At 48.0% G+C, this 140762-nt stretch overlaps 5 protein-coding genes and 9 non-coding genes across 17 annotated transcripts; 3 read left to right on the top strand and 11 right to left on the bottom strand.

The window, feature by feature from the left end:
* Positions 1-72, bottom strand: trnae-uuc (transfer RNA glutamic acid (anticodon UUC)). The gene has a single exon. It is a non-coding gene; the product is annotated as a tRNA-Glu (tRNA).
* A 251-nt stretch (positions 73-323) lies between these two features.
* Positions 324-395, bottom strand: trnae-uuc (transfer RNA glutamic acid (anticodon UUC)). The gene has a single exon. It is a non-coding gene; the product is annotated as a tRNA-Glu (tRNA).
* A 601-nt stretch (positions 396-996) lies between these two features.
* Positions 997-1068, bottom strand: trnae-uuc (transfer RNA glutamic acid (anticodon UUC)). Its single transcript has one exon. It is a non-coding gene; the product is annotated as a tRNA-Glu (tRNA).
* Positions 1069-1386: 318 nt separating this feature from the next.
* trnae-uuc (transfer RNA glutamic acid (anticodon UUC)) lies at positions 1387-1458 on the bottom strand. Its single transcript has one exon. It is a non-coding gene; the product is annotated as a tRNA-Glu (tRNA).
* Positions 1459-3734: 2276 nt separating this feature from the next.
* trnae-uuc (transfer RNA glutamic acid (anticodon UUC)) lies at positions 3735-3806 on the bottom strand. Its single transcript has one exon. It is a non-coding gene; the product is annotated as a tRNA-Glu (tRNA).
* A 260-nt stretch (positions 3807-4066) lies between these two features.
* Positions 4067-4138, bottom strand: trnae-uuc (transfer RNA glutamic acid (anticodon UUC)). Its single transcript has one exon. It is a non-coding gene; the product is annotated as a tRNA-Glu (tRNA).
* A 591-nt stretch (positions 4139-4729) lies between these two features.
* Positions 4730-4801, bottom strand: trnae-uuc (transfer RNA glutamic acid (anticodon UUC)). The gene has a single exon. It is a non-coding gene; the product is annotated as a tRNA-Glu (tRNA).
* A 1109-nt stretch (positions 4802-5910) lies between these two features.
* On the bottom strand, positions 5911-5982 carry trnae-uuc (transfer RNA glutamic acid (anticodon UUC)). The gene has a single exon. It is a non-coding gene; the product is annotated as a tRNA-Glu (tRNA).
* Positions 5983-6275: 293 nt separating this feature from the next.
* On the bottom strand, positions 6276-6347 carry trnae-uuc (transfer RNA glutamic acid (anticodon UUC)). The gene has a single exon. It is a non-coding gene; the product is annotated as a tRNA-Glu (tRNA).
* Positions 6348-7464: 1117 nt separating this feature from the next.
* LOC142898458 (uncharacterized) lies at positions 7465-14461 on the bottom strand. Of its 2 annotated transcripts, XM_076041399.1 has the most exons (6): positions 14212-14460; positions 13669-13725; positions 12046-12411; positions 9532-9771; positions 8210-8312; positions 7465-7896 (listed from the first exon to the last, which is right to left on the bottom strand). In XM_076041399.1, exons 2-6 carry the CDS (start codon positions 13718-13720, stop codon positions 7836-7838), a joined length of 822 nt encoding a protein of 273 aa, XP_075897514.1. In that variant the 5' UTR covers positions 13721-13725; positions 14212-14460; the 3' UTR covers positions 7465-7835. The 2 variants fall into 2 exon arrangements, with proteins under 2 accessions (XP_075897514.1, XP_075897515.1); XM_076041400.1 differs by lacking the exons at positions 7465-7896; positions 8210-8312 and adding an exon at positions 8353-8687 and having other exon boundaries at positions 14212-14461.
* A 1836-nt stretch (positions 14462-16297) lies between these two features.
* On the top strand, positions 16298-29275 carry LOC142898454 (uncharacterized). Its single transcript, XM_076041392.1, has 9 exons — positions 16298-16445; positions 16625-16682; positions 19639-19986; positions 21769-22035; positions 23245-23532; positions 24353-24466; positions 24596-24636; positions 24810-26618; positions 27536-29275. Exons 2-9 carry the CDS (start codon positions 16643-16645, stop codon positions 27563-27565), a joined length of 2937 nt encoding a protein of 978 aa, XP_075897507.1. The 5' UTR covers positions 16298-16445; positions 16625-16642; the 3' UTR covers positions 27566-29275.
* A 12824-nt stretch (positions 29276-42099) lies between these two features.
* LOC142898451 (free fatty acid receptor 2-like) lies at positions 42100-44359 on the top strand. The gene has a single exon (XM_076041389.1). It carries the CDS (start codon positions 42646-42648, stop codon positions 43645-43647), a length of 1002 nt encoding a protein of 333 aa, XP_075897504.1. The 5' UTR covers positions 42100-42645; the 3' UTR covers positions 43648-44359.
* On the top strand, positions 42107-130010 carry LOC142898452 (free fatty acid receptor 2-like). Of its 3 annotated transcripts, XR_012928595.1 has the most exons (4): positions 46412-46636; positions 46779-46878; positions 47201-48553; positions 129985-130010. XR_012928595.1 is itself a non-coding variant. In XM_076041391.1 (3 exons), the coding sequence occupies exon 3, from the start codon at positions 47490-47492 to the stop codon at positions 48486-48488; it is 999 nt and encodes a 332-aa protein (XP_075897506.1). In that variant the 5' UTR covers positions 42107-42123; positions 46779-46878; positions 47201-47489; the 3' UTR covers positions 48489-49082. The 3 variants fall into 3 exon arrangements, 2 of the variants coding, with proteins under 2 accessions (XP_075897506.1, XP_075897505.1); XM_076041391.1 differs by lacking the exons at positions 46412-46636; positions 129985-130010 and adding an exon at positions 42107-42123 and having other exon boundaries at positions 47201-49082; XM_076041390.1 differs by lacking the exon at positions 129985-130010 and having other exon boundaries at positions 47201-49082.
* Positions 62624-85295, bottom strand: iglon5 (IgLON family member 5). The gene is made up of 8 exons (XM_076041382.1): positions 85262-85295; positions 84398-84479; positions 81286-81518; positions 77890-78009; positions 69316-69447; positions 68940-69060; positions 66370-66521; positions 62624-63697 (listed from the first exon to the last, which is right to left on the bottom strand). Exons 1-8 carry the CDS (start codon positions 85293-85295, stop codon positions 63594-63596), a joined length of 978 nt encoding a protein of 325 aa, XP_075897497.1. The 3' UTR covers positions 62624-63593.
* Positions 130011-140762: the final 10752 nt, after the last annotated feature.

Below are 140762 nucleotides of genomic sequence, written 5' to 3'. Positions count from 1 at the left end.
TTCCCATACCGGGAGTTGAACCCGGGCCGCCTGGGTGAAAACCAGGAATCCTGACCGCTAGACCATATGGGACACAACAGCAATGGAACTCTGGTCAGCTGATGGGTCAATACAGAGTCTGCCAGCCCTGACCAGAGGGATACTCTGGGTTTTTATGTTTGTCATATGCTCTTGATTTGAGCTGTTGATTTGCAGTCGTCACATATCTGGTTCATTGAAATGAGTATTTTCTGAAAAGAAAAGTTCAGACAAAGCTTGCTGCCTTGATAAGATGCAGAGCATCATTCTACCTGATTTGCTTTAATCCGAAACTAAAGGATCAGTTCCCATACCGGGAGTCGAACCCGGGCCGCCTGGGTGAAAACCAGGAATCCTAACCGCTAGACCATATGGGAGATGGTACTGTAGGTGTGATCCTTGGCTGACAGGTTAACCCAGCTGCAGCACTCTGACAATTAGTCATCTGGCCACATGATGTGGATAATGCATAAGAAATTGCTTCATCACCATATTATCTTATTTCAGTTGTTTGTTTGCCACATCTGGAGGACTAGTGAGTAAATCACCAGGGAGAATTTGGGTTTATACATTTAGTGTATTATAGGGTCACTAAAAATAAATAAATACATACATATATAATTGTGTACACAAAGAATGCAGCTTCAGTAAGACAAATAGTACCTTTAATCAAGTTGATATGCTATCGTTTAAAAAAAGTTTTGATTCCGCATCTGAAGACGTACTTGAACAGTCCAGAATTAAAGGACTCGTTCCCATACTGGGAGTTGAACCCAGACTGCTTGTGTTTCAACATTATGCAGTATAGAAAAAAGTAATGTGACTGAAGAAGTATGGTGCTCTTGAGCAAATGTATGGTTTGTGGGTCACATCTTATGGAAAATAGTGTTTTTTCCTCCACAGAGAAGCCATTTTTTAAATATTCAATGTCAGAAGGCGAACTTAATTGTGAAAGGTAACTTGGAAATAAATAACTAGTTCCCATACCGGGAGTTGAACCCGGGCCGCCTGGGTGAAAACCAGGAATCCTAACCGCTAGACCATATGGGAGATGATGCGGCATATTCTGTGATCATCCCATCTTGAAATTGCAGATACTGCAGTACAACTGGTGCATTCAATGTACTTATTCATTCTTAAACATACTTATTTGTTGCAACAGAATGACCATGATCATAATACTTGTGATGTTATTTGGAAACAAGTGTTTCCTTAAAAAAAAAAAAAAAAAAAAAAAAAAAAAAAACATGCAACACGCAATGAACATTTACAGGTCGGCATTCATAATCTTGATCGTCAAACGATCATGACATTTTGACGTCGCGCAGGTGAAGACTTAATTAAAAGGTCCAGGCGCTAAATAACTAGTTCCCATACCGGGAGTCGAACCCGGGCCGCCTGGGTGAAAACCAGGAATCCTAACCGCTAGACCATATGGGAGATAATCAGTGTCACTTGACAGGGTACGAACGGTAAACTCGGACAGAATAGCAGGTCACTCAAAGGACAATAAGAGGGCGGCGATCGACTTCCGCAGGAAGCGTAGACGTGCAGTGTGAGAAATACCAGATTAAACCGGGTCAGGAATTGGAATCACCCCGTCACGTGACAAAGAAGCGACTCGCAATTTCAATGAAAATGAATAGAAAAGCGGCTCAGCATCAAACTTCAACAAAATAGCCTTCAAATTAACTCACCTCAGTTGTGATCGTGAATCACAAAATCGAGCCCAAAATCTGGCTATATGCAAACGTTTGTTGGATGATTTAATCTTCTATAAATGAGCAACACCTGGTCGCCAAATACGCCCTTCTTTTTTCTTACCAGCAGGGGGAGCGGTGCACCGCTATATTGGCGTGAGGAAGAGGGCGGTTGAGGTGATGTGTGCGTGTGTGTGCGCAACCGGATATTTAGGGAGTGCCTGTGACCGCACAGGTCAGACACATTAGACAACAGGGGCAGAATTAGAAACTCGCAGGACCAAAGGAACCCAAATTATAACAGCAGAACACTTGGACCCGTGACCTCCTGCTCCAAAATAGTTTCCTCCCTCCCTCCCAACCTCTCTATCAAACAAGGCAGGATGTTTTCAGCTCTGCACGAGGTACGTGATGTACGTAATGTTTTTTTCTTATTCTTATTATTATTGTTAAATTTGACCTCTGACCTTCACCGTAGGACCTGCTAGGAGGTTGGAAGTGGCCGCACGGGGACGACAACGTGACTCATGCGGCTGTCTCTCCCCCTGTCCCGCGCATGAGAAACGACTTGGGTGCACGTGGGACCGTGGCAGATGTCAACCTGCGAGGGATCCGTGGAGAATCCATCATCTCGGAGAAGGACCTTGGCAGTCGCTGCCGCGGCGCCGCGTTCAGTCACAGTTAGTGGCTGTCTGACATCATTGGCTGGCAAGGCTTCTTCGCAAGGTTCCTCGACAGAAGAGAGGAAAAAAAAAGTTTCAATGCTGTTAAACTTCCAGTGCCATGCTAATTTAGCATCTATCTATCTATCTATCTATCTATCTGTCTATCTATCTATCTGTCTATCTGTCTATCCTCTGTCTGTCTGTCTGCATTCCACATTTGCTTTTCAAACGGACGGGGCTGAGTTTTTTGAGTTTTTTTAGGATGAAAATTAGAGATTGAACATGTGTGAATGACAGACACCCATCCAAACAGCTTAGATTTAAAAAAAAAAAAAAATAAAAAAAAAAGAAAAAAAGCATCCAGTGTCAACAGATTATTAGGAAGCTTTTTTTTTTTTTTTTTTTTTTTTTAACATGAGTGGCTTCAGATGGTTCGCCACGATCAGCCAATGTAAATTTCCCACTTGGATGTGTTCCCCCTCGCAACACCTCCAGTAAAAATGTGCCGTAAAATTTTACATCTTCTAATAAAAGTGGAGAGTAATTAATCATAAACCTGGCAACAGAGATTGTGTAATAAGAAGAAATTTAACACCTAACTTATGTTCACTTCCCCTCTTTCCAAACCACGTAAAATTGCCCCGCTGTTATTTTATGCTCAAAGTGTCCTGAAGCGTGTCTCTGTCTGTTGCGCTTTGCATTTTTTACCCTGTTATCACAGACTGGGGAGGGTCGCTTACATCCTCCCACGTAACGTGAGAGCGCTTTTTTGCGTCCTCTCCGACCCTCTGACCGTAAACAGTTTCAGTCACGTTTCTGTTCTAATCAGACTGCAGCAGCCGTTCCCCTTTGTACGAGACCCCGAGGCCGACCTTCACCCACCCCACCCCCACGCCTCCGTTAACATGAATACGTATAGTTCTGGAGAGGAAGTCCAGCGTCGATAAGAGCAACGCTTTATGGAGGAAGCCGTGCGAGACGCTGAATAATTGGAGGTCAACAGGGGGAAGACGGCCGACTAATGATTCTCACGGGCACCTTATGGATCGGCGCTCCCACAATAATGGCTCGGAGTCTGTGGCTCGACCACAGACGGCTCACATTCTCAGTTCCGTCCACCAGACTGCATGAGTTGAGTTGAGTTGAGTTGAGACGTTTGACAAGGCATGGTCACATGATATGGATGCTTTTCAGGGGAATTAATTACTAAAAAAAAAATGTAATGTACACAATTAAAGGTCCATGGGAAAAAAGACATTGGTACATCAAACGCTTGAAGTGTTAAGAGTACAAACTCGAGCTTTATTAATGATCGTCACTATGAATATCTTCTTAGGAGCTAAACAGTTAGTTCCCATACCGGGAGTCGAACCCGGGCCCCCTGGGTGAAAACCAGGAATCCTAACCGCTAGACCATATGGGAGTTGATGCTGTAGGAATCACAGGAGTGGTCCAAATGGCGGTGTAACTGAAGAAGTATGGTGCAATTCAACAAGTAGTACTGGACATGGACACGTTTGGTTTGTTTGTGGGTCACATCTTCTGGAAAAGAGTATTTTTTCCAGCAAAAAAATACATAATAATGCAGATGAAACACAAAGATATGCACAGCGACATAAAAGCCTTTTTTTTTTTTTTTTTTTAAATGTTCAATGAAGACAACTTAGACTTGAAAATAACTAGTTCCCATACCGGGAGTCGAACCCGGGCCGCCTGGGTGAAAACCAGGAATCCTAACCGCTAGACCATATGGGAGATGAAACTGTAGGTCTGATCCTTGGCTGACAGGTTCATCCAGCTTGCCACAGCAGGAGGCCAAGCGAGTGAAACACCAGGGAGACTTTGGGTTTTTACATTTAGTGTATTATGGTATCTCCTGATTTATTTTTTTTTTTACATACATATATAATTGTGGGGATAAAGAATGTGGCTTCACTAAGACAAATAGTACCTTTAATCAAGTTGATATGCTTTTAATTTTTTCAATTTAAATTCCGCATCTAAAGACGAACTTGAACAATCTCGCAGTGTAGTTCCTACTACTGGGAGTTGAACCCAGGCCGCTTTGGTTTCCTTGTTATGCAGCAGACAAATGCTTATGCGACTGAAGAAGTATGGTGCAACTGAGCAAGTAGCGCTGGACATGGACACATGTATGGTTTGTGGTTCAAATCTTATGGAATATATGGAATAGTGTTTCCTGCCAAAGAATATATATAAAATATATGTATTCCAGTGCATATGAGGTGCAAAGATCTACAAAGTGACAGAGAAGACATTGTTTTAAATTATTCAATTTCTGAAGATGAACTTCATTGTGAAAGGTGACTGGAAAAGAATGCCTAGTTCCCATGCCGGGAGTTGAACCCGGGCCGCCTGGGTGAAAACCAGGAATCCTGACCGCTAGACCATATGGGAGATGATGTTAAATGCTCTGTGGTCATCCCACAGCTCAATTCAACAAACAAAAACTAAATGAAAAGACAACATTTTAATTTCAAAAGCTCCCATCCCAATCACTTTGACTTTTGTAAGTCAAGTGATCAATGGACTAAACAGCATCCTTGAATGTGAAAGATGCAGGAACAACCGCCAGTGGTTCACGCTAATAATAATAAAAAAAAAAACAAGCAGCAAAGAAAGCAGGAATCTTAACCTACTGTGCAGCAGAAACAGCTTCATCAGGAACTGGACAGTGTTTCCATCAGGAGAACAGCACTGAAGGAGTTCTACTGCCTCTGACTAGCTTTGGATTGAGCTGCTCTAGATGTTTCTAACAACCTCTCACACCTCCAACCTCTCGTCATGATGACGGATTCGCCTCATCAGCGAGTTCTCAGTCGCATTTGGGCAACAATGGAGCTCATCGGCAGAGAACAATGAGCTGCAGCAGGCTTTAGTTACACGTCCAACACCTCTGCGGGCCCCCAACGTGAACTTTAAACATTTTCAGGGAGGCAGCAATTCACCGTGAATTGCCCAGATTTATTCTTTTTTTTTTTTTTTTTACATGAAAGGGTTGCAGGCTGAGCCACACTTTATGGATGGACCTCTACTGCATGGACTACGAGCACAATGGGACCAGTGTTGACTGTGCTGATCCTGTGAGTCCGGCTCAACTCCTGGTTGAGGTGCAGGTCCATGGAAAAGAGATATTGGTACGTGATTGTCACCAGTTATCAATACTTTACACTCTGAATGTCTTCTTAAGATGCACATCAGAGGTTCCTGGCACTAACTAGTTGCCATACCTGGAGTCAAACTGCACCACCTGTATCAAAAGCAGGAATCCTGACTGCCAGACCATATGGGAGGTAGCAGTGGAACTGTGGTCAGCTGATGGGTCAATTGAGAATCTGCCAGCCCTGAACTGAAGGACACTGTGGGTTTTAGTGTTGGTCACATGCTGTTGATTTGCAGTCGTCACATCTCTTGTTTGTACTCAGTGAGTCATGGAAATCAGTATTACCTGATTTGCTTTAATCCTTTTTTCAAATACACATTTGTGCCCGAAACTAAAGGACCAGTTCCCATACCGGGAGTCGAACCCGGGCCACCTGGGTGAAAACCAGGAATCCTAACCGCTAGACCATATGGGAGATGGTAGGAGGATAAGTATGGTCTCCTGATAGGTCAACACAGAGTCAGAGGCAGCCCTGAACTGAGGGATAATCTGGGTTTTTAGGTTGGTCACATGCTGTTGACTTGTGCTGTTGCAGTCGTTGCATGTCTGGTTTGTACTCAGTCAGTCATTGAAATCAGTATTTCCTGAAAAAAAAAAAAATCTCATAGATTGTGCTGCTTTACTAAGACACAGAGCATCATTAATCTCCCTGATTTGCTTTGATTCTTTTTTTTCAATACACATTTGAGCCCAAAACTAAAAACTTAGTTCCCATACCGGGAGTCGAACCCGGGCCGCCTGGGTGAAAACCAGGAATCCTAACCGCTAGACCATATGGGAGTTGATTGACCCCATGTGACCCCTGGTTAACTGATATTGCCATTTACTACAATTATATAATATAGTATATTAGAAAATAGGACTTTTTCAGTATCCTCCTGAGCTGTAAGTGGGCCAGAAGACAGAACTGTTTTTCAACTTACACATATGTCTAAAAAAAATAAATCAGAGGGATATCTCCTGTCTTCGGTGCGCGTCGAGAGGAACCTGCAGGGGTTTAAACAGCGACAGGTGTCTGTACTGCATACACTCTGCAGTTCCATTTTCATAATATTTCATCATTGTCTCTGTTTTTTTCTCTCCACTGCTCCCCCTACCCCACTCTCCCAGCACAGAATTCAGCCTCAGGGTTGTATAAGCTGCTGTATCTGGTGTCAGTTGTAAGGTCGGCAAATACTGACAACTTTGAGAACTCTTTGTTTTAAATGATATAAGAAAAAAAAAAATCTCTGCGGCACGTCAAAAGTTTCAGACAGATGCTCAATGGCTGTTTTCTCTCTCTCTGCTGAATTCATCCTGTTACTCTGATGCCTTGTGTCCTGTGGTGCTATTCTCAGAGCAATGCAATTTAGAAAAAAGGAAACTATTCACGCCATAACATTAACTGTACGAGTCTATAATAACATGCCGTCCCCATGATCTCCAAGGGCGGCATCATGAAGTCAATTGAAAATTGAGGCTTTACCTCGGGAAAAAACCATGAACAGTGACTCACTTTGTTAGATGGAGGTCTTTTGTGTCGAGGAACCAATCGGGATTGTTGGAAAAGAAAGAGACGGAAGCTACGTCCCTGGTTGTAATTGTGACAAAAACAGGAAGCCACGGCCGGCCACGTAAACAATAGCATCCACCGTGTGCATGATGCATCAGGGGCAGTTTCATCAGAGCCGGAACCAGAAAATGGAAGGATGGAGGATGGATGGAGGATGGATGGAATGTCCTGTGATTGGCTTTCCACTCCTGAGGTTCATCATTTTTAACTCAAAGGAAAAAAAACCCAACCCGGTTACAACATGTAGATCTTTTCCTCATCCATACTTAAATGTATTTATTATCCCCAGTCTTCAAATAATATAAATAGTATATAAAGTATACATGAGCCAACTGGTAACTGTCATTTTCTTTATACATTTGCTTTATTAAAAAAATCGATACACTATTTAGTTTAATTGCAAAGCTCAGTTTGTAGTAAAAGCAAACATCTCTGGATTTCTGCATGACGTGACGGCGTCGGGCGAAACCCAGCAGGCGTGAGGCAGTGTGGGGGCGTCGCTGCACGTGCAAGTATCTGTTCAAGTAGAGTCAAAGTCTGTTATCTACCAGCGATTCACATTGTTTCTGTACGCTGTGCAGAAGGTCAAGCAGCTCACAGGAGGCGAGGCTGCCTGTTTCCTGTTCAGCGCCACTGAACCCCCCCCCCCCCCTTGTCTGTCTGTCTGTCTGTCTGTCTCTCTGTCTGTCTGTCTGTCTGTTTGTCTTCCTCTCTCTTCAGAAGGTGCCATCCAAATGTTCATGCAGCCTCTCTCCTCTGATACTGATCCTCCATCGCCTGAAAAGAAGAAGGGCAAAAAAAAGAAAAAACCAAAAGCCCAATTAAGATCAAACGTTGGCTGACAAACCGTGAACAGGCTGGAGCCGAATGGGACAATCGCTTTGTTGTCGCACAAACCCTGACCCGTCACGCCTCGTGTGTGTCAATCCTCAACGTGGGAGGATTTGTTTTATTTTATTTTATTCTATTTCATTTTGTACACCCTTTGCCTTTGCCGGCCCTTCAAAGCTGACGTTGTAGCCTGAAATGAGATTTGTGCTTTTCTTTTGTTGTTGTTGTTGTTGTTGTTGTTGTTGTTGTGCGACCATACCTCCACAGCAGGAAGGACAGCGCGGCTCCAAACGTCAGGAGGAGGAAGAGGAGGAAACACACCACCCCCACCAACGTCCCGCCTCCCTCCGACTCGCAAGGTGCTGCCAACCATGGACAAGACAATGTAAGTGAATTGAAAAAAAGAAGGGAGGGGGAGGAGGTAACAAACGCAAGTCAGGTGACATGGCACATGCACAGGTGCGCCAAAGTAATTAGTGCGGCGAAAAGAGAGAAGGGGAGAAAAAACCGAGAGGCAGGCTGTTTCAGCAGCGACGTTAGCGGTAATGATTTATCGATCACGTTGTGGAAAAATTCCTTTATCAGTCACACAAGCAGCCGCGATGCCCGACACAGAACAAAGTGCAGTGAAGGGAAGGGTGACGGAGGGAGGGTAGGAGAGTAGACATGGCACGAGGTAGAGGCGAGGTGAGGGAGTGTCGTCCCCAGATATTGATGACTCCACACGCTGAACTTTTCTAAAAAAAAAAAAAGAAATGTGGGGGGAATTGAATACAGGCCCTTAAAAAAATCTTAAAACACTTAAAGTAGCAAGAGCAGCAGTCTTGCAGGTGTCATGAGCCAAGACACAAAAGTTTTAACCGTAAAAAAAAGGTTTTGTGCATTTTATCCAAATTTGAAGCGTATGCACGATGGAAACTGCATTTTTTTTTGCAGGCAAGTAAGATTATAATTTCAAAATCTTGCTCATCCATCTTGCCAAGCACCATTTTAAACGTTTCAACTCGGTCTTGGTATTCCGTAGTCAATGAGCTTTCGGGAAGATGGGAAGCAAACACTTTGAAACAGAAGCAGAGGAAAGAAAAGACAGTGGAAAAAGCATCGACATACAGGAGGCAGCTGTGAGTTCAGCTAAGGAGATAAGCACGGGTGCTGCAGGGTCAGCAGTTTGATTAGAACACAGGTATTTGTATATTTATCACTGCTTTTTCTTCTGATCTGATTATTATTATTATTATAAAATTTTTTTTTTTTTACAATTCTTGCACTTCAATAAACTAGCCCAGTGTACACTGTGGTTGACAGCTGCTTCCTTCCCATCACAAACAAATAAAGCAACATGAATCTGAGCTCCACTCTGGAGCCCAAACAATTAAGACCGGAGCTGCAGCCGCAGAACAACCACAAGAACAATGATGCGTATATTCAAAGGCTAATTAGATAATGGGTAAACAGGGTGAGACAGAAACATTTTAAAGGGCTAATTGATTCAAAATGCAAATTTCGGACACTTGCTTCTCAAACGAGCAAACATTCGTGCAGATTTTCCATTTATATTCTCTTTCACTAACCCACACTCACCTGCCGTATAGGTGGCCGTGCTGTGGCCCATCTTGTTGCTGACCATGCAGGTGAACTGGCCGCAGAAGGGTGACTTGGTCACGTAGAGCGTGGTGCCATCCTTGGAGACGGTGCCCACGGCGGAGGTGATGGCCACCCGTTCGTACAGCCAGCTGAAGTGGGGCTCCGTCCCCCAGGCCTCGCCGCACACCAGCGACGAGTGCGACACGTTGATGCTGACCGACACGTGGTGCACCGCCTCTGCGGAGAGGGAGAGAGACAAGTGGTGAGGGAGTACCACGGATGTACGATAGGAAATGGATACGATACTGCCACTGTCGCAGAACGCCAATTTTTCTTTTCAAGTGGCCATCTCTGGTATTGCAAGAAAAAATAAAAAACGCAGGGTCCAAAAAAGGATTTTTCCTATAGACCACAAAACAAAAATTAAACTCCTGTAAAACGGTTAATAGGACGACCTTTGACCTGAAACATGGTTAATAGGAAATCGTTCTATTCTGTGTTGCTACGACATTAAGTTTTTATGAAAAATAAAACCCCAGATGCCACAGCGCCGTACAGTCCGTGCCCTGGCTCGATTCTGATTGGCTGATACATTCTGACGCATTGTGTGAGGTACAGAGGCATGATGGGAAGTGACCCTACTGCACGATTGCTCTTCAGGCCCCGTAACACGGACTTAAATTGGAGATGTCAGACTTTATTTTTTTTTGTCAGCTTCATGTGCCACTCTGGTAAGGAGCTCTGTTGAAATGAATTGGCTGCCATCTTGGAGGCCCGGTTCATGGGGAGAACCTGTAGAAGCCGGAGGTACAAAGAATCACGGCAGGGCGCTTCAAACTGTCGGGGGGCGAGGGGGGGGGGGGACTGACTCGCTTTTGGCGGGCGATAACGAGGTGGCAGAGCAGAGTGAGGCGTAATGTGGGAGGAACGTGGTGGTGATGGAAAGTCTGGGAGCTGAGGAAGCAGATGTGCGGAGTGCAGACGGAGAGGAAATAAAAGCACAAGAGGCAGAAAGCTGCGAGGGGAAGTGGGGGGGCGGGGGGGGGAGGTGCAGAGTCACACAGACGCTGCTAGGCCTATAGGCAACTTTCAATTTAACAACCAGTGGCTTTAAATTGAACTTCCATCATCAGGGAGAGGAAACAAACAACCAACACTGCTGCCATGCCACCGTAGCATTTTGCCGTTAAATTGAAAGACGTTAATTATTTGCTTGGTAGCAGTTGGTGGTGATGCTCTAAAGGCCGACCAATTAAAATCAATCTATCAGTAAAGAAAGAAAGAAAGGAAAAAAGTCCCCTCGTATTGTTACGGCCCGATTTATGTGACACACATAAACTCCATCTGGCTGCAGAGTAAACAGAAGACAGTGTGCCACCGTGTTTATGTTCACATCTTCATACTGCAGCTGTCGGCAGCCTCTCACGTCTGATCTCTACGACTCTCAGCCGCTTTGTCTCCCACAGACCGGGCCAATTATCTGCTTTCATTTGGATTTTCTTTGACAGGAACTGCAGATTGCAAAATGCTGAGTTATTTATTATCTGTTTTTTTTTTTGCCAAGCGTGTTTCTATCCCTCTATTAAGTTAATAGTTTAGCTTTGTAATTCAGATTTCTGGGATCATGCGATCAGGCGATATTCAAAGATGTGTCCATTATTACTTCCTTTCCTTTCTTTTTTCCCCTCCCTCGTTGCTTTTACACTCTAGCTGTTTGTTTTTTTTAAGAAAAAAAACTCATCTATTTCTGTGGATTCATTACTGTGGAACTTGCTGACGTGATCAATGGTTTTTATTGCAGCAGCTGCTAAAAAGATTATGATTACTTCCCTTCCCCATTTTTTTCATCTCCGTGTCTCACATATTGCAATAGCGAGATAAAATTAACAAACAGGAAGTTGAGCTCAAGCCTCTCACGATGAGATAAAGAGCTGTGGGTTCGACAGTGGTGTGCAGGTCCAGCAGCAGCTTATTGCCGTTGTTGTGTGTGAAAAAAAGTCAAAATTATTGAAGGACTTGTGATATTCAGCAATTGGATGGAAAGTCTTTTTTTTATGTTGCAACTGGTGCCAAGCACTGCACCAAAGTCAGCATTTCTGAACCTAAAGTTGACATATTGTAATGTGTCAACAGATTAGCTGGACAAACCAAGCATTTACTGTCTATTAAAACGAAACAAACAAAAAAAAAACAACTTTTAATGTTGAACTAAATAAATAGTCAAGGATAACCTTGGTTTTTGCTAGATCGCTTGTCGTAAGCGAAGCAAAAGCAGATGCAATTTTGAATCGTCAGATAACTTTCGTTGGGAAGTGGATGCAGCTCAACCTGGGTTTAAAATACTCTTGTTGCAGTTTCAAGTTGTGACCAGAGAGGTCACCATCTCTCAAACTTACATGAGGACAATTCAGGTCTCAAAAGAAAACAGAAAGTCCTGGCTTAGAGGACATAAGATCAGACATGATGAACCAATGCGCATCATAAAGTCTATATCGATCTATCATACCGTACCATACATCCTGACGATGCAGTACCCGGTGGTTTTGGCCCCGTTTTGGTCTGTAACCGTCAAGGCATACACCCCGCTGTAGCCGCCGTTGAAGCCATCCACCTTGAGCGTCGAGTCCTTCCCCTCGAAACTTGCGTAGATGTTTGGCTTGGTGTTGTGGCACTTGAGGTTCCTGCCCGGGCAAGTGGCCAGCGTCACTTCCTGTGGATCCACTCCGGTCTCGTCCCGCCGCCCCCAGGTCACCGAAGAGATGTTCTCCTTGGGGTCGAGCACGATCCGAGCTCTCAGTTCCAGCTTGGTGGTAAGAATCACGTACACGGGCTCCTGATTGATGATGTACACGGACATACCCTGGAGTCCACACGGCACTGCGGAAAAGAGACTAAGTCAGTCAGGAACCGTTGCAAGGGAGAGGAATCCCTGAGTTTTTCACTTTTGAATTTCACTCATTGTGCTCGCTAAACTCCAAGATCAAGCTTCTTTTTTTTATTTTTTATCTGGTCTTAATTCTCCATGGATTCCTTTCAGTTTCCCAACTGGATAAAGGGTGAGACACGTTTTAGGTTGAGCAGTCCGGTTTTGAGGAATGCTTGTCTACTCCTGCAGCTGTGGGACTAATTTGTCCTCCTTTAGAGATTGTCTGTATTTTGTTATTTCTCTAATTGTGTCTAATGAATGAATAAATGGGCCTGGGTGAAAAGAACAAATGAGTTACGGTAGTGACAAATTGTTTCTGTCTGATTTTCCACATTCCGAGAACTTTTGATTAAATAAAATTGTTAAATGGACGTGTGAGATAAATATCGGAAACTTCCCGGGCCAGCTGAACATCACCACAAGCCATTCAACACTTCTGGACTATACACTTGTAGCAAAGCAGTAATGACTGAAATGGAATACAGCATTCAATCGGAAAAACTGTTTCAGGTTTCGCTGAACTGTGTGACTTCTGGCTAATGCCTCCGCTAACTCCAATAGTGGTGACAAATCTGATTGGTTTGTTGGCAGGTAATAGCTTGTTGGGTTCGTCCAATGACCTTCCAAGTTTCGCATCCCTCCTACAAACATTTTTTTTTTTTACTGCATGCTCTTTACAAGGTGGATATACCCCAGTGTGACAGCGATCCAGTCGGACGACCTACACGATCCTCTGTTACCCACATCCATCAGCGCTGACCTGCTGTGCTCTTTACATCCGCCAGGGTTCTCATTTCATTCCCGGCTAATAAACACAAACAACGGTATCATAATTCATCTCCATCCTCGCCGTGTTCTTTTATGAATATGTATGGCCGCTTGCTGTCAAACAATGTCAGGCGGTGATTTATGGCGCGCGGCAGCCATGCTTAATATGATATCCATCAAACCGCGTCGATATCCCGAGATCTGTGCGGAAACTGCAAGCGGACCCGCTAAAGCCACTGCGCGTTCGCCACCGGGAATATTAATAGGCTCAAGTTGGCCGGAAAAAGATGGAGTCGTGAAGGTTGGCTGCAACACGGTCCAGCAGTCATCCTAGTTTGCATTTGTCAGAGGAAAAGAACATAACAACAGGGTGGTGTTGAGTGTTTAATTATTGAACCAGAAAGATGTCTTTAGTTTGGAGCTTCAACAGGAGGTCTTACTTAAGAGCAGCAGCAGGGTGTCTCTCCAGCACAGCAAACGCCACAAATCCATAACACCTGCCAGTGCAGACAGAAATTAAGAAGAAAACACAGACAGGAATGTGTCCATGACCTCAGCATAGCAAAAGTATGTTTCCTCTGTGCTGGCAGTGTATGTACAAGATTTATCACAACCCCAATCAGAGAAAATAAGAAATAAAAATGAAAAGCAAGAAAACTGTTTAAAGACAACATGCAAAAAACATAAATTTAAAGGTCTTATTTCCTTTTCCTTTTCCTGGAATCACTCGTTGCAACATAGCAGAGCATGTAGAGGAGAGAGGCAGAGTAGTGTGCTCTTGCCAAAACTAAAATGAAGCCCCCCGAGCTCTGCCGCAAGAAATACACACAAATGAACACACAAATACAAGCACACAGGCAGAGAAAGCAGATGCAAGGACACAGCCTGCATTTATTAAAAAAAAAAAAGAAACCTCAGATTGTCATTATTGCCCCAGAGTTCTCCTTATCAGACACTCTTTCCCCAGAGCATAATCCACTTACCTCTCCAAAGTTGAGACCAGGTAGTAACTCCGCACTTTTGCCTTGGACTGAGAGAGGCCGCACGGTTTCACAAGGAGAGCTGACTTACAGCCGGGAGTTAAGCAACATCCTCTACGCTGGTTCTATTAGTCAAAGACAATAGACAGGTTGGAAGAAAATTAGGCAAAAAAAAAAGAAGAGGAGAAGGTCGGGGTGAAATAAGAGGGAGCTCTCTGCTGCTCTCTCTCTGTTTGTCAAATCATGCACTGTAGGCGTCACCTTGTTTCAAAGAAGTTTCCTCTTCCTCCCCCCTCCTTCCTGTAGAAAACTTTCTACTCTGTGCTATAATAAGTGAACGATCCAATCTGGAGTCACTCTGTTTTCCACTCCGCACCACGCCTCCCATTATTCTGGCCCGTTTCCAGCGCCCTGTTCACAGAACAATACAAAAATGCAGGCCTTTATGCGTCTACTTGCGTTGTAAACGCAGATAAAAATTGAAATGGTATTCTTTTAAAGGGGCAGCCGGCGACAATGTTTCAAGTTCTATTGTGTGGCAGCCGTTCTTATCCAGCGCTAAACACTCTCTGCCCTGCAGAAACAATGCTGTGTGGCGAATGTAGGTTGTAAAAATGTGGAATACATGAATAATACCCAGCTTATTTATTTCCTAGTAATTGTCTCTTGCCTTGAACACTTTGCGAGCGCATAAAAAAGAGCAGAGCATTTGCCTTTTTATATCCCCTTTCACGTGAAAAAGAAGAGCAGCAGTTGCTGCGAAGATGGTGAAAAACACCTATAAACCCAGTCGATAAATAGGCCACTGATTATATGGAGTCTCATTAAGTTGATATTTGGGGCTTTTTTCCAACATAAATTAGAATTAAAAACTCAGCTGGCTGCGGCAGCCAAACCAGATGGAGTTAATATGATAGAAACCACCAAAGGAGCGACTAAATAGACGTTGATGTGAGACGATTGAACAAGCTGCACGGCTTATTCAGTGAACTGCATCAAGGCGGAGCTTGTTCACTGGTTAGTTTCCCCCCCTATCCAATAAAAATGCATCCCGTGGCAGAGAGACGTAACAAGTGATTTTAAACAGATTGGAAATCAATTTGTATTCACACGGGGTGCGTGAGCGATGAAGGAAGACACAGCTGCGACCCCCACGAAGCTGCCCGCCCACCGGGGCTTGCCGCTGGCTGCAGTCAGCCAGTGGGTGGCACTGACACATCGGCAGCAGAACAGCTTCCTGTGTGAGGGACTGTTTCCTCTGCAGGCGTGCGCCGTGCTTCTGCTTCCACTCTGTAAACTGCTTCTGCTCTAAATTTACTCATGTTCCTACACAGACGAGTACATTAAAAAGATCAAGATGCTACAACCTAATATAATTTGATCATAAATCTTAAATATAGATAAATAGAAATGTTATACTATTGGGTACTGATGAACTGAAGAAATGGTGCAAAATTTGATGCCTTCTTCATAAAATGTGTGCTAAAACTCTGACCAAACATGTAAAATGTCAAACAAGGACCAGTTTCAGCAGTAAATGGAATGTGCTTCTTTTTGTTTTCTGCTTTTCGTAATTAATCATGTGAATTAGAAAGAGCGGAGATCTGAAAATGGACATAACCAAATACCCAATTTTGTAAAAGTCGACTTTATTTCTTAATAGTTCAAAGGTTTAGTGTAAGATATTATTTGTGATAATGCTTCACATTTAAAACAACAGCAACAACAACAGCAGCACCACCACCACCGCCAACAACAACAACTCTTTTTGTTCATCAAAATTTAAATTCTGCTAATTGTTTAGTCTGTTCAATAAAACATAGCAAAAGTGTTTTTCTTTGAGTAAAAGCTTACATTTAAAGCCCTTTCAGAAACAAAATAGTCAGTCTGCCATAAAGATGTTTTCTGGATCAAACATTCAAAGTGTACAGGATTTAGTAGCATTAATCTTTTTTTAAAAAAAAAGCACATGGCAAACAATGCTAATGCTAATCCCGCATCTTTCTCTCTTATACCGTGTGATGTAAGGGTAAAATCCCCTGAATGACGCACGTGGATGGTTTCTGTGAGAAAAGGCTGCTGGCCCTTTAAGGGAACAGGTGCGTGGCTGACAGGTGCGCTTGCCGTAGAGAAACAGGAAGTAAACTCAGTAGTGAGAGAATTCAAACCGGAGCGCAGTGGTTTTTCTTTTCTCCTTATCAACAAAATGAACTCCTGTGTGGAGGGAAAACACTTCGGTAAGATTTTATTCACAAAGGTGCACCGGACGTTTATGTTTGAGTTTGAATGGGACATGGTTACTCGCTATTTCCGCTCGATTTACAGGACCTCGGACTATATACAAGCAGTCACCATTCATGAAACTTCTTAAATATGCTTTTATACATACAGTCTCATTTTCATTTTGTCTCTGCAGACCGCCCAGACTGACGACATGAAGCAATCTTTGCTCTTCGCCTCTCTGTTACTGGCAGGTAAAAAAACAAAACAAAAACAAAACACAAACTCTCAGATGTTCGAACGGCTTTTGAACGCCTCTCACCACCGTGTCGGGGGGGGGGGGGGGACAAAACAAAAAGCCATTGCGACTGGTTTGAAACAAGTGGCATTCCGGGCACGTTTCCACGAACAGTCACTGGTGAAGCAGAACCTGGTTGGGCTTGACGCCCCGAAACCGGCGCGGCGGCATTCCCGTCCGATGACGCCTTTACGGACTCCTCGGAGCGGGGAGCTGCTAGACGTTCTCGCACACAGTGCCGAGGGAATATATTTCGTGTCGTTGTGACATCTCGATGTTCGTTTGATTTAGAGAGGCGGGGCCGCCTGTTGCTGTTTTTCCCAGTCATAATAGGCTTGTTGTTTGGCTACTTCCTGAACCTGCAAGTTTATGAATATGATTTGGCATTTTATTAGGATTCAAAGAGGCTGGTGCAAAACATTAGCTATTCTTCCACTTAAAGAAGTGGAATAAACACAATGAACACAACAAAACGGACCAGAAATAAGGCAAGAAGAAACAGTAAATCTACAATTGCTCTGTGCCACAGACAGTTTGTACTTTATGTGAATGCAGTTTAATAGAGTATAATTATATAAGCCATGCATAATCTTTACAGGCAATTTATTGTTTATTGTTGCCTGTAATGATGATCTCCCCAAAAAGATTAAGTTCCCTGCTGACGTTCTGACATTCGTCCTTTTATTGATGTCTACCTGACATCAACAAAACGACTAAGAAAATAAATAAACAAGGTCGTGATTATTTTCTAATGGTACGATAGCTGAAATGATAAAAATCAATCCACACAGTCCATCAAAGACCTCACCCACAGACTCCCGCCTCTTTTTCTTGAAATACTGCAGGTTTTCATGGGAGGAGTTTGTGAGAAAACAACCTCTGGTGCACAGCAAGTAGTTTATATTTTCCTGGGTATCCAGGGGGGAAGAATGTTGAAAAAACAAAAACAAGGTTGTGAGCATATATATATTTTTTTTAGCCGATGCGTACTGAAACCTCCAGTTGTGTAGTAACGGTATATTTTATTTCTAGTGTTGCTTCATAAAGGTGCAATAAAGCGACGTGCCCTTTGCATCCTGCTCCTGTCATCGTCGACACTGTGCAGCGTCACCCGTGGGTGTTTCTCTCACGTCTGACTCACGGCTCTTTGTCTAGCTGTCAGTGCTGCAAAAAAGAAAAAAGAAATCAACGAGGTTGTGAATATTTTCTAATGGTGCGCTGAAACACTTTCATCATCTATAACAGTCCGCCCCCACTGTTGGCTCCTGTCTTCTCACACAGTGTGAGAAATGGTCCAGTGAGACTGATGGGCATCACGTTGACTTGATTTACTAGGATTTTCTTTTTTCTGCTGGCCAGGGTCTTCTTTTATGCTCGGTTGCTCACTTAAAAAAACAAAAACAAATAAAAAAATAAAGGCATCAGACATTCAGTGTGGGTCTCTCTGGCTGAATGTGTGAGATGAAAACACAAACAAGAGGGACGACTGGCAGGTGACACATATATTCCATCTTTGCTCAACAAACGGATAAATGGCGACACAGCAGCCGAAGCCCCAGTGTTTGAGATCAATGGCGTTGGCTTTCTTTTCGTTATTTTTTGGTAACATTGTCCATTCACTTCTGTCTCCGGAGGAATGAGGCGACAAGTTTGACACCGAACGCCTCAAGTCTGGCTTAAAGCAACACAAAATAGATGTTTAGCTTGGGATCAAGTCCGATCCCGGAGAACACAACGTGAAAGCGGTGAGGGAGTGACAACTATGTACCTTGACCTACCCTACACCCTGAGTCCTGTGTGTGTGTGTGTGTGTGTGTGTGTGTGTGTGTGTGTGTGTGTGTGTGTGTGTGTGTGTGTGAGTGAATAGATTTGCTTTTACGTGACGGTAAAGGAACCGTTAAGGTGAAAAAACGACAACATTTTATTAGCACTGAATTGGACACACTCAAGGATTAAACCTCTACCAATAAATCTGGATTAACGTCCTCACAGGTCCTGCTTTAGTTCCTCCACAACAAAGTAAAATCTGTCTGAAAATACAAAGTTAAAGAAAGAACTTGGGTGCCAATTTTTTTTTTTTTTTTACTTTCCCTGAAACCATCGGTGAAGAAGGGGACATTTCCTGGTGCCTGTAGCTGTTATCCAAACGTCGTGTTGCGTAGATTACTTACTGAGTCACTCCACAGTGATAATAAATGTCACGAGTGAGTCGCTGCATATCAGGTGTAACAACTGATTATCGTATAAAACTAAATATATGACCATGGGTCTACCTTGTGTTTGCAAAGGTCCGATATTCCAACCATCATCATACCTTTATAATATTCCAAAAGGTTCATTGTGTCTATACTGTGATTAATTTTGATAATATATTAATTGATGATTGTATATATTGTCAGATATGTAGTTTTTTTTTTTTTTTAAACCTAACTGGTATGTTTCAACATTATTATTATTGGGGAGACGGAAGTAACAACCTCGAAAGATGTAAGGTAAGGTAGGAAAAAAAACATATATGTCTGACAAAATAAGAGATTGTATGTTTAATCAAATCTTCATGTTTACATCTATAGTTGTAGAGCAGCCTCGGACAATTAATTGTTTTCCAAGAAGGAGTGCAAAGCTCCGTATTTAGCCCTCTGTTTGCAGCGTCACTTATAGACAAAATGTTGCCTAATTCTGGGCCAGTTCAAATTTCATAGTTTATGGCATAAGTACAAAGTCTTTGAAAAGTTCGACAAATCTGAAAAAATTTGCCTGTACATCTCCACTCTAAAATGAAATCACTGTTTGCCCAGTTGTCTGATTTTACTCAGTTTCATCAAAATCAATTCAGAAATCCTCTTGCAATCCCAAACAAAGAGACAGGGAAGTTGTCGAGATAACTCTTTCTCCTCTTACTTCCTGTTCAGTCCTCCTGTCTGCCAAGGTTCTGGCCCAGAACCCGGTTGAGATCCAGTTCCAGACGGACCCGGTGCAGGTACAGACCGGCACTGAGATCGTCTTCACCGTGTTGACCGTGTCGCGGGTCCTGTCCATGACGTGGAACTACCAGGGCGTCACGCTGGGCTTGTGGACCGGGGGGACCCCCACCGTCAACCCGGTGCCCGAGTTCATCGGCCGGGTCACCATCGCTGCCACCCAGCTCCGGATCGGAGGGGCCCAGCTGGGCGACGCCGGCAGCTACACGGTGGAGGTCATCCCGCTGGCTCCCACCGAACTGGTTCCCAACTCCAGAGCCGTCCAGCTCAGCGTGTTCAGTAAGGAACCCATGAGTCACTGAGGAGAGAATTGTGGGGTGGGAGGTGTTGACAGGATGGGCTAATCTGAAGGAGGAAGCGAGCGGATTTGGGGAGTGAGAAAATTAATGGAGGAGGTGTAATCAAATTAGTGACCCCTACGGTGGGCAAAAATTGATAAAAGACAAAGAGCGAATGGAGCCTGCGACTCTCGGGTTTATGCTAATTGCTCATTTGATATGCATTGCTCATGCTTTTTAGATGTTCAGCGTCGTGGCTGTCTAAATATAGCCCCGCAGTTACATAAATACAGTATTTGCATTAATTTATATTCAGTACAGTAAAGCGGATCGAGCAGTTGAGTGTCTCTCTCTCTCTCTGCATATGCCTGCCCACGCCAGGGAAGCGGATGACGTTCAGTCTCCCTCATCCCTTTCGAAAAAAACAAAAACAAAAACAAAAAAACAAACGAGGAAAAAAACCCCGGCGTCGCTAATGGGGTGACCAAATTGTTGGTAGCGGAGCTCTATTATCGCTAAAAGGTCACATCCTTCAAACTCACAACAGCTAGTTCGGTGTCACAGAACATATGCATCCTTGAGCGCAAATCTCAACACTCCCACCGACTCGCCCGCCCGCTAGCGCAAATCTCAACACTCCCACCGACTCGCCCGCCCGCTCGCCAAAGACCCAGACGCGGGAAATGAGAGCTCGAGCGGAAAGAAATCCTGCTGAAAAGTAATAATACTACACAGAAAAAGAAGAAGAAAAAAAAAAACCACGGTCATGAAGCCTCTGCTTGGCAACGGGCAAGCAGGCGAGGAAAAATGCCACTGATTAGAGCTGTTTGGTGGCTGCTCAAATGTTTGTGCTTGTTTGTCGTTGCTGCCGCGGCTCCTCTCTTTGTCGCAGCCCTTCCCGGTCGGCGCGCCCCTTCTCTTCTCCTGCTCCAATTATTTAACTTCGGCTGCCTGCCAAATGGCTGCTCCGCCGCCACTCGTTCCGTCTGCCCCCCCCCCCCCTCCCCCCCAAGTCCCCCGCCCCTTATTCGCCATCTGTGCCGCTATCTAAATCCCGTCTCCGCGCCGCTCTCGCTCGCTTTGATTACTGCAAATTATCCTCAGCAGAAACATGAAGCTGCCCTCCGTTGGTCCGTCACCCCAACTTTTCATTTTTTTCCTTTTTTTTTATGTCAGCACTTTGGCGCTCTTTTTCACCCCATGCCGGCAGTCTAATGGCATCTTTGGAGTCCCTTCCTCTCTCTGGGGGTACTTGTGCATTTACGTTAACCTTCGCGCAGAGGTTGGATCGCTCATCTTTCATTTCTGAAATGGAGCTCGTCCGGCTTGCCAAACTCCAGTGTGCAGCATTTTAATATTCTGTCTTGTAGCTTTTGTTGGATCCTGTTAGAGATCGGGGCAAAGAGGACAAAGGAGTAGGAAGTAGAAGCTGCCACGAGTTGCAAGAAACAGCTGCCGCTCGAGAGATTAGCAGTGATGCTGTGGTGTTTCCACACTGGTAGAAAGACTCCAGAGTGGAGCGATTTCTCTTGCCGAGCAACATTTTGCGTTTTTGCTCAGGTTTTAGCAAGCTCACAGTGGTGCATAGCGATTAGCCACACGACATCCATATACCGGGAAAGTTATGCAGTATCAAATCTGATTGGTCTGCATGAATACCACCTGTCTTTCAAGCCCACCTCCCACACAAGTTCTTCCTGTGAGCTTTTTTAGCAGATGGAAAACCCTGCAGTTGCCAAGCTGCCTCTCCCCTCTCAATCATTTCCTCCGACTCTCCCCGCAGATGCAGTGACCGGGGTCAGCCTCACGGCTCCCTCCATCGCCACGGAGGGGAGAAACGTGTCGTTGAGCTGCACGTGGACGGCTGGGACGGAGGTCACCGTCCGGTGGGGCAAAGACGGTGCCGCCGTCGTGGCCGACTCCAGGATCACCATCTCCGGCGGCTCCCTGGTCATCAACCCGTCCAGACGGAGCGATGCCGGAGAGTACACCTGCACCGCCAGCAACCCTGTCAGCGCCCAGACTGCCACCAGGACCGTCACCGTCTTCTGTGAGTTCCTGGGCAGGTGGCGGCTCCTGTGGCCAGGGCAAGCAACTGCAGTTTATATCTTTGCCACACTGCACTGCATGTAGGATGCTCAACTTTATTGACTAGCATTATCATATATATATATATGTATATATATATATATATATATATATATATATATATATGTATATATATATATGTATATATATATATATATATATATATATATATATATATATATATATATATATATGTATATATATATATATATATGTATATGTATATATATATATATATATGTATATATATATATATATATGTATATATATATATATATATATATATGTATATATATATGTATATATATATATATATGTATACATATATATATATATATATATGTATATATATATGTATATATATATATATATGTATACATATATATATATATATATGTATACATATATATATATATATATGTATATATGTATATATATATATATATACATATATAAATGTGTATATGTTTATATGTATGTATATATTTATGTATACATGTACATATATGTATACATAAACACATATATGCAAATTAACAATATATGTATATATTTAAATGTAAATATGTATGTACATATATTCAACTGTTAGCATTGCCTTATATGTAGCAAACTACAGTTTTCTTTCTTTCTTTCTTTCTTTCTTTCTTTCTTTCTTTCTTTCTGTGTCCTGTGTTGGGAATAATCCCCAGCTTTACTTGCCCTCGGGAAAATAATTTTCCTCCTAGACAAAAAAAAAATAAAATTCCGAAATCTTGGGAAACCAACACCAGATCCAATCTGGGATGCATTTCGTCATTAACATGCGGCTCCCTGTGTCGAAACGTCTAAAACCGACAGCTCCCTTTGCCTGCTAAGCAGACCAAAGCCGCTGTAAACATGCACTATTGAGACACGCTAGGATGAGACGCCGCGGCAACAAAGTGTGAAAGCGAGCGCGCTTAGTTGCTGCGCTCCCTTTTTTTATCCGCTGCTTTTCATGCAAGGGAAGACAGAGAGGAGCCGGGGGGGGGTTATTAAGCTAAAACCCAAAATTGACAAAATCTTAAGCCGTTGGCAGGGAATATATATATAATCTCCCCGTTTACCTCGACCCTTTGTTGAATTCCAATTTCCCCCCTGCCGCTTTGCACCAAACAAGATGTCGTCTCTCCTATCATCCCCTCCCCAGACGGACCCGACACGCCCGTGCTGACCAAGGAGACCCCGAAGGATTGCGTGGGCGGCGGCGACCTGGCGGCGGGCCAGACGGTCCGCCTCACCTGCCTGTCCGACTCGCTGCCGCCGGCGCTCTTCTCCTGGCAGCGGGACGGTCAGCCGGTGGCGGCGAGCCCGCCGGACAGCGGCGTCCTCACCCTGCAGACCTTCTCCACCAACGACAGCGGCCAGATCACCTGCACGGCGCGCAACGCCATCACCGGCGCCACGTCGGTCCAGCGGACGGCGCTGGCCGTGGTGGGTGAGTTACGGCGGCCGCCGACCTCCCTGTGACGGGGGAAAGATGGCGGTTGGTTTTGGACGCCGTCCCTGCGTCCGTCTTCCGGACGGGGCGGTGGCGGTGGCGGCGGTGGAGGAGGAGGAGGTGGTGGCGACCCTGGAGATTGATGGAGTGAGAAGCGAAGCGGTCAAAGTCATCCACTGACTTTCACACACACACACACACACACACACACACACACACACACACACACACACACACACACACAGGCTCTCGGCACTCCGGCCCTACTTAGAGTCCCGCCCATCAGCTCACCATGAATATTTTCCTTGTTGGTCTCCTGGGCGCCAAACTCGTTAGCTTTATTAATTGGTCCCTCCCGACTTGACTGGCAAAATGCTTCCTGTTTATGATTTATGATGATGTTCATTCTATTATACTGCACTATTGCACTATTACTATTGCAGTATTATTATACTATTATACTACTACTCATATTATCATTATTATTATTATTATTTTTTTACTGATGTTATTATTATTACTATTACTGTTGATAGTATTAGTGTCATACTTTGCATTCCATTAGTTGTAACTAATTATATATTATATTGTATAGTATTGCATAACCCTCATCACATTTACCCTTATCTGTACTTGCCACTTTTTTTTAATCTTTTTATCTTTGTGTTTTTGCAAAACTTATATTTTACTTGCCACTTTTTTTCCACACTGTTTTCATTCCTTGTGATGCGCTGTCACTTCGGGTTCAGCCACACCAACATTTCACTACCACCTAACGTGACGTGACAAAATGAAAATCTTTGAAAATCTGTCTCAGCGACGTGTCTAAACGGCGGGGAGGTGGCGGGCATTGTGATTGGCTGTTTGCTGCTGCTCATCATCATCGCCATCCTCATCTGGCTGATCATCTTCCTCCTGCAAAGGAGGAGGGGTGAGTCGGCCGTGTGCACTTTTCATTCGTTTTTGTGTGTCTTCACTGGCTGAATCATTTTGAGACACAAAGGTGTTTTTCTTTCTTGTTTATCACCTTTTTTCTCGAATTTTTGTTTTGGACTTGCAGAACGAGAATTGCAGAAGAACAACCCCAACCCCAGGCCCCCAGTAAGTCCCTCCTAAGTTTTGTTTCCGCAGACTCACCGTCGATTTCTCTGTTTATCTCGCCCGTGTAATGGCACCAGAGGGGCTGCGGGCACAAATTAACCTCCTCATCCTCATCATCCTTCTGCTGCTGTCTCCTCTCCCCCTCCGCCCATATTTCATCTGCTCCCATTAAGCCTGCAGATCTGCAGACTAATGGCGCAGGGGATGTGGGCCAAGGTCCCCCCAATCTCCTCCGCCCCCCCAACTCAATCAACCCGCCCCTCTATGGCATCCATGCACGCCACGGCGACCACACGTACCGCCACGGCCGGCAGACGCTGCGGCTCGACGGCCTCGACAACCCCGCGTTCGTGCACACGGACGCCCGGAACTTGAACGGGTTGCCTAGCGTGCAGCAGCAGCAGCAGCAGCAGCAGCAGCAGCAGCAGAATCCCAACATCCTCATCCAAGCTGCTCCTGCGCAGAGCGGCGCCCAGCCGGCGGCGCTTCAGCTGAGCCTCAACGCGATGCCGCCAGCCGCCGGCCAGCAGAGCAACAGCAACAGCAACAACGCCGCCATGCCGACCATTCACGTCAACCTCAACTCGTACACAGGCAACGGCCTGCAGCCGCCTCAGCAGGAGAGCGGCGCTGCCAATCAGGCGCCGTCGCAAAACCACACCGATCCAAACGGACTCGTCCCGGCCGGATACGCGCACTCGAGCGCCGGCAACACTTTGCAACGAAATGCCAACACGCAGACGTATGAGCGGGAGCCCGAACGCCGCCACAGGAGGACCGACAGGAACTCGGACGGCGGTGCCGCCGACGACACTCCCTCTCGCCGCCAGATGCCGTGGGATCGCTTACGTGGGACGCCGTCCTACCCCAGGCGGACCCCCCAGCCGGCTCAGGGCTCCTCCGAAACCTCGGATTACGAGTCCAATTCGGCGCCGTCGGAGGAGCGACGGACGGCCAGGACTCGGGCTTTGCCTCAGAACCAGGCGGTGCCATATGGTGGCGGCGAAGCTCCGCCCAGGCACGACGTGACGTCGCTGGTGAGGCAGATAAGGAGCCGCACGGCGGAGCGTCCGGTGGGGCACGCAGTGGAGCGGCCCGTGGAGCGGCCCGTGGAGCGGCCCGTGGAGCGGCCCGTGCCCAGGTCTCGCCCAGTGCCCAGCTCTCACATCCAGAGCACCACCCAGCCGGATATCCGAGGCTCATCCGACAGCCGCACGGCGCCCAGGCAGGAAGCGGCGAGCGCTAATGGCTCCCAGGCGAGGCTCGCCGCCAGCCGGCCGGCCTCCGCCGTGTCACTACAGGGACCCGTCGCGCTGCAGGGCGCCGATACAAGAGCTTTGGCTGATCCTAATCACCTTCCACAGGCGCACGTGGCCCAGCAACACAGAGCGGCGCCCATCCAAGAGCCAGCACGCACACAAGCTGTTGGACATGAGGCCAGGCCGCCTCGCCAAGGCAGTGGGGGAGGCGGTGGGGGCGTGGCTCCGGCCCAGCAGTCCTCCGCCGGCGCTGCCGCCGCCCCCTCTAATGCCAGGACCCTCACCCAGGACGCCCTCAGAGTCCACACCCAGAAGTCCCAGACCTTCCAGAACCGGAGGCAGCAGACCCAGGCCGCCCTGCTGCACCCGGGGCCTCAGGCCAGCAGGGGGCCTGAGCCACCCACCCCTCCTCCTGCCATCCCCCTGGCAGAGTTCCGCACCATCCCCAGGAAGCAGCACAAGTCGCCCGGCAGGGGGCCTCAGCCGCCCAGACCTCCGGCCAACATACCGACGGCTCAGCGGCACCAACAGGCGCGACAACAACAGCATCTTCAGCATCAGCATCAGCATCAGCATCATCATCATCATCATCACGGGACGATGCCGGCTGCCGGCATCCGTCACGACGGCGTCAATGGCCACGTGCACGCCACTGCGCAAAGGCACGCTCACGCCCACGCCCGTGGTCACGGTCACCCAGCCCACCTCACCCACCACCAGCAGGTGACTTCCCTCAAGCCTGTAAAACCACAGGGTTACTGGCCTGTCAGACCCACACCTCCTGTTTGCACGCATGAGCTTGGATCTGTGTTGAGAACGTCTAGCTTTATCTTACCTTTTTTTACTTTTGACTTTTTTTTTGTCTTTTTTAAAAATCAAAACAAAATAGTGATACCATTGTTCAAAGGTCCCACGTGATCTTATGATTCTTATGCTGAAAAAGCTAATAAACTCACTTATTGTCCCTCTGTGATGTCACAAAGGGCAACAATACATCTTTCAGATTAGTGAAAAACCTCCAGGCAAGCATCAGCATCAGTCTCCTTTTCATCTCCTGAACTAACATGTGGGAGGTCCAGCAAGAGCTAGACCTGCTTTTGGATGGCTGCTATGATGGATTCTTGGATGAAACATAACATAACGTATCTGCTAAAACATACATCTCTGAAAACTGGCCCTCTGTGATGTCACAGTGAGCTCTAATTGGTAGCGCCCCCCAGCCTGATGTTAAATCCGCCTACTGAGGCCATCTTGTTTTTGTCCTCTTTGGGCTTGTGGAAGAAGGTTCAAAGTAGTTATTTTTGGTCAGTCAATCAATCAATCAATCAATCAATCATGTGGCTCCACTGGAGTCCAGAATTAAACGTAAACATTGAAAAATTGTCCTTTACTTGGGAGCCTTAAAGTCTCGAATTTTGTGGACGCAAACTCGACAGCGCTTTCCCTGGTGATTGGCAGTCATCTCAGGGCCATAAAAGTCAGTTTAGTCTCCAGTCTTTCCAACACAGTGGCACTTTATTTATTTTTTATAGTATTTCTTTATTTCTTTATTTAAAAAGTCTCTCTTTGTGTCTGAGCCTCTGCCTCTTCTTCTGCATGACATGTTGGAAGTGACGGCCTTGTTGTGTGTCTCTTTCCAGCAACAGGCTCACAGAGGGAGACCGCGGTGATGACAGATGTCAGCAGACGACTCGGCAGCCGCTGACACAAACAAACAGCTGACAGACACCATCGCATATACCACCAAGCAAGACTGGCTGCGCCAGGTTCTGCACTGCAGGAAACAAGAAAAAAAAAAAAAATATATATATATAGCTGCTTTATTTTTTTTAGAGTTTGCCCAAATCCAATTTTTTTTGGGTGGAAAACGACTTGATTATCTTCTCTCAAATCCAAATAGCCAATCACAGTAACCATTCTGATTTTCCAGCCTCCAACTGCAGACAGAGACTGACACCTTCACTGACGTTTTTCTTTTTCCCTCCGACTTTTTTCTTGGCCTCTGAAGCGCCGGTCGTGCATCAAATTTGGTGGCTGACAGCTTTAGTGATCCACGGCCCTGGACCCCGCTCACATCCCATTACCCATTCATCACGGGAGCTAAACAACCCCGCCCTGACAAAATGCCTCGGAGGGGCTCGCACGGCTGGCCTGTGCGCGTCCGACAGCGGCGCCGATCCGGATGGACGGGCGAGCCGGGGCGGGACCCGGGTTTGCGCGCCGGGGTAAAGGCGCCTGCAAAGGAGGGACTTAGCCACGCGGCGGCGCTCCGCCTAACGCCGGGACTATTTCTTCCTCGGACGCCCCCTGGTGACACTTCTCAATTAAAAGGATTCGCCTCAGCGGCGCTGGGGAGTGATGCTCAGCAAACTGTACAGGGGGATGGGGCGGGGGGGAGTTGGTCCTGCAAAAGGGGTCAGTGGCTCATTAATTAAAGCGCCTTTATGCGACTTGGGCGACTTGGGAAGCAATTGCGCCGTGAATGATGTCAGCACAAAGACACCGCGGCCGAGGTTCCGGCAGAAAAAGCAAATTTCTCCGCGCTGAGGCGGCCAAACAGAGTTATTACTCTTTTATCTTTTCTGTATTTATTGTTTTTTTTTTTAATGCCTTACGAGCATGTGAGCATGTGTAAATAGAATTTGCTGCGTCTGTGTTGCACTTACCAGCATCAAGAATATCTATTTCCAATTTTCAAAATAACATTTTTTTTTTTTTTGCCAATTTTGAAATGTATAACTGAAAAATAGAAAAATTGCCCAGAGTTTCTCTCCCGTCTTTACCTTATGAGATCTGAGGTCAGACTGGTTTCTTGCCCCGTCAGTGTGTATTTTGTGACGGTTCCCTCTATTGGCTTTCATGCCCCAGGCTAAGTTAGCTGCTAACCAAGAAGTCCAGTTTGTTTCACAAGCACATGCAGATGTGTCCCCTGCATAGATTAAAAAAAACCCAAACCCAGCACCCCTGAGAAGTCTTAATGGTAAACCATTGCATTCTGGGAACCACAGCGTCAAAACAATTATGGCGGTGGAATTCATTTTAGCAAACGACATTTCATCTGAACGCGACACTGGCGACCCGAGGTGCAGGCGAACACAAGGAACCGGCCAATTTTCTGTTTTTCAATTATCCGTTTCATTAAGCACAGAGGAAATTGGGGGAAAACGCCAAAATGCCAATAATGAGTTTTTAATTTACTGTCAAAAAGTTAGCGGAATTTCCAAAAATTGCGTTTTTTCTGTCTGTCAGGTTCGTAATGGAAAAAAGTGATCTTATAAGAGATACACGGAGCTCGCTGGTGACGTTGCTTAAATGTTTTGTGTTGCTTTTGTCAAATGAAGCTCATGATAAACAGAAAGCTTGTTTTTATTTTTTTATTTTGCTGCTGTGATGTGGTCGTCTCCTTCCTTCTGTTTTTCACTCTGCAGACCCCCCTCCCCCCCGCCCCCCCCGCCCCCCCCGCCCCCTCCGCCCCCTCCTTCCCCTTGAAGCCACTGATTTGCTCTGGGTGACGTTTTTTTTTTTTTTTTTTTTTTAGAAATTATCATTAATCAGAAGCATCATACATGTTATATCGCTCCAGTCGCACACCTGCAGAGTGAGAATCACTCCGCTGCGTCGTTATCCTCCTGAAACACTCGTAAATATTTTATGCGGGTATTGACACAAGCGCAGTATTTATCTTTTGCTCCTCAGAAGGGATTTGAGAGAGTGTGTTTGTGCTTGTGTGTGTGTGTGTGTGTGTGTGTTTGCGGGGGAGTGAGGGGAGGCTCACGATCCGTTCCAGGAGTTTCGGTTTAACGAATTCCAGCCGAGGTTCTGATGCTTTTTTTATTTATTTATTTATTTTTTACGTGCGCTTGCATCCAGTCTGGTGCCAAAAAATCAGCCGCAACAACGCCGTGTTTGTCTTATTTCTGTGTCGCCGCGAACCTCACGTACCGGTGAGCGAGTCGTTCCAAATTCATTCTGCTCCTGCTTCCGATTCCTCCTCATGCCCGTCGACTGCCAGAGCACAAAAGCACTTATTTATTCTGGCGTTGCTCCGATTCTCAGAGCTGTTTGCAGTCGGAGCATATTGCCTTTTCTTTTTTTTTTTTTCTTTTCTGTGCTCACTGTGTCTATACTGCTAATTATGCATGGCGCCTGTGCACACCGAGCTCTCTCTCTCTCTCTCTCTCTCTCTCTCTCTCTCTCTCTCTCTCTCTCTCTCTGGCTGATTGGCTGATCCTCCTCAGATGGATCTGTTGAATCCGATGTGCCTCAGGAAAGCGTGCGTTTGGATCAAGTCTTCATCAGTCACTCCCACCCTCGACACCCCCCCCCCCCCCCCCCCCCAGTCCCCCACCCCCACCAGCCAATCCCAGTGGGACGTCACCTCTGATGAACAGACCTGCTGCTCACTATTGGAGACACTTCACACTAGCCTGGCACGGTAACGAGCGGTGACAGCGTGCGTTTGAGCTGCTGGCACCGGGGAAAAGGTTAGAGCGCTGCCCACCCGTTCCACCTGAGGGCCTCTGATTTATGAAAAGTTGAGAGCGGTTTTTACAAACGCTCAGAGGCTTCGGAGGCGCGTTGTTTATCGCCTCGAAGACGCAAAATTACGCGACGCTGAAGTGGCCTCCTTTCCCGGGCCAATTTGCATGTAAATCTGTCCCGGCGTTGTTTTAGTACGCTGATTTGTCACTGATTTACTGTGACTGCCGCAAGTAATTGTAATTGTTTACACATCCCGTCGGAGGTGTAAATTAAAGACAAATATAACTCAAGTGCACGGCGTGCAAATTGGGCCCTTCTCGGCGTTGATGAATGCCTGTATTTTTTTATTTTTTTTTCTCCATGCCGTCGTCAAACCGCAGCGGAGTGCCTCCCTGAATCCTAAACTGACGCAGACGGCTGCAGATTTCCACCCCGGGGAGACTGCAGCACATCTGCGCCGGGGAGGAAAACTTAAATCCAGCAGATAGCCGATATAATCCTCGTCCAATTTTTATTTAAATTCCGTAGAGCTCAGCAGGCGCACGTGTTCCTTGCAGGTTTGTCGTTTAGAACGATTCAGGAGGTGTGAACAGGCTTCCGACGGAATTTATTCCCATCACCTGCGGAATTTTTTTTTTGGAGCAAATAAGAATTCAGGGCGTCGTCCTTTTCTCTTCGCTGTGTGCCGATCTTCCCAAATGGACAAAGCCTGGCAGGTTCGTATTGCATTGAAAGGCTTCGTACCGTTTGTCTTTTTCATCCTGGACTCCAGATGCGCAGCCTGGACTTTTAATTGGTCGAAATAAAAGGCAAAAAAGCTTCTTAGATCTCCACAAAACAGGTGGCCGCAGGTGTTCGCACTAACGAGGGAGGGCTATCAGGACCTTCCAATGCTTAAGCACAGAGTTTCTGCAAAACGTAGAGCAAGGAAATTCAAACAAAGGAGTTTTCTGACGAGCCGAGATGCAGATAACGTGTCAGAAACTGTTTTTTTTTTTTGTTTTTTTTTGCTCGATACGGGATCTTTAAGAGAGACACGTAAATCCTTTGAGATCCACATCCCAGTCAAGTTCAAGGACAAAGGAAATGCCTTCCACATGTGCTGCTCTCTCAAGGTGTGACATGACATGTGGTCTCGGGGCAGGAAGAAATGAATCAAACTCATGATAAAACTTTGCACGCTAGAGCGGCCGAAAAAAAAAGAGAACGGAACAGAATATGGATAGTTGGGTCTGAATTTATAGCCGTATCGCTGTCATCTATCCAGTCACAATGTCCTTGAGTTGGTCAGCGAATCTTCCACAGTTGGCTACCTGTAAATCACTCTAGGAGTGTTTGAGAACGTCTCATACGAACCAAGGAAGGAAAAAAAAACAAAAGATATTATGGCAGCCGTGGGCTGCAGCGTCGGCTCTTTGCACTAGGGGGAGCTCTTTGAGAGGATTTTTTTGCAAAGGTTATCTTGTAATCACTTTCCTCCCGCCTCTCCTCCAGGCCTTCGCCATCTGTTCAACTTGGATGGTGAAAAAAAAAGCAACATAAAAAACAAGCCATAGGCAAAGTTTTTCATGTCTGAAGTCACCAAAGGGGGAAAAAAAAGTCAGAATGGAAGTGCGCGCAGCGACGAGGAAATCCTCGGCTGTCACACGCTGTTTCTGCGCTTAAAGGTGAACCGCTGCCCCCCTCGGGGAGAGATATCAAACGCACAACATCAAACACTTGCTTGCTTTTTCTCTCCCCTCCCCCCATTTCTAATCTTTTGTTGTTTCATTTGTACACATCGTGTTGTGTTTCCATGTCGCACTCGTTCCAGACTGGAGATAAGCCCGCTCTGTGTTTCTCAGTCAAGATAAGTCGGCAGCCAACCTGCAGAGTCTTTGAAGGATTTTTTAATTTTTTTTTATTTTACCTTTTAAAGCTTATAAATCGATCTTCTGATACCGTCTGTTGTTTCAAAATCCAAAGACAGAAAATAAGCGGCGGAGACGAGTTGGCGCCGTCGCCACACCTGCCTGCCTCCACTGTAAACTTGACCCACTTTTCTGCCGAGGAGCAAGCGGAGGACGGCAGTTCATGAACTGAAACCGCCGAGATAAAGAGATCACACACACACACACACATCTGTTCTGAAAGTTCAAAGAGGAAGACACTTCGTGGAAACGAAGCCACAAAAAATTGTCAACTGTGAACCGCAGAATGATGGTAGGTCAGGAGGTTGCAGGTGTGAATGCCTGGTGTCGCTTCTGGCGAATAGAGCAACAGTGATGAGAAATATTTGAGGTAACATTTATAGATTTTTTTTCCACTAAAAACTGTTTTTTGTGTGCTTTTAGAAGCCGACATTGAATCTTAGTGGACGGACATAACAAACCTTTCAGACCCCGATGTAAAATTTAGATTAAAAGACAAAAAAACTTAACAGTTGCATATTTAAAAAAAAAAAAACTTGAATTGAATTTCTGTCAAGAAAATCTTGTATTAGAGCCAGCGCTAACCTTTTGCGAATTTAACTTGACCACCCACTAGACGGACCTCTTCATGAGTCCGTGGGATTTATGAAGACATGCGTCCATTTGGCAAAGATCCCAGAGAGCTCGTCTGGAGAGCGGAGGCCCTTTAGAGAAAGATTTGTGAGCGAAACCAGGCAGTTTTTCTTCACCACCAGCTTAGCAGGTTGGCAGCAACGAATGCGGGCCTTCCGATTGACGAAAATTGTTTTCCAAAGCCTGTCACGAGCTGAGAAAACCCCTCCCGTTCTTTGCTCTTCTCCGGATGAGGAAAAGTCGCCCAGTTCTGATCAAACTGAACTGTCTCATGTCTTTTTCCCGACAGTTTTCCGTCATCTCCTCCACATCTTGGTCCGTTCGGGCTCTGAACCATATTGGGGTTGGAGGTTTTCCAAGAGGGAACGTCAAAGATTTAAAACATTTCCCTCAAAAAGGTTGTTGTCTGACAGTATTGGCATAAAATGTTCCAATACGCATGAGGCTGTGCGGATTTGAGGACGCCTGATATCGACCTGGACAGCTGAACTATGTGAAAACACCGTTGCCCATCCTTCCTTACGGTGAAGTCAGTGATGGTCACAACAAATCAAGAGAAGCTGCTTCAGTTACTCACTTATCGACTCTGTCTGAGCCACAGCAAACGTCACATGGGGCTAAACTGCTGTGGGTTAGAACAGCAACGGCTAGCAATGTGGCCTAGCCCCACCTCCCGGATGAGGTATGGCGCTGCGGAAGCTGAAGGCTGAGACTCAAGTCGCTGATGGACGCCCAGCGGGGACCTGAGTACCTTCTACCACCTTCCTGTTAGCAGTTCAGTAAAAAGTTGCAGGCCACGGGGGGGCTGTACCCTGTAATTAGCTTGTTAGCTTGTGTTCAACACAAGGCCAGCTGGATAGGCCTTGTTCGCCCGCCAACTGTTTTAGTGCACTTGTGTCAAACAATAGAGTCCTGTCTAATCAAGACGAACCAGGAAAAAAAAGCCTTGAGGCTCTGAGAGTGTTGTTTAAACCTCCTGATTGCCAATCTGGGAGGAGCAGCGCCCTTCCAGATTTTCTTATCAACCAGGAGCCTCGGTATGTGCCAAAGGTTGGGTTGTTTTTAGAGCGCCAAAACAACTAGGCTAGCAATAACACGTGTACTTCCTGCACGCTGCTGCGCAGTACGGGCCTTTTCTGAGCCACCGCATACAGTCTGTCATCAGCCAATGACGCGAGAGGACTGGACGGCCACGTGCACGTGAAAACTTTTGTTTGTCATCTGTAAAAAAAAAAAAAAAACTAAACAAACAGAATGAAACTGATGGCATCTGTACGTTAGGGTGATAACGTTTATGGCCACACATGACACACTACAGACTGGAAGTCATGGCCAAACTTTTATTTGGGTTAGATCAACACGGATCAACGCTAATTGGTCATACAAAGTGGCCCATTTCCTGACAAATTAGAAAGTGTTACATTTTTTTGGGGGGGGGGCGGGTCCGAGCTGTCGACCCTGTGGGACACCATATTAAGTGTTGCAGGAGATTTTTTTTTTTTTTTTTTTTTTTATCTTTTAATGGCAAATGTCTCCGGAAGTTAGTTAACTTTGAGCTCTCCACAAAATGACTTCCTTGGAATTTTTCTTAGAAAACTCTTTTCCCTCGTTGATCGTGAAGGAGCTCAAATTCCTACGAGTGCCATCTTTAGTTTTCCTCCTTCGTGGCCGCGTCTTCATTGCACACAGCCTGCTCCCTCTCATGTGAGACTGTGCGTCGTGCGATTCAGATGCGCTGGCCTACTTATCGGGGGCTCAGCGGCGCAGCGTGACTACTCTCAAATTCCAAATATAACTTCTTTTTTTTTACGCTCGCAAAAGGAATTAAGCAGGATCTAACTGACTGACGGCTTTTCAGGGGGTTTATGAACCAATCTCGGTTTTAACGACTCATCGGATGCATGCGACTGTCGGTTCAGCTCGGCCTCTGGTTTTCGGCTTTAAGGGAAAATAGTCAATTCATGACAGAAATCCCACCCCCCCTGTGTAAAGGCGTATCAGTTGATCAGACAGAGCGCACTCGTCACGCTCAGCGCTCAGATAATCTTAAAGGAAGCTGAACGTGGAGATGTGAAAGGGGAACGGAAAGTGCACTTCCTAGAGTGACCTTTAATGCAACTTTAAACCTGATTTTAACGTTGCAAATCAGGTCCTGCTGAGGGGGAATCCTATTTCAGAATTCAATTTCCATGATACTTTTATTTAGGAAGTGCCCGGAGCTGCTGCTGCTGCTGGTGCTGCTGCTGGTGCTGCTGGTGCTGCTGCTGCTGCTACTGCTGCTTGCCTTCTTCGTCTTCTTCTGGGCTGCTCCTCGGAAAGCCGAGTCCTTTCAGTCCTCTTCTGCAGCGTAGGCGGCGACGGCGTTGCAATCGTTTCTTTAGCTGTCTGGAAGTGACAATCTGACATTCAGAGCTGGCTGCACCCTACAAAGAGCCGATGACTTACCCAGAGTTTGAACCTCCTTGTCAAGCTGACCTGCTTTTTCTTTTTGTCTCGACTTAAAAAGCGCCTTCCGAGAACGAGTCTAAAAAAGTTCTTGCAATAGGTGTTTCTTTTTTCCCGCTCACTCCCAGGGCAAAAAAATGTAGAACGACCGACGCTGATTGTTTACAACTTGACCTTTTAGAGCCGAGGGGCCGGTGGAAGGTTTATTAATATATGTGCAATGAAAAGACAAACAAAGCAGGAACAAAGCGACTCCTGGCGCTGACATTTAGCTTTGCTCTTGTCCATTGTCGCCAATAAGGAACCTTTATCAATGATGGAAAAAAAAGGAAAATTCAAACAAACAAAAAAGGGTGGCAGATACAATTTGGGAGATATGGGTGGCAGTGGCAAAATTTAGACATCGTGCTAAATTATCGCCTCCGCTTCTAAAAATGTTTCAGTTATAAGCATCACTTTGGGTTCCGCAAAACCTTTAGTGGCCATCAGACAGCAATTATTAAAAAGGAACACAGAAGGGAAGTAGCGTGGCAGACATTTTCACTTCCATTTTTATTACATTGTGTTTTAGAATCATCCCACAGACTTAAAAATAAATATCTGCCCTTCAAAACACTGCTGCCTTTGCACTACGTGACCCAATATTAAGCCTGCCTTCGGGGGAGGGGACGTAAACGGTGACATTTACATTTTATTTTTTTGTTCTTCTCTTGTGAAATTGCCCAGTGCCATATATTTCCGAGCAGTCTTTGATAAGGACAGCGTGTTTTGCGAGGGGACATCCAAGGTCTGGGTGGAGCGACCCGGAAAAGCTGCTGTTTGTCCTACAGAGTCTTTAATGTGCCGCTGCAGGACGGGCTGAGTCAGCGTGGAAGCCTAAAGCTGTAATGTGGGCCACTTTATTTTTATTCATTACATTCTGCTGTGGGAGGTACTTCAAAGCTTATAGAAAGCCGTGAAGGCCGAGTCCTCACTCGGCATTTGTGATGTTTAATTTATCGATTCAATTATCAGGCGCGTTTTGTAGCGTGATTATCTGAGGACGAGCGGCTCGTCACCGAAGTTTTGCAAGATTCATGAGGCCGAAAGTTTTTCCGCAGCAATAAGTGAGGTTAATGCAATAAGTGGCAGCTGGAGTGACCGGAATCAGAAGGGCCTATATTTATTCTGTGTTGAAGTACCGGAAATATAAAGGCTGAAGGTAAACTGGGGCAAGAAGCACACGTGCACAGTAAAAAGTACACTGCACATTTGTTCAAGGAGAGACTCATAGTCACGAACCGTCGCACAGCTGTCGGTCTGACACACTTTTGTCGGACGAAGAGTGTATTTTCACTTGTGTTTCGATCTTTATGTCCACACGAAAACTGCAGCCACATATTTCACACAAACTCCCGCTAAACTTTCCAGAAATTAGAAAAGCCGATTCTTGACCTTTTCTCAGGCTAAATGTGGTTAAGAACACAAAAAATTAATAGAAAAAATACACACACACACACACACACACACACACACACACACACACACACACACACACACACACACACAGCAGGGTGAACAGGTCCACGCGGGATCATTAATTCAACTGCGACTTCCCCGGAATGACATATTTTCTGCTGTACAAACACTCCATTAACTGAGTAATTGAGCCTTCAAATAAAGATCTTAAACTTTAACCGCTCCTTACTAAACTTTTACAGTTTTAATGGCACACTAACTTTTTTCCCCTGTAATAAAATCAGACTTTCACTGATGATAGACACTCACTCACTCATATTACTCTGTAACTCGAGGTCGGCTTGTCACTCTGGGCGGTTATCCGAGTCTTAACAGCGTGATCTAGATTTGTGAAAAGACGACGTGCTCTGAGTTCCTCAACAGTTCTCATTGGCTGCCGACCTTGAGGTCAAACAAGTATTAATTATTTATCTATTTTTGCACTTCGTAATGTGGGCGGCTCCAATTGATCATGAGCGGCGAAACAGTTTTGTATTTACGCCTCACAGAGGGAGTGTTTGGGGCTGATTGAGGCCAAACTGTGGATTAGGCCACGCCCCCACGATGATTGGGCAATCAATGGGACTTCCTGTGTGCGGCCGCCGCTACTGGAGAGTTCCTGTTGTGTTTCATCTCTCCATCTCTCTGTGTTATGTGTGTGTGTGTGTGTGTGTGTGTGTGTGTGTGTGTCCCATCCTTTTCAGTCCCAGCCTTCCAATCAGCTAATCGTCCGCCTCACCTGCCTGCTTGCCTGCTCACACACCTGCTGCTCACCAGCTCATCAAGCTGCCTCGCTCTCCCTCCTCCCCCAGTATCAGCGCCTCATTACACCCACCTGGTCCGTCCCACCCGGCCGCCGCCGCCAAGTGTCGGGTCAGTGCTAATGCGGCTAATGACGACCTAGCCTCAGCCTCCGTTCCACCACGGGGGAGAACAACAAGGGCTCAGCCGCCGCAGACCAGAGGAACCAGAATAAACGTGTAAAGTTGCACGTTGGATGATGATGTACGATGGAGGGAGTTAAGAAACAAACTGATACAAATCTTCAGCTGCTTCAGTTCTTCTTTTAGGTGAAGAGGCACTTGGGGACTTGATCTGAGACAAGTATGAGTCAATTTATTACAATTAACACATCTTTAATGGTGCGTCGTTGCATAAGAGTTGCTGAGAATTGCTGTGCAATGTGTGTTTTTGTTTTTTTTTCGGCCTCGGACGTGTAAAACCAACAAGCGTCCAGTTTGTTTGTTTTTTTGAAGCGGTGCCGTGCCAAAACTGGGTTCTGCTTTCACGTTTGGTTCCGCTGGTCATCGGTCAGTGGATGCTGGAATCTGTCTCCCTGCCTCTGAATACAGATCTGGAGATAATTCTGGTAGATTGGAGCTTCGGCGCTGTGCAGTCGTCTCTCCTCCGCTGTGGTACAAATTAAAAGTGACCCCACCGCTCAGCGCTGTTAGCACCCGTGAGGGATCATCGACTGACCTCTCATTATTATTGTTATTATTAGATTTTTTTTTTTTGCTAAACATCTCCCACGGTGAGCATTTAGACTTTTATCCGCCTTGTGAATGATAGCCCCACCGCCCTCTATTCCGTTATCTGGCCAGATATTAAACAGGTGTATTTGTTTCTTGGCTCTCCAATCAGAGGAGCAGCGACTCCCTAAAGTTTTATCGACCTTGCTGGGTGATTTCGAGGCCTCCCAGCCTTGACGCGCTTTTATCTGTTTGACAGAGGCATCGATTCTTCCGTCGCTGGCTCCTACCAATCTGATGCATTTTAAGCACTTTTTGACCTTTTTTGTTTTAATGTGATTTTTTCCCCCGCACCCACAGCTTCTCGGGATCAGCAGCCCCTCTCGACGTCTGCCTCCCCCTCTGCTGTCTTCACTATATTTATCGCTCCTCTGCCCCGTCGTGCTGATGAATAAATAAAAGGCAAACTCTGTTTATTGGCTGCGAAGTGATTAAAGGCATTTTGTATTCAAGACCCTCGCCGACTAATTGAGACAGACTTTGTGCAGGAGCCAGAGCTCAGAATCTCAGCAGCAGACAGGGATCTAATTATACTGCTGTTAATAAGCACATGAAGAAGAAGAAGGAGAAGGAGAAAAAAAAATATTGCAGGCTGGTTTCCAAAAAAAAAGTGGGCGGGTGCAGAACTCGTGCCTGTAAACAAGAAGTTTTTTTTTTTTTTTACCATATTCCAATTTTTTAAATTTTTTTATGACGTCTGTAGCTGAAACAGGGACGCTGCCTGTGATCTCTGACTATCTCTCCATCTCTCACAAACACATCCAGCAGCCCCCATAATCAGCTCCACCCCAGCCGCTTCTTTTACATTTCCAGCCACTTACTGCTTTCCCACAAAGGAAAAAAAAAACAGCAACGGCCCAATAAACTTGGGCCAGGTGGCCAGGTGTGCGACTTGGCTCGGTTCCAGCCAGGAGTTTTGGATTCGTTTGACGACGGTGAAGCCGACTGTGAAATCCCAAGCGTCGAGTTTCACGAGTTGACACGACTCACGTGTGCGTCCCTCTCTTGGCGGGAATGCTAATTGCGCCCGCTGGCACGCGAATGACAAAACTTGAACGGCGTTGCTTTGAAACAGGAATGCAGGGAAATTTCCTTTATGTGTGTCCCCCCCCCGCTCTGCTGCTGCTGCTGCTGCTGCTGCGGCTCTATTAAAGGAACCATCATGTGATCAGAACAAGTCGGACTTGTTTGTATGTGGCTGGCGGCGGGTCGGACAGCCGCCAGGAAATCTATTTCGTCCCCCGGTGCTTTCCGGTCGGCGGCGTCTATTCTTCCTGGCCGTCCTCCGGTGCTTCCCTCCGCGGACTCAGGTCGCCCTCGATAAGGCCCCCTCGCCCGCCAAACGGCGGCAGAGATTATCTTTTCAACACGGCAGGCTTTACTTTATGAATGTGTCAGTGGGAAATAAAAAATGAGCCCGGCCGCCGTCTGGGAAGCAAAGTCACTCTTTAAATAGCAACACGGTGGCTTAGCGGCGGCTGAACTCTTCTATCGGGACGAAGGAGAATTATGTTGTTATTTCGTGGCGCCGCCGCCACTGTGAGGGAGCTTACGGGGTTCATGCTCTGGGTATTAACGGAGGGATTAGCGCCAGCCGCCGTCTCTCTTCATTGTGGAGATATCTACTTGATGTAACACAATTAACTATTTATTTTTAAAGGTCTCGGGGAGACGGTTTCGTCTCGGCGACCGTTTTCGAGTCAGAGGCAGCAGCAGGGAAACGACAGACCAGAACAAATCTCGCTGATAAGAGTTAGCTAAGTTAGCTGAGATATGCTGCCGCAGATAAAAATGGTGAAACGGGACGGTGTGACTGATGAGAGCAGCAGAAGTGTTTTTTTTCTTCTGATTAAACCACCTAATGACCGACCGACCGATCTGACCGACTCGACGGGAAGGATTAGCGTGGCTAGCCGGTTTGCTAAAACTGAAACTGCAGACCAACAAGGTTCCAGCGGCACGTTCCTCAGTTCACTGGCAGTAAAAAATTTTGAACTTCCCTCAGTGCTGAAATCGACCAGAGCACGTGTTATTTTTCTTTCTTTTCTTTAAATGAAGCCTTTGACTGACAGGTACAGAGATGTGAATTTGAATAAAGTTGGCCTTCCTCAGAAGTCAATGTGCCGCATGTCGCGTCTGCGTCCGCTGATGCATTTTCCTTCCTCTTTCACATGAAAACCACCAACAAGGTAGCGGCGGTACTATTTTGGTTTTCACAATTTGTCTTTGTAACTCACAAAGGCTAAACCGCCTTCACTTCTAAGTTCTCTGTCTGCAGCACGATCGCGGCCCGTGAAGTCGCCCCGTCTTCCGGCAGCGTCTTCAAAAGGCAGACGACGGCGTCGACAGTCTGCTCTTCCTCGCGTCCGTTCCGCCCGCGTCAGTGTTCGCCGGCAACACAAACACTATGACACTTTGTACTTAACAGCCGTGTCAATTGAACTTCAAAGTGGCGCCTTTTACCGGCGAGGAGCGAGGGGGACGGGGGGGTTAGGGGTTGGACAAGGACGTGGTGGCGACGGGCCGGATTCCTCCTGGCTCATGTCACTGTCGGCTGGCGGTGGATGAAGGCTTCGTTCCTCCTCGCATGTTTTCTTGTCTATGATTCATTTATATCAAGCTGAGAAAAAAGCTCCCATTTTCAATCCCCCCCCTCCCGCAACTTCCTCATCCATTTGTGATAAAACGTCCCCCAGACTGGCCGGAACACCTCGACTCACTACCGTAATTTGTTTATCGACAGCAGCTTCATTAGGCTTTATTGCTGGACCACTGAAAGCTACCAGGGACCATAGCAAGAGCAGTAAACCCTCACCTGCCTTCCTTCCTTCTTTCGTTGGTGGAAACAAAGCACTCATTTGGAGGAAATTTGAAATCGAAGAAAAAAAAGATATTTTTTTCTTAAAAAACAAAAAAACCAAAAATCTTTCAGCGTGCAGAAAGTAAAACCCAGAGAACTGATGTGCGTCTGTGATGCGTTCAGGACTGAAATGTTGACCCACATTTCCACTGTTTGATGGACACACACACAAACAAACACGCTGGTATGTTTTCATATCATATGTAATCTTTATTAACTCTCACAGCTACATCAGTTTTCAGGCTTTATGAGGTGAAAACAAACAAACAGAAAACACGGGCCCTTTCTCACTGTTATCCCCCTCGACACACTCCACCTGTCACCTGACCCCCTTTTTATTTTTTTCATCCCCCTAAAAATGTCCCCATAAAGAAGTTGTGGGCTTGGACAACCAATCATGTCAGGGCGAAGCAGCGGGTGCTGCCACAGAAAGCGTGTTTGGCCGATGCAGCGTCTCGGCCTGCAATCATTTCTCTGAACCGCTCTGGGTGTTTATATCATCGGGTAAGCGCGGTGATTGTGTGCGCAAGGCAACAGCAGGCAGGAGCTGAGGGCCAGATAGACAGTCGACTAGAGTAGATTTTTTTTTAAAAAAGAAAAAGAAAAAGTGAAGCAATCGTGATAAGACAACTGGAGCTCAGTGGGTGGAGACTGGTAAGCTGAAGCTGCTGTTGTTCATTTGTTTGGTCTTTTAATCGAGGGGAAGTTTTCATGCTTTAAAAAAAGAAAAAAATAGAGGAAGAAGAAGTCTGTGGGTGGCTTAAGTTGATAAATGTGTGTGCATTCCTCCGTAGCGGTGTGAAGGAGAAGGAGAAGAAGAAGAAGTAAAAGAAGAAGAAGAAGCCATGCACCCGCTTTGACCGTAAACAGTAAGCTGTGAACTTCTCTTTCTCAGTTTAACGTAATGCATATCTTTGACCAAAGGGCTCAGAAACTTTCGCTTCTCACATTTCCTCTCTTGACTTTGGAACAAATGTATTTTCCGTGTTCCTGCAACTCTGTTGCGCTCAGATGAGCTGCGTGCAATATCCGGCCGCTCATTTCCTTGCTCTACTTGTGTCATCGTGGTTATGGGGGTCATTGGTTTCACATGTGCAAAAGTGTGATTGAAGCAACGCCGCACTGCATTTATGACGGGGCGGGAGCAGTAGCGCTGCATTACTGTATGTGTACGAGCTCATTAAGAGGCGACTCGGCCACTCGGCAGACGCTGGAGCAGCAGAGAAGGAGAGGAAGAAGTGAGAGAAGGTTCAGAGTTAAACCGCGTGGGTTTTTTCGGGGGGCTGACTAAGAAGACCACGTCGTGTAGCTCAACCCCCACTGAGGATCTGAGGATTCGAGGAGGAAACTCTGTGAAGCTCCTGTCTCGTCTCACCCACCATCTGGCCAACATGCAGCTGTCCCACGCCGGCCTGTCTCTGTCCGTCTACATCATCACCTTCGTCCTGGGCTTCCCCACCAACCTCCTGGCCTTCTACACCTTTGTCAAGAAGGTCCGCCGGAAGCCGATGCCCATCGACATCCTGCTGCTCAACCTGACCATCTCCGACCTCCTCTTCCTCATCTTCCTGCCCTTCAAGATGCAGGAGGTGGCTAACGGCATGGTGTGGAACCTGCCCCAGTTCCTGTGCTCGCTGTCGGGCTACGTCTTCTACATGACTATCTACAGCAGCATTTTCTTCTTGACGGCCATCAGCGTGGAACGCTACCTGGGGGTGGCCTTCCCCATCCAGCACGTGCTGAGGCGCCGGCCGGTGTACGCTGTGGCCGCCAGCATCTTCTTCTGGACTTTCTCTGCCATCAGCCTGAGCATCGTCTTCATCACACCCTATATCCACTCGTCCAACTCCTCCTCCTACGTCAGCACCGTCTTCCACAACGCCTCGGAGGGTGGTCCGACAGTCCCGACCAAGGTGTGCTACGAGAACTTCACCCAGGCCCAGCTGAAGGTCCTGCTGCCGGTGCGCCTGGAGCTCTCTGTGGTGCTCTTCTTGATCCCGTTCTTGATCACATGCTTCTGCTACATCAACTTCATCAGGATCCTGTCCAAGCTGCAGAACATTGACCGGCGGCGCCGCCTGCGGGCCATCTGCCTGGCCCTGGCGACCCTGCTGGTCTTCGCCCTGTGCTTTGTGCCCTACAACGTCTCTCACGTGGTGGGCTTCGTCTACTGGAGCAACCCCTCCTGGAGGGACCAGGCTCTGCTGCTCAGCACCTTCAACGCCTGCCTGGACCCTTTCATCTTCTACCTGTCCTCCTCCGCCCTGAGGGGGACGGTGGGCGACATGATGAAAGGGCTGGCGGCCCGCTTGAACAGGTGCCCGTCCTGTCACGTGCTGTCGGGGGGCGCTAAAGATAAGGAGCACAAACAAGACACGTCGGTTACCATCTGAGCAGCGCTGGAGTGGAGCCTCGACATTTGTTCCTTGTTTACAGGAAGCAGGAAATCAGAGAGAGAGAAGGGGAGGAAGGGAGTGACTGACTGGAAATGTGTGCGTTAGACTTCCACACAACATGATATCAGCTCTTTCCGGACGGACCTGTGTTTTTCAGAGCCAGTAAAGTAAAAACAAGGAAAAACAACAGCAACAAAAACCTGAAACCTGGGCGAGTTTCTGGATCGCCCACTAAAGACTAAAGACTTTTGACTCCACGAGTCACAGAAACCATCCAGTTCCACATCTGAAGGGAAACGTGTGAGCGGCTCGGTCTCGGGATCTGAGACATTAGACTGGACTAAGTGAAAGAGTCTCACCTGTGGTTTGAGTCCCAGTTTCAACTTCAACCATCAAAAAAAAGAACAGAAAACTTGACTGTGAGCAGTCTTCCTGTTCTCTAACAACAGGTTCATTGGAGAAACATCATTTAGGCTGGGAAATGATTGTCTGTGAAATGGGTTGCGCAGCTTCAATGCTCCTGAAGTAGTATTGTTTTTGTGTGTGTTTTTTTGGTATCCCAGGTCAGGGTTTAGATAAGAAATACTTTTGTATTGTTGTCATTTGAATTTTTTTTCCTAAATCTTAGTAATGACCTTTAAAGCTTACACTCATGTCCCAACCTGTAATATATTAACAGCACAGACGCAAATAAATTACTTAAAGGGCATTTATGACTATATGACTATATTCCACCGATCTTCCAGCTCTGCTCAGTGCTGTGGAGGATCCAGGTATCAGTAGCAGTGAGACGCATAAGACAGAAACACAGACGTCGACAGACATGGCAATAGAATAGAACAGAATAGAATATCTTGCTGTTTTTTTTTGTTTTGTTTTTTTTACCAGACAAGGCAAACATTTCAGTGCAGTCCAGTGCAGGCAGTGCAACGAGAAGAAGCACCGATAAACTGCAACTTGCGTGTGTTTGGACTGAACTCTAACAGCTCTCACTCTGCTACGTGAGTTTTATCAGCCTTCATTTCATTAAACAAAACAAAACAAAACAAACCCTGGCTGTTCCTTCCTGTCATCCTCATCCCAGATCGACACCACCGACTCCACCTGTCACCTGATCCTGCAGGGAAAATCCCCACACACTCACACACACACACGACTACCACATGTGACAGGAACCTTGCTTATCGCTGGCAGTTTGTATTATCTATTATGATAAGTACTAGATAGAGTAAACTAATTCTTGGTCTGAATGCAAAACAGTGCACACATAAGCTCACTCACACACACACACACACACACACACACACACACACATGTACACACACAAAACTTGTGGTTGCGTATTGATGGATGGGTGACGTAACTCCCTGGATAATAGAGGGGATGTGAGCATGTTTGCCTCTCTGTTAGATACACAACAAAGATGCCTCTCTTCCTAAAATCAAGGTTGCGTCTGCGATGCTAACCCTGAAGCTAACAATGAAGCTAACGTTAGGTTTTGCCACAGCGAAGAGTCATAGGGTGACCTGGTTCCCCTTCCTGAGAGGTTTGTCACAATCTGTTTGAAGTGTGTGTGTGTGTGTGTGTGTGTGTGTGTGTGTGTGTGTGTGTGTGTGTGTGTGGGGGGGGGGGGTTAAATACACAATTCCTGTTGCACTACCGGCTCTTTCTAAACAGATGAATCGGTTTTTTTTTTCTAGTTCTTTACGTCTTTTTCTCGGTAACTGAAGGCCAAAGTCTGTGGCTGTGCCGGTAAATGTCCACATTACTGCATTTCTGCGTGTGAGAAAAACCTGTGATGTCATTGTGGAAAATCCAAGTGTCACAGTGGAACTAACCAGCTTGCACAATTCAATGATTCTCTCTCTCTTGCTCTCTCACTCTGTCTTACGCACACACACACACACACACACACACACACACACACACACACACACACACACATGGATGGATAGATGCAAACAGCAAGGCAATGTAAAGTTCAGTGATTTTACACAGAGCTGAGATTCCAAACGAGGAAAACCTGGCTGACGGGTTAAAGGGAATTAACATCCGCCCGGCCCGGCCCACTGACAAAATGATGCGCAACTCGCAACTCGCAACTCGCAACTCGCAACTCGCTTCCGCTTCCCTAAACGCTGAAATTCCAGCGTTTAGGGAGTTGGAGCAATTTGCATTTGCAACATCAAAAGGGCTCTTTGTGCACCTCTGACTGATCTTTCAAATTCATTTTTACATATATTTTTTTAAACTTCAAAAGCGCGTTGGCTGACTCTGACAAAAATGAACTGTGGCACCTCGCTTCCGCCGCAGTCGTCAGGTGGCAAACGCAAACTGTGACGACTGGAAGTTTCCCCCTTGGAGACTTATCAGTGGTGTGTGTGTGTGTGTGTGTGGGTGTGTGATTGTGTGTGTGCTTTTATTTTATTATTGTGTCCAATATGGCTGCGCAAACAACTGGCCTTTTGTTTGGCGAGCCTGCGGTCATGTGTCAGGACACGAGGCATGGTTCTGTCAACAGGTCATTTGTTTTTTATTTCATTTCATTTGTTTTATTATCAACTGGGCGACTCATCGAGGATGGACCTTGGCTTCGCCCTATGGCAGCCGGGATCGAAAATGGATGAATGGATGGATGGATGTTTTATTATCCTTCCCACAGTAACTATATAAAAAAGGGGCCCCCACGCAGAAGTTGCGGGCATTGACAGCCAATCGCGGCTCGACAACCCGCTGCTGCCCACAACGGCACACGGGGTGACGCAGCGGGTGTTACCACAGAAACCGTGTTTGGCCGATGCAGGGGAGACGATTTTCTGCAGCGTCTCGGCCTGTAATAAATTCGCTGATCCGCTCTGGATGTTTATACTATTGGGTAAATACTGAGGTGGATGCATGCCAGGCAGGCGCCGAAGGCCGGAGAGGCGGCTGTTGGAGATTTTTTCTGTTTTGAAGCAATCACCGTGTGAGAAGCGAAGCTTGCAAGGTGCAGTCAGGGAAGTTGAAGCTGCTGTTTTTTTTTTTTTTTTTTTTTTTTTTTTTAAAAAAAAGGGATGTTTTCTTGCTTTAAAAAAAAAAAAGAAAGAAGCCTGCAAGTTCAATCAATGACTTTGTGCACTGGCCTGCAGGGGTGTGAAGAAGAAAAGAAAACCCCACCTGCGTTGTGACGTGACCCTAGTAGGCCAGTGAATGTCTCCGGCGGCGTGACACAGAATTTTGACCGAGGGGGTAAGAAACTCTCACTTTTTAATTCTTTCCCCTCCTCCTGTCCTTCTTTTCTGTGGTTGTGCGGCCGCTCATTTTCTCGCTCTGCTTGACTCGTCATGTTTATGAGGGTCATCGCTTAAGCAGCAGCAGGAGAAGAAGAAGAAGAAGAAGAAGACGTGGCGAGAGACGTTTTTGTCAGTGTGACATTTGTCTTTTTTCTTATTTCTGTCTCTCTGTTGTGGTCTTTGACTTTTTTGGGGGTCCTGTGTGGGGAAAAAAAGAAAAGAGAAGCCAACGTACAGAAAGCGCATCGCAGTAATCTCTTTCCATTTTCTTTTATCAGCCCAGAGCTGAAGCCCTTGAGGAGCCGTTGAGCGGCGGTTTATCGGCGGGGGCGGGAAAACCTCTGTGCCACTGCTCGCCGTCTCTCCGCCTGGGTTCCAGACTGCTGAACCTCCAAGAAGACTTCGACCTGCAGCCACCTGGACCGTCTGAGAAGATCAAACCGTCCCGGCCACGATGTCACTCGTTCCCGTCAACGCAGATCTGAGGATATGAAGTGACTGCCCAACACCCTCCAACACACACACACACACACACACACACAACCAACTGGCTCGCTTTGCGCCGCCATGGGGCCGTGCGGTGGCCTGTGTCTGTCCGTCTACATCATCACCTTCATCCTGGGCTTCCCCACCAACCTCCTGGCCTGCTACACCTTCGTCAAGAAGGTCCACCGGAAGCCGATGCCCATCGACATCCTGCTGCTCAACCTGACCATCTCCGACCTCCTCTTCCTCATCTTCCTGCCCTTCAAGATGCAGGAGGTGGCTAACGGCATGGTGTGGAACCTGCCCCAGTTCCTGTGCTCGCTGTCGGGCTACGTCTTCTACATGACTATCTACAGCAGCACCTTCTTCTTGACGGCCATCAGCGTGGAGCGCTACCTGGGGGTGGCCTTCCCCATCCAGCACGTGCTGAGGCGCCGGCCGGTGTACGCTGTGGCCGCCAGCATCTTCTTCTGGACTTTCTCCGCCCTCAACGTGAGCATCGTCTTCATCACACCCTATATCCACTTGTCCAACTCCTCCTCCTACGTCAGCACCGTCTTCCACAACGCCTCGGAGGGTGGTCCGACACTCACGACCAAGATGTGCTACGAGAACTTCACCCAGGCCCAGCTGAAGGTCCTGCTGCCGGTGCGCCTGGAGATCTCCGTGGTGCTCTTCTTCTTGCCCTTCCTGATCACATGCTTCTGCTACATCAACTTCATCAGGATCCTGTCCAAGCTGCAGAACATTGACCGGCGGCGCCGCCTGCGGGCCATCTGCCTGGCCCTGGCGACCCTGCTGGTCTTCGCCCTGTGCTTTGTGCCCTACAACGTCTCTCACGTGGTGGGCTTCGTCTACTGGAGCAACCCCTCCTGGAGGGACCGGGCTCTGCTGCTCAGCACCTTCAACGCCTGCCTGGACCCTTTCATCTTCTACCTGTCCTCCTCCGCCCTGAGGGGGACGGTGGGCGACATGATGAAAGGGCTGGCGGCCCGCTTGAACAGGTGCCCGTCCTGTCACGTGCTGTCGGGGGGCGCTAAAGATAAGGAGCACAAACAAGAGACGGTGGACACCATCTGAACAGCGCTGGGGTGGAGCCTCGACATTTGTTCCTTGTTTACAGGAAGCAGGAAATCAGCGGCTGTGTTTTTGAGTGAATGGACCCGTGTGTCAGAGCGGTGAGGTTCCGCTCTGACACACGGTTCATGTGATCTGAGACATTAGACTTTCACTTCAAACGTAAAAAAAAAAAAAGAAATTGGTACAACATCACTGACAGATTTGACTCTGGAGCAAACAGCAACTTTATCTCCAGAGGTGATGCTTTCAACTCTGTCTTTGACTGTGAGTAATATTCTGTCTTCCTGTTCTCAGGCTAGTTGGAGAGATGTAAAAAAATCATTTTAGTTTGAAAATGAGTGTCTGGGAAACGCAGCTTTTACAAAATATATTGTGCTTTCTGTTTTTAGCTAACCAGGTCAGGGTTCAGACACCAATAGATTAGATAGATTAATAGATAGATCTGTTTAATTGATTGTAATTTGATTGGCACGTCACAGTTTTTTTTCTCTTTAATCTTCCTAACGACCTTTAAAGCTTCCGCTCATGTCCCTTCATCTTTCAACTGAAGTGCATAGATGTGAATAAATGGTCTGAAGGGGGTTTATGACAATATTCCATCCATCTTATGGCTCCATTTCGTGCGGCGGAGAATCCCAGTAGCAGCGGCAGTGAGACGCACCAGACAGAAACGCAGACGTCGATAAACATGGCAATAAAGCAGAAGCATCAATAAACAGCAGCTCGCGTGTGTTTGGACAGTGGGAGGACGTTCCAAACAGAACAGAGGAGAGCAAACAGCAGCGGCGCATGCAAAAAAAAACAACAACAAAAAAACCCCGGCTTATTTCCATCCACGCGTCATGAAGTCCATGTTTTCCATAATTTACGATTTGGACACCTCATCGCGGGTAGATGCGAGACGAGATGTTTGTTTTTTTTGCGCAGGTAAACCTTCATCGCAGGCAAATGAGGCAGTGCTGCGGCGCCAGCGTCGTTTTCAAGGTCGGCTTTTTGTGTGACGAGCGAGAGACAAAAGAGCTAAAACAACAAAAGACTCGAGGCAATGACTCGAACGTCAGACGTTCCTTCACGTATTCATGAAAGAAAAAAAAAAAAAACAATGAAAAAAAAAGCCCCAATAAAAAGGCCGACCGAGAGAATGCTGTACCGTCAGGCAGGAGAAGCGGCTTCAATGCGTCCCTGTTCCTGTTTGCACACCGCAATCATTAACTTGCTCTAAATTTGACGGTCATTAATGTCAGTGTTTCCAGAATTCAGAGTTCATTAACTTCCTCCTGCACGGGACAGCAACGGCGTTAGCGTGGCTGTGACCCTGACCGTGGTTACCGAGTGTCCTTCTGAACACAACGCTGGCACAATGTTTGGAATAATGAAAAAAAAAAAACAAGGGGAAAAAAAAAAAAAAACCACAACGAGAAAAACAGGCTGCTGCACCCACGTGTTGCTCACATGACGTGCAGGTTGAAATCAGAACCGTAGGCACGTAGACTGAATGTGAGCGCGGACACAGAGCCAGAGCTGGACTCTGGGAAATGGAGGAGAACGTCTGCGGCGGCGTCACTGACAAAATTACTCGGCCCAGAATTAAGTGACTCGGCGGAGAAAAAAAATCAATGGTCTTCGTCTTTGACCTTCGATCCAGACGGCGTTGTTTGTCAAAGGTTGATCTTTAGAAAAGCACCGGTGTTCAACCTCTCTCCTCCGCCTCCTCCCCACACACACACACACCACCACCACCACCACCACCCCTCACCACCTCTTTCTTCTTCCTTGTTTCGCTTTGTGTTGGCTGGAGGACAATAATTGGTTGTTGCATCAGTCTCGGCTCTTTCCAGACGGTGTGTGATAGGTTACATGGATACGGCAATAAGGCTGAAAACAGCCCTGGGCTCGTGTGCGGCGCCTCGTGCGTACACAATGTGTTTGCCGAGGAGGAGATTTTGCCCTCTGCGTGGTTTTTCTTTTGGCCAACGTTAAAAAAAAAAAAAAAAAGGTTTTGAAATGGGAATTCTGCGCGATTTCTTCCAGCGAGGTACGAAGCGCCTCTCTGCTGCCGTTAGAGGAGCCGAGAACACCAGAAGAAGAAGGTTTCAGCGTGTTTTAAAGGGAGGGAAAGCACACAAAGGCGGTCGGCGCTCATTAGCAACACTCGTTATTGAGCCTGACAAAATTAAATCTGGAAGGTTGCGCCGGGTTTGGTGTGATGGACATTCACCTCCCGCCCCAGCAGAGTCGTTTCACCATCGATCGCAGGGAGAGGAAAAAAAAATCATTAATTTGCTCAAGTATGCAGGATTGCAAGCAATCAGTCGCCTCGGAGGGATCAATGAGCGTCACGCAGTAACGGTCAGGTGGGAAAACAGCCTCGGCCACGCCGGCCTCAGGAAGTTAGTTTGGCCGGTCACTTTTCTCCCCTTTGCATCATCTACCAACACCAACACAGTTGGATTTAATGCCAAACTCAAAACAAGACAAAAAAAAAGAAAAAGGAAATGAGGCAAGGTGTGACCTGAACTCGGCTGGAAATGAGACGGACTGGAGTTGAATGTCGCAAAATGACACGACTCGCTGTTCACATGCGATCCACAGCGATTACACTGCACCTGTTATAAATGTGAAAGGCAAACGTCTCGTCTAAATCCTGAAAACACACACACACACACACACACACACACACACACACACACACACACACACACACACACTCTACTTGTGAATGTATTCAAAGGGAGAGATAAGCCAGGGTGACGGCGTTAATTAATAACGCTGTGGGGTCAACGGGTCACTGCCGACTCTACAACTTAGTGAATTGTTTTATTTTTTTTTTCTTCCCCCACTTAACTGCAGTGACATGTGCTCTGAATTTATTCCAGCAGTGATTTAAACTCCTGGCAGACGTCGCCCAAGCCTGCAGTGGGTAGAGCAACATTTACAGCCATCTGTTCTCCAGCAGCTGACTAATGAAAAACAAAATCTCTGTTGGAGCACAGCTGAATGGTGAAAAATGATTTGTGTGTTATAAAATCCCGTGATTAATAATAATAAAAAAGAACATTTAGAGTATCATTTAAAGGGGGCCGGTGCTGGAAACAGAGGGAAGATCAATAACCGCGGGTTTAAGTATTTTAGAGAGTTAAGTGCTTCTGACTGAAATGATCATCAGTAGAATCTCAATGAATTTTCAAGGTCCAGAATTGTAAAAATAAAATGAAATTAAAAAATAAAAATCACTCAATGTTTTCCAACCGCAATAATCAATAAATCAAACAAACCTTCCTTGGATTGCTCCATTTTCAGAAAGAAACGCGCATGAGCCCTTTGTGATGTCACACCTCACATCTCACTGTGTGGATCGTGGAACACTCATCTGGTCTGTTCATCCTCTTCCAAACAGGTGAAGGTGGCGCAGAAGTTTCTGCAGAAATTTCAGCAGAATTTTTTGAAGGTCACAGTAAGCAAAGGGCTAATTCTGCTTTTTTTATTTATTTTTTAAATTTTTTTTATTTCTAATGATTATTATGTAGAGACTTGGATAAAAACAAAACAAACAAAAGACAAACAAAGATCTGAAGAGGCGTGGGATGGCTTTTCCTTCCCAAAGAGAAGCAGAATTAATCTCGACTGCGACAGCAGGTTCCTCCTCCGCCCGCGTGTGATTTCCGAGAATGTATTTTCACCGTGGGGAAAAATAGACTGAATGAAAAAAGTCCTGCTGCGCGGCCGCTATCTGTCGGCCGCCTTGAAAACAACTCCGAGGCACCGAGTCGGCCGAGCAGTCCGAGGACAGCGGGACTCCAGCGGCTGGCAACCCGGGACGAGTGGTGGGAGGAAAGATTGTCAGAAGGGTGCAATTCCTGGCTGACAGGTGATCGATATCTGCCGCTGCGCTCCACAGCCTCCAGCAGAGGGCCGACCTGCTGGGGCGGAAGCTCCCAGTGAGACAAAGAGGAGCCCAGTGGCCTGCCTGCATGCTGAATTAGGAAAAAAAACAAACAAGAAAATAATAAATATATGTTAACTAAAATGATTAATAAAATAATTGACTCTAATCAATTAGTGTTTCATGACTGCTCTCCTGAGTCAAAGCTTTGCTTCCTTCATTTTTGCTGCTGCTGAACATTGGTTCCGCTGTCGTGTTTCAGAGCCTTATTGTGACACACATGATGGCACAACAGCTTTATTTATTTATTTATTTATTTATTTTTTAAATGGTCCTTAAAGTTTTGGGGTGGTCGTTGTTCCAGCTGCCTCTGGAATAATAATAATTATTTGTTTTTTCACGTCTTATCACTTTTTCCACCCGTTCAAATAACATATAAATACAAATGAATTCATATGGCGATGAGCAAGTGTGATATTTCAAACCAGACGTTTCAGATTGATTCCATGTACAGATTACAAACATTCTGTCTGCCTTTCTTGGCTCGATTGCTGGATTTGAGCTGCAGGTGAGTGTAATCAGTGCAGTGGAGGCAGGTGTGTGGCAGCAGACTGTCTGTGACAGCAGCTCTCCACAGAGCTCCAGTAATCACTGTCTCTCTGGACTGAAATCATTGAACACCAATGAGAGAAACACCCATTTTGCATCCAGACAAAATCCAAAGGACCTTTTTTTAAAAAAAAAAAAAAAAAATCTTTTCCCTCGCATGAAAGATCTGGACACGATAATTCAAGCATTTCTCCCTGCCTTGTTGCCAGCCCTTGTGCGAGTTTCAATTCCCCGGGAGCGATCGATACGAGGTGCCGTGCGCGGCGCCCAGGTGATTATTCCTCACACTGTCGGGAAGCTGTTCAGCCAAAGAAGATGAAGTCGGTGGAAATTTCACAAGTTGGATTTCAGACGCTCACCCGGGTTTTCACCTTCGCAGTTGTGCAGCGTCCGCACTGGCAACAGAACCGAGGAGCCCGACGCTGAACACCGCCGGTAAGATGTTCCACGGCCAACACGGTGACAGTCTTTGAAACGTCATTCAAAGAATGTCACATTCTAGTGAGTGTTAGCTTAGCTGCTATCGCAGCGGCGGAGGGAGAAATTGTATTTTTGGCAGGTTGGTGCAAAATCGGATGTTCCACCTTTTCCCAGATGTGGGACTTGAAAGCTGAAGTAGGCTAAACTTTGTTCGGTCCTTTGTTTTAGCGGTGACGCTGTGCCAGGTGAAAATTGGCTGGCTAAGCTAACATTCAGAACTGGAGCGATTGACTTCATCTGCATAGTTACTGTTGATGGTGCTGCAAACGTTGGACTGTGACTGTTCAAGGGCGGGACCTAGCAGTGGCTCAGTCACTGTGTGTCCTCCTTTAAATTCTTCCAGGGGTTTTCATGAGATAACAAATTATTCAATCATAAAAAAGTTAGCAACAAATCAATTTTTTAGCACGTAATTAGATTCTAATAAATGAAAAGATATTTTTTGCTCAAACATGGATGGTCGCATTGGTCACAGGCCTGTCACTGGCTACGCGGCAGCGCTAGAGATCCAGCTCTGAACACAGTTAACTCCAAAGATGAGTTGATTTGAGTACAAACAAGATCCAAGTGGACAGAATGGGGTTCGTAACGGTGAATTGGGACACGTGGACGTGTTAAGAACCAGCCCTGGCTCGCTGCCGGGCCGAAAGACGGAGCCGGTAATAAAAGGTGTCATAGCAAGGAAGTTTAAAGGAGTGCAGAGAGGACCTGAGGGTCAAGTACAAACACTTGAGCGGTGTGTTTAGTATGCGCGACTGAAAGCCGGAGGCGAGACTCGCCCGACAAGGACAATGAGACGGATCATTACAACAGCCAAAGGGACACAATTGCAACTCAATCTGAAGTAATTTCTTTTTCTTCTTTTTTTTTTTTTTTTTTACAATGCAGCCACACCTTTTATTGAGCGGCTCCTGAAGCGATGCACAAATAGTCATGACAAAAACAGTTTCTTTTATGCTTTTTTTTTTTTTCTTTTTTTTTTTTTTAAATGCAGACACAGAGAGTACAAAAGATTTCAAAAAGCTTTGGAATTGCTGGTTGACTGTAGTGAGTGGCTGCTTGTCTACCCGCGTGTGATGAAGTGATTATTAAGTGCGGTTGATGAATAACAAGATAAGCAAAAACACTCCGATGCTGACAATTAGATTAGATGTTTGTTTTCTTTTTCTTTTTTTAATCTTGTGAACTGGACCTTGAGTCTGTTAATAATAAAATCAATCCAAAAAAATAAAAATAAAATCAATTAAAATGCAGATGAGCAAAAGACCTGACAAACCAAAAGCGTCTTTGCATCTGTCAAAGATTCTCTTTCAGAGAGAGAGAGAGAGAGAGAGAGAGAGAGAGAGAGAGAGAGAGAGAGAGAGAGAGAGAGAGAGAGAGAGAGAGAGAGAGAGAGAGAGAGAGAGAGAGAGAGCAACCTTTCCCCCCCCCAGATGTTGGTTTAAATGTTTCTGTTTGAAGCAACCGCGCTGAAAAACTGACTCTCCTGCACAAAATGTTTCGAGGTGATGAATAGTTAATGAATCTATTAAATTTGAGAACCCTGTGTGGGTGAGTGCATCGAGATGCATAAGTCACAATACAGCAGTTTTCTTCTCTGCCAGCTATCGGAAAAACTGAAGGGAGAATTTGAAAACACAACATTAGCTTCTAAAATTGTCTTCCTGCAAAGGAGCAGCAGGCCTTGAAATTATCCATTTATCTCATGTATGTGCCAAGTATATTCTGGGATGTTGCAGTCCGTTGTCGAAAAATGTCTGAAAAACAAGATTTCTTCACTAAAGGGGGAAAAAAAAAACAACAGCTAATTTTCCTTTCAATGGGAATGGCACTGTTGTGGTATATGAAATAGAAAATAAGCATGACAGTGCCTCCTGTCTGTGCTGTTCCCCTATGGTGGGGCCATATGGTCATGCTAATGCTAATGCTAATGACAACATATCCTGCCAGAATGACAGCCTGATGTTTTTTTTTTTAGAATTTAATTTCTCAATCAGTATGACGTACTTACTTGGTCACAGGTCACATGACCTTGTCCACAACACACCGATGGCTGGTCTTTGCCGTCATATCTGTCTTTCGCTCTGCATAAAGTCAACGTGCCACCATTTACATTATCACAAATAAATGGAGGTGCGTGATGATGATTCTGGGTTTTGTATTGATTGAGAAGCATCACAGTTGCTCACTATGCATTATAACACACACACACACACACACACACACACACACACACACACACACACACACACACAGAAATTTCGTGTAAAATGCAAATCCTCCCAATTTTAAAACTAGACACTTTTTCCACAAGGCAACTCTCAATTTCCAAGTATTTTTATTTTTATTATTATTTTTTTTTTAATGCAAATGTGCTTGTATTTCTATTTACGAATGAAAATCATGTTTACGTTCATAGTATAGACGTCTGACCTTTATAAACCCTGGAGATATGGCAGCACTCTGGTGCAGATTAAGTGCTCATCTCATCCTGCACAGGACGAAGCAGCGTTTCGCACCATTTGACAAGCGCTTACAGATTACTGCAATTTGTCAAGTCGGCTTGAGATATATCTAATTGTCCAACTTTTTTTTTTTTTTTTTTTTTTGCACTAATACACATCATCAAGCTGCTGAATAAACCGTTTTCCGTCTCACAAATTTGCTCAGAAACTTCTTCACCCCAGTGCATCGTAAAACTAAAACACTTTTTAAACAATAGTCAATGTGTGTGTTTTTGTTGCAAAGCTGAGACTGAGGAGACGGATGTTTCCTGGTCGTCCGTTTGGCCACGAAAATGTTTGACTAAAATCAACAAAAGTTTAATTCGAAAAATGCTGAAAATGAATCATTTTTACTCTTAAAGACCATTAGAGACCAATGCCATTTAGACTTTAGAAGTATAACAAACCCACAATTGCCGACTCCCCCCCCCCCCCCCCCACCAAAGTCAATGTTTCCTGACAAATGATAAAAATAATTATACAAGAAAAAAATCATTTCAAAAAGCAAATAAAAGAAATTGCAGCCAGTTCCAAAAATCAAAAGCCTCTTTCCTCAGCAGGAAGCAAAAACCAAATGGCGAGCTGAGGCAACTGGCTTAACCTCGACTCCTCCCCAACTGCAGGGGCCGACAATGCCGCCGCCAATTTCCAGCAAAAAGCACACAGTGGATTTGTTAAAAACAAAGCTGTTTTTTATTTTAGATTCATATATATATATATTTTTGTCTCCCTCCACCGGGTCTAATTTTGAAGCTCCACTTCATGGATTGTGAAATAAAAAAAAATAAATAAAAAAAAGACACACTCCAAACTAAAAATTGATAAAAGACAAGTTCAGCGAGTGAACAAATGAAAAAGTAGTACAATCATCGCTTCACAGCACGGAGCATCTGTCAGCAGCAGACAAACGCTGCTCATTTTTTTCCTTTGTTTTTTTTTTCTAATATTGAGTTTACACTGATGAGATCTTGAGAGATGCATCAAATTATTCCACCTCTATGTAATGCACCTCAAACCACACACACACACACACACATTTGCACACAAACACACACACACGCACACAAACGCACGTCATTTATATCGCTAACAGTAGAGTGGGCGGGACTTTACAGGCTATTTCCATGCAAAAACAAATGGAGGGCATGCCAGCTGAATGATCGACAGGTGTGTGTGTGTGTGTGTGTGTGTGCTCTGTAAATGGGGGGTGGGGTTATCACAGACAGACAGACAGACAGACAGACATGGTTCCCACATTCAGCACCGACTCCCAAACCAACTCATTCCCTCGATTACACACGGTTGGGTTCCTCTCCGTTGGAGAGAGAGGGAGAAAAAAAAAACCAAAACACCACCAAACATTGTTATTAGTTTCCAAATGAGACGTTTTCCATTGCTGCACACAGTGACGGTCGCGGCAGTCGCTTCCTGCTCGCGGCCTCTGGAGACGTGCGACGCAGCAGCAGCAGCAGCAGCAGCAGCAGCATCCAGCCAGTCGCCATCAACCACCCTGTCATGCATCCCAGCCTTGGGCACGTGTGCGCGGTAATAAGACACTTGTAGCCCACATCAGTTACTTTCACTGCGAGCCTGCCGCTCCTGCGGCCTCCTAACTACATTATAAATGAGCCGGGGAGGAAAAAACCCCAGAAAACAACAATCCGTGCTGTCACTTGTGAAAGAAATCCACGTTTCCCCTGTCAGTCCTTTTGCACCACAACCAATATTTAGTTACTGCGCCCACCACCCCTCCCCTGTCTTGACTGACAGGGAAAATGGCAGGCGTGGGCCAGTGACTCAGGGGGGGGGGGGAGGCTGGAGGAGCGGCGACGCTTCCGTGCAAAGTGGGCGACGAAACGACTCTGTGGACGCGACGACTCTGCCGCCGCGTCGCCCTCGGTCTGCAGCTCAAGCAGAAGAGTGGCGGGGGGGGGGGGGGGGGAGGGAGAGGAGGCCGCACGCTGTTAATCAGGCATGTGCGCCCCCCCCTCCTCTCCCTGGCGCCCGTTGATTGACAGGATGCCATCTGTGGGCGCGGCGTGGACGAGGCTCAGTGGTCTGACACGGATGTTGTCGCACGCTGAGGTTCGTGGAGAGAACCAGGAGAATATCTATCTATCTATCTATCTATCTATCTATCTATCTATCTATCTATCTATCTATCTTCCCTCTAGCCTCATGCTGCTCTCATTAGCCGCGGCGATGGCAAAGTTCCCGAGTCTTAACTGACTGCAAACGTCTCCTCAACATTGCTGCGCGAATTTCTCGAACAGACGTGAAAAAAACAAAACAAATAAACCCAACAACGACGGGTGATTAACGTAATGCATCGGCGTTTAGCTGCGAGCGGCCGCGAAGGAATCGGGGAGGGGAGGAGAGGGGCGGGGGGGGGGATTTAGCGACCGTCGCTCGAGTGTAATTGTCACTTTCCTTTTTTCGCCCGTTAGCGACTCTTCAGCAAGGTTTCGCTGCAGATTTGTGAGTGCGAACACACTCTAAGCTGCAAGCGTCTGGCTGGCGCGGACATTAAAAGCTGCGGCGTTGATTCCCACTTATGTCTGTGTACAACTGCCGCTGCTGAAACGTTGGCGGCTGCCTGATTGTGCGTGCCGGGAGCGAGCGAGCGAGCGACTTGAGGTTGAAACTGCGCCACGAACGAGTGATTAATTCTTCATTCACTCTTCGTCTCCGAACACATAGTTTACTGCTCTGACGTTCCAGCTCGCCCCAAATAGTTTTGGAGAAGGGCTTAAAATCGATGTGCAATTAGGGCCGTCTTGTATCAGGCGTGATGAATTACACTCTGGCCTCGCCGGGCTGCTCCATAGACACCTGATCAATCTGCCTTCTCGGGACACTCGGCAGCGGCAGGAGCGATTGCTCTATTCCAAAAGCCTTTCCAGTCGAAGGTATTGATCAACTATTGCTGCTGCGAATTGAGCGTCTGCAGCGGCATCGACCCAAAGTGAGGGAGGGCGGCGCAGCGGAGGCAGCGGCCCGCCAGCCGCTAGCTCATAAAACAAAGAAAACAGCAGACTGAAGCCCACTGGGCCCACAGACGGGCAGAGCAGCGCTTCTCCCTCGTCTTGGCTTGAAAGAACCATAATTATTTCACTGCATCGCTGCCCCAGCACTGCGCGGGCCGAGAGCTAGCCTGCTCTTGTGTTGGCGCTGTGAACTCAAACCGACGTTAATGTGTTGAAACCTCTTAGAAACGTGTCAAAAAAATTAAAACCAACCAAGAGTGAAAAATCTGTTTGCAGAAAATGGAATAATTTCCACAGTTTCTCGTGTTCAAATGCATGAATTAAATAATCTTTTTTTTTTTGTTTTTTAAAAAAAAACCAACAAAAAAAAACTTAATTTTACTGAACCATCTCTCCACTTTTAACACTGTTTGAGCCAAATCTTCAAATATTACCTTTTGTGACTTCACACAGGACATTTGTTCTGTGCCCACAACTTAGCCTGGTGTTTGCTGCAGAATCACAGTTGCGTTTGTTTTGGCCAGTTCCTTATATATATAAAAAAAATACTGCGCTCTATAAGCAGACTGAGAGTCTAAAGTTGCTGTTTTGTGGAGATCCGCAGGGTTTTGTTGGATCATTAAACGGTGCCCAGCTGCTCGACTGGAGTCCAAGATGAAACACAAAGTGGTGGGAACAGGTGTATTTCAAACATTGCCTTTTTAAAGGAGAAAAACAAAGAAAGAGAGAAATGCTGGCGCTGCTGCCCTCTGTGCTGCCGACTGCTGTGTGTGTGTGTGTTTGTTTGTGCGTATATGTGTGTGTGTGTATGTGTGTGTGTGTGCACTGGTTCTGTCAGTACCGCCACGTAAACAGAGATACCGCAAACAGATTATCATAACCTTCAGCCGCAGGAGCCAATCAAGGCGTTCTCACCGGGGTGCGGCTGCTGCAATTAGGGCCAGCGCAAACGTCTTGTTTATCACTCCCAAACTCATTGAACCCCCACTTGGGTTGTTATTTATACACTCCAAGTAGGCCAGACTGTGTTTTTTTCCCTTCTTGCCATCAAGGCTATGCTAATTCCACTTGCCACTGTTAATGGAGATGCGGCGCAAATTCTTGCCACTCGGGGGCGCATGTTTTTATTTTTTTAAAAATGGGACACGAGGTCAGCGTCTGGTAAGTGACGTCCTGTCTGCACTCGGATGCACAGAAAAAAAACATTAGTTTGTTGTTGCATTCTTTTTGTGTAATTGCTGTACATCGGCTTCACTCCACCGTCACAATCATCTGGGCCGCGTGACATCCAATCGTTGCCTTTTCCCCAACAAATTCCACCATTCACACACGCACATGCGCACACACACACACACACACACCAACGTGCTTTTGTTTTTTTTTTTTTGTTTTTTTTTTTTTCGAAAACCACATTGAAAAACATGCCCATTTTTGATTTTTTTCTTTTCCTCTTTTGCTAATTTTCTCTTTTCATCCTCGATCGAGGACAGGTGATGCACACACGGAGAGAGGAGATCAAAGAGCAGAACACGGGAAAGCGTGAAGTATGGAGACGGCGGTGAGGACGATCGGACTCGGCAAGCTGCTCGAGCTTGAACACAGAGTCCGGCGTTGTCCTCTTTTTTCTTTTTTTCTAAGGAGAGACGTTTTGTCTTTCAAAGCGCGTCAACGCGCTGGCGTTTCACATGAAGGGCCATTTAAACAGAGCTTCACAATCATTTTATAGTACTGTACACAGTCAAAGTACAACAACAGACTCATTGGATATACCTTGTTACGGACCTCCGGCCTCCCCCTCCCCGCCCGACCAGAAATAGAACAACACAGCTTTGAACCATATCTGACACCTGTTGCACAGTAGAGTTACTTAGAGGGTTATTGCTGGTTTGAAAAAACAAAAAAAGAAAACAGAAAACAAAAAAAAAAAAATCAGACAACACGCTCGGACGACACTACAGAGTCCTTCCGCATCCTTGGTCAGGTCGCATGGTTCAGGGTTCTCGCTCTCTCTCTCTCTCTCGCTCTCTCTCTCTCTCTCTCTTTCTATATCCATCTGTGCTCTCTCTCTCGCCCTGCCAGCTTGTTATGGCAAAAGAATTGCATATAGTCCCTGCACGTGTGTATGAAGACAGCGTATTGAACATGGAGTGACGAGCTCGCTTCACCTTCCGCTGTTTGTGCTGTGCAAAGGGACCCGGGTGGAGAATTTTGGCGCCATTTGGAAGGGCTGTGTATCGGCCGCACCCTCGCCCGCCGTGTCGCAGGTGCACGTGGCGGCGTGCACGCGCGACATCGCCCTTGAGGAGAGTTCTTGTCAGCGGCAGGATTGAGCTTGATTTATCGGAGCCGTCAGCGGCTGGCTGGCGGGAGGGAGGAGGCGACAGGTGGTGCTGCGTCGGCTCCGTCACTTATCCAGCCGCGGCTAACGGCTAATTATGCTTTTATCTCGCCGCCGCCGCCGCCGCCGCCGTCGCCGCCGCCCGGCCGAACAAGCAGCACGACTCGTGGCCGCGACCAGAGACTGACACAGATCCCGATCGTTTATCGAGAGAGAGAGGGAGAGAGAGAGAGAGAGAGAGATAAAAGCAATGCAGTGTGTGTGTGTGTTTGTGTGTGAGTGTATGTCGATGCAGCTAACAGCATGAAAGGGGAAAAAAAAGGAGTCCGTGAACATGAAGTGTTACAAATCATAAATTACATTACATCATTCGCCGCCTCTGAAGTGGGATGAAATCTTCCCTCAGACTGTTTCAAATGCAACTTTAAAAAGCTCGTCATGGCAAAATAGAGCACAGCACTTTGAAAACTTTACATCTTTTTTTTGTTTGTCCCCCCCCCCCCCCAATCCCCTCAACTCTTCAATGTGTGTGACTCCTCCGAGTAAAGTACAAAAAAAAGTATTATTCCCCCCCCCCTCCCACCCCCCCACACGCACATCATTTTCACCAGATTTAGTTTGTTTGTTTGTTTCTTTTTTTTTTTTTGTTCATTTTCTCACACAGAATCACTAGTCATAGTTATTCAAATACTTATTCACATCATCATCGTCATGGTCGTCATCATCATCTGTACTATTATTATTAACACCGAAAAAGTAAGAGCAGGTAACCTTGCAGACTAAAACAGACACAGTGCAGGGAGGGTCGGGGGTCGGGGGGAGGTGGGGGTGGGGGTGGGGGGTGGGGGGTGTTGAAGGGGGCGTGGACTCACGACAGGAACATCTCTAACCGGTACATGCTATCAACAAGCGACAAAGATTATGGAGCCGCAGCTTTGAAACGGAAAAAACAGGTGACGCTGTTCTTGTTGTTGCTGTTGTCATCGTCGTCGGCCTCGCCGGGAACCAATCGTCTCTTTTGCTGCTTCGCAAAACTGCAGCCAAGTCAAGGGCGATGGCGGCGGCGGCGGAGGCGATCGTGGCCTCGGCGCTGCGTTTTCATATTTACACGGTGGCTGGAAGGAAGGACGGGAGGAGGGCGGGGCTGGACACAGAGCAGGGGCGACAGGGGCGACAGGGGATTGGACGGCACAACTGCGATTCAGGGGGGGTGGGGGGGGCAACTAGACGGAGCACGTTCAACAGAGGGGTTTAGCCGGGGAGGTGTCGGTGGTCCCGGGCGGCGACGCGAGGTCAGCTTACACGCCGAAACCTCATCGGTGTGTGATCCCCCCCCCCCAGCTGCACGGAGAGGTCGCCGCCCGAAACCTTTTCTTTTCACTCTTTTTTTTTTTTTTTTTTTTTTTTTGTACATTTTGACATCATTCATAGCGGCGAGACGGCCGCTACGGTTTAAAAACGATGAATCATGGCGTGTTTGTATGTAGGTGTGCGTGTGTGTGTGCGTGATCAGAAATGGTCACATGGCCACCGATTAGACAAGTTTCATGAGGACCGCCAGCAACTATAATTTCCATAAATATCCACCATAATACATAATAATCTTTTTTTCTTCTTCTATGTATTGTTTCCATAAGGCAGACATCGCAGGTGAGTCAGTAGTCTTTGTAGTATCGTACACAGACCGGTTAGATGATCTTTTCTTCTCACTAATCGATAATATACACTCTCTCTCTCTCTCTCTCTCTCTCTATCCGCATCAGCCCGGTGGTGTTAATGAGGGGTGAACCAGTCGGGGGTGGGAGGGGGGTGGGGGGGTGTGTGTGTGTGCCGAGTCCGGCAAATCCAGCAAGGCATTGTGGGAGAGGAAAGAAAAAGACGGATGGAGTGGTTTTGGGGGACGACGAGGTAATGACAATGATTTGACCTTGAAATTGAGGGTGTCGCACTTCAGGATGGAGGAGGGTAGTGATGTGACTACGCGTGTGTGTGTGTGTGTGTGTGTGTGTGTGTGTGTGTGTGTGTGTGTGTGTGTGTGTGTGTGTGTGTGTGTTTTTCTTTTTACGCAATGACTCAATGGCTCCTGGATCAATGCATATTCTTCTTCTTTTTTTTTTTGACTTGTTCACAGTGATGGGTTCGTCGTAATTAAAGAAATTAATCTTCCTTCTTCCTTTTCGTGGACAGGAAGAGGAAGGGCGGGGCGGGGCGGTGGGGGTGGGGGTGGGGGGAGGGAGGAGGAAGGGGTCGGGGGCGGGCGTTGATTCCGGGACAGAATTCCAGGCGGAGCATCGGCTGGATGTTTTACACCTTCAGCAGTAGAAAAGCAGAGAGGGACACCAGGACGGGTATGGCCGCGCTCGCTCCTGCGTGCAGAGCCGGCGCTTGTCCGTGTATGGCCCCCGGTCCTGGAGGGGAGGAGGAGAGGAAGGAAATGGTGTCAACACACCCACTTTCGGAGCGAGGGAATTGACGAGGCAAAGTTTCACATTTCACAATTTTCACTCATACGGATACTTTTGTTTTTGAAATGCAGTGAAGTGGAGCGTCAGCAGGTGTTGGTGTCAGACTTTCACAAACACCTGACTGACTTTCCGGTCAACAAACCGGAGCGTTAGCGGCTCGGTGCCAGTGAGGCTGGCCAGGGTAGAGAAACCCCGTGCGCGACACAAATGGCCTGGAACTAAGCGAACTAATTAGATGCTACAGATCCTGCGGTCACGGTGCAGGGTTGTTTTTTTTTCTGTGCCATCAAGAAGAAAGACTTTTGTCGCAGTCGAGCCTTTGTGGACGAGTGGAATCTTCTAGAAAAACTTTGTTCGTGCCCGTGGCCACGCATTTGTTGTCTTCGTCTTGTTTGGTCGAGCTGACTCATGTCGGACAAGCCATTAATTAATGTTAAATGCAACATGGTTAATCCTAACAATTAAAAGCTGATTATCCATTCATGAGTCTGCTGGGCCGACATTGACTTGTTTTTTCCGCAGGTGAAAGTCGCCTTAATGAAGCCGTAATTGCGTGTTTGTTTTTTTGTTTTTTAGGTTTTTTTTGTTTTTTTTTTTAGACATGCAGCGCCTTCCCAACTTGTCGGAGTAGCGATGCTCCTTTTTTCAGAGTCGGGTCGGGGGAGTCGGAGAGTTGGCCCCCTGTGCAGCTGCTCGCGGATGGTTAGCTACAAGCTGCTTGTTGCCGCCACAGTGAGCAGTGGCCGGCCCGCCGCTCGCGCTCATCGTGCGTTAAACGCAAACCCGACAACCCCGCCGCATCTCCGTCTCTGCTTCGTGCAGCAGCCGTCAGCGGAAAGAGCAGAAAGCCACTCGGGCCCGCGTTTACGCTCGCCTTCCTCCACGACGATTCCAAACTCCAATCGGGAATATCGTTGTGATAATCTGAGAATTGATCCGCAGAAAGGAAAAGACACGTCGAGACAGTGATTCCCCTGCTTTTGGCAGGAGTTGAATTCCGAGAGTTGCTGCCAGTAGTGAAAAACTGCAAGTACTCCACGCAGTTGATAAAAAGGCCAATAAGGGCGTATTAATAGTTCTGTGCTGTATGCATGTAAGTACCGTCCTGGTCTGTCGATGTTGCACGGAACTTTTTCTCGAGTTGCAATTTGTTATTTGTGCAGCTTTACAAGAGATTGGTTCGAGAAGTCTATCAAATGCCTGCTTTGTCCAACAGTAAGCTACAGCTTCCGCGAGTAGTTATTGCTTCAATCCCAAGAAAAAAAAAAAAATGCAAATTAGCCGGACCTCGAATATTGAACCACGGAAAAAAAAGCTAGCAATCATTGGATTTAAAACGTTATCCGTCTCCCTCTTCCTGCACTCCGGCAGATTTCCCGATATTCTCGCCCTGCTTTGCTGCACCTGTGCAGCCGGAAGCCAAAATGGCCATTGCGATAATGCTCCCAGTTTTATGCCATAGAGGCATGTTGACGTTAAAATGCTCCGCGCAGCACAAAAAGAAAGAAAGAAAGAAAGGTGAACAGAAGAGGTTGCCGGGCGGCGAGGGGGGCAAAGTCATCTGAGGCTACGACAGCGAGCGACAGCGTATGAATAGATATGTCAGAAAAAACGTCCGATTACGGCTCCGTCTTTTCTTTTTTTTTGTCCCTCCTGCTCCGGCCTGAGCAGAGGTGGAGCGGCGGAGGGAGGAATTGTTGTGCTCCGAGGATGGCTGCAGGAGATTAGGAAAGAAATAGGAGGCAGAAGGACAGATGATGGCGAGATAGGATGACAGACGAGGCAGGGCTGCTAAAAAAAAAAAAAAAAAGGAGGAGAGGAGGAAGGAGAAGAAGAAGAAGAAGAAGAAGGGGAAGGGGGAAGATGTATTGGTCCAACCGGGGTGAGGAGAGTGAGTCATTGAAGGGAGACTGGGCCCAGATAATGCGTGAAGGAATGAAGCGAGGGGAGGGATAGATGAAGGACTCACTTAAGATGGTAATGCCGAATGCAGCGAGGAGGGAAGAGGAGGGAAGGTAGGGGGCGCCGGCTGGGAAATGGAAGGGTAGGAAATCGCTCATTGGGGACATTTAATGCGAATTGGGCTCCGAGTGAAATGACAACATCTTGCGTGACGGGACGGCAAGAAAGAGTGCAGCTGTGTGTGTGTGTGTGTGTGTGTGTGTGTGTGTGTGTGTGTGTGTGTGTGTGTGTGTGTGTGTGTGTGTGTGTGTGTGTGTGAGGGGGAAAAGTGCAAGAACGGGAGATGGAGAGCGAGCGGAGGGAGGGAGGAAGGAAGGAAGGGAGGAAGGAAGGGAGACGGTAATGTAGGCGAGCGCGGCTGTAATGGGGCGGAGAATAACGGAAATGTGCCAGAGAGGGAGCGAGAAAGTTAGAGGTCTGCAGAAATGCTGCGCGGCGCACGGAGGGAAAATGAGGCGAGAGGAGAGGAGGGGAAAAAAAAGAGGAGGGGAAAAAAAAATACAAGCCACCAGCGCACTTGTACCGTTTAGCGGTCGTCTGTCACCTCTGCTCAAGCTCCGCCCGCCTTGACTGTCACATGAGATAAACGTCTCTAAAAGAGTTTAAAAGGTCCTTTGCACGGTTTTCTGTGTTTAGGTGTGAGTGTGACTTACGGAACAGCAGCATGCTGGCGTTGGAGGCTCCCAGACGGTTGGAGGCGAAGCAGGTGTAGTTGCCAAAGTGCTTCTCCGTCACGTTGGTGAACAGCAGCAGCGAGCGCGTCTTCTCGTTCTTGATCCTCAGGGTGTGGTCGTTCTCCACCGGCCTGGGCGGCAGCGGCGAGGAACGAGGGAAGGAAGAGCAACGTTTGAGAGGCGCAACTTTTCTTCTCTGTCTCTCCTTTTTTTCTTAGAACAAATAAAAAAGCAGCACTTTACACCTGGAGACTTGAAACACCCCCCCTCACCCCCCCCCTCTCCCTCCTCCACCTCCGCTGTATCTCCGGAGACAAGAGTGCCGACGCAGCCCTCCCCCCACCTCCCTTCAACATCAGCACCACCTTCCACTAATAGTGAAAATCCAGCAGTCCATAAATAACACAGACCTCCTGCTGGGGCCCATTACAACCTATTAGCCGCCTCACTCCGGCTGGAAAGTGCTTCCGAGTGTCTTTCTTTCTCGCGTGATGCCAAATAGCCCCCCCCCCCCCAACCCCCCCGGGTTCCTTCCACAAACTTGAAAGGGCGGATTATGGGAAGGTAATGGAGAGCAAATGGGCTTCCAACAAGACCACTATGTCTGGCGGACAAGTGGCGAGAGAACGCAGGCGATTATCTTGGACCCCGTGCTGCCGGGGTCAGAGGTCAGGCTAATTGACAGCAGCCCAGCCCACGTGCACACCAGCCCGGCCTTCCCACACTTGTGTGTGTTTGTAAAGTCTGCTGGAAAATAACTGAAAAACAATCACTTTTGTTTTTACATTCTTATGACCGCTTTTGAAAACCAAACAACCAATTAGCGGCGAATGAGACGTATTTGTTCTGGTCCAGTCTCAGACGGTCGCATCTCTGCGTTCATCGTTTTTTTCTTTTTTCTTTAACGGCGCGGAACTCGCAATTCGTATGTTGCTCATTTACATGCGTTTGTTGTCAGACAACAGCAATTTGACTGTGGCTCATTAGCGGCTCGTGTTAACGAGCAGCGAGTTGCGCCGATGAGCTGAACGCTACCTGGGGGGAAAAAAAAGAAAACATCTTTTAAAGTGATGGCAAAACATCCAGGTGGTTTGAAGGTGCGTCCTTGGCTTTGAAGCTCTCTACAGTCGTAGCCTGGCACTCATACTTGTGCTCCTGACTGTGTTTACACAGACTTGGCGACCAACTTGTCAGTCGCTTCTCGGTTGTTAAAGGCCGTCCACATGGACTTCCTTTTTTTTTTTTTTTTTTATCCCTACTCGCACGATAAATATCACCGCACATTAGTTTCCTGATGACTGCATTGTTTTTTGTTCACACTTTGCTGCACAAAAAGGAGTCTTTCCTAAGCTGAAGAGAATGGGACCATTGTGCGTCGCTGCGGACCTATTATTAGCACTATTAAATGCCAACGCGGCACTGCAGACGGAGCAACAGGTTGAGCTGTAAGCCGAGCAGCTCGGGCCGACGCAGGTCAGCGTTTCAGCGCTTTCCTCCCATATGAACTTCCAATATTTGATTGGCATTACTTGCTGAAAGACACAACTAGACAATTTGGGTCCCAGAACTCCAGACGTTCTGCTGATATGTCACTCGGCTGAGGGCCGAGCCGGCAGCTGCTGGCTTTATACAAGGTTAGGCGCAGACATAGAAGCTGCAATTATCTCTTCTACTCTGAAAGCGTCAACATTTTTTCTTGTTAAATCTAAAAAAAAAAAAAGCATCAGGCCTTGCATCATTGAATCCCAATGACAAAACATGTTTTTTTTTTTTGTATTTTTGTGTTTTCCCATGCTGGGAAAGGTGAATGCAATGCCACAGCATTAATTTCCTCATCAAGCAATCAAGCAGTTTCCCCAGAGGATTAAAAAAGGATTCTGATTCTGATCACCAGTTTCCTAAAACCCAAATATGTATCAGTATCCTGGTTGCTTAACTCAGTGGATGATGTAGATTGTACATAAAGATGGGAGGAGCTTCTGATTTCATACAGGAAGTCAATAAAAATCAGCATTCTATCATTTGCCCAGCAGGGACCGCCAAAAGTGGTTGCAAAAATGCTGAAAATGATCGGCCGTTATGGCCGTTTTTTTTATTGGTCAATTCAATAGACCTTAATTTCGATTTCGTCTAATATGGTCTAATTTTGAGTAAATATGGCCACACAATGGTGTTTGTGGCTACAGTTTAGTAGCCAAGTTTAGCAATCGCCCAAACATTCAAATATGGAATTTTCCAGTTTGCAAGTCAATGGTTCAGATGCACTGACACAAAACCAAAAGATCCTCAAGAGACGCAGCAGTCGATGTCAACGCGGCAGCTGTCTGACCCAGACTTCACCTCCCAGACAACTTTCGCCACTCTGGACCCAAAATATAGGCCCTGAGATTATTCTGGTCTCCTCTGTTTAAATATTAATAAAAGAACCAAAAGCAGACGTCTGTCTGGCTGCCTCATCCTAAAAGTCCAAAAGTCCAAAAACCACAATTCTGAGCTGATGTGGAACATGAAAGAGACAGAGTTGGCCCCCTGCGGTGGCACCGCCTCACCTGTGGTCGTCTCGGTACCACTCGAAGGCAGCGGGCGGCACCGCCATGGCTTCGCAGCGCAGGATGGCCGTCTTCCCCAAATGCGCCGGCATGTTCTTCATGTCCGTGATCATGGGCGGGTCTGGCGGCCGAGGCAGATATACGAGCAGACGGGAGGAAACATAAAGCAATTAGCATACGCCTACAAATGAAGGAGCCGTCGAGTCGGGTCGGAGCCCCAGAGTCGGCCCGGAATTAAGATTCATGAATTCGTGCATAGTGATGCACGGGAAAAAGGATTAACGTGTGTATCAATAATACATCATCCTGCTGTAACGGCGGAGTTCCGCAGCCGAGTTGAAATATGACGCCGCAGGGCTCTTTGACAGGTACTTACAGTTGACGGTGACCTTGACCTTGCGCTGGTCGGGCGGGGCCACTCCGTTGTTGGTGATGCACTCGTAGTCCTCGGCCTGCTGCCTCTTAATCTCCGTGATGTCCAGGAACTCCCCTTCGCTCACCAGGCCATCTGCCAACAGGAAGCAAGACTTCACGGCCGGCTCGTAAATCACATTGCAGGGAGGCGTCGGCACCCTCGGCTGATTTAAGGGCGGGGTTGCCGCCTGAGACTGGGCGACCACACCCAACTTGTTGCTAAGCAGATTTAAGAGCAGCAGCAAGAAGCACAGCACTGCATATTTTAGAGATGTTATTTGCGGCGTAAAGCGCGACGTGCTCTCCAGGCTGTGGAGCACCGTTGACTTCACGTCGCATCGCTTGACGCTGAAACTGTTTCCATGCAGTAGGTTGAATTCGCCCTGAACCCTTTTTATTTTAAAAATGCAAATTGCTTCTTCAATAAAACAAAACAGCACACTCTGAAGGGATGTTTCACTTTCAAACTACTTTTCATTGTGTAGGCCACAGACAGTTTTCAAATGATTTACTTTATTATTTACACATTAGCAATTCAAAAGAAAACAAGCACCCCCGCTACATGATACACAGCCATTGCACTTACAGAATTCACGTTTGACTCACTTTTAAAGCACGCCCACTCATCTTGAGGGCTTCCTCCCTTTCCCAAAAGTTATCTCATTGCCAGCTTATTTACATTTCAAATATATGAATATTTTAGCAAAATGTGAAAAAATAACGGAGCCCTTGGCCATCAGAAGGACTTTCTCTGTGGAGTGATGGGCAATGTGTTTTAAAAGTGAGTCTATTGAAGGTTGGGAGGCTGGGGGGATGGGGGGATGGGAGGGGGGGGGGGGCGTATCCAACTAATAAAGCAAGCAATATGAATACTGACACGGAAAATAGCATAAAATATATTTTTAAAGTGAAAAATCCCTTAAAGTGAGCAATCTCACAAAAAAGATTAATCTGACTTCTGTGGTCAGCTCCCATTGATGTGGCTCTTTAATTGCGCCTTGCTGATTTGTCCCCCGACAGGCCAGTCAGACGGTGTTTGTGCTGAGCCAAAAAACAAATACGCGTAATTTAGCCGCCGTGACACAATCACTTTTTGGGGAGTCGGGGGAAATTGCAAAAAGCGCCCCTTCCCCGGCAGCGTGCTCGCCGGGGGTCGATGGCTTGTTCGCACACATTACGCGGCGCCAAACATATTTGGCTGTTATTTGATGTTGACAAACTCCCAGGTGCCGCCCCGAAAAAAAAAAAACCAAATTAGTCGCCGTCGCACTTTTCACCGCCGGCGACAAACTGCTAAGAATCTCTTCAGATGGGAGAGACTCAAGGGGGACGGCTACGAGTTATTGCTCCTTCATGTGAGGGAATGAATGATGGCGGTGGAGGAAGAGGAGGAGGAGGAAGAGGAGGAGGAGGAGGAGGAGGAGAGGAGGGAGGAGGTGTTATTGGATCGGTGGCGGCAGGAGGAAAAGAGGGAGCGTAAAGAAGAATGAGAGCCAGAGTGTTTTCCCTCCTCCCCCTCCTCTTCCTCCTCCCCACCCTTCCTCTTTTCTATAAGCCTTCTTTTTTCTTTGCCAGCCGTCTCGCAGCCTCCGAAACCATTAAGCTCCTTCTTTTTTCCCCCCTCCCCTTTTTTACCCCATTAAAGAAGTCAGACAGTGGAACACCACATAATATATAATCTTACCAACTAACAAGCAAATCCAGGCTTCTAAATTGCTGCTCACTTTTCCCTGTCATTCCCCCCCCCACCCTCCATCCCTCCCCCTCTCTGCTTTGGAGAGGAAAAGAGAAAAAAAAAAAATGAACGCCCCCGCTATCAATCAGCAGACCTTCACTTCCAATCCAGAACTCACAAGCCGCTCTCGAGCACATCTGTGCGCACAAATGCACACCCGCAGGAAGGAGAAGAAGAAGGAGAAGAGGGGAGAAGGAGCGGAGAGGCGGAGGAAAAAAGGGGAGACACTAAACGGCCTGATTATTCCTGTCAGAGATTAGCGCGGCGGTTCTAATTGAAGATTATACTGGAGGATTATTAGTGCGGCTACTGAGCTGGAGACGATTATTTGCTACTGCAGCTGCGGCGGCGGCTGAGCAGCGAGCGACAAAGTGTGCCGATGGCGGCGGCTGTGGCGCCCCAGTGAGTGAAGCGGGCAGCAGGGTGACGGCTCGGTTTTGGTGCAGCGTTATTCACTTATTCCATTAGCCAAGTCAACACAAGGCCCATGGTGACGTCTCTGTCGGGCTTCAGCCAACTTCAGCCAGAGGGAGTGTCGGAGGCACTCTGTGTGTGTGTGTGTGTGTGTGTGTGTGTGTGTGTGTGTGTGGCCCAAACTGTGGACTAGTCTAGGTTGCTACTAGGTTTAGTTGCTAGTTAGTTACTGGTTACGAGGTCATAACCCTGGACAGTGATGAGTGCTGCTTAGGAAATGGACGGAGTGGTCAGGTTAGATAATCAATGCATGTTTGTGATAATCTTATAAAGGCACTTATAAGATTATATATTATATATACTTATGTGTGTATATATGTATACATATATATATATATATATATATATATATATATATACATATAAATATATATATATATATATATATATATATGTATATGTATATGTATATATATATATGTATATGTATATATACATATATATATATGTATATGTATATATATGGGCAATTTTAGAAAAAAAAAAAATGAAATGAGTGTATAAATGTGGATGTCACTGATAACTCCCAGAAAATAAAAGGACCAAGAACACAGATTGGGGATCATGTATGAGAGATACGGAACAGGAGATTAAAAATAATTATGAAATATCAAGGAAACGGAGGCAGTGTCTTCTTTCACACTCTGGGTGTGTGATATAATATGACGGTGTGCAGCCTCTTCTTCTCTCCATTTCCTCCCTCCCTCCCTCCCCCCATCCCACTCTCCCACCCACGGGACCGACTTCCCCGCACCTCTCCTCACTCCGGCTGGAGATGCTATCAGACGGCAGACGGCCCTCTGGCTCTCCCACAATGGCCTGTAAAATACACCTCCATCAAGCACTTACGGTCTTTTGAAGGAGTCTGACTCCTGACCACCGGGGACGCTGGAGTGCCCCTCAGAGGCTCCGCCGGTGTGTGAATTAGCGAATGGGGCTGCAGCGAGGGCTCGGCCCCGTCTGTTTCCCGGGGCAGCACTTCAAGCTCGGGCTTCATGTAGATCGACGTCCCACTCGATTCTGAAACAACCCCTCAGCCAGAGTTGCCGACCTGCTCTCTCTGTGCTGTCGATGGAGCGTTTTAGAAGAAAAGTTGTTTTTCAGGGTTCTGTTGATGTTGGTGTGTTGACGTTTTTCACACCAGCACAAGTCAATTGGTAAGGCTCTATTTCCCTGTTTATTAAACATTTTAGACAGTTTTCTGTGTTTTCACGTTTAATCAATCAATCAGTAAATAAGGAAGTCAATTAATCAAAAACCTTCATTTGTCCCCAAAAGCTCATTTAAATGCTAATGGAGTATCCCAAAAAGACTCGTCATACACAAAGACGACGCGCGTTTTCCGCAATTTGCCACTTGAGACTCAAGTTCACGATATGCACAAGTCCAAAGTTCAACGTGAAAAATTTGCTGCAGGACTGCTTCATACATTTGACTGCAGCCATCCGACCCTTTCAGTCGCGGTTCCAACCTCGTCTTGTTTGTTTTACATCGGAAATGTTGCTCAAAACAAAACGTCTTGGATTTGACAAAGACTTCCATCCTGTTGTCATAAGTCACTTTACCACCCATGATCGAGATGATGATGATGATGACTGGTGGCGGAACGATGGTAATATATACATATATGTAAGGCCAGTTAATCTATTTCTATTCAGTTGCATTGACGGAGTGCAGCACTCTGCCGTCTTGTCAGGCAAAAGATCCGCTAATGAGCTGTTTCGCTCCGGCTACATTGACGCTACGATATTGGAACTGAAAGCTCGCTGCTCCGTTCGGGTCGAGCCGTTCCTTCTGCGCGGCTGCCGCCGCACGGTCTCAGCTTTGAAAAAAAAAAAAAAGAAGAAGAAGAAGGAGAAGACGCGGTAAGTGGCAGGTGCCTCAGCTCAAATATTATTACAAGCGCGAGAACGAGCCAATCTGTTGCGCCGAGCGACACGCGGACTCCCTTATTAGCATAAACACGAGCCCGGTGGTTTGCTTTGAGATGCGACACCCTCCGCCGCCCTCCTGTAAATACTCCCTAATGTGACTTAATCCGCAGCTGAGCTGAGTTTACTCCCGTCACGACGACGCCCGCCGCACCTGACTGTCACCGACGTGCACCGGGGGTCTGACTCGGAGGAGCCTCGGCTTCGCAAAACAACAAAACAGCGAGCTCGTTACCGCGGCCGCTCCGCAGGTATAATGGATGGGCCGAAAATATGGATACCGAGCGCAGTTTTATCACGCGGCGCTCGCAATAAGTCACTGACACGACGCAGGTTGAGATCAATACTGGCCGTGCGAGCAGATGTGTGTTTTTGTCTCCGCTGCGGTTCTGTGCGAGTTCAGTCGGCGACTGACCACAAACAACCTCACTGAATTGCTTTTCTCCTCCGCTCTTAAATTCGTCCGGCTGCTGAGATTTTAAAAGGGCAACGAATGATTTCCACCACTGTCAGATTTAAGGAAATAATCATAAAAAAATTGGTACGCGAGGCTCTAGTAGGGGTAACTTCTGAGAGAGTCGCACGATCTGCCCTCTCTGGCTGCTGCGACCGAGTGCTTCCTATTCTTCTGCATACACAGTTGGACCAGCTGCATGCGTATGTTGATATATGTGAATTTGTGCCTCTTTCTGCCTCAGAAAACATATATAAATAGCATGAAACGTGTTAAAAAATGAAAGCCAACATTATCTGCAATTCCGCTGGATATAACCCTAAATCAACCTCCAGCAAAAAGCATCTTTGTCGCTTTAGCGGTGAAAAAAACAAACAAAAAACAAACGCTGATTGCTACTTTAAAGATAACTTCAGCGTGTGGATCGCTGCCACGCCATTTTTGTCCTCCTGTCATGCGGCGGTGAATTATCACGCCGCCTTTGCGTCACGAGGCAGAGCTGTGGTTCTCGTACCGGGCAGTCGATCCGCAAAGTGATGTGAAAAGAAGGAAAAACTGGGCGGGAAAGCGAGTAAACGGTGAGATCCGCGGCGCACAACCGTGTGTGACCGAGTGTGACCGAGTGAGAGACGGATGACGGTGATCATGATGAGGGCTGAAAATAAAATAATGAAAAAAAACAAAAACAAAAGACAAAGACGGAATGCGTGAAGCCGAGCGTGGGGGCGAAAATAAATAAATAAATAAAAATACGAAACAGGAAATAAGCTAAATCCCAAATGATGACACTGATGGATAAAGGAAATTATTGGGTAGCTGGAGATAAGGGACGGGAAGCCAGAGGTGGCTGGGAAGATGAATGCGCTGCTGGCTGATACGGGAGCAGCAGCAAAAATACTGTATAATCACACGGGCCGTTTTTGGATGAGTTGGCCGCCGAAGAAGGAAAGTTCCTTTTGGTCGTGATTCCAGGTTTCACGCCATCTTTTTTTCCCTCCCGTATATATATATAAACCCCCCCCCCCCTCCCCCAAAGAAAACCTAAAAAAAAAAAGCTTTTCAAAACGCTTTTAAATCAAACGACACACAAGTGCTGCCACGGCGCCCAAAGTCTCTCAAACTCCAAACATATCCGTGCTTATCCTGAATTGTAAGCGAAAATTCGGGATAATTTTCGCTCCCCCCCCCCCCCCCCCACACACACACACACACACACCACCCACCCGCCCCCACCCTGCCAACCAACCGTGTGGCGCTGCAAGCACGCAATCGCTCCCGCGCGGCCCTGTAACAGATGGGATGTCAAACGATAAGGCTGGGAGGCGTCGGTATATTTAACTGAATGAGACAGAACTCCTGTATGTCTCTGAGTGGGTCAGCTGATGGATGCCAGCCAGAGTGACTCGCTGCGACAGATTGTATCTCGCGCTTTGGTGAAGATGAAGGAGGAGGAGGAGGAGGACGAGGACGAGGCGACGGTGGGCGACGCCTTTTTTTTTTTGTTCTGCTGCTGGGGAGTGTTGGATTACGGCGACGGTGCGGACGAGTTGCAAAAGAGGAGGCGGAGGAGGTTTTTGATTCATTTTATTTGATTTTTATTTATTTGATTTGATTTTGCATCTCACCCTGCAGCTGCCCGCCACATGCACGCACGCCATCGGCCTGCAATCAGCCCCACCCTCGTTCCTGCACCACGCCGTCTTCCTCACACACACACACACACACACACACACACACACACACACACACACACACACGCCCTCCCGCCTGCGGTTTCTGTATGGACTGTGAGTAATGGGGACAGATGGCTGGGAGCCTCTCGCTGTTTCTACAGGCGTCGCCACAACTCCCCTTTCTCTCAGCCGCCCCCCCCCTCCCTCCACCACGCACACACACACACACACCACCACCAGCACCACCACCCTGCCCTGCAAATGATGGCTTGGCTGCAAAGCCTCGGACGGAATAGCAATGTGAACCCCCCCACACTCCTTTTTTTTCTTCCTGGCTGTGCAACTCAAGGGGTTATGGGTAGATATGGGGTGGAGGTGGAGGTGGTGGTGGTGGTGGTGGTGATGGAGGTGGTGGAGGTAGTGGGGAGGGGGGGGCAGAGGCTGCTAGAATGAGATGGTTTGTAGGGGGGCGGTTAAAGACGGAGGAATAGTGCTGACAGAGGGGAAAACGCTGCAGGTCTGCATGATGTAATGCTGTGTTGAGTGTGTGTGTGTGTGTGTGTGTGTGTGTGTGTGTGTGTGTGTGTGTGTGTGTGTGTGTGTGTGCTGCAGGTATGCATCCATGCGTCGCCTTCGCTCTCTCCTCTCCGGACCCCGGCTACGGCGCCGGTCGGGTCAAAAGGAGGCGGCGGCGGCCAGTGCGAGTCCGTGCGTCCTCTGTCTGCGCTACAGTGCACGTCGTGTATTTATTGGTCCGAGACTTTAATTACATCATGTAGAGTTGTAGTTCGCCGGGCCGTTTGTCACCGCTGCCTCTCTCTCTCTCTCTCTGCTGCATTCGTCCGCCGCCGCCGCCGCCGCCGCCGCCGCCGCTGCTTTCACGGCTGAAGCTGCTTCTGCTGTGCGATTACAAGTTCCTGAACAGTGATTGTGTTGACGCTGATACAGCAGAAGCTACGCACACACACACACACACACACACGCACACACACACGCAGTTCATTGCTAGACTTTCCAGACGGTGACAAACGGTGGAGGGTAATTCATTCTCTGTGACATCACTCCCAGCTGCTGCATTATTCTAGCCGTCTTTTGTCTGTGGAGAGTCCGGCGGAGCGACAACTAGCAAGATTAAATGTCCATGTTGCTCTGCTGAACTCCAGAAGGAAGCGTATTTAGCCCTGTGTTTAGAGCCACCTTTCAAAAACAGTGGCTTTAAGCCTTCCGGTCATTTCACTGATGCGCCTGCAGTGGATGTGAAGTAGACAAAAACATGGCACTTCCAGAGAAAAACATAAAAAATATATAAAAGATAAAAAAGCAAAAGAAGTGAACATTGAATTTTTCTTCTGTGGAGAGTCTGCAGATGTTTTGTGCACACATGAGAAAACGAGGGCTAATATTTTAAAAGCGCGGCGGCAGATGGTTATTTTCTCTCATTAGTGAAGAAAGTGACGACAACCAGGAGGCGCGAACGCATGAAACGACACAACAAACTCTGGGTTGACACACACCTTTGCGCGTCTAGTCAAGAGTTAACGTGATAAAAGCGGTTCACGGATAAAAGGCACGAGGAATTCTTGGTGCCGGCAGTTACAGAAAAAAAAAAAGAAGCTTTTATTCCTCATGCATCAGATTTTTGTGTGTATTTTCCCACAGAGGGAGACACCAAACAGGCTGAAAGGGCACAATTACATGTCTAATGACACCAGTAGTCACAGTGCAAGTGGCTGTCCGGCCTCTGCAGGACACCAACGGTTGAAGGCAGACAGACAGACAGACGGACAGACCAGTTGATGATGTTTTTTTGCATTTCGCCTGTCAGTCCGCCCAGCGGTGGTTCCAGTGGCTTCTAAAAATAGCTGTTTTTAACGCCTAAAGTGGCCGTTTAGTGGCATTCGACAGGGCGGATGAAGACAGATGCTGATGATTACAGGCGGTGCAGTGGGGATAATTATGTGTAATGCGCGGCTATCGGGGACGGAACGCGGGGACGCCTGGGAGGGAGGGAAAAGTGCAGCGGTGAATCTGAAACTGCCGACGGACCAAACAGCTGGGGGGAGTTTGAGGGGTGGGGGAGCGGCGGGGGCGGTGAAGAATGATGCGGAGGATGACGACGCGGACACGGACGGAATCCCGATAAGCCGTCAGGACCAACAGGAGTGGAACCCCCCCCCGGGAAAAAACAAAACCGGGAGCCCATCTGCGGCGAGCTGAGCCGAGAACAGGACATCTGTGGATGTGGAGAGGAGGCGAAACGGCAGCTTACACTTCTGATCCTTCCAGGTGACGGTGGGCTCGGGCCGGCCCACCGCCAGGCAGTGCAGGTTCACGTTCTCCCCCTCGTTCACAGAGACGTCTTTCGAGATGTTGACGATTCTAGCCGGCACTGAGCAGAGAGAAAAACACACACACACACACACACACACACACACACACACACACACACACACACACACACACACACACACACACACAAAAAGCACAACAGTTAGAACAATACGCGAGCACGAACAAAAGAAAAATCCCTTTAATTCGATACGTTTCTGTCACTGCCTGCCGCCAACGGCCCCGTTTAAGTGCTTCTAGTGTGATGCAAATCCCGGCAGCGCAGACAGACAGTCGGCCAATCAGCTGATTAATGATCTGTGCCTGAGTGCTCGCTGAACTGTGCAACAATATGCTTGACCGTCTACTTAAAATTCACCAAATGCCAAATGGCCTCAAATGAGCATTAAAATCCCTTTTTTCGCTGAAGTCTAATCTAATTTGGACGTTCAAAAAAAAGGTAAAAAAAAAAAAGTAAAGTGGCAGAAGAATGACATTTGTGGATGGAAGCCAAGGACCACCATCCACTGTGTGTGTTTGTGTGTGTGTTATTTTTTTTTGTTGCACCAAACTCATTGTTGGAGAACTGTGCATCTAGTTAGTTTGATAACAAGATGGTCCTTGAATTTAAATGGACCATTATTATCGTTGTTTTTAATGAGCTTAGCCCTGAGATTGGCTTTTTTGAGAGTGTGTGTGTGTGTGTGTGTGTGTGTGTGTGTGTGTGTGTGTGTGTGTGTGTGTGTGTGTGTGTGTGTGTGTGTCTAGGATTCTATTTTTCTCTATCTTGCCCAAGTCGAATCCTCGCAGCGATAAGGCACAGATTGGAGTGGAGCTGCTCCAGCTTGATGCGCTGACTTGAGGGCGTAATTATTTTCTGTAATATCAAGCACAGGCTGAAGGGGGGGGGGGGGACCACAGCAACTTGGAATTAGGTGTGTGTGGTCATCTCTGCCAAGCTCTGCAACATTTTCAGAAGAGAGCAGCCCGTCTCTTTGGGAAAGCTGTTTACATTTTGTCCGCCACCTGTGAGCAGGGAGCCAGCTCCGCCTCAGCGACTTTTATCGCATATTTAATAAGCTAACTCTGGGACTTTGCTCCCGAGGTGATTAGTCACTGCACTCGTCAATACAAACAGCCCAAAATCTGTTAAGAGAGAGAGAGAGAGAGAGACGGCGGTGGGGAGGGGAGCTGGCAAACTTAACAGCCAGAAGGTCTGAGATGCTGCCTTCAGGGAGCCGCGTTCCAAACAAACAACACAAACCGGTGGTGTCGCTTGGAATCACTTGTGCACAGTTTAATCAGATTACGTCCACCCGCCGATTAAGAATCAGATCGGAGAGTTGCTATCTCTCCAAGTAATCAGTGTAGCTCTTTATAATAAATCAGCACTCCTTTTTCCTCTCGCATCCAGAGCGCTTGAATTCACCTCATTCTGCTTCTAGGTCAAAGCCCAGTAGCAAATCTAGAGCGAGCATCTCTGTGTACATGGCAGGAGAAATCCGAGTAAGATCGGAAAACCATGGGTGTATTTCTGCAAATTTGACAATTTCCAATTTCCAATCGGATGAAGGTGTTAAGGTGCAGTACTCTGATTATCCGGAGTGCATGTAAACGCACCCACTCGGACTTTGGCTCTGTTCCACTCGCCGTCCCGATGTGTCACTTGTTCGGTGGACCTGCGAGGGTGTTGGCGCCCCAGTGCACCTCATTTCCTCCACCCACAGCCCCCAGCTGCCGATCTGCCCGGCGTTCTGTTTATCAAGATGGGGACCCTGAGGAGCTGGCCGCGTGGAAAATGCTCAGGCAGGCAGGTTTATTCTGACCCGTCCGGGGCTCGGGACGTTGGATCACCAGCCCCTCGGCAGGCGATGAGTCGACGCGTCCTTGAGCGAGCGACCACACTGCAGGGAAAATTGGTCCTGCCGCTGCGCCTGGCCGACTCGTCCGTGTTGGTTTTTTTTATTTTTTATGTCGGCTGCGCACACCGATCAGCACCGTCAATACAACCATTGTGTGCTGAAATGAAGCTTGCCATTGCTGCGGTTTTCTTCCCTTAAAAGTTTTATGTTGACGGCAACAGACACGGACAAGTCACCCTAAGTGTCCTTGCGGAAACAGGAAGTTCCTATAAACAGATTTTTCCCACAATTCCCTAAAAGTTGATTAAATTGCTCCACATTTTACCGGGTTTTCAGATGAACTGGATTGATAGCGACTGGCTGGAGTGCAAGTACCAGACTCCCATTTACTTGTCCAATCTCAGATATGGACCAAGTTAAATCATAGAGTAAAATATCTTTACGGAAGAAAACATTTCTTGAAAACTTGTAACTTCTTTGCGAGCTACTACACTTATTGTGTGGCTGTGTATCCTGCAGTTAATGGTTTGATTTCATTTAACGTCCTGAAAGACCATTAGGAGGCCAGCGTGCCATCTGCCACCCTTCCATTAAACCTGCTGAATTCTAGCTCCGTGCTAGATTGATAAATTGATTGGCCCAGGGGGGGGCGGCGGTATCGGCGCCCCTTGTGACTTCACAAAGGCTGATTCCCTAGATCCAAAGTAAAACGATCAACAATTTTCCACATCTCTAAGGTGCTCAGTGACATTTGCATAATTGAGGAACCTTCAACCTTTAGATCCTGGTGTTCATGTTGAACATTCCACCTCAGTGACCCTGCAGACCAGCACATCTGTCACTTGCTGCATGACTCCGCAGCAGGACCTTTTCTGCTGCGATGAGAACTGAAAAAGGTTGAGGGTCCTATAAAAGAGTCTTGAAACGACCCCAAATCAGTGCCCTTAATAACATCAAACCACAAAACATTCCAATCGATGAAGAGCTATTTGAAAACACTTTTCTGTGGAATGTTTACAGGTCACAGAACATCCACCACCAGTCACAGGGTTATTTGGGTAGTGAGCGAGCAGTCGGACTCAGGGCGCTTTGAAAAGGCCCGTCGCTCCATCTGTCGGGCGGCTTTAACGCCGCGGCTCATCGCCGTAAATGGCAGCCACATGTTGCAGCGCCGTAAAAGACGTTACGCCGAGCTACAGGGAAGGCGTCTGTCATAAATCGAGGCGTGATTTGTCAGAACGGGGACCTTTGAAATCCCATCACAGAAAAATCTAAATTGCGCTCCCCGATGTCAAAACCTCAATCACGCCCAATAGACGGCGCAACTCTCTGCTGAATGACAAACTGCATAATTAAGACTTGCAGCAGATGGTTTTTTATTTTTTTCAAATCCAAGGCTGCTTACAGAACCCTGAGCGCACATTTTCTCTGCCGGGGCTGCTGCAGCGTCTTTGGAGTCGCCTCACCCGCCTCACCTTGAACAATCAGGTAGACGTTGGAGGTGCGGGGCTTGTTGTTGGCCTGGATGGTGCACGTGTAGGGCCCCTCGTCGGTGACCTGCACCTTGTCGATGTGGATGGAGAAGTCGCTGCTGTTGCTGTTGGCCAGCGTGACGCGCTTGTCCAGCGACCACTTGTCCGTCCCGGTGAACAGGATGTTGGAGCGGTTGAGCCAGGCCTTGTGCGTCACCTCCTCGTCGATCCGACACCTGCAGTGGAGGTGGTGGTGACAGGAAGTCAGAACAAGAGACACGCTGCTGAACGTCTTAGTACGCAGACTGGAGGATGAACATAATGGGAAAATGAACACTGAGTGAGTTAAAAAGGAAAAAATAAGGCAAAGTGTTTCTCTTCTATTAGCTAGTAGCAGGGAATCTTCAGTGCACCTTGGAATAAATCATTGCGGCTTTACATATGTATAAATATATGTCTCTCCCTTTCACCATTTTGATGACGCCGTGCAGAGCAGTTTCACATTTTTATTAGAGCGATGGAAATACAGTGAGTGCTGCAGCTGCCGCCGCCTGTGATTTACATCAGCTTCTATGGATCCAACCGTTCGGGGGAAAAAAAGCCTGAGTGCCAATTACTGTGTGCGAGACTGTCTTTAATCCCGTGTCGTCATCTCTTCCCATTATTCATCGTCTGTCTGCGAAATGCTATGAGGCATCGATTGCGTCGAACAAGCGCAGCAAAATGGGTCATGCACCCTTGCGGAGAAAAAAACTGAAAAAGAACAACGAAAAAAAGACTTTGTCCCATAGTTCATTTTGAAAAAGCCTGTTGTCTCCGTTTCAATTTGTCTTTTAGAGGCACTCAGTCAAACTGATGTTTTATTCAACCCAAGACTTTTAATATACTTTTTTAGTCTTTATTATTCTTCAGATCTAGTTTATGCAAAACGGCGTTACTGCTTGCACAGTCGGCTTCCTTTCGCTTCCCTCGCTGGGAAAACTGCTCTTTGTGATTGGCCGGTCCATTGAAATGCAGAGGGTTGGGGTGATGTGGCACACTTCCAACAGAGGGACCCCAGCGGGACCTTGACTTTAGTTCTTGCCTCAGCCACAAGGTGTCCTTGCCCAGCTCTGACTGCTCTGGTGCCTCTCTGGTCTCTGCATGTTAGCTTGACTACCTTCGGGTTGAAATGGGTGGAAACTGACATAACGATGTTGGAGCTCAGAAGTCCCTGACAACTAGGGAACACGTCTCACGTCGCTAGGAGAGCAAAGCACTGCGGAAAAGCTTCATGAGCGGTGAAGCAGAAGGCAGAGAAGGACAAAAAACAACAAAACAAAAACAAACCCAGATAGCTTGATTAAGATTGTGTTTGCAGAGTTTGAACGAAGGACCAGTGCAGCAAGAAATCCCTACATAACATCTATCATCAGTCCACACATGCTTTATTGGTCTATTTTTAAAATTAATCATCGCTCTGCTGATGATGATGTTGCTGCAGGACTGCAAGCCCAAGCAAAAAAAACAAACCAAAAAAAAACAGCATTATAATAGCGTCAAGTGCGCCGCGTCTTAATGGCCTTCATGAAAGACGACGCAACAACAAGCAGAACTAGAGTAGTTTGCGCCACTTGGGCACAACTGATTCTTCCAGATAAAGGCGTTTATTTGTCGGGGAGCCTATTTTGTTCGTTTGAATGGAGACGTGGACGTGAATCTGAACACGTCTGATCAGAAAGAAGAAAACATCCTGTGACAAAGAGTCTCGGAGCCTGCATTCGTGGTTCTGCGCAGTGAAATGTGGGGACGTCACAAGCACGGACACGGCAGAGAATGTGTTCACGATGATGATTATGATGAAGAGTTGTTGATTCTCCCCCTCACCCCCCCGACGCGTGCCGAACAAAAGCATCTTTTGAAGGATTCTGGATAATCGCCGCCGACGTCCGACGAGGTGCAATTTATAGATTTAGAGCCTGTTGATGACACAAACGGAGCAAAATCCTGTTTTGGCAAAGCGCTCGCGCAAAGACCGAGAACAGAGTCAAAGTATGGATCATGCGGTTGGCGTCTTGTTTTCCAATGACAAACGACTCTGTGTAGTTTTTCCCCGTTAATCCCGATCACATTTCACGTCGAATCCAACACTCGCTTCGGAGCAAAAACAGCCAATACATTTTCGGGCCTTGATATGACAGCTTCAAAATTTTTTTTAATTTAGTTTAGTTTAATATGTTTTTGTCACTCATTTCAGAAAGTGAGACCCATATATTTTATAGATTCATTCCACCTAAACCTTAAAGATTTCAAGAAATAAAGGCTGGAAATATTTCTATCTGTGTTATGAATCTATATGATTTATGGCTTTCACTTTCTGAAATGGGTGACAGTATTTTTTTTTTATTTTTTAATCTTTTTCCTAAGAATTCATTTTTTTAAGTGTGCCCACACAGACAAGAACAGCAGTGTGGCCTCAGACAGAGATGACTGGGACGACCTGTTTACTTTAAACGGGATAAAGGAGGTTGGAGCAGGACGAAGGCGAGCCGTGATGACTTTTCTTTCCTTTTTTTCCTTTTTTTTTTTGCATCACTGAGTTTACTGCCGAGGCGGCAGGTTGTGGCTGCAAAAAAAAAAAGAGAGAGAAAAAAAAATTGGGAAAGCGCAACTTGTCTGTTTTAGTGTTTCATCGGCGGCTGCGCCGAGATTCGATTTGGTCTTTTATCGTTCACAGTCGACTGGAGAGATAGCGCGGCCCGACGGCGGCGCTGCTCCGGTGCACTGGCTTGGTTTGTCGCAGCAGAGTTTAAATGGGGTTGCGGGGGGTTGGGGGGGCAAAAAGTGATTAAAGATAAACAAACAACAAGCAACATCTGACAAGCATTATCTTATAATTAGCTAAAAAAAATAAAAAATAAATGTGAAAAATTATAAAAAAAAGACAGAGTCTGACAATATGGCACAATTTTGGGACAAGTAATTGAAGCGGCGTGACGGACGGCGACAGGCCAATTAAAGCAGGCGGCAGGTGCAGGAGAAGGAGGAGAGAGCGCGAGAGAGAGAGAGAGAGAGAGAGAGAAAACATGTTGATGGTTGCGATTAGCAGGTGCAGGTGCAGGAGTGGCCCAGATACCTCAGCGTGACGCTGTCTCCCTCCAGCACCGTGATGTTGTCCGGCAGCTGTCCGAAGTCCGCCGCCTGCACCGCCGCAGGCTCTGCAGGGAGGGAGAGAGAGAGAGAGAGGGAGGGAGAGAGAGAGAGAAATGAGAAAAGACACCGTTGAGGATCCAATAACTCTCAGACGGACGCTCTGCTGCTTTTCATCAGTCCTCCGGGTCAGAGGCTTTCACAGGGCCCCCGGAAAATCGGGTTTGGGGGCCCCGACGTGTCGGCCGCCTCTGGAGGAAGAGTCAGATGTAGATATATAGATATATAGACTAAATAAAAGAATCCCCCACCAGCCTGCCGGCTGCTCTGACCCTCCCTCCACCCTCCCTCCTCTCCACCACCACCTCAGCAGAATATTGACTTGCTTTGGCCCTGCGTCGGTTCTGGTGGCGGCGGCGGCAGGGCCGAGCGCTCATTGAACGGCGCCCGATAATGAGGAGGTGGAGGAGGGGGCGGGGGGGCGGGGGATTCACGGCGAGCTGCTGGAGCGTGAAATGAAGGGACAGCGGAGGAAGCAGGAGGGGCGGCCAACCTGCCTACCAAAACGCTGCGCACGCCGGGAGGACACGTGCGCGCACGCACACACACGCACACACACACACACTTGCATCCCGAGGGCCGTCTCTTCAAGAGGAAGCGCAAACTTTTGCCGTCGTGAAGGGGGGATTTATTTTTACTCATGTATTTATTTATTTGTTTATTCCGGACAGAAAGAAAAAGGAGGGGCTGTTTTGAAGTCGCCCCTCGTGCGATTTTTTTTTTTTCCTCTCCTCGCGCTGCCAACAGAGATGCGACAGAAAGCCAAATAAGACAAGCGGTCGGCCGCCACCTGAACTCTTCCAGCTCGCAGCGTGCAGCCGCATACCTGAGCGCGTGCCAAGTACCCAATATCAACCCCACCCCTCCGTCCCCTCCCCCCCACTGTGCCACCGCCTGCTGGCTGACCTCAATATCTCACCAGGTTTTTGTTGTGGTCGTAGCCTTGGGGTTTAATAAGTGGTGACTTTATGAAACGAAGCTGCGGTGGCGGCGGCGGCGGCAGTGAGGAGCGCAGACACATCTCAAGGTTTGTTAAACAGCTGCACAGAGTGGGAGACGTGTTACGCAAGCCGATATTGGATCGGGCCGAGGGACGAGACTTTGGAGGGAGGGAGGGAGAGAAGGAGGGAGGGAGAGGAAGAAAAGACGGCAATGCACCACTTAATAGAGAGGAAGCCAAACAGGAGGAGGAGGAGGAGGAGGAGGAGGAGGAGGAGGTGGAGGAGGAGGAGGCTTGGAAAAATAAAGGTTGTCACGTTGTGATTGCCCGGGCGCTTGCGCACGCACACACACACACACACACACACACACACACACACAATAACAGAGCAAGATCTCGGCATGATAATGAACACGACCGACTGATTGTATTTCGATGCTGTTTGGTGCAAGTAAAATCACACGAGAGGAAATGATGTCATAATGAACTGCAGGTCTGGTTGGACCGAATGAAAGGAAATCATGTGGGGTTTTTTTGGGTTTTTTTTTTTTTTTCACAATTGTGTCATCAACCTCTGGATCTTTTTGGACTCCACAGACTCAGGAGCGACGTTCACACCGGAGCAGACGCAGGCGCAACCACACACCTCAAGTTCGGCGGCACGAGGTGAGACTCTGTGGTGTTAATAAAGTGTTAATTAAGTGTTTAGAACATCCGGTGACAAAGTTAGAAATCCTGGTGCCGTTTGGCCCTCGGGATGCCTCCTGTCCAACCACATGTTAATATTCCAACAGTGAATTCTGTGTGTGTGTGTGTGTGTGTGTGTGTGTGTGTGTGTGTGTGTGTGTGTGTGTGTGTGTGTGTGTGTGTGTGTGTGTGAGTGTGTGTGTAAATATAATTTGAGTTGCACTGCCGTGTGTGCGGCTGATCCGCAGATTATTCACTGGTTTCATGTTTGTTTGCCGGCCGCGCCAGCGGGGAACAAGAGCGGCGGACGAACGCACAACGCCTCGGATGAAAAACCCGTTCCTGAAAATCTCCCTGTAAAAGCTGTAATCGCATTAATGGCTGCCACTGCTGCTCTCCGTGCAGCCAAGGCCGGCCGAGCATCTCAGAAGTGCAACCCCCTCCGACCCCCCCCCCCCCCCCCCCCCGACCCCCACTAGTCTCTCTCTTCCTTCGAAAGCGGAGGCGGAGCACATCAACTACAGTGGACGGAGTCCGAAACCATCATCCGGATTTTTACCCTCATGCACAGTTTTTTTTATTTTCATTTTGACTTTATTGTTTTTTGCCTGACGCAGAAGTGCATCCCGTCTTCTGCGTCAGGCTGCCGCTGGCTCCACCCCCCAGCTGTTCCCCTTCAAGTGCTCGGCACGCCGCTGCCGCACACCAGACTTTATTTAGGTTAATTCGATTCAGTTCCAGGGCTGGGGAGCCCGAAGACGAGCGCGACGCGCTGTCAGAAACGCACACTAACCCACATACGCAATTACAGAGATGACGCGGAACCAGAGGGGGAGAGAGAGAGAGAGAGAAAAAACAAGACGCCTCCCATCAGATAACGTGCGTGTGTGAGCGCGCGTGCGTGCGTGTTGATTAGATGGACAGTGAGAAGTTGACGCTCGCTCAGAGTGTCACAGCTATTCCCATTTCCCCACCCAATTCCCGGTTTTCGCAGCTCTCCGCGGCACCTCGCGTTCTAACAAACCCGCCGCGAGTCGCTGTGTAACATGCTAACCAGGTCAGCGTGTTCTGCCTGCGCTCCCCCCCGCCCCAGCCCCCCGCTGTGCGGCAGGAGCTCGGTATCAATTGCCACATGCGCCAGCCACCTTCTCCATGACCGCCCCCCCCCCTGGCATTCTCCCGCGTCCTTTGTGCAAAAACGTAAAAAAGGTGGCTTCGCCTGCAAGGCCACGGCTGTTATTAACTTGAATATTTTACTCTCTCCCTCCTGATCCTCTGTGGCTCATTCCAAATGCTCCTCACAAAAAAATTTTGTTTGCCTCGACCTGCGGGTAAAGGCGATCTCCGTGGTTTTACAAATGTCATGGAAATCTTCGGTTGCTGAGGCACGTGCATTTTTTCCCCCAACTTTTTTTTTTTTTTTTTTTTTTTAAGAGACGGAAGACACCCTTGGTCCTCAGGAAAATGCTTCTTTTTCACAATCGTGGGAACCAATGTGGCACCAATTTTAGCATTGAGATAAACGATCAGCTTTCTGCAGATTTATTTTTTTTAGTTAAATGGGCCTGAATAGTCAGTTAGGCTTCAAGATGAAGTAATATTAAATATTTATTAAATAATTCAAATGTTTGGGATTACATTTATAATCAAATTTATTAATTTATTATAAAAATGTATAATATCAAATCAAAGTGATCACAGTTGAACCTACACCAGACAGGCAAATAAAGAAAAATAGAAAATTCTTCGCACAAGTTTAAAGATCCGAGTCTCCGACAGCCTCGCCCACCAGGTGGCAATCATGTAATCCATTACTACCTCTGTCAGCGCAGCTCGGTATTTGAAAATACACTTGCTACACGTTGGACACCAGCTGAGACCCGAAGAGTGCAGAGTTTCTCACACCAGAGTTAATAAGCGATTATTACAGCACAAGTAGCCTCACTCGGTTAATTTGATGAATTATGCCGAAGCCGTGTGCGCATTAGCATTAAGTGGAAGCATTAAATGCAAAGATCCACCTTTTTAAGTGAACTTTATCCCGTTCCAGCAAGGTTCAACTACTGCCGCCCGCTGGGCTACATTAATCATGCTAACAAGGCAAACCGGACTGGATTATGTGAACTAATGAGAAAAGGCGTGGAGCGCACCGTGCACGTGTCTGTTGAACTACTACTCCACGGCATGCTAACGTGTCGTATCCACGGGTGAACACCTTCTCGTTAAAGTGGCCATCCAGCATTTGATCAGTTAGTGCTATTTTCTGTTTTTTCAACAGGCGTCCAGTGTTGTTGTGTTGTTGTTGTTGTTGTTGTCGTCCGGCTGCAGCATTAGTCGGACTGTTCACAGTAGATTACAGCGCGACAGGCGGAGGTGAATTATTATCGCAGGAGGCGGCATTGAATGCAGTAATGGCAGAGTGGGAGTGGCGGGCCTATGGCAACAAAATGTAAACATCATTGGGCTGAATGGCAGCATGCGACTCCCGGCCTTTGATGTTGTGCTCAGGCCATTAATTTCACAGACACAAAACGCAGCATCACACAGAGGAAATAATGAGCTCGGTGCTGAGCGCCGCCAGAATGGAATCGTCAACCATCACTTCCGGCTCTCCGGACTTCCTCTCCAGTTTTATCGACCTCCGTCGCAAGAAACTCAGAAATAACAACCCCCCCCCCTCCGTCCCCTCTTCCACCCCCCGCCCCGCCGGGACCGAGGGAGCAGGCCGGCCGAGGGCTGCAGCTGTCAGGAGGATTCCGGGGCTTCGGCCCGCTGACGCTCCTGGAAGCTGAAGCTCTCAGAGAGGAGCTTAAAGCAGCGACCGCTTCGCTACGTTCTGAGAGCGGAAACCTAGAAACAATGTGAACTGAAAGTTGTTTTTTTTTCCCTCTCTCTCTCTCTCTCTCTCTCTCTGCACCGTGGCTGCCACTTCCAGTTTACGATGACAAAGGTGGGGGGGAGAAAATAAGAGCAAAGATTTTGTTTACGAGGAAGATCCCGAGGCTACATAAAATGCTGCAAGACTGGGAATGAGGAGAGGAATGATAAATAACCTGCTCGAGTGCTTGTGCGTGTGTGTGTGTGTGTGTGTGTGTGTGCGTGCGTGCGTGCGCTCTTGTAAACATGTGAGAGCCACTGCTTTTTAAGCAACAAGGTGAGGACATTGGTGGCTGGTCCTCACTTGCCCTCACAACTAAGCTTCCTTCAAATTTTCAAAGCATGCGATGGACAGTGTTTGGGTTGCAACCATGCAACCAGATTTTTTTGCCTTGTTTTTCCACTGAGAGTTTCAAGAGACAAACACTCACATTGCACAGACGGCAGATATATTCCGGTTTTTCGTGCCGTTCTGGAGAGCACAAGAGCACCTTGAGTTGTACAGTAAGACATTCAAGTGGTTACAATGCGTACCAAGGCTGCAGCCATGGAAAGGTCACCTCTGCAAGAGCTGCCTTGAGTTCACACAGAGTGACGAAATCAGAAGGATGCGTGAACTTCTATATCTGCAAATGCGAGGAGTCAAAACCGTTGACTGTTCGGAACCATCAGATAATGGAGGCCTTTATTTGAGTCTTTGATGTTTCCCCATCAGTTGGGGAATCCCGCTGTTTTTTGGCCAGAACGTCTCTTTGTGTGGCCGACCCTCCCTGAAGTCAAGTTGAAAAACCACTTTACTGACTTAGAAACGTCTTTGGCCAGACACTCCATCTGCGCACTCATAAATGGTGTGTGTGTGTGTGTGTGTGTGTGTGTGTGTGCGTGCGCATGCTTGCGCTCCCTGTTGCTTACAACAGACAGTCCATCCAGGCCTCTGCTGCTGCTTGTCCTTGTTATGACCTCCAGTTTTGGCACAAAAGCGGACACCACCTCCCATCTCCAGACCCTCCACACACACACACACACACACACACACACACACACACACACACACACACACACACACACCATGCATCAGTGTGCAGACCAAGCTCCTGGTCAAAGACATTACTAAGACAGTAAAGTGGTTTTTCCAACATGACTCTAGGGAGGGTCGTCGGCCACGAGAGGATGTTCTGGCCGAAAATCCAATAAAGGGACTCGGCAAAGAAGTTAGTAAAAGGCCTTGCATATCTGATGGTGATAAACAAATGGAATTATGAAGAGGAAAAAAAGGTGCAATACTTATAATGAGAATGTTTGTCGGCTGAGAGGAACCTGGGAGAGAGCCCAGCACTCTGTGATCAGTCACGTGGAGAACGCAAGGCCAGAAACAAACTGGCCGCAGTGGGAAACTCAACAAATAAAGAGTTTCATTAAATTTTTATTAAAATAGAGGCCAAAACACACCATTGTCAATGTTTTCTATCCTCTAAAGACACTGTCAAGTGTTTTATGGAATCCTTTGGATGAAACCCGTCACCCTGTCTGTCAGCTTTCATGCTTTGCGATGAAAACATGATGTCAAAAGTCACTACCAATGTAGTTTTTTCATGCATTTTTATCGCCTCTGAATTTGCCTTTGACTTCATTGAATTTTGACTCTGGAAGTTGGTGAACTCAATCAGAAAAAAAAAGCAAATCTGTCAAGGTAAGCTGTCGCTTTTGGACTCTTTCTTCCTTTTCTTACCCAGTTTTTGGATTTCTTTTGTATTTCCCTGATGATTTGCCGTCTTGCAGGCTTTCAGGGCGACAAAAATGAAAATGGCAGGGTCAGTGGGTCGACCGGCTCTCAGCGATCCAAGGCCCCACACAGCGCGCGTAGCACAGTGTTAGTGGCCCTAACGCGGAGATTCGCGTTTACGACTCCCGCTTGTTCAATACTCGGGAGACACCCGTTGATTTTTTATCCCTCTCGATTCTGAGAGACGGCCGTTTTGTAATATTGCGCAGCCGCTCGCATGGCGTGGCAACTCCGTAAGGTTGTCTTTGCAGTCTTTGTCTATTTCACGTTGCCCTTGACGATCAAACAAAACGTGGGGTGGAGGAGAGAGGGGGAGGGAGGGAGAGCGTCTCCCGAAAAGCAGGATTGCCGCCCGGGCGGATAACGGCGGCGGCTATAATGAAGCCCATAACAATAACACGTTTGAACGAAGGCCGGCGCCGTGCGGAAATTGAAAAGGAGGAAGGCAGGGGGGGGTCGGATGAGGGGTGCGGGGGGAGAGAGCGCACGGCAGCGCAAGGTTAGAAGCTAGAGGTGAAAAAGATTATCCCAGATGAGGTCGACGCGGCTCATTTTTTTTTCCTCCTGTTTTTTCTTTCCGAAATAACGCAACCGGGGGGACATTGCGATGAAGAAGAAGAAGAAGTTGGTTGTTAAAGTTTAGAGGAGGGAACAGCTGCAGTTCAGTTTGAGGCGAGACAGGAAGCGCTGGAGAGGCAGTCGGTGAGAGAGAGAGAGAGAGAGAGAGAGAGAGAGAGAGAGAGAGAGAGAGAGAGAGAGAGAAAGAGAGAGACCGCATAATTAACACCGGCGTGCTGCAGCCAATTAAATATTTACACAGGCTCTTCCCGCCGACACCTTGATGATGAGGAGAGGCAGCCGAAGGATTATCATTGGTCGGGAGCAGAAGGCTGTTGGCGGGGGGGTGGTGGTGGTGGTGGTGGTGGGGGTTTAAACATTAACTGGCCAAGATTCCTTTCTCCTCCTCGTCTGATCCCATTTACTCTGAACGGCCCCAAATCCGACCTCGTGTCCACCTCACTGAAGTCCCATCTCCTTGTCGCCCTCCTCCTTCCCCTCTTCCTCTATCCCCCCCCCCCTCTCTCTCTCTTGCTCCACTGCTCTCTCGACCCCTCCTCTCCGGCACTCCCCCTCCCCTCTCCCCTCATCCTCATTGCCACCTGTCAGGGCTGGAACAACGGGAGAGCGAGGTGAAAGTGATGGGCGAGCACCTGGACGCCTCGCTCCAGCCAGCGGGACTGGATGGAGATTCACGTCGCCCCAACGCTTCTCAGGATATTGCCGGCCAAGCGAAATGGATGCCGACGGGATTCCGCTTGGCGGGGTGTTTGAGAAATATCACAAGTCGGGGGGAAGTGTTTGAGATCCTTAGGGTGAAGGATTATTTTTTTTCGCCCACATTCCCCTTCAAACACCAAGAGTGTTTCTATTTTATTTGTCTCTGTTAAGAAAAATGTGAGTTAAATGAGCCTCACTGAAAACTAATCAGAGTGATGAGATAACGTGGCAGTGGAAAAAACCCTGCATTCTATCGTTTGGCCAGCAGGGACCGACAATAAGACAAATGAAAATGACTGGCTGTCATTATGGATCGGAGCGCTAATGTCACCTCTTCATAAACTGGTTAAACAATGTTTTGCTGGGTCGAAGTTGGAGTAAAAATGAGTAAATGAGTAAAAATGGCCATAAAGGTTGTGGCAAAATAAATAAATAAATAATAATAATCATAATAATAATAATAATAATAATTGAAACTTGCTCATTCACTTCAATAATCACCTCGACCATCTATCTGTTCCACCAGACACTCTCTGCGTCTGACGTCCAGTCTGGGAAGCTTCGATCGACTGCGATTGGCGCCGACCGGGAGCAACGGCAACTTGAAAAGAGACCCAGAGAGCCGCTGCTCCGCAGTGCGCAGATGTTTTATGTGGACGAAACAGACCCGACGTCTCGGGAAGCCAAATCTGTAAAAGCTTGCAAAGAATCAGGACACTGTGCCAGTGGGGGATTCTCAGCCCTCCGCCAAAAGACGCGACATCTGCCCACCCCAAGGTTTTTTCTTTTTGTACGCAGACTGTTTTCACAGCTCTGCTCCCGGCCGCTCCCGCCCATCCGGCGTCTCCTCTTCCCTCCTTCCCTCCCACTCACTAATCCCTCTTCACACATCAATCAATAGAGCACTGCAGAGTGCACAGAGCCGCGCAGTCCTTAATACAGCAGTTGTACAACTTCAATGGGCAGCCACAGACCTTAACCACTGATTGAGGCGTGGGAGAAAGGCGGCGGTGTGCTAAGAGCTTCGGACGAGGCCCCACTCCACTTTCTTTTACCCCCCATTTCCCTTGGACCCCCGCCTAAAACCTTTAGCTGCTGAAATCAATAGTTAAACTGTTACTTCCTCTCCCCCTGCGAGCACACGCGCACTCGCACCCACATGCGCGTGTGCCTCACACGGGGCCCTGCAGACTTCCCTAAATACACCCTGTGCACTGGTAATTTGACAGATTTGTGGGCAAGTGCTGTCACCGCCTTTTAAAAGAGAGGCTTTAAGCGCTGAGTCAAACACCGGCGAGTGGCACGGCGTCTCACATCCTCCCTCTTGCACTTTCCGGGGGAACAAAAAGCGAGAGTGCCAACACGCACCGATCCGTTCTCGCCTTGGCCCGCGTTCCGGTATTAAATTGCAGCAGAGGCTGAAAGGTAAAATCTCAGCCAACACAATCAGGACAAGTGTCTGTCGTCGCCATATGTTTCAAGCCTGCTCTCCTTGTTTTTTCGTTTTTTTTTTTTCGTTTTTTTTTTTTTTTTTTTTGCCACTATTGATCCAACCCAATGAAAGTGTTTCCGCATGGGGTATTTTGTTCAGAGTTCTAAAAAACGTTTGGGGCAAAACTCGTGTCGGAATCTTTTTTTTTTTTTTTTTTTTTTTTTAACGAAAACAAAGTTTTCAAGGCCAACACGAGTGTAAACTGCAGAACAGAAATATTTTCGTCCGAGGACCGTCAGTCGCATCCAGACTGAGGCTGTGTTTCCAGTCACGCAGCCGCAGCACAGTGCCGGAGCTTAGTCCCTATAGCTCCTACTTGAGCCTCTAAGAAGCTACAATAAACGCAGCAATTACTGTGGGGATAGTGGCAGGAGACAAAGGGGTGCAATAGCATGGGAGAAGTCGCTTTCAATGGGACTGTCGGCGGTAGAGTGCAGTCGAAAAAAATTTAAAAATAAAGCTGTTGAGTGTTGATCAGTCTGTGTGTGTGTGTGTGTGTGTGTGTGTGTGTGTGTGTGTGTGTGTGTGTGTGTGGTGGGGGTGTAATGGACAGCCAACAATAGAAGCTGCCGATTTATGACACGCTTGAAAAGTAGGGCTAATGAGAAAAAAAGAGCTGGATGGCGGCGCCAATTCCCCGCCGCCACCATCGCCGCTGTTGCCGCCGCCGCTGCCGCATTAACTTAACTTGGCTGGCGCTGAAATCTCGCAATTCCCACCAAAGACAAAAGACGATGGGCTGAGGATGCTTTTGGTGAATTTTGAACCAAATCTCTATTCCGCGTGGCGCTGAATAAAAGCCCTCATTTCTCTTTTGTTTTGCTTTTCTTTGCACGCCCGGGCTTCTCCGCCACCGTCCTCTGCCTTAGCATACTAATTACCCTGCTGGCATTCATTTCAGCGATAATGACATATTTCTGTATGAAGGAATGTGCAAAATATGTCATATACTCAAACGGAGTAATAAGACCAGTTAATTGTGATGAGTGAGTCGGCTGTAATTAGCCGGCGCCTCAGCCAGGCATAGTAATGAGCCATTTCAAATAAGTCCTTCTTTGTCTCTGCTTTTTTTTTCTTCTTTTTTTTTCATTTTTTAAAAATTTTACTCAAACAGTGAAAGCAAGTTGGTGCAATCTTTGGTTCCAGATGGGAGCGGCAGCATTCTCCACAGTCGTCCTTAGCTGATGCACAAACAAATGAAACCCTGCACGGCGGCTGCCTGGCCGAGATTTCAAACCTGAAATCTTCCACATCCGTCTTGAAAAGTGCCACTCCTAATCTGTTTTAGCTGGACCGGGTATTCTGAGACCAGCGGGCCTCCTTTCAGGCTACGGGAAGCCACTGCAAGCTTGTGAGCACTGTCGGCCAAAGCGTGGACACTGAAACAGCTGCGGTTTTATCATGTGTGGACATTCCCTTATTGGTCACTGCTGTAGAGAACAACACACAACAAGCCACGGAACCAGAATTCACCCAACTATCGCAGAGGAGCGAACGGCCGTCTTGAAAATGGACCAATCCAATCGGACTTGGCTGGACAGAGGATCCCTGGACCATTTATCGGACAATAGAAGCTGGTTCATGGACGACTGAAATAGAACCAATGCAATAAAAATGAGACTGAATGTCTCCCACTTAAAGACGAAGCGAAGAACCGTCAGGCTTTTCTTTCCTACATCTATATCTTTCTGACTTCTGCTTTGTTGAGACTTTAGTTACAGCTTGATCTGAGGCAGATTATTACACCAGTACAATGCAGCAGCTATTTGCCTCATCCTGTTGGCAAGCGGTACTGAAATCTGACTGTTCTAGTGAAAAAGCGGCATTTTCTTTTTTTTTTTTTTTTGTATTCCCCCTGAAAGTGGTTCCTCACATCCAACCTTATCTCTAGAGATCCATCCCTAAGTCTATCTCCTGTCTTGCCCTCGGAGTCCCACGGATGCTGCAGTCCATCCCAGGCGTCTTTGGGTGAAGGTGGAGTTCACGCCGGACAAGGCACCAGTTTATCGAGAGACAAACAAGAGACTCAAACAAGCAACTGGACTCGACTTGTACATCCGGTGCATTTGTGTGTCGAATAAGGAGCAGGCATGACTTCGGACGACCTGGAGGGAAGCTGCGCCGGCAGGGGGAGAAGTCTGGGGCGGCAGACGGCGCCGGCCACTGGAGCAGGTGCCGCCTTCTTTCCCCCTCAGAACGTGTAAAATAAATACTGCATTACAGCTTCGGGAAAACATTCCATCTGGCCTGTCTGACGCCTCCCCCTCGACTTTATGCACATATCTAAACGTGGGCGTCTTTAATGGGATCCACAGCTCGGGATGTGGTTATATATACATATATTTTTTATTTCACACGTGGGCTTGTATGTGTTGTGCGATGCTGCCGAGATGCTCTTGCACCTGCATCACAAGGGCCGGCGGAGCGAGGAGGATGAAAGGTGGAGGAGGAGGCAGGGCGGGGGGCGGCTGCAGGGGGGAGTGGCTGTGGAAAGAGAAGAGCGGGCGGCGCCTGGTCTGGCCAGCGGTGCTCGCTTCAAGGAGCAGAACAGAAGCGCCTGCAGGGAGAGGAATTAGCCGTCACCTGCTCAGGAGGGAAAGCGGAGGAGGGCGGAGGGAGGGAGGGAGGGAGGAGAGGAGGGAGGGATGGCGGTGCGGTCCAGTGCACCGGGACGTCGCAGACGAAAATGAGCGCGCACGGGAGCGGAAGCGCTCGTGTGTGGGTGTGTGTGTTTTTGTGCTCCCCGCGTGTTTGCGCACTTCGGTTTTGGTTTTGCGAGCCGTCGGACTCGGTTTGTGGGGTGCTGCGCCGACGCCCGCAGCCTCGCTCGCAGCTGCGAGGGCGAGGCGAAATTTGCATTCTGCCGCCGAGCACCTTCGAGGCCTCGCGGGTGTAGCCGGCGTGCCAGCTGTGACCAGAGGGAGGAGGAGGAGGAGGAGGAGGAGGAGGAGGAAGAGGAGCCAGTGAGTGCAGATGTTCAAACCCAAACATCCCTGAGCTCGGAGGATTTGGGTGATAAGTTGGAAAAGGTTTGCTCGATGTCATTTTCCTTCACCAGCTCGCCTGGTTCCACCTCGACGGCCCCTCCTCCCCCCTGCCGCCGCCACAAATCCCTCCTCCCACTTTTGTTTTGCTTGTTTTCTTTCTTCCCGAATCTCATCCCGAGTCGCAGCGGATCAGGCGGCACCCAGGGCTGTCTGCCGTGTCCAGGCATTTTTTTTCCCCTTCATCTTTCATAGACAGATAATGTTGCTCGCTATCTGTTTTTTTTTCTAATATCCCCACCTTCTTACAGCAGTCTTCACAACCTTTTCACCCTATAAAAACAACAACAAAAAAACCCTCAGTCTTTCAGCCCGGATGATGACGTGCTTTTGGTATTTCTTCCGAGAGGTCCGGTGCATTAGAGAAGTGCAATCGATCGGCAGAACATTTAATCTTCGAGGGGGAGCCGAGCCGACTGGAGTCTGGCGTGTGTGACCCGCAGGAACTTGTGTATGAAAAAAAAACAACAACGAACAATCCTCCAGAACCAAGTACAGAGAGATGAGAACAGAGTTAAAGGTGAATTAATGTTTCAGTCTTTGTGAAAGGGATTGCGGCGGGCGACTGCAGGCGCGGCTCGGCTGTGTGTTTACGTCCTCCCGAGCGGACCGCAGCCTCTGATGGATCTTCTGGCTGCCGCCGCAGCCAATGAAGCTGTTCTTCACGGCAGCCCGGGGCTAGTGGGGGGAATATGAGGAAATCAGGGCCATGACTAAAGCTGTGACAGAAGTAATGTGTAATTAAATACAACGCCACCGGCTAATTTGCCTTTCATTTATCTCCGCAGAATCGGTTTCTCCTTTTTGTTTGGTTTTTTATCTAGTTTTTTCTTCTGTTTGCGCGGCTGCTGCCACCGCCGTGGACGTTATTAATCTTTCAGCACACTGTTACAAACATAAACAAATTTCCAAGTCGCCATAAGTTATTAGAGGGCTGTCTCCTCGGAGCTGTTTGAATTGGATTAATACTCCTTCATGTGGAGCGCTGCAAATGATCTCCGGCTCTCTCCGCTCTTAAGCGCGAATGAACTGCAAAGACAATTTTCTTACCGAGCCGCAAACAAAACCACAGACCCACAAACAAACAAGAAAGAAAAAGCAGCAGCAGCGACGGCGCCTCTTGCCAATGTGTATGCATGTGTCATTGTTTGGATGTTAAATATCACAGCAGGTGTCGCAAACAGTGCGTACGTTCTGTTGTATGCAATGCGTTGGAAGTGCAAAACAAAACAAAACAAAACAAAAATGTAATTTATTTTGCAGGCGTCACACGCTCGGCGGAGCGCAATACAAAACCCAACACAACGGCACAGAAAGAGGTCGAAAACTCTCCCAAGACACAAATTGAAATATTAATAATAAAACATGTACAACTGCTAAGATGCATTGCAGGTGTCAGGAACTTTGTGCGTTCGGCAATGAATCCGACCCGGGTGAAAGCTTATTTCTGTGAATATTTCCTCCGGAAGAAAGAAAAACCCACGATAAAACTTTTCTTTGCCGCAGCCGAGATTTATTTCCAGGACACATTTGATGAAGTACTCCTTTGTTTCTCATTCTGAATCCTCAAGCAGTTCTTTCAAGGTCGGCTTATAAACCTAATAATTTAAAAACGTTCCCTCCTTATTACAGCGTCGCACTGTCTGATGTGCAAATGACACTACGGATAAACATCAGCCAGATGTTTATTTTCAACAACCGACAACAGACGGAGGAAGGAAAATGAAACATTACTCCGCCGAGATATAAGTGAACTTCAATCCGACAAGAGAGAAGAGAAGACAGAGAGAGAAAAAACAAGAGCAAGATTAGTTGGTTCATATTTTCAGAGGGAGACGCTGACCCAGAGTTTTCTTTTCTTTTCTTTTTTTTTTTTTTAATCTTCATCTTGTTATTGAAGTTTACATCAATTTATGGTGTTCAATCTGCTGCAAGAGACACTTTCGTGAAGAAAATTATATTATCCCGTTGTCCTTACTTGTCTATGGTCGGTCATTTATTGCCGCCACAAATTTTATACATGTTGTTAAAATGGGCTGTTAGCACGTTAGGGACGTCTGATGGAGATAATGATGCCGCCCTTTTCTTTCACTCGAATGAGGCGGGGGAAAAAAAATCAAAGTCTGCTTTGAATTTGCATCTCAAATAATCTGAGTGCTGAATTTGGTGTCTTCATGCAATGAATTAAACTGGAGGACGTCGGGTATTCACGTTGCCTCCAACTCCGACAGTTTGAAGAATGCAACAAAAGCCACGAGAGCTGCTTTCTCTCAAACATTCAACATCTTCAGAGCGGCTGGAGTAATTATCATCATAGGAAATGTCGGATGTCCTCTGGCATGAAACATCCAAGGGTCAAAGGTCAAGAACGCTGCATGATTAAAAAAAAAAAAAAGAAAGAAAAAAGTCCCTTAAATCAAATGTGCTATACTTTGACTTGATGAACTATTTTTCACGCCGATGGTGGAGGTGTGAACACACTGAGGAAGTGAAAACTTGAAGTGAGTCGACATCAGCGTGGCAGAGGAAAACATTACAGGCGGCCTGAGGATCGCCACAGTCTACCTTCCGACTGTTGCGACCAAATGTTCACCTGTCAATCATCTGACAGTGTTCCCAATATTACATTTTGGACCAAATTGTATCTGAACATAAACTCACCACGGCATTGCGCCATTGCTTTCCTGCAATAAAAAAAATATTCTCGCTCTGATCCTACAGGACTTTCAGTTTACAGTTTAATCACTTTATTCCTGTAATAAAGTCTAAAATATGATCTTAATTGCCAATGAAAGACTTTCAGTTTATGAGGGGATTCCTCTTAAAGTGTTGTGTGTGTGTGTGTGTGTGTGTGTGTGTGTGTGTGTGTGTGTGTGTGTGTGTGTGTGTAATGCCTCTGGTAATCAGCAGATAAGTGGTTTGCTGCTTCCTCGACGGGGGCAAAACATCCTCCGCTGCAGGATGGCCGAGCTCATATGCAGGTTGTTTTTTTTACGGCAGGAAGGTGAAGCCCGTGTTTTTTTTTAAGATTTACATCGGGGTTTCAGCTCTTAAATGAAGCGAAAAACATAAAACTCAGAGTCATAAACTTGTCTCCCGCCCGCAAACACACTCGTCTGCGGCGGAAAACACCGACCGTAATTCTGGTTCACCTATTGGTCGAGGGGTTTTGACAGCACGATCACCGCTACATACATGATTTTTTTTTTTTTTTAATCTTTTTTTGAAGATGGTGAACCGGCGCAGAGCGAGAGCGAAATTCCGCGCAGAGAAATGGGGCAAAGATGACCGAGGTTGTGTCAGAAAAACGCCATTAGTGGCGGTGGGAGGGGAAGCGAGCGACGTCATAAATCGGCGAAGCGAGTGAGTTCTCAGGGTCGACGCCCGTCACGGTAAACCTGCTCAAATGACGCACACACACACACACACACACACACACACACACAAACCCGCCTCCAGCCGCCGGGAGGTGGAGGTAATTCCAGCAGACGGAAAACCCGGGAACCTCCGTGCAGTCGACGTGAATTATGACCGAAAGGTGAGGAAGAAAAAAAAAAAAAAAAGAATTGAAAAGAAATGAGAAGAGAGGCAGGCAGATTGTCGTCTTTGGAGATGCGGTGAAGATGCGTTGCACAAATCCTGATGTGCAGACTCTGACAGGCACAAAGAGCCTAACCCCCACCCCCACCCCCACCACCGTTAGTCCTCCCCCGTCCTCCTCTTCCTCATCAGCCTCTCCTCCTCCTCCTCCTCTTGTCACTTCCCTCGCTGCCTCCATTTGCTTCGCTCCAATCCTGCCCGTTTTTTTTTTTTCTCTCCCTTCCATCCTCCCTCACACTCGCTCTCACGGCGTTTACCTCGACCTTCTTGACTCAATTTTCGTGCTGTCAGTCCTTCGGTTTCTTTCAGCTGTGTCTCACTTTCCTCGACTTTCCGTGCCGACTCCTCTCCGTCCGGAGGGACGTTTTCATTAAAAAGCCTCATGAAGTTGAAGTTGAACGTCGACGGCTGCGATCGCCCTCAACGTTCCCATCAGCTTCTCTCGCTGTCCTTGTGCGTCCCTCTCGCAACACTGCATTTTATATATATGTATATTTAGAAAAATGTCCCTTCCTTATTAGCGATTGGAATATTGATTTAAATATCAGCAATAAAGCAAGGTAACAAAGTTGTTATCGATATTGATTTAGATCAACAATTTGTATCTCAACGCTGTATTTGTATGTACTGACTATTAAATTGAAACAACTACAGGGTTGGCCATTAAGCTGAAATAAACGCATCCCTTTAAAAGCAGAAAAAAATGGAAAGTGGAAGGCCAAACTACCGGCTGTCAGAGGAGAAAGTCAGTCAAAGGTTTGGGGAAGTATTTTCTATTTGCCCAGAAGTTTTGCCCAAAAAAGGTCTTAAAAGTTAATTCAGATCTATCAGTTTGATGGCACATCTGCCTCAATAAAGGTGTCTAAAGTATCAGAATCCAATTGGTACTGCAAGACTTTACTTGCCATCAGATCAACACTAAATCTGATCCCAGCTCACTGCTCCTGCTCTTCTTCTCTCTCTAAGAATTCTTGTCCCCTCTGCAGCCACAGCTGTCGGTGCCTTCGGGCCCTCTGGCTTAACAAAGAGGAAGAAGAAGCAGAAGGGGAGGACAAAGCTGACGGGGCGCCGCTGTGACGGCCTGCCATCACCTCCTCTCAGAGCCAAGACCCACACGAGGCCGAGCGCGACCTCACCCACACCTCACCTCCGTGTCGGGGAAACACTTGACGGCAAAGCGACCGCCTTCTTTTGGTGTCTGTTCCCTCGCCGCTCCTCCCTCCGCCACTCTCATCCTTTCCTCTCTCGCTTTTCTGCTGCTTAATTGCAAAAACTTGTTTTGTTTTGTGTCCACCCCCCCCGCCCCCCACGAGCGACACAGCCTCCCTCCCTCCCCCCCCTCTCTCTCTCACACACACACACACACACCTTGTGCCATTCATTGGTTAGTTAATTCTGCACTTGCAGCCTGTCGAGACCGAAAGGCATCAAAGAGAGAAACTGAGCCACTGAATAAGTGAGTGCGACGCTTGAAGAAAATATTTTCCAAATATTTCTAATTTAATACCAAGAAAACATCAAGGGTCTCAATAGATATGAATAGTTTTGTCTCCGGCTTTGTTCCTGTCAGTTCTGACAATAAGCGACCTGCCCAGGATGAAGACGCCGCCCTTCTATGACTTTTTTGCGCCACTTTTCAACAAGCGTGTGATCTGGAAAGCCCTTTGTGATGTCACTTTGGTCATTTTAGGCAGCTGAAACCTGATGATCAGAGCAGGAGGCTGTAAACAGATTTCTTTCTGGAGAAATGTAAAGTTTTTGGATAATTAGTTGCTGAACTGTTCTACTGGAATCTGGGATCTAGAATCTCGCTCTGAAAATTGGCGTATTTATCTTAAATCTTTCCTCAAACTGGGTCAGTCCCACTGAGAGCAGAGATCACTCTTTCAAGGGAGGCCCGGCTAAGAATGGCAGCGACACACACACACACACACACACACACACACACACACACACACACACACACACACACAGTAACAAAAACCATTATGAAATCTTGGAGACAGAGGGTGAAAATGTTGAGTCTTGGATCCTTGTTGTCTCCAAGTTCTGCAGTGTGACATCTGTCTGCAAATTGTTTCGCATCAAAAGTGCAATGAAGCTTTAAAAGCCTCTTTGCTCACTTTGCATCTGACCAAATAGCCAAGTGACTAAACAGATGCAGCTTCGTGGTTTAATTGGATGCTTTTAATTCAGCATCGTTTCAAACATGCACGACTGCAGTTAACCACAATATTTTATTCAAGCACTGGTCCAATTTTACCTCATCAATTCAAAAAAAAAATTAAACATAAATATCAGAGACCCAGAAGCGTGTGTAAATTCAATATATCTTCTCAAATCTCAATTCTATATTCCTCTTTTTTTTCCACTCAAATTTTTGCCTAACTTTAAAACGTCGCCTGTGTTACGTCGCAGAGATAGTTTGTATTTGCGACACACTCGTCCGAGTCTTTTTTTTGTTTTGTTTTTTTTGATTTGGAGTGGACCAGAGCAGCAGCAGCAGCAGCAGCAGCAGCAGCAGCAGCAGCAGCAGCAGTCATCAGAATTCCGAGCAGACTTCACTAACGCTCGAGCAAATAAATGAATAAAATAAATACGCTAACTTTCATCTCCAGGTCTGGCCGACACCACGCTTCATTTTACAGGATCAGAATGTAGAAAAATAAAATAAATATATACAAAATCCGGAGTTGCAGCTTCAAAAGCCCTCGGATGGTGCTCACCTCAATGGCAGTGCGACGTGTGCATTGCTGGAAAGGCTCCAAAAAAAAGACAGAAAAAAAAAAGAAAAAGAAGATTGGAAATATAATAATAAACCGAAATGACCCTTTATAAAATAAAGCCGCATCCCCTGCAGGGCTGCAGTGGTGCCGAGGAGGCGATCCGCTCCTCTGAGGCATCGCGCAACTTCCGAGGGAGGACGGCGTGCACGGCGTGCGTGCACGGCGTGCGTGCAGCACTTCCGCAGATGAGGCTGAATGATTCATGAATTCCGGGATATTTAACAAGCTGCTCCTCCGTTCGGATCGTCGAGGAGGAGCGTGTCCAGGTTAATTGTGTCAACTCAAGGGCACCCCCCCCCCACACCCCCACCCCCTCCCACCCAGACCCCCGCAGCCACCCAGAGGCTCGCACTGTTACACTGTTTAGCTTCTGTGTTTTCCACGTTCCACGTTCCCGTTCCTGCCTCGTCATGCCTCCGTCATGCCTGCCCCTCCCCCTGCCCCTCCCCCTGCCCCTCCCCCTGCCCCTCCCTCTTCCCCCGAGCTGCTCTCCCAGTACGAGAGGTCGGCGGTTCAAGCCGTCTCTGAGAGGTGAAGAATCGGCTGGCAACAAAATATAATTGGAACAGAAAAAAAAAAAAGAAAAGAAAAAACCCGACAGCAACGCTCTCAACTCTCTGGGGATCCTCAACACAAACAGAGTATTGATGGAGACGAGCTTTTCCTCCCCCCCCCGCCCCCCCCTCCACCACCTGAGTGTAACATTATTTCTTGTTCACAACCTCCAGATAAACTGTCACAGGGCGGAGTAGGAATATAAACGAGGCTTCATAATTGTATTACGGTTGCAGCGAGAAGCAAAGGCACTTTTGTTCGGCTGCTGTCGGCAAACTCATCTGTCGCGTTACTACAAATAAGAGCAGAGGAAAGAGTCGAGAAAAAAGGAAAAAAAAACCAAACTGCGACAGAGAAAACAATTTTGAGAATGTTCTCGCATCAACTGTCAAGGTTGTGAAAAATCCTTCTTATTAAACTCAAAGCGTTTTTTTTCAGCAATCAAATTTTTTTTTTTTTTTTTTACCAATAAAACAAGTTTTTGTCACACTGGTGAGGTTTTGTCTTGTCTTGGGGTTTTGTCTTGTCATTTCCTGTTTTATTTTGACAGCCTAACTCAGCTTCCTCTCGTTTCAGATCACGCCCCCCTCCTCATGTTCCACCTGTGCGTCTGACCCAATTACCCATTGTTTCCACCTGTGCCTTGTTACCCTGTGTGTTTAAAAGGTCTGTGTTTCACTCGACTCGTGCCAGAGTGTCTTCGTTTGTCACTTCTAGCCCTGGTGTGCACAGCCGCAGCCCAAAGAGTCCACTGTAAGCCAGTTGGTCCTCGAGGCTGAGTGATTCTTTTTTTCTTTTGTTAAAGATAAGTTTTGTTATTAGACAATAGATATTGTTCGTTGATTTATGTGCTGAGTTCCTTCCTCTTCTGTAGAGTAGATCATTTGTAGTTCAGCCTTTTGCCTTTTCCTCCTTGTGAGTGATTTTATAACTTGTTAGACTGGACTTGCTTTTGGTTTTATATGCTTTGGTCCCTTTTTCCCTCCTAGCGAGTGATTTTGATTTTGTGAACTTCTTAGACTTGCCTTAGTTTTGATTATATGGACTTTAGTCCTTTGGCCACTTCAGGAGTAATTTTCTGTTCTCTTAATTATTTCTCCCCGATAGCTTAGAAGTCATAGGAGTTTCATAACCTAATTGTTTGATCACTCTGATCTGAGTTTCAGTTGTGAGTGTAATAAATTTAATTTTGTCTTCAATCCTCTGCGTCTGAGTCCTGTCTCTCGTCCCGGCCTGACGGTTTTAAAGAGAAATATTGCTTTTTTCCCCCTAGAAAACAGTCAATGTATTACACATGATTGTTTACCTATTGCCTTGATGTGATAACATATATACGTAAACACACACACAAAAAGGTTCCGACTGTCTTGCTGAATTTTTTTTGTTCTTTTTTTCTTTTTGCCAGGGTTAACAGCACACGTCGCATCGACAGGAAGTGACGCTTCTGACGGCAGGAAGTAGCCGGAATGTGTTGAGTGGGCAAACCAACCTTTCGTCTGATAAAAAAGGAAAGTACAAAGTCCAGCACTGGCTCAGTCTAGCGCTAGAAGCAACAAAATCAACGTGAACTTTAATTCTATGACAAACAAGCGCTTCCAGGACGTCACCGGGCAGCTCATAACACAGGAAGGAGGAATGTTGGTGAGTTTTTTTTAGTCCGTGACCGGTTCCTCCATTTCAAACGTACCTTGAAAGCACGAAAAGTGACTCATGAATGAGAAAAACCAAAACCTGTTTGGAATCCAGCCCGCAGCTGAACGCAGGCTTTGGTCTCTATAGCCACTAGCTGGTCGGGCTCGTGACTGACTGTAATTTATTAAAAAAAAAAAGGGGGGCAGGGGATGGATGGGGGGGGGGAGGATGTACAATGTACAACCAAAAACATAATTGCCTTGACGAAGGAGTTAAATGATTAATGACGAGGCGACGTCACCCAACAGGCAGCAGCAGTGATTCCCAAACGGACGTGTTGACGGCGGCTCGCAGCCTCCCAGCATCCATCTTCATCACTCAGCCCTAATTACTGTGAACCCCCGTCATCCAATCACGGATGCAAATGACGGATGGGACGCGCCCCCCACCCCCCTCCCCATCGTCTACCCTGCCTCTCCCTACTCACTCCCAGACCAAACAAGCCAGGCAAGTATCTTTTTATTTTTCTTATTTTCTTATTCTTTCGATTTTTTCCCCAATGCTTTTCTCCCACTCATCCCTCCGAGGTGAGTGTTGGCTGCGAGGCTGGGTGGGGTAGGGGGTGGGTGAGTAGGGGTCGAGTGGGGGGGGGGGTTGTTTTGGCGGCCACTGCCGCATCATTTCTCAGCAACGCTGCTAATCTGCGCAGCATTAATAATTGATTGAAGCCTGCAGCCGCCGAACTGCCACGGACTCGTCCGCGTCTTTCTCTGTCTGTCGTCTCCCAACACCTCCTCCAGCCCCCCTCGCTCCCCTCTATCAAACTGCCTCGCTCGCCCATCTCTCTTCATTCTGCCTCTTGATGAATCTCCTAATTCCCCCTACCAGCCTCCTCCCGCTCCTCCTCAACCTTGTCTCTGCTCCTTATCCACAAGTTTGTTTGTTTTTGTTTTTTGCGGGGGTGGAAAGATCTTTTTCTCCACCTCCCTTCCTCGCATCCCTCTCTCAGGACGCTCAGCTGTCCCTCCGCCATGCGAGCTGCCTTTTTGTAACCACTGTCCCGACATTCCCCACAAACAAACGCACAACTGAACACTGCTGCGTCAATGCTGCCACCTGTCCGACTGCAGGCGACGGCAGCCAAGACACATACAGGGGGAACACGCGCACGCACACGCGCACGCACACGCTTTTTTTTTTTTTTTTTTTACACTTGACAACATAATCCTGCCACGCTGCTGTCTGTGATTTATGAGACCCAGTTAAAAGGATGTGAGGGTTCTCTGCTTCCTTCACCCCTCTCTCTCTCTCTCTCTCTCTCTCTCTTTCATTACTTGTGTGTGTTCGTGCTGCGGAGGGGTGGAGGAGGGGTACGTCTATATAAGGGGGCCAGGTCGAATCAAGTAATTTCAGGCGGCCGTTTGATTTCTAACCACCAGCTCTGGCGCCATAACACCAGAGCGCTCATCACTCTTCTGGCCGGTGTGTTTAAACGCACGCACACACGCACGCACACACACACACACACACTTTCACATAAAAACGCACACACACACTCGCCCTCCACGGCGATTTGTTTGTGCGGCAATTGATTACGGAAATATTAAACAATAAACACAGTGGCCTGCAGGGAGCCGCTACCTTTAGTTTAGTGATAAAAATCGTAATTAATGTACGCTGCGCACCAGGATAGCGATCAAATAATCAAATTTGTACGTTCAGGCTCCGCTCTGAAAGTCATTTTGCGGCGTTGAGATTGTTTTGTTTGCGCTAGCTAAAGGTTTAACCACTAAAATCAAGAAGTTTTATGTAAATGCCAACGTGCCTAAATAGAAACCGATATGAATTGAGTTCTGTAAAGCTAATTTCATATAAAGATTACAGGTATTAAACACATGTTCACACAGTCGTCCATTCCCCTATTATCTTTAATAACTAGCATTGAGTCTGGTATTAGTGGAAAATTATTCCACTTCCCTTTGCAATGATGTAATTGTCCAATTTGTGCGTAAAATACATTTGTGGCTTGGACGGCACTTCTAAGCGACCGAGATCCCGACGAAACGATAATGTGCCAGATTTTTCCTCCTGTCGAGAAAAAGTTGATTGATGTTGGTTATTGGCTCTATTGTTTTGAGTTGCCGGGGAGCTTCTGGCATCAGTCCCTGATTGCACAGTGCCCAGAGTATACAGTAGAGGGGACACGGATAATGTAATGTTGATTGTTGTGCTGATTGGTCAAAAGCCTTTAATGTTGGTAATGATACAGAGTGGTGCATTGTCTCCATCACTGGCTCGTCAGCACTGAAGTCCAGCTCAGCTCTCTCAAATAAAAGGGTGAGTTTTCGTGGCTGGATGTTCTGGCCGTGACCGAACTCAATGGGTCTCCATTAAGCCCTTTAATCTTTTAAAGGATGTCACATTTGAAACGACAAAATGTGAAAAACTACTTGGAGTTCGCTTCAAATTCCTTTTTGGAAATTGGGCTAATGCGCTAACTAGATGCTAACCGGTTAGCAGACTCAACTGTGACGTAGCGACGTTCAGTCAATGTTAGCAATGATGGATCTGTCTTTGTCCTGGTGGGAGAGCAGCATTCGTCACGGCCGGCACTGCTGACCGACAAGGATTATTACAGCTTGGCCACTTGACAGTAATTCCTGGAATCCTCCCTTCCTCCGTTCTGCTGCTGCTGCTGCTGCTGCTGCTCTTGGTCGTCTCTGTGGCGCCGTCCTGCGTCGTGACCGAGCCTTACGTAGCCTCCGCTATTCAAACCGTATCGCCCAAACACAACCTTCTTTCCAATGTTTTCACTTTTTTTTGTGTGTATATATATATTTTTTCAAGCAAACTTTGGCAGTTGTTGCTGACTGACCTGAATCCTCCAATTCTCCCAAACAAGCCAAAACAATAGTCGATGGCAAACGGCAGAAGAGGCTAAACTGCTGTTCAGTGGGGAAGGAAATTTGGCTCAATTTTCTTGTCACCCCATATTCTCAGCTCTGTTTATGTAAGAAAGAAGAGGTGCAATTTGCACAAATGGGCCATCGTTATTAAAGGGGAAAATGATGGTCAATTCGATGTGAATGACAAGGCGACAACATAGCGAAATGATCAAGAAAACGACAGAGATGGTAGAACATGTGTTTAGAGGAGAGGCTCCCTTGCAGGTAAATACAGCCTTTTTTTCCCTTTTTTTTTTACCATGCAGTGCACGCACTCGGTCTCCCCCCCCCCCCCCCCCCCATGCTGTATGCCGACAGCTGCACCATCAATCTCATCATTCCACAGAGATGCACTCCACACTTACATGTTTCCAGCATTTGCACACACATCTGCCCCGCGGACACATAAATTCATAATCGAGTCTTAAGGCAACCGACCACGGCAACATAAACACAGATAGGAGAATCTCAACAGGAGCGTGCGTGCGTGCGTGCATGCATGTGGGTGCGGTTTGGCTGACCAACCTGCCCAGTCTGTTAGTCACCATGTTGTCGCTGCATGCGTCGTTGGGAGGAGTAGCACATAGAAGTATCTGGCCGCACACGGATCAGAACACGACACACGCATACACAGCGTTTACGTGGACTGAAGTCGCTCAGTCACGAATATTTGCTAAATTCTTTTGGTCTTTTAAGTACTTTTCTTACTTGGGTCTTTTCTCTTACGACCTGGACTAGTCCAGAACCTTTTCCTGGATCGTGGCAGGTGTGTGCAAGCAGTGAAGACACAACTTCCACCAAGTGACGTATCAGCAAAATAAACATAGAAGTAGCAGCAGGGAGGAAGGCGTTTTGCCCTGATCTCTCCAGACGCAATGCAATGCAGAGTTTGCAGCCTTTAATATCCACTGAACCTGCGATGAGCCACAGAGGTCTCATTTTTACTCGGATATAAAGATTTGCTTTGGTTTGTGCGGTAAAAGGAATAAAACATTGCGGCTGCCAGAGATGCAGTCATCAGAAACGTTGATACTATCTATTATTTATAGTGTGAAATAAATATTGGATAGGATTCTATATGTGCAACGTAAACAGCGGAGCCCCACCACGATCATCTCATTACTGGGATAATGTCACTGTCCAGCAATAAACACACTTGGCTGGATGCATTTTCAAAACAACAAAAAACAAAAACACGGCAGAAAGACGGTGCATAAATCAAGAGCACAAAAAGATTTGCTACCTCTTTCCACCACAAGGGGCACCGGCGTGGCACAAGCCAGTCGAATGGGGGTTGCGGGGGGATCACCGATTCAATTACTTCATTAACATCCTCAGACCCAGAGGGCCCGAGTCGCTCACACGGTGGCTAATTAAGGGCTACGGGATCCGCGGTGCTGTGACCCTTGTCACCGCGTGCGACTCCGGCTCGGCACGGCGGCCCGAGATATGATCTCCGGGCGGCGCCGAGTCAGAGTGAGAGGGGGTCGCAGCCAGATGAATCGATGACGGCAAGTGGATTAGAGCTGATTTCTCCTTTCATAGACTGAACTCCGAAACTGGAGGCGCCTGATTGATAATTGCCAGTAATTGGCGTTGCGGTCGGAGAGACAAACTGTTTACAACTGTTTAGAAAAACGCACGTGGCAGCGAGAAATTATTTTTTTTTTCGGTCCTCTCATTTTCGGACTTTAATCATGTTGTTCTGCGGCTGTCGTAAAAGAAGCTGAGTAAGAATCGATGTCCCGAGTAGCGGTCGGAGGCACGTCTGTCGCCAAAGTGGGCCTCACCCCGCCCGCCAGGAGAGGGAGAGCCAATTCCTGTTGCAGGCGGAAGGAGGGAGGAAGGGAGGGAGGGAGGAGGTGGGGAGGTGGGGTATAAATGGCTTTTAATTAAATTTTAATCAAGAGATAATTTGCCCTTCCCCAAACCGGTTAGCAGGGAAGGGAAAGAGGCGCGCAGGAGCAAGATGGGCTCGGCGATGGTGATGGATTGGATGTTTAAACCTGGCACAGAACCCATCGATGGAATCTTGTTAAAATTTAATCAATCTGTTGATTTTCAGCAACGCTGCCAGTCTTAAAAAAGAGTGATAGAGAGAGAGAGAGGGTGCGAAAAGAAACGGCTAGAAAGGTGACATTCCTTTATTCGCCCTGTCCCTGCTGCTCCCAGGTTGGCCTCTGAGAGCTGAATCTCAATTTCAGGGGGGGTGACTGTTGCTGCTTTAATATCAGGTCAGGGGGAACTCGGAACCCAATAAATGTGTTTGGAGGCGTAGACGTTAAAACGGGTGGATATACGGCGTTGTCATCTTGCACTGAGACATTAATTTTGGTAATACCAACACTGTGTAGCCGCCACCTTTTGCCAGCCCATCAAAAAATGACCCGACCTTTAAGCAAAGCCTGACGCTCAATACGACTTTATTACTTTATTGACCTGACTGGCATCGCTGCGCCGCCGCCGCCGCCGCCTTGTAGGCATTACGTTCTGAATGTCACATCGCTAATGCTGCACTCGCGCAGGAAGGCGGGCCTCATCTTCACGAAACCACAGAGCCATGTAATCATCTCGGCCGCCACCCCCCACCCCCCCACCCCCTCGCCGCCCTCCCTCTGCTCTTCACAAGAAGCTTTCTGGGAAGTTGCCGACCGCGTCACGGAAGTTCAGCCGCAGCTTTTACATTCCTCCCAGCGATGTGTCGCCGCGTCGGGAGACTCTGACCCGAGAAATATTCCTAAATTCATGCAGAACCAATGCCTGGTGGCTCCATCTGCCTGCTTTTTTTTTCTTTTCTTTTCTTTTTTTTTGCATGTTTGTGAGTATTTTGGAGCAGACTGATGACAATGCCAAAATCCAAGAAATAAATTTATTGGGGAAAAAGGATGAATTCTTAGTCGAAGGTTCGATTCTGACCCGACGTATCAGGGACACATTTAAACACCGCCAGGGCTTTTGTTCACTTCATGTGCCACAGCTTTCTCCCCACAAAGACACGCAAGCAGCTTCCAGATAGCAGCACCGTGTTGCCAGATAAGGACACTAACATAATCCTTGAGCACATCAATGGGCACACTATATTTCCTAATACCAAGAATACCAGATATATGATATAAGCACATAGTTGATAAAAACTGCCTACATATACTGTATTTTTCCCTTCTGATGCCTTATATGACCTACTGTGGAGAAACCCTATAATACATAAATATAGGGTTAGGGTTATAATAATAAACTAACTTAGATTCATGAGTAAAACTCCCAAAAAACAGAGCAATCAGGATTATAAATAGCGTTGGTCATTGTGAACCAACTGCTTGTCTTTTTATTCTGTCATCTGTTTTGAGATTTCATGACATTGTTTACTTGAGAACACTCAAAATGATGTTGTGTATAGTGAACAAGAACATTCCGGTGTTCATTCAAGACATGTTTAAGTTGAGGGAATTTAAATATAGTTTCAGGGGATTGTTTATGTTTTCAACAAGTACAGCAAGTGTCAGTGTTGGGAGTGACATTTTTGGAATGGACTCAATGATGGACTCAAACTGTGTAATCCTCTTGAAATTCAGAAAGACTTTAAAGACTGTGGCAAACTAAATGAGAATTTAAAAGAGTTGAATGTCAGTGCAATTACTTTTTTTGTCCCTTATTATAAATGCTCTGGTTTAACGGTGATTATTTAAACTTCTGGATGGCTACAGGATAGGCAGAAAAAAGCTTTGGGCTTCAGCCTATTCCTTTTTTGAATATATATCGGGATCTTTTATGTGAAACCTTTTCTCTTTATTTCTGCCTTGTTTTAACCAAAATAGTCATTCATTTATTCATTCATTCCTTCATTCGCCTTTTCCTGGCAACCAAACTACTTACATAGAAATGGATTCACTTGATTCGTGATTTAATATTTGTCCAGTGACTCAGTTACAGTCAGCTGAGGGCTGGATATTGCAGTGGATTACATCCTAGCAGAGCACACTGTCCTCGCGGCCTGTTATCCATATCATCGCTTTCTTTTCCACGGCAGGTCGCATATACAACGGGAAATGTCACAGGTTTTTTTTTTCTTCTTTTGCATGGGCCACGATGACTTTTTGGAGGCTGAGTGCGGTGAGAGGCTGCGCCGCACTGGGCAGAGTGTGTTTCTGACGCCATGTGCGACCGGGGGCAGCGCGGCGAGCAGCCATCCTCCTCCGCCCAACCCCCCCCCCCCCCCCCCCCCCCCCCCACACTCATGAATAAGACATGGGCTGCGCGGGGCCGCCGGGGCCGCCCGTTGTCCATTTGCCATTTGCACGCTTGGCCAAAGCCACGGAGCACGACTGGCGAGGGAGCCACTTCAGGGAGACCGTACAGAGACAGGCGGCGTCCACGGAGGAGAAGAACACCGCCTGCATCCCCCACACGGAGCTTTTCCAGGTCTAGCAGCACATTAGTGTAATTAAAGACCGGCTCGCCTGATTATGTGGGCGCGACGCGTCACTCTGATTCCATTTACAATCCGCTAAATCCTGCGCGCATTGTTCGGATACCTCAGCTGTTTGCGCCGCCACCACGCGGGGGAAAGGAAACAATACTCCCCCGTGTTCCGTCCTTTGTGCGATGTGCGTGCGACTCGCAAAAACCCGCAGATAATGAAGTCGCAGAAACAACCGCAGGGCAGGATTTCAGTAATGTGACGCAGCTCGCACGGTGGTAATCTTCGGCGCTTAATTCGGCTACAGATATTTTGCCTTTATCATGCCAGAAGTTGGCCTTGAGCTTGCAAATTTATGTCCTTTAATGGTTTCCAATGATACCACACACACACGCACGCACGCACGCGCGCTCGCTCACGTCGCATTGCTGCGGCGCTTGCAAGCTCCAGTGAAAAAAGGTGGCCCTTTGAAAAAGAGTAACACGGTCCTTCTGCTCAAGGTGGCCCCATGTGGCGAATGGCTATCGCCCCCGAACACGTCGGCCCAAACTCGCCCTCCCAACCCTCTGGAGGTCAAGCTCAAATCAATCCGACAGCGGCCCTCACGTTCCCCCGGATCCCTTTCAACTCGGCCGAGGAGATGGCAATCGATAGGAAATCAAGGAAACCACTGGAAAATAAGTTGCCTCTTAAATGTTCCAAAGTGAACTTTTACTTCAAAGGGGTTTGCTTCTGAGACAGCAGGAGGGACGGACGCCAGGCACTTTGAAGCCTCGCGGATGTGAAGCGGCAAATTGAGGTGAGGAGTCAGCCGGAGGATGCGGGCCGTTGAGACGGAGGATAACGGGTCAGAAATGCTGCGGATGAGCAGGACGAGTGCAGCAGTGTGCTGTTAACGCGAGAGGACACGTGGAGGCCTTGGTGGGCGTGGCTGTTCTCCGACGACGCTGCAGACGGGCTTCAAAATGTGCGGAACGTTGACACACAGTACAAAGACGGGTGGTTTCGGTCAGACCTGTTCTAGAGCCTAGAAATCGGTTTTCGGTGCGTTCTATAACCGGAGGATGTTTGATATTTGGACGTGTGGGCGGTGCCCTGGAGATGAGCAGTGATTGCAGCAGGAGTGCAGCTTATGCGTTGAGGCCTGCCTCCTGGTGAGAGAGCCGACTCCACTTGGCTAACAAAATGTAGCCGCTCCTAGGACTTCATCGCCATCTTTAGTTGAAATTCGACCAAAATCGACATTAGGGAACCAGTTGGTAAAGGTGTAAATTTAGTGTCCTTTGTGTATTGATAGTCAGTTATTTTTAGTCTTCTTGCAACCATCTTTGGTGCCCCCTGCTGGCCAAAAGATAGAATCCCAGTTTTTTGCCACTTCCACATTAGCCTCCTTTTAGAAAGGGAAAGCTATGTCCATCTTTATATACAGTCAGTGGGTGCAAAGTCAATGGAAAAGTGTCAGTCAGTTGCGTGACCTCCACTTTTCTTCTGATTTGAGTCTCATTTGGCTCTTATGACAGCATGAAACCTGGCTGCCTCGCTTCAGGCTCCCTTCAGTGTAAACAACTGTGGCTGGTTGACACAGCCTTTAACCTTCGGGCCCGTGGGTCTCCTCAAGCTTTTATTACACCTTTCAATTGAGTGTACAAAAAAAGGTGTGGGATAGTTCACAGGAGTTGTTAACACTGACCTTGTGGCTCACGGTGCCTGTTAGCGGAGGAGTGGCATGTCCAAACCGACTACACTGGGCCAAACAAATTAGGCAATAAACAACAAAGGACTGGAGGCGCCCAGCTGAACGCTCCAGCCACAACAGCCCGAGTGCCGCTTTTCTATCCTCAATTGCCGCCATGCCGCTGAGTGCCAGAAGAACAGCTGGTGCCCCTCACTTAATATCTGAGGGAGGAATATTTGCAGCGCAGTAGAACTGATGAGAGTCGGCCCGAGCAACCTGGAGGGGGAAAAAAAAAAGGGCGCCTCTGCAGTCCGACTGGCTAAGAAAATAACCAACTTCAACCTTATTCTGTGGAATAAGGTTCCATTTCCATGGAAATGATTGTTCCGAGGACTCATTGCTGGACACAAGGTTCTCATCTGCCTTGAAATTCCTCACAAACAAACCTGAATTAAAACTAGTGTATTAAGTTGGACAATGCACAGTCGTGCAGGTCATCAAGTGAGGACATTTCCACGAACTTCTGGATATTATCATCAATCATAATTCATCTCATTTCTAAATTTCTTTTCACTCACTCTTTGTTACATCATAAAGGGCACTGGTACCGCTGTCCGTTTTTAGAAAAGAACTCCTAGTCCGCCATTGGCTCCGCCAATCAAGACAAGACAGTCTGATTTGAGTTTCCTCCATAATCGTGAAAAACCTAGCAAAGCATTGGTTTTAAGCAGAACGCTAAAACTCACATGTAGACTCTAAACATAGGGCTAAACATGCTGTTTCTTGCAGATTTATTAAGTTTTGCTTTGAATGTTTTGGTCCCCTTATTAGATCCTGTGGTCCAGGATTTAATAAAGGTGTCATAAGGGAAGCTCAAATAATGTGATGTCTCCGTGACGGAGAATGCCTCATTAAAAAATGGTTTTTAATTAAAGCTGGGAGGAAGTAATCTGCCAGAGGACCAGAAGTTTGGAGTCTTTGAGAAATATGAAGCCATAATTATGGTGCTGCTAAAAAGAAAAACTTGATTGAAGGAGAAACTGGGAAAACTAACTGCTGTTGGGGAGGCGGGGGGGAGGGATCGATCGATCGGTCGGTCGGAGGTGTAAGACGAGCAGGGGTGAGGGACGTCGGGCGGGGGAGAACTCGGGCACTCTGCGTAATTAGAGGTGGGGAAGGAAAGAAGCAGACGGCCAGACGCTGACCGCCACGTCATGGAAGGACGGGAATAGATCGGGGGAGTCGGAGGCACGTGGGTGGCGGGGAGGGTGGGGGGTGGAGACAGGTGGCGGAGGTCGCTGGAGCCGCGCGCTAATTGGTTGGCAGGCGGCGGCGCCGAGCTGAGTGGCGGCGTGCGGTCCGTGCCAGCGTGCCAAGGGGAAGCATTGATCATCAGATCTGCTCATCCCTGCGGAAGGGCCGGAGCGGCGGGGTCAGAGGGACCAGAGCTCCGGCTGAGTCCAATCAGGGGGGGGGGGACAAAAGTAAACAAGGGAGACACGCAGGAGCGGGAGAGGCAGAGCGGAGATGAAGAGCGGGAAGAGCAGCGAGAGGAGGAAGAGCAACTCTGACTCACGATCAGGAGTCGCGCTCAGCGGCGGGAGGAAAATAACAAAAAGTCATTTGCAGAAGGAGAATTCTCCAAAGTTGTCGAGTCGATCACAGAATGTCAAGGCTGTCAGGTCAGACTCGGGCAAACTCTCAACAAGATCTCACTTTTTTTTTTCCCACCGCCGCCGCTGCCGAACCTGAAGAACAAGTAAAATTGGCCCTGCTGCTGCTACTGACCAAGATGAAGATTGGATGTTTTTATAAATATGACAGGCAGAGAGGGCTCGCTCCCTCGCTCTCTTGCTCGCTCCCTCGCTCGGCCAAAGAGGCTGAGTCATTGAAGCGGTGCGGCGGCGGCGGTGCTTTTCTGTGTGTTTCCACATCTGAGGCAACGCTGTGGCTGCCTTTGTCGGGCCTTTTATTTTTACTCGCCGGATCCACAAAACATTTCAATTTGGGCTTTTCACAGTAAAATCCTTTTGATAAAGCAAAAGCCCCCCCACCCTCAGCGGCTGCAAGCAACTGGCAGGTTGGAGTGTCAGAACGCAGTCAAATGGCCGTGCACGAGCAGCCACCTCACTGTTGCATGACGGTGCACAGTGTGTGTGACTCTGACTGAAGGAAGCCTCAGCCGTCAGTCTTCTGTACCTGATAAATTGCCTGAAAGCTGCCCTGGAATTACACTGTGTTGCGTGTAAGATGCCTGATGCTGCATTGTGAAATCTGGCACAATGTGGTTTATTTCTCCAGAGGCTCCCGTGTCGTTGGCGCTTCCACATTTTTTTTAATGTATATTTTAGTTTATGGACTAACCATTGAGCAATTTGGTGCTCGGTGTCTGTTGCTCTTCCACTTTGCTCCTGGGGTTTGTCATTAGCAAACACACGGATGCAAAAGACAGATTTCATCTCATTTCCTGTACCCCTGCCCTTTATTTCTTTGGTGACTAAACGGTGCCAAAGAGGTGATCATATCATATTAATGGAATTTTCACTCAACACTTCTTTTTCTTACCCCTAATGCACACATATCAAGTATCCCAAATTCCCACCCGGTGAATGCGAAGGTTTGTTCAACCCTCGTAAATACCATCATTTCACACCTACGCACAGCGAGCTGCGCACTTTCTCTGGGGTGGCAGCTGGTAAATGCATGAGCTCTAAAAAAAAAGAAAGAAAGAAAGAAATAGATTAAAAAAATTCCAGTGGGATCAAGTGGGAGGGAAATTTCGCCGAATGTGTCTTTAAACACTTGCGTGCGAGTCTCTTTAATGTACAAGGTTCATTTTATCTGAAGGTGGTGTGTGCCGATGGATCACACGTCAATCACAGCCATGGTGGATTGTGGGCTGAAAGTGAGCTGGAGGGGAGAAATGAAAAAAAGTAAACAAATAAATAACGGCGGCACACTATGAGCAGGGTACAAAGAGTCGTGGAAAGGAACAAGGGAGGCTACGAAAGCCCAACGGGCAACAAGGAGGCGACGGAAGTGGAAGAGGCTCAGATGTTTGTGGCAGCGTCTCTTCAAGGGGGGGCAGCACTGAGGGAATGACAGTGATATTGCACCAGGCCGCGCTGGACTTCAGGTGCGAAAATGACCATTTTGTTTTGCCAACGCCGCCTCTGCCTGCCTGCCTGTCTGTCTGTCTGTCTGTCTGTATGCCTGCCTGTCTGCCTGTCTGTCTGTCTGTCTGTCTGTCTGTATGCCTGCCTGCCTGCCTGCCTGCCTGCCTGCCTGCCTGTCTGTCTGTCTGTCTGTCTGCCTGTCTGTCTACCTGTCTGTCTGTCTGTCTGGCCCCCTCCAGGCAAATATTTCCACAACACAAACAGCAGCTCTTGCACTCGGTTGGAAAGAAAAACAAACTTTTCATGCGGCGGATACTCAAGCTGCACTCGCACGGTGCTTCTGCATATGCAATGCGTTTTTTTTTTCCATGTTGCAGGTCGTTATTACTGCTGGTGGGGGGTGCGGGGGTTGCCAGGGGGTGGGGCATTTACACCACCTTGGTCACTCTGATGACAAGGTTGAAGGTGAGACATTGATAAATCTTGCATGAAATTAAGGAATATATATTGTATACACACACACACACATATGTGTAATTGTAAAGCTCACAGGAAGAAAAGGAAGACTGGGAGACTGGGAGCAGAGACTCGCTGGGGAATTTCAATTGGACACAGCTAGGAAAAAAGAAAAAAAATAACAGTCACATTAAAAGAAATGAGGCGCGCAATCTGTATCCCAGCACCCTTGACCTAAATGTCAGAGCCTGTAGGCGGAGCCACAAAGCTCACAGCCTCATTTGCATGGCAATACATTTCGTCGGCGCACGATTTGATGTCAATCAGGCCGCCGTGATGGAATTTAAGCGGCGGTGTGTGTGGAGGGGGTGAAGGGCTGGGGGGGGGGGGGGTTGCAGAGCCCCGGAGGAGAGCGTGCACGCGGGACAAGATAGCGACACGACAGAGTAGCAAACACTCGCACCTGAGCGAGTGAGTCTGGCCGTCGCTTTGACACCGGCGGCCATCGCTGCTCCCGTACCCCCGACTCTGTGACACTCCTCCTCCTCCTCCTCCTCCTCCTCGCCACCACCGCTGACCCCCGTCCTCCAACCGTCCTGCTGCCAGCTGCCTGGAGGCCGCTCGCACTTCCTGCAAGTTTCCACTCTTCTGTGCCAGAAAACTGGAGCTTGTTGCCATAGAAACAGCCTCGTGTAAGAGGGGAAGGAGAGGGGTAAAAAAAAAAAAAAAGACAAAAAAAAAAAAACTGCTGCTGCATTGCTCCGCTCTGTGTTGAATGCTTAGTATGTATGCGTGCGAGAGTGTGTGTGTGTGTGTGTGTGTGTGTGTGTGTGTGTGTGTGTGTGTGTGTGTGTGTGTGTGTGTGTGTGTGTGTGTGTGTGTGTGTGTGTGTGTCAGAGACCTTCGTGAATGAGCGTGTGATCAACCGCTGCGTGTTTTGTGTCGCGAAGCGGCGACGAAAACGAGGAACGCCGCGTCTTCTTTGATTCTCACTCTTTATGTTTCCAGCGAGCGTCCGTCTCGCCTCGCCGTACCCGGCCCCTCACCCTCTTAGCACCCCACCGCCCCACCCCGACTGCCCCCCCTACACCCAGCAACACCCATCCACCTGCACCCCGCCGTCTTTTCAAATGCGTACAACCCGTCCGCCGTCGTGCTGTTTCAGTTTCACTGTCAGTTTGTTTATTTCATGTCCCAAAGGGCAGATTGGGGTGCAGCTCATAGGATCCCACAAAGTAAGACAGAAAAATACATACATACAATGACACAATCACACGTCATAAATACGTATCGTACAGGCAGCGATATAATTTTTAAAAGCATGATTGATATAAAAGGGATACGATAAATGTAAATAGCACTCTACATTGAGACACTAAAACTCTTAATTAAAACTGTTAAATGTATAGTGCTCCATAAAGTGCGTTAGGTCAATAGAGTGCAATGTCACACAGTGCATTGGCCAATACAGACAGAGTACTCATTGCACATCTCGCGGCCACTTTGAGGCATTCAGTGATCGAATGGACGTCGGCACAAAGGAGAATTCACACCTATTTTTACTGTATGCTGTTGCTGTATTGCAAAACGTTCATGCAAAATAAATGGAAGGGGTGGGGGGGAGGGACATGAATCCTCTCAGCCAATCAGGATTGGAGTCGTTCAGACTACGCGACGCAAGACCCAATGCGCCAGACCAGAGGGGGCGCCATTCCAGGTGCGGAGCTGTAACGTAATGCAGCAGACAGAAGCAGTAGAAAACAGCAGCAGTCCCTGGACAGAGGAGGAACCTCATTGGCTCATCAGTGTGTGGGGAGATACTGCAGCTCCATTCAAGCCAAGCTCCAGGCCATGTATGGCAACAAGTGCCGCTGTCGCAGTTATATGACGTCACACACTACACGCTACGCTGGACGAGGCCTCGGCTCTGACGTCGTTGCTACAGCAACCTGTCAGCTCGGTCAATAATGTGGCCCAGTCTGAACAGAGCCACGTCCCATTTGGACCCTTGCTAAAAACAGTGTGGACAGTCAAGGAATCTGATTGGAATCAGATTTGCCTGCAGTCTGAACGCAGCCCTAAACAGCCGTTACTGTTTGCAGGCGTCTCCTCCTCCTCCTCCTCCTCCTCCTCCTCCTCCACCCCTGCAGCTCGCCACCACCACCAACCCCTCCCCCCTCCACCGCACCCTGGCGCCCCGAGGTGACATGTTGTATTAGCGGCGTCGCAGGAAGGTTACGGCGCCCCGGCCATTCTCATTCAGGACCATCCTCCAGCCTCCTCGCTCGCTCGCTCCGCCGCTGCCTCGTTCGGCAGCCTCCATCCTCTATTGATCCCACAATCTCATCAAGCACGTTTCCTTGAAGATGCAATTTCCAGCACATCAACACGCCGGGCTGGAGCACTTTGTTCTGGCCGCGCCCGCCGTGTCATTGATCAAGTCTGTGCCGCTAGCTCGCCGCCTGCCCGCCTTCCCTCCCCACTGCCTGCTCCCCGCCCCACACACGCACACTTGCTCCTCCTGCTCCTCCTGCTCCTCCCAGACTCCTTGCTCTGCCAAAAAAAACCCACCTGACACTCCTCACCTCCCGTCGACCTGCGACCCCACACCTCAACCCCCCAACCTGGCTGACATCCAGCCCCGCTGGTCACCTGTCGTCGCCGCCCACGCCTGTGGCTCAGTGGATGGCGGTTGGGAGGAGCTGTCAAGCGTGGCGCACCAAACGTGCACACGCACACACAGACACACACACACACACGCACACACACACACACACACACAGCCAGCCCATCAGAGCTGTGAGGCCAAGAGGAGCTCAGTGATGGAGGCTGATGGTTCTCCTCCCCATTCTGGATAAAAGCAGGTGCTCGTGGAGGAAACTGCAGCAGAGACACTCACTCTGTTGTTTGTCTTCACAGCCCACAGTGGTTGGAACCACCAGCATCAATATTCTTCATCACCACCACCACCGCCTCGCCACTTATCTCTCATACATCCACATGAAGCAATGCATGATCACAGTGATCAGCGAGAAGCTCATCTTGCCGTGATGAGGTCACAGAGGTCTAAATCTGCACCTCGGGGTTCCTTCAGACCTCATCCAATTTCTTCCTCCGCCTCCTCCTCTTCCTTCCCCCTCTTGTCTAATCTCCTCCTTCTTCCTCGTCATCGTCTTCTCCTTTTTGCTTTGTGCAATCTTGTAGACAAAGGTTTCCAGACATGACTAACGCGTCAGCCCATCCAGTCCTCCTCCTCGCTCCTCACCCTCCGTTCCCACCTTCTGTCTTTAATTACCGAAGAAATCACATTTGCTTTGCTTGTTTATCCCGCCTCCTCCTCCTCATCCCCCCTTTCTTCCCCTCTTTTCATTTGTCTCCAATGTATTTCATAACCTCCCCAGGATCTGAATCACACCGCTGAAATCTGCACTCATCCGTCATGCCGACCTTCAATAGACTTTTTTTTTCGCCCTTTCTTTTCAAAGTCTTAAAATTTCAGTGGATTGCAAAACAAACTGGCTTCCTTTGGAGAAGAAAAGGCTGGAAGTAGGAGGGCGACAAGCAGCTGCAGAAGAAGCTGCTATGAATTAATAAGCATCGTCAGACTAGCATGGACAGATTCATCACTGATAGAATGACAAAAAGAAAAACTCACTGACGGCCTCCCTCATTTTTTCTCTTGCCTGGTCTGCTATTGGTGGGTGGACCTTCCACGCCCTGCTGTGTTTGGTGAATGCAGATCCAGCAGACCAGTTATATCTAAAGTCATTCAAATTTGTGTAGGACCAGACCAGCCTGAATTGATTGAACTGACTGATTATTGGCCCAGTCGGATTCTGAGGGCCTCCAAAGTCACCAGACGGAGGCAATGAACACATCGACTGCGTCTACAATGCAATCCGTCAAGAGTGTCATTGGTATGTATGTATTTTTCATTATCGGGAAATGAGAAATTGTGGGTAGAATGAGTTGAAGTGGCTTAGTGATAAAATGATTCAATGAGTAGAAAACACTGCCGACATCCACCAGCGTTTTCTGCCTCCTCTTTCCCGTCACTTCCTGTCACCTTCCCCCACTTTGCCCACCGGACGCCGGGGCCAAGCGTCACACTTCCCTCCAGCAGGCAGACGAGACGCAAACGCGGCTGCGAGCGGCCCCCAACGCTCGGCCGACGGCGTCAGAGTTCATTTCCCCGCCCGCACAATCGCGCAGCTTGACATTTGACGGCGGCGCCACCGCGAGTGACAGCGCGGGAGCAGAACATGAAAGCAGGTGAGGCCCGAGGTGGCGGCTGCCGAGTATTTTTAGGCACGGCGCGAGACACCTGAACGCATCGCACGTCCTCCTGATTTAACCCTCGGTGCCGAGCCGAGACAGAACAGCTGCACGCTGTTGATCAGCTGTCGAGTCCTTGATAGCGTCTGACCGCTTCCGTCACGTCACCGAGCGGCACCGGACCAACAATGGTGAGTAATCTGAATATTATTAGCTGGAAGTCACTGTGATCCACATGTTGTTGCTTTGGCTTGTGTGTCAGAAAAGTTACCATATGGATAACTGGCTTATAGCGGCCCAGTGTTCATAGTGAGGTTGCTTTTTGATTCTTCGATGTTGCGTCTTCCAATCACTGTGAAGCAGAATTCACCAAGCGCTGGATTTGTCACCCACCGGTAGTGAACGTGAGCTGGGTTTAGACCGCCGTGAGTTAGTTTTACGCTACTGACGACGTGTTGCTGCAATAGCTTCGTCCTACTTGACTTTGTTTCCCTGCTGCGTCCCCGTCCTCTCTTTGATCGCCCTTATTTGCGATGCCCACCACCTAACGACGCCACGCCCACCTGTTCGTGTTTCCCTCCGTTCGCAGCCTTTCGTCCGCTTCCCAGATGGCCGTCGGCTCCTCTGCTGTGATCTGTCGGTCGATCGAGCTCGCCGCTGTATTCAGGTCCCTGTCCTGCTCTCGGTCGGTGTTGATTAGCGTTCCCATAAGTCTCAGCCGTTGTCTGCGGTCGGCGCACGTCTCTCTGGCCTTTCATTCACACAGAGGCAGGTGTGTGTTGACGAGAGGCCGAAGAGTTCAATAAATTTGAATTTGAATCTGTGAAAAATTCCCACAAATTGGTCAGTTTTACTGCGATGAACTGGCGACATGTCCAGGGTGTCACCCTGCCTTCGCCCTAAGACAGCTGGGATAAGTTCCAGCAGACCCCCATGACCCTGAATAGGAATAAGCGGGTATAGAAGATGAATGAATGAATGAATGAATGGTCAGTTTTAACTGGTTATCCTTGTCTGGTTTACCGTTTTTAAAAAATTATCATTTCACTTTAAAGCTAATGTTTCTGTTCTTCCTCTACCCTCATCATCCAGCCGTCATTTCTGAAAAGAAGACAGCGGCTGTGCGACTTGATTTGGTGTCGACAGACTGCTTTTGACAAACTGGCCGAGAACGAAGTGCTCCGGCTCCCCCACCCCCCGAGTTGAGAATTATCGGTCGTGACACGCACCGCCATCAAAGCCCATCTCTGTTGTCAACCTTTGGCATCAGCGGCGAGTGTCTCTACATCAGTCTGGTCCTGATTACCCGCTCAGCAGTAATGACATTTCTAGATGTAAGCAATCACACATTTCTCTGCTTCAATTTTTTTTTTTTTGACACACTTGAATCGGGTCAGACCTATGTAATGAGAGTGAAACACACACACAAACGTGCAGGCACGCACACAGACAGTGACCAAGCCCCCCCCCCCCCCCCCCCCCCCGTCCCCCGATTTGTCTGAAATTTGCATGTTAATAGGAGTGAGACGCACTTGTGTGCTCTGTTTCCAAGAATATATTGACCTTGTTTCTCCTTGCTTATGAAACAGAAATGAGGGGAAGGGAAAAAAAAAAAAGGCCATCCTGTCCGACTGCCTCCTCCAAGTCTCTTGGTCACGGCCGCTCCTCTTGCTTTTAATCAGTGAAAGGATGGGACTTGCTGGCCTGTCTGAGGTAATCAACATCAGGGGCCACCGAGTGATACTAATTGAATGGCCTCCTCATTGTGATGCGCGGGAGGAACCTCTGCTTCGCCACATTCTCCAGCCTGCTCCTCCTCTCTCCAATCTGAATCAACCCCCCCGATCCCCGACCCCCACCGCCTCTCATGCGAGTCCCTTGGAGACGCTCCATTGGCGCTGGCTTTTCCCACCGACAGGCTCTAAGAAAACAGGCCTTGTTTGAAGTGGATGGAGGGGCTGCTGAGAGAGTTTAGCCCCCATTTGGATCCAAGCGGTGAAAGGAGGAGAAAGGAGGGAGGCCCAATCAGAGGAGCTGGTGTGAACGTTCAGACGGGCACGACAGAGCACACTCAATCTGTGAGTCCTCCAGCAGGGGGCCTTCAGGGGGAGTTTTGTCTTCAGTTAGTTTTTCTTGCTCACTGCTAAGATTGTCAATAGAGGCGAATGCAACACTGTTGCAAATGTTAAACCTTTTCGTCCCTTTTGGGTCTGAACTGTCCCACAGACCCACACTGTGAATATTGACAAAACACAAGCTCAGACCGTGACCGTGAGTGCATCCGCCAGAACAATAGGCCGCTGATTTTTTTTTTTCTTTCACATCCAGCTCTGCAGATCTGGGGAATTGCGGTTACATCACGTACCGAGGGTATGACGGCACGTGGGAAGGGGAATTGGGGGCGGTGGGGAACGGGGCTGACTCACACTGGAGCGAGCCGCTGTGGTGGGAGGACACAAATTTGTTGCGGAAATGCTCAGACAAATTCACACGCTTGCATAACGAGTAGGCTTAACCCGAACGAATCACACGAGGCACTTGGGCTCGCACGAGGGCGCCCCTCCCTCCCGGCTAATGTGGACTCCGTCACGAGAGGAGAGGGAACGCCACGCTCCTTCCTCCAGACCCAGGGGCAACCGTTCTCCAAAAACTGAACTATTGACAGCCAGCGTGTTACACGGCAGCACGGCGAACAGCCTGTGGTTGATTTGTTTTACACCTGGAGATGTTGCAAAACATTGTAATCCTCCTCTTCCTCTCTCTCTCTCTCTCTCTCTCTCTCTCTCTCTCCCTCCCTCTCTCGCTCCCAAGCCATCTTCGTAGTCAGACAAATCCCGCCCCCCCCACCACATCCCATGGCCACCCACGCCCCCCCCCAGGCAGCTGCTCTTCAGGCTGCCATCTGGAGAGAGGCTGACCACTGCTTATCAGCCCCTGGCTCATCACACAGCTGGCACAGAGAGGGAGAGAGAGAGAGAGGGAGGGGAGAGAGAGTCAGCTATGGAAGAGAGGAGGAGTTAATGAAGGAGGGAGGAAATGCAACAATATCGCCCCGGAGAGAAGCGGGAAGTGATGAGTGACAGACGGAGACGACAAATAGGGTTAAAAAGAAAGAAAGAAGAAAACACAACACTTTTCCATGAATGACCAGGAAGTGGGTGGAGAGGTGGAGAAGCGGGGAGAGGAGAGGAGTGGGACAGAAGAGAAAAGGAGAAAGGAGAAAAAAAACAGCAGGAATCCTAACAAAGTGGAGCCGATGAAGCGACGCGTCCGTCCCGTTACGTCTCGTAGACGTCCTTTCAGGGCGTCTTTGTATGGGGCGATCGATCGGGGGAAGAGAGACAGAGAGAGAGAGAGAGACAAGCAGGCATCCGCATGTCGGGGAGAGCCGATGATGTCGCTGCCGCCTCACCCTCTCCTTTATGAGCCAATCAACCGTCAAGCAGACATCAGTGATCTTCGCCTCGTCCTCCGTCTGTTAGTGACCCCTCGCCAAGAGGAAGCCGAGCCGGGGACCCCACCCTCTGCCAGCCCCGCCCACCCTACCTGTAACGAGACGCCGCCCCACCGCCGTGACTCGCCGTGTCACTTAGCTCGCCCGGCTGTCAGGGCGCCTGCCGCTCAGGTAGCGTGTCATGAGGGTTAAGTGGAACACAGTCGACTGTATATCTCCCCATCAGAGCGGCTGACACCGGCCGTGATTACATTTTTTTTTTTGCCAAAACAGCCTCGTTTTACGAAGCCTCAGTTTTTGGCTAGCGGAGGCCACTGCCGCCGCTCATGGCTCTGATTTCCTACTTTGCCTTCCTTCTCGACGCCTGTTTGCATCACGGTGCCGTCAGAGCTCCGGCTCTGCTCAGCACATCTCGACCCACTTCCACTCCTGCAGGATGTCCAGCTGAGATGGGGTTTGAGTGGAGTTTGGCCAGGAATCGCTGTTTTCCTACCAAGCGGCCAGCTTGGCTGCAAACCGGCCCTCTAGTGGCGGCGCTGGTCCGCTGGGGCTCCAGAATTTCCACAGCGAAGGTTCATCCAGCATCAGTTGGGATTCCCACCACCGTTTCCCAGAGCCCATCTGGCTCGGTGCAGCTTCCTCTCCGCCACAGCCTCTAATTACCCAATCTGATTGGTCAAACCTCACGCCGGCTGTCTAACACTCTTCTTTTTTTTTTAAAGACACGTCCTAATAAGCCGATAATTAAAGACTACCTGAAGTTTCGCACTCCCCATGAGGAGTGACATTATCTGCTCCCGTGGTTACACCGGATCAGCGCAGATCGGCGCTCCCGGCCCGTCTCGCAGGCCGGGGGGGATAAAAGGCGGCTCGGTGAGAGACAGGCACCGCAACCTGATTAAATCAGCAGCTTTATTTCCCTCCGTCTCGGTCCCCGATGTGTCTTTGTTCCAGTTTGCTTCCTTTCCAAAACTCTTCTGATGGAGAAGAGGGGGAAACAAAGGGAGCAGCGGCAGTAGCTTTCTTCTTCTTCCCTCTAAAGAGATTATGAGCGCTTGTGAAATGACTTCAAGGAAAAACCAAGCTGAATTGTCTTTCTTTTCCCTCCTTTTCCTCTTTCTTCTTTCTCTTCACCCCGTATCAGCTCCCGAGCAGGAGCCTGAGACGACTTCCGGAGAGACGGGAAATGGCTTCAGACTTTCATTTTTTTTTTTCTTTTTTCGCCACACACGCCGGAGCAGACAATGTGGGCCCGGGCTGCTTCCTAAGCCTGTTCCCCAGCCGCTGGGACCATCTGGACGGCAGAGGAGAGCTTGTTAGGCTGAAAGCAGTCAGTCAGTGGGGCTGGTGGCAAAAGCCAAAGGTCAGATGAGAGGCTGGAGCATGAGATGATTTACAGTGATTCCTTTTAATTAAGCCAGTTAACTTGATTCGACGTGTATGTCCGATTCGGAGCAGCGCAGCCAGCAGAGCGCAGCGCCGGGTCCGCAGGTCGTGCGCAGCGCCGGCGAGTTCATTCCCCTCCGTCCTTTTTTTTTTCTTCCCCTTTACTTCTTTTTCTCTTACAGCTCCATGTTTTCCCCTGCAGGCGGCCATGCTTGTGGACAGGCCATGCCTCATTGCCGGGAGTTAGCATTAGCGCAAGTCTGGGGGCTCATCCATCATCGGGCTCCGGATGCCTCTGCCGCATCTGATGCGCGCCGTTTCCCGGCCGATCAGTCTGCTGAACCAACACCCACATTCCCGGCACTACCCTCCCCCCCCCCCCCCCCCCCCCCCGCTCCCACCCCCCACTCCCCCTTTGGTGAATTGCCACTCCGATGCAAAGTGACTGATGCATTTCCACATGCAATAAAAAAAAAAAGAAAAAGAAAAAAAGAAAAGGGCCAAGCCAGTGCTGAACGGACGCGTGGGCTGCACTTGCTCAAATCTTTGAAAGTCAATTGTCTGGCTCGGCACTCGTCTGCTGCTTCCCTCCGCAGCGCAACACTGGGAGTTTCTAATGAGCTGCTGGCCGCAGTGCAGAGCAGGACGAGCTGGTAACTGCGGTGGCTTCTGATGCAAAGTGTTGAATTGGTTTGTGGGGGGAAAAACAACAACAACAAAACTTGATAATGTGCTTTGTGCAATTCCTTTCAGTCCAATCTGAAGGTAGATTTGATCGGATATACGATCAGATGCTGTATGTCCCACTTTCATCGTCCCAGTGTGGAAATTTGCACATTTGCAGATTTAAAGGGCGTGTCCATCAGGATGCATCAGTGTATCCTGATCAGTACCCGTCAGCATATCACACATTAAACAACTCGTTGTGCACAAAGATAGTTAATGTCAAATATTCCCTGCAAGTCAAAAAGCTGAAAAAGACACAAAACAAAAGAAATCCAGTTGTGAAACTTCAAATTCCTTTTCCGAGCGGACGGAGGAGTTTTCTTTGAGCGTCTCGGTGTATTTTTTTCACCGTAGGATATTCTATGTTGGGAAAGCATTGTTTATCTGTCACTGTGACTCATGCGAGTACGAGCAATTGGTGTTGTGTTGTGTTGTCTTGTGTGACAGCCCCGTGGAACAGCATTTCCCTTGGGCGGCGACTGGCGACAAAATACAGCCGCTGCTCATAAACAACTCATATCTTCCTTTTATTGCCGCAGATACTTTGATATTGGCAGCTATGATCGAGGATAATTACCTCGTCTGCGTAATTATGTCACTTCCTGATGCAATGAAACAAACGCGGCGCGGCTCTGGTGAGCCATCGGCAGGTGGCGTGGATTACGGGGGGGGGGGGATTCTCGCTCCGCCGCTGAAAAGCATCAGCTCCATGAATCTATACGCAACAACCCCGCTTTTTTTTTTTTTTTTTTTTTTTTTGCTAATTATAGCTGTTGAAAGCACGCCTGTCAGTGTCGGCTTTCCAGGCAGCCAGTCTGAGGACTTGCGTGTTGAAACCACTTGATTTGTTAATTATCTGAACAGCCAGAGCCACTAATGCCGCTCCCTTAAAACACGAGTGGCGGAGTGAAAGGTTGTCTGTCGACGGATGTCCAGAGCTGCTATTTAGTGCAGATGACCTGCGGGGTTAGAAGGTTGAGTTCTGCATTTTTTTCTCTCTAAATGTCGTTTGGCGGTGGCTTGTGACGGAGACGCTGGACTGCACGGTTGCCCCGGCAGCCCAGTGTGGGAATAAATTATGGGCTAAAGAAAAAAAAAAAAAATGAAAAAACTGTCAATGTGAGCGACAGCCGGTGAGCCCGGAGCCGACGCATGGCTACACTTGGCAAACCACCTTCTGTAGAGGGGATCGAAGGGTCAAATGACACTGGAGTCCCTGTCGAGACTCGGGGAAGTCGGCGAGCTCGTAACTCCTGGCCAACTTTACGGGAGATAAAAGAGGAAGGGAAGCTAATGAAAGGAGCCCCCCAGAGTGATGGCAGTTGTTTGTTGTTGATGTTGTTGTTGTTGCGGTTGTGGTCGTCGTCGGCGAGGAGCGGGGAGGAGGCTGGGCGGCTGACAGAGTGACGCTAACACAACGCGACGTCTGATGGGGTGAGCGCAAAAAAAGGAAAAAAAACAAAACAAAGAGCCAGTAGGAGGAGAACGCCACTCGCTTCCCATCAAGCACATACACACACACACACACACACACTCATACACACACACACACACACACAACCATAAGCGCAGATTGTAAGTCAGGATGCCCCGGGTTCCGTCCATCAGCGACAATTAAACCCAGCGATCTGTGACGCAGCCCCCACCCACCTCCCTCCCCTCCTTCCCTTGCAGCTCCGTGTCATTGGTTGTCAGATGCGGGGGGAGGGGAGGGGGTCAAGTCTCGGGTTCCCTGCTTTCGCTGCAGGATAAAGTCAAATCAAGTGAGACACAAATACCTCACAGAGCGTTTATCTCCTGCGTTTCAACTCACGGCGGCGTCGCAGCAGCGCTACGCCACCACGTTGTGGCAACAGGGCTTATGAGAATGCTACACAATATGGAAAGCATGTTTTTTGTGTGTGTGTGTGTGTGTGTGTGTGTGTGTGTGTGTGTGTGTGTTTTTCTGTAAACACGCCTGCGATGCGCCGAGCACAAAGAGACGCTAGACAAACACTTCGTACCGATGGAGATTGTTGTTGACTTCCGTTTGCTGCCGTCTCTCGTCCCTCTCCTGGAAACGCACACCTAGCCCGACGTGCATTCCAAATTGGCTAATTCGTTTGGCCGCCGACTCATCTGTAAGATCTGGCGAGGCGCGAGCCGGCCGGCCGCACGCGCGGGTTCACAGTCAATTAAACAAAGCAAACAAATAAATGAATGCGGCGGCGGCGGCGGCTCCGGTGAATAGAGAGCAAAACAGATTGTGCGATAATACGCGACTTCGCTGCGACACCCGCTAGTGAAACTTTAGCTGCCGCCTCCCGTCGGTGTTCTCATTCGCTGGAGCAGGAGGAGAAGTCGAGAGAGAGAGAGAGAGATAGAAAGTAAGAAAGGGAGGGAGAAATAGAAAGGGAAGGAGAGAGAGAGAGAGAGGCAGGCAGCGCCGAGCTGTTAGCGCTCGACTTGTATAATAGCCAGCGAGTTATGAAAAGCCCCGGCTGTGTGTGGGCGTTCTGCTTTTAGTCAAGTGCAAACATTTTAGCCTTAAGAGGGAGTCCGCTGCCAATATGGAGGCACCATCAACGCCCACCACATTTCCACCGACTCAAGTGCACGCCTCACTCATGCGACCGGTGAATAACATGCACATGAACACGCGAGCACACACACACACACACACACACACACACACACACACACACACACACACACACACACACACACACACACACAAGCAGGCAGGCAGGGAGGAAACTCTGCACATACATTTGCCGCTGGTTGAATAGCGAGCGTGGATTTCTGTCTTCCAACACATGCAAATAGACACATCTGGCCTCCAAAGTATGTTGTGTCAGAAAAAAAGAAAGCCCCGAGGCCATACGTGCCATCACGACTCACCTTGTGTGATTCAGTGACACATATGCTGGCAAAATATGCCATGAAGTTCTTTTGAATATCTCTTCCTGCAAACTTAATAAAACAGCGCTTCCATCTTAAGTTTTCTACAGGATATCGTGAGCGTTGAGCGACCTCAGTTTACTGGCTCCGTGTCAGGCTGGTTTGCCATGTACTTGTGACGGTGGTAATTAGCTTTTGTAGCCATCGCCGCTGTGTCAGGCTGGCAGCGGGTAACAACAAAGTGTCTGAGAGCGGAGCAGCAAATAAACCAGTGAGAGAGACGGAGGTTACGTTTGTTGTGCACTCGACCCGGCCGGCACGGACAGGAAAGCGGTGAGGGCCTAATGCTGAGAACCTGTGGCATCTCCGGATCTTCTGACACAAGTAGAAGAACCTGTTCTTTCAGAAGTGGAGCGAGCTTGTTTTTTTCCATGTTTGTATTTAACGGCTCTTAAAGACGTTTCCTTTTGGACGCGTAGGATTATCGCATTTGTGACGCACGTCTGAAAGACACAACTTTTGGCAAGCTTCATTTCGAATGACTCACGGCTGCGAGAAGAACCATCCACCAGTCAAAAATCTCGCTCCAAACACGACAGCATGTATAGCTTCTGGAGGCAACTGGCCCAGTTCTGTCACACAGTAGAAAAGCGACAAGAGGAGAGAAAAAAAAAAAAACACGGCAGAACACGGAAACGTGGCGTGACCAATCGGATTGGCCAATTAGATTAGTCAGTTTGAACGCTCACTTGGACTTGTTCCATTCTTGTCCTGTCCTGCGTCAAACCGCGGGTCACTCGCAGTGCCTTCGACGGCAGACAGGATATTTCCAGCGTGTTGCTCGTTAATGAGGGAGTCGATGTTTCCGGGGCTGGCAAACCCCTTACCCCCGCCTCCCCCATTACACATCACCTCCTCGCTGATTAATTAGGCCTCATTGGGCTAATTGAAAGTCACGCCTCCCTCTCGCCAAGGCGGGCCGTCCTGGCAACTCAACTGCCACACTTTTATTAAATTAGCCCTCGGGCCGTCGCTGTTTTCCTCCTGCTGCTTCCTGCTTGGAGAGGCCCCGCCCACCCATGAGTGACAGCACAAGCAACCACAACAATGCTCTGTGGAAGCCACAGCCGTGATCAGCCAATTAATCCATTAAGACCTTGTTTAACGGTGTAACGTGGAAACACAGACAGAGAAAATGAAAAGATAATCAGTAGTGGGCAGACATAAGAGTAAAATTGCAAAAACATGAAAATGAAGACAGCAACACGTCTGAATTCGTACACACATGAACGGCAGGATTTTGTATTGTATTGGCGGGAGTTGGGGGCCATTTTCTTGTCCGCAAGTTCTGCAGCTCGGTTGTTTGTTCGTTTTTGCTCAGAGGTCAACGGATGAAAGGGGGACAGCGTTCCCGCGGCTGCGACGCCTCCTCTCGCAAGCGACGAGAGGAGAAGCGGAGGCAGCGAGTGCAAACACGGCAAATTCATTTATTCTAATGACGCTGCTGACATCAGCCGAGCAGAGGAGCGGATCAGATGGGTCTTATCACAGCAGGGGGTGGGAGGAGGGACGGTCTTTGCCTCTCCCACTGTCAACTCTTTGGCAGCCGCCGCCGTCGCCGCCACCGCTGCCACTCGGCTGCACTCCAAAACTGTAAACAGACGCGGTTTTGAATTTGTTACCGCCGGCCCTCATCCGGGGGGCATCAATCCCCGACTCAGAAGCGGCGACACCCATTAATCTGGCAGCGCTGGCACGGGCCCTGATGAAAAGACTCTATAAATTAGCAGGGCGCGATGGGGAAAGTGAATTTCTAATGCAAACCCCGCCTTGCTGATTGGCCGATGAATAAGCAATGCGTCAAATCTCCGGGCGGCCGCAGCAACTGCATGACTGATAAAGACAGCAGACATGGAGTTTGATCTTTGTCGTGCTGAACTCGTTTATTATCATTCCTACTGTTGCATTATTTGTAGCTCAAGTAAGTGAATTACCGCGTGACGATGAGAACAGCGGCAAATTTGAAAGTGAGTGAGGTGGCAAATGAGACTGAGTGAAAGCTCTCCAGACTCCCATTCTGACTCCTTTTTCTTTTTTTTCATCCTTATTTTCCGCCAGATGCACGCGTGCCCTGCTACTTCCCCCAATGCGCAGACTCGCCAATTCCCAGCAGATGTCCGTAAATACTTAAATATGTAATGAATTTGACATATTTCTGGTGATATCTTCTGTGTGCTGCTGCTCTTGTTGTAGATGCAGCACATGTCATTGCTTGTTAAAACTAGGAAATAATCTGGATGTTTAGATTGGTGTGTTTGTGTTTTTTTGTGTTTTTTTTCTTGGCCAAGTTGTGACAGACAAGACACGCGCGCAGCAGGTTGAGACGCCCACATTGAAAAGCATCAGCTCCATCTCGGCGCCAGAGTGGAGGCAGATTTGGTGGAAATCCGTCTTCGGTATTCGGGGCAGACACGACTGTTGGAAGCTCAGTAAATCTCTAGGTGATGTTCTCCGTGGTTTTAATCGCTCTCTGCTCTCCGCAGCTGAACAGGCAGCGGGCCTGTGACGTTTTGCCTTCTTAAGGTCTCATCATATTCCGGGTTTGCTCATCCAGTTCAAACCCAGCATCGCTCTTTTTTTTTTTATCCTCCCTTCTGCAGTTCCTTGTCGGTTTTACGGCTAAACTTAAAGCACACAGCGCGGATCTTCTCTTTTCTCAGGCCAAGTTTTGTGTTTGAACATTTTTGCTGCTTTGCACCCACAACTCTGGGGGCTCTGCAGCCAGATGAGCCTTTTACACTTCAGTGGGAGATCGTTGTGAGTCCAACACAGGCGAGAAGAAAACTCGATGAAATGAGTTTGAGATGAAGATGAGCAACAAAGAAGGGGGAACCATTTACCGGCTCACACTGATAATATTCCTGCGAGGAGTCTCTGAGATTTTCACCTGAGCCATCCCTTTTTTTTTTCTCTCTCTCTTTTTTTTTTTAAGACAAGCGATTTAAATACTAAAGGGAAATGCAGCGGGACCAACACAGCAGCCAAATTGGCTGATTTTATAACATTAATCTTCCCCATTTGCTTAAAGTGTGAAATCTGTATCTGTGATCCTATCAAAAATAACAGTTTGCCTCCAGAGGCCCCGGAATGATTCATACAATCACCCCCCCACCCCACGTCTTCTATGCAGTGCAGAGATAAAAAAAAAAAAAATATTGGATATTCCGGTGCTCATGTGCGCACAAGGTGCACAGCAGTGGTCTGGAACCCCCGTTTCTCTGATGAAAAAGTAAATTTTGCACTTTCTCTTTGAAACCCCGATCGATTAATATTTGAAGAGGCCCCCCTCTCCAAAGTGCATTGGATGAGCAAAATATCATCTGAATTATAATTAAATGCCCCTAAACTACCTCATGCACCAGGTGTTGAGGTGGCTCCGTCTCCACGGAGACCTCCATTTGATTTGATTTGATTGGATTGGATTTTTTTCTTCTTTTTTTAATCCCGGCCCCTCGCTGGAGAACCGAGGCCGGGAGTCGTTATTTCGGGGCGACAGACATCAGGTTTGATGCCAGCCTGTTAAGTGAGTTCACGAACCTCGCAAATTTCAGGAGTGTTTTTGAAGCTCAGACGACTGATTTGAATCACCGGACCCCCCGCCGGGACCCGAATCATTAAAAAAAAAAAAAAAAATGAGGTTGGGTAATTGGCACGTGTCAAAACTTAAAACTGGCTGTTTTAAAGGTGTCGGAGAGAAGATCCCACCGAATTGTCAGTAAAAAAAAGGAGGGCAAAGTCTATTATAAGTCCCAAAAGGAGCCGTCCAAGCTGCACCGTGAAGCTGCCCACACAGACATCAAGCTCAGGACGCCGACACAAACGTTATTAAGTGTCTGCTGTAAATCTCAATGCCGCAGATTCAAACCTGGCAACCGCAGAGACTCTGATCAAGTCTGTGGCTAATCCCTGACGACTGAGCCTCCAATACTGGCTGCAAACAGCAGGGAGGGACAGAGGGAAATGGGGTTATGTGTGTGTGTGTGTGTGTGTGTGTGTGCATGCATGTCATGTGTGTGTGTGTTTGATCGCTTGTGTACCCAGTGCAATAGATGTGCAGAGAGAGGAGCAGATGCAAAGAGGAGAAGGGCTGAAAGATGGATGGCAGGAGGTAGAAATATGAGGGTGGAATCGGAAAATTGGATCGTGGAAAGAAAAAAAAAAGCAGAAGGGGGAGGGTTGTTGGGTCGGCACAGGGGTGAGTTGTGTCTCATATGAGTGTGTGTGTGTGTGTGTGTGTGTGTGTGTGTGTGTGTGTGTTTGTTTGCGCGTGTGTGCGGAGGGAGATCAGCAGTCAGAGGGTTGAAATGGAAAATGGGATGTACGATCATAAGGGAGGAGGAGGAGGAGGAACCACAGAGCCGGAGCGCTGACCTGTAGTGCTGATGGCTGTGATTGGGCTGGGGGGTGTCAGGATGCAGAGGGGCGGGGCAAAGAGAGAGAGAGAAAGAGAGAGAGCGCTGAGGGTTCCTTTTTCTTTTCATTCTTTTTTTTTTAATTTATTGGACTCGGCCGTATTTTCTGCTGGGAGTCAGCAGGTTTGGCCGCCGACTGCGGCCCGATCGATGCGGGCTCCTGCAGCCGGGATACGCTGTTCCGTCTCTGACATGTGGCCGCTGCCGAACGGCGGGACGGTGGGAGCGGAGGGGCGGGGAGGGGGAGGGTGAGGGGGAGGGGGGTGAGGGTGCGATGAACTGTGACGCTGGCCGATCGATAAATACGGCGCAGGATTCATATGATAGTCTTTAAAAAACAAGCATGCATCAGATTTGTTTTCTTTTTTTATGATTCTTCCTATTTCTCGCGGCTGGTGCGCCTGCTCGACGCTATGGGATTCATCTCCATCCGCGGCTCCCTCTGTAGGGGGAGAGGCGGAGCCTTTAGTTGTTGTACCTGTGAATACCGTGCACGGCGTCTGGCCCGGCCTTGCACGGCCGTGTGAAGAGGTCAAGGTGGAGGAGCCTCTTCCGGCTCATTAACACAACACAGCACAACGCACACACACACACACACACACACACACACAGGCACCTCATAAAAACATGTCTGTCTGTCTGTCTGAAAGACGCTTTCCCATCAGGACGGAGACAAGAAAAAGTTGTTTTCAATGAAACTCATGTCCCACCGTGGTGTCACGTGATCCGCAGCCACAGCCTGATTGGCAGCCGAGCGCGACCACCTGACGCCTGTGACCTGTGACACGAGGCCCCCTGCTGGTAGAAGTAGGTAAATGCAACGTTTTCATGCAAAGCTACGAGTAGAGAGAATCAAAGGCCATCAATGTCCGCAACCTGTCCCAGACTTCTTGGGGGTCCACTGCGGGTGGCAGTCGAACCTGCAACTCTTGTCGCTGCGGACAGTGCTAACCACAGTGCTAACCTTGCAGAGAGCTGTGAAGAAAGACTTGGATCTGCTGGGAATTTTTGGTCGTCACAGCGAGGCTGCTCAGCGTTGCTAATTGGTTTGGAGCCGCCTGCTAGGGAGGCGCTCAGTCACTCCCCTCCACTCCACCCCACTGGGTGAGGAAAGAAAAGGGGGAGTAAAACTAAACAAAAAAAAAAAGCCTTGGAGATAAGCTGAGGCGCGTCCAGAGTTGAGGGAAGTGTTGCGGCAGCGGCGGCGCCCTTCAGGAAGGTCTTTAACCTCGCCCACTCAGCCGCCACTAACTCACTAATGTGCGCTGTATGAAAAATGTAAGTGGCTTAAATTGTATTCGATTAAGGCGGCCGCGGAGCGAGTAAGTGACAGAATAAAACAATAAGTCTCAATGGGAGTAGCGGCAGCAGCAGTAGGAGGGAGGAAGGGGGAGGGGAAGGCGTGCGATGCCTCGGTTCCGACAGACAGCCGCTTGGACCCGGGCCACAGTCATAGGTGTGGCGGCGGAGGATTTTCTGCTTGTTACCTTGTCCTCTGCGCCACTATCGAGTTAAATTACAGTCCCATAACCTCAAAAGTGTTGCAGCGACGAGACTTTGTTCTCTCTCTGTTTTCATTTCTTTATTTCTTTATTTCTTTATTTTTAAACCGTGGCGGCTCCGGCGATGGAAGTGCTGCGTTGCGGTTTTCTAGATTTTCTGCAGTGGCAGGTAGAACGGTTGTTTGGATTGTATACAACACAGCAAATCAGAGCCAACTGCCCCACCCCCCGGCCCCGTCCCCTAATCCTGCTCGGCTATGCACCGAGTGTTACAGTGAGGCACCTTGAGGGGGCCGGCGCAGGATTTGCCTCCCGCTACACACCTGAACTTGTTTATGCGGCCGCCATCGATCCGTCAGTGCCGGTGTGGAGGTTGCCGTTTCCACGTCATTGTTAGAGTGACAATAGTAGTCATCATCAACATGCGGCCGTTTGTCGTTTCTTGTAATTGCAGCGCGGGGACTTTTGACACAAAGACGGCGTCGGATTGTTTTTCCATGTCGGCGATTCCCCGCAGCGCAGCGGCTCTTAAAGTGTAAAAAAATCCAAACATCAGAGGCGTGACACGGCAGCGCTTGGCAAAACAAACCCGGAGGCTGTGTGTGTTCTACGTATGATTATTTTAAACGGAGGCCCTCAGATGCCTGACAAATAGGGACAAATAGGTTTTGTGACGGAATGAAACGGAAGACGCTTTGCAGAGGGGAAATTACTCATCGAGAGGCCTCGTCACGCTTTCCAAAAAAAGGAGGAAGAGGCGGGAGTCCAGGGACAGAGAGTCTCAAATCCTCACGCTGAAGGTACCACAGACAGTTCCAGGCGCGTTTCAGAGCAGCGCGTGGACTTTGCTTTGTTTTGTTTGCTTTGTTTTTTTTGTTGCTGTTTTTTTTTTTTTTTAACAATGCTTGAGGCATCGGTTGACTTTGCCCACAACCATCCTGACTGGTCGATACGTCGGTTTGAAGTCCCGAGGTTCTAAAAAAATCAACCTCGATCCAAATAAAAAATAATAATGAGATTGATATTTGCGCTCCACGTGAAAAGACTTACAAATGATTTGCCCCCAAATAACATATCTGGTAACGGCCTTGATTTAAAGAAAAAAAACATCAAAATTCAAAAGAGAAATGTGTGAAAACAGATAAAAACATGTTGACTCAAGACTTCAAAGAGGGTGAAAAACAGAACAGCTCCAGTGCTGAAAATCTTCTCCTCATCAACCTTTCCAGGACTCAGAGTTTGGGTGTAACTCCTCCTTTGGACACAGAAGAAGACTTTCACCTCTAGACAGTCTGCGGCTCCACTGGCGCCTCTGTTTCCAAACACTGCAGAAGGGCAGAGATAATGAGGCTGTCCGCTTGTTTTCGGATGTTAGAAGCGTCTTGATTGGTCGCCGCATTGATTCGGAGTGTCAGAAAGTTCAGACAAATCAAGGCCGACCTAAAAAAAATTAAAGGTTTGCACCTCAATTGAAATTGTTGTTGTTGTTTTCCCAAAAATAACACACAGCCTCCATTATTTGGCAGGTGTCGTCACAGCCTCTGATGGCCAATCACTGACAGCTAATTACACGAAATACAGATTTCTGGGAGGCCTTATTACTTGCGTGTTTATAATTTCATCCATTTATTCATTATGTATCACTCCTTCCTACTTTGACTTGAAAATGAGCTTTTTTTTCCTCGCCTCCTCGGTTTTCAGATCTTGTTTCTCGGCTCGCTCGCACATTCGTAAGAGCCGTGACATCGCAGCTCTTGATAAGATTTCAGCCTTCAGTGTCAATCAACCGGAGGCCGTTTTCCAAATAATAACGTTGCGATGTCTTACAGCAGGCGGGTGAGGAGGAAGTTTGGGAGCGACGTGTCAGGAGAACAAGCGAGAGTTCAGTGAAGTAGGTCAGGTGCGGATGCTCGCGCTCACCTTGGGGCTCGGCGTGTTTCAGAAGCGAGCATGTAAATCTGCGCAAACATAAGCCCACGGGTGAACCAACAAACCCCTCCTCCCGTCTTAGCGAAAGCAAAACAAGAAGCGAGAGGCGATGCGCAATCAAAAGGGGCTTGTTACATAAAGAGGAACGCACTGCGGCGGGATAACGAGGGAGCCCGAAGAAACACGCCGGTGATTTTTTTTCCAACTTGGAGCAAAGCGTCGAGAAACGTAGCCCAAAAGGTGAACAGCGCAATTAGCGTACTAATGTTCCCCCCGTTGGTAAAGAGGTCGTCGCAGTATTTACCTTTCTTTATTCCTCCACGATAACATTTGTTATCACCGAGCGTCGAATCTAATGAGTCAATATAAAAAGGCAAAGCTCTTAGTCAAACAGATATCGACTCGTTCGTCAGAACCCTGCGGCGCGACCATCGAGTCGGACAGTGACGCAGAACAAACAGTCGAGCGTTATCAGTCATTTGTCTCCGAGTGGCAGCGCTCGTTTGCCGATCGTCCTCGATGACGCGACGGCCCGCAATGGTCCTTTCACCAACGACCCCTTCTCGTAACGATCCGAACGGCCGGAAGGCAGAGAGCGCTGCGTTTTTGCGTCCACACCGCTGTCATGTCGACTGAAGTTTTGAGAAGTTACGGCGACCTCTCGTGAGCCTGATGGTCACATGTCTCCAGCTCAGCCGTAGGAGAGAAAAACAATAGGAATGCCTGAAAGACGCTGCAAACAAATATTAGCTGAGACCAAAAACATCAGAGGAACCCAGTGTGCAGGAGCGAAACACTTCTTCACTCGAGACCAGATTGGATTTCGCCTTGAAAAATCTACGTATAATGGAACTCTGCTTCGCCGCAGCGAGATAAAAGGCAGGAACCAAGCCGCGTCTTCCGCCTGTCACGCCTCTCGTTCCTGCAACGCCGACTGCGATCGGGGCGGTGGGGGGGGTTAGTCAGCATAAAGTGTAGCCCTGGCAACTGGATTGGCCCGCCTGCCAGCTCGATGTGCGTTTGTACCGGCACATTGGGCTCGGCCCCGCCGACCATTCAAAACAATTTCCGCCCAACTGGTTTTGGGGGCCGGCGGCTAATGAGATAATGTGACTTCGGCTGAAGTGATGACAACAGTGAGAGAGGGAGAGAGGCACGTATCAATCTTCCGGAGTGAGGCGGTTCACAACGCTCTGCAGCCCCTCCGCAGGCCGACGGCTGAATGCCGTTTCTGTTCCGCTTTTGCTTTCAGCCTCGCTGTTCTCTGAGGAACCGGTTCTCATGGTGTACAGGAGGTCCAAACGCTTCTGGCAACAAGTATAGATAGATAGATAGGCAGGCAGGTAGGCAGGTAGGTAGGGAGGCAGGCAGGCAGACAGATAGATATGCATTCATCTGTAGGGAAGACATTTCCATTGCTAAATATGTGTGTATGGATAATGGATCAATTAAAGGACGGATAGATGGATGGAAGAATGCATGGCTCATTCTGATCATATTTTTCCGCCACCAAGTCTGGTAGATGGATGGATGATGGATCGATACATAAATGTATGATAGATGGATAGATTTGTGGTAAACTTTTGTTTGTTTTTTATCATATTATTTATTTGATATATTATTAAATGTTAGAGTTATAAAAAAAAAAACCTGCAGCGAGGCGTTGCTTCCTGACTTTTGTTCGTCGACGTCACGGCGGATGCGGGGGCTGTCGCCATGGCGCCGCGAGTCATCGCACACGGCGCCTTGCATCGACTCTGTCTGCCCGCTTATTGAGGAACCTTTGCCGTGGCCCTGATGATGCATGTGTGTGTGTGTGTGTGTGTGTGTGTGTGTGTGTGTGTGTGTGTGTGAATGACATCCTCTCGGCTCCGCTGCGATTGGCTGCGAGAGGTCATGGGGTCGGCGGCCTTTGCGGCGGCGCGGCAACACCTTCTAATTTTTGAAAGATTGATCTGATAGCGGCGGGCCGCTCGACCCGCTCACCTTCGACTCCTCCGCCCTCATTAGCATACGTCTCCGCACATCGATCAGAAGTCGGCCTCCGTTTTCTCCTCTCGCCGCAGCCAGAAGTGAAGCCAACTGTTATTGATTTAATAAGTCTGCAAATGTTGCTTTCACAGTACGTAATTTAGACGATGTCTGCTTTTCTCTCCCTCTCTCTCTCTCTCTCTCGCTCTCTCTCTCTCTCTCTCTCTCTCTGAGAACCATAGGCACGCTCTGAAAGCGTGTGTCAGCCGAACAAAAAGGGCCCCAAAGTGAAAATGTTATGAGTTCAGGCTTTTAAGGTATTATGCATTGTTTGAGTGTCAGTGCCAGAACTCAGGTATTGTTGGCACTGCACTGAGAAAATTTTAAGAGCTGCTGATGTATCAGCGGGACCC

This window comes from Nelusetta ayraudi, unplaced genomic scaffold, assembly GCF_046127955.1.
Source record: "Nelusetta ayraudi isolate G7.1 ecotype Tasmania unplaced genomic scaffold, CSIRO-AGI_Nayr_v1 ptg000066l, whole genome shotgun sequence".
Taxonomy (NCBI): domain Eukaryota; kingdom Metazoa; phylum Chordata; class Actinopteri; order Tetraodontiformes; family Monacanthidae; genus Nelusetta; species Nelusetta ayraudi.
This window is presented reverse-complemented; position numbering and strand designations above follow the sequence as displayed.

Bases quoted from the DNA above. Each gene is read 5' to 3' on its own strand.
- LOC142898451 (XM_076041389.1), top strand. From the start codon at position 42,646: ATGCAGCTGTCCCACGCCGGCCTGTCTCTGTCCGTCTACATCATCACC.
- LOC142898452 (XM_076041391.1), top strand. From the start codon at position 47,490: ATGGGGCCGTGCGGTGGCCTGTGTCTGTCCGTCTACATCATCACCTTC.
- LOC142898454 (XM_076041392.1), top strand. From the start codon at position 16,643: ATGAAGCAATCTTTGCTCTTCGCCTCTCTGTTACTGGCAG. The intron at 16,683-19,638 runs GTAAAAAAACAA...CTTCCTGTTCAG, and splicing joins CGCCTCTCTGTTACTGGCAG to TCCTCCTGTCTGCCAAGGTT. The intron at 23,533-24,352 runs GTGAGTTACGGC...AATCTGTCTCAG, and splicing joins GACGGCGCTGGCCGTGGTGG to CGACGTGTCTAAACGGCGGG.
- LOC142898458 (XM_076041399.1), bottom strand. From the start codon at position 13,720: ATGGATTTGTGGCGTTTGCTGTGCTGGAGAGACACCCTGCTGCTGCTC. The intron at 12,412-13,668 runs GTAAGACCTCCT...TCTTTTCCGCAG, and splicing joins CACCCTGCTGCTGCTCTTAA to TGCCGTGTGGACTCCAGGGT. The intron at 8,313-9,531 runs GTGAGTGTGGGT...CATGGTTGGCAG, and splicing joins CACGGCCACCTATACGGCAG to CACCTTGCGAGTCGGAGGGA.
- iglon5 (XM_076041382.1), bottom strand. From the start codon at position 85,295: ATGCGGCTGCACGCTGCGAGCTGGAAGAGTTCAG. The intron at 84,480-85,261 runs GTGGCGGCCGAC...CCCTCCCTGCAG, and splicing joins TGCGAGCTGGAAGAGTTCAG to AGCCTGCGGCGGTGCAGGCG. The intron at 69,061-69,315 runs GTAAGTACCTGT...CTCGGCCGCCAG, and splicing joins GGTCAAGGTCACCGTCAACT to ACCCGCCCATGATCACGGAC.